The sequence below is a fragment of the Ostrinia furnacalis genome, unplaced genomic scaffold (assembly GCF_004193835.3).
Source record: "Ostrinia furnacalis isolate ACB-3 unplaced genomic scaffold, ASM419383v2 OfSCF1456, whole genome shotgun sequence".
NCBI classification, from domain to species: Eukaryota; Metazoa; Arthropoda; class Insecta; order Lepidoptera; family Crambidae; genus Ostrinia; species Ostrinia furnacalis.
Window position 1 is genome coordinate 441782 of NW_021131695.1, and position 139582 is coordinate 581363.

Here is a 139582-nt window from a genome sequence, read left to right on the forward strand (position 1 = left end):
CAACATAAATAATCGTACCAGTCCGTCCAATGCGCCCAAACGTGTTGCAGTGTATGTGCGAGTTATTACAATGCCGCGCTTGATCAATAACAAAACGCTGGTGAAATTATGTTTCGGGCACACTAACTGGCCGACGAGAAACATTGACGAGTCGAAAACCTTCATACCTTGCTTGTTTGGAGCCGCGTAGCGCTTCAGGGAGCGCAGCCGTATCCTGACTTGACGAGATCCCGTGCGCTTCGAGGACGAAGTTCTGGATTTCAATTTCAATCACCGGCACAGTGCTGGCGGTACCCAGATGCGAGCGCCGCAGACGGCGGCTTTTGCGTAAAAATACGGAATGCCTTATCAAGGAGTTGTTGCCAGAGGGCCACGCACACACACACACACACACACACACACACACACACACATATATTTCTTGTATTTATTGTAATTCTGATACGAGTAAGTTATATTAAAGTGTAAAATTAAAGCTTATTAGTGACCTGAGATGGTGGGAGCCTGATGACCTGTAATACAGGTATACTAAATACCTAGCATAGGCATCAGACTCACACAAGAATGAACATCAAACGTATCTTATACATTCACTATGTAATTCTGTTGGATTTTTTTGTGTGAGTAAAATAAAGATTTATTTATTTATTTAATTATTTATTATTGACGCCACTCATTCTTAACCACTAATTCGCTATTCATTCATTCACCCCCTTTCACCATTTTCACCACTCTATGCCACTTTCTAGTCTGCTCTAGTCTCTGCTCAATAATTATGGAGGTCGAGTATTCGATAATGGAGAAGCCATAAATACGGATTACGCTTATGGTCAAATGTTAATGGTCAATAATTATTAAATCATGCTTTTGTTAAAGCCTGCTGTTCATAAGTTTTTATTTGATGTTCCTAAAAAATAAGATTTGTCATAAAAATCTTATTAACAAGTCAGTTACAGTAATACCCCGCGTAATAAGTACCGGTAAATTAACTCTCACGTAATGAGGATCATTTCGATTTTTAGCTGTGAATGCAGTTTTATAGGGCTAAGAAATCCTTAATACACAGTGCAAAAATTTTTGTTCTACGACAAAAATTGACGAAGTTATGGCCAAATTACTAAAAAAGTTCACTGACCGCCCGGCGCGGGGACGATGACGTCATTATATCCGATCCGAACGCTGCCGGCGCGTACTGCGTGGATAGAAAATATTTTTTTCTAGCCAAATTATCAGTTTTAGAGAAAAACTTGTAATGACATTTATTCATCAGAATAAAGTAAGCTATCGATAGGTAATTTTTAAAAATGGAAATTGTGAAAAATAACGCAAAAAATCCATACGCTCATACGATTCAATGGCACGCAGAGACGCGATTGGGGTCTCCGCGGTGGTATATTTGGCGATTTATTCAAATAAAGTGTACATAAGTGTTGTTAGAGTCATATCTTCTTCCAAGTAAAATATAAAAATGTATAAGTATTAATTTATTTACTTCTAACAATAAGGTATAACTTCTAACAATAAGACATTGCTATGAAAATCATTTCGATGTACACTTAATAATACCTACCTGTTATTTAGTTTTTCTGAGTTAAACCTACGCACCTACCTATCTATTCGCCGTTCCCATGGGCGGGCCAGCTGCTGCAGGAAAGGACAGCCGCTCCGTGCTGGAAATCTATTTAATCTTAGCCTAGAAGCTGGGTATGACTACCCCGCCCCTCTCCTCTCCCCAGGTCATAAGCTGGGCATGACTTCCCCCTCGGCCAGAAGTTGGGTATGATTTACCCCTTAATATCTTCGTAAGTAATGGTCCGATTTGGATAATTCAAAAAGATATATCTTTCTTATGTCTTAAAGATTAACGTAGATACTAGTTTTATTGAATTTTCTACAACAGTACTGATCCTCATTATATTAATTTAGTTAATTATAATTATAATAATTAAGTAAGGTTACTACCTCTTATTAAAGGTAACGGGAAGGCGCTGGATGCAGGCCGCCACCAACCGGCCATTGTGGAAATCATTGGGGAGGCCTATGTTCATCAGTGAACGTCCTGTGGCTGAAATGATGATGATGATGAAGGTCCTACGTTCTGCAAAAAATCGCGTTATGTGAAATTCGCGTAATACCTATCAGGTTTCACAATAAAAAAAGAATCATTTCGAACACTTTTATTAGTCAGTAGGGTAATTTTTATACGGAAAAATAAGTACATCTATTGAGTTTTGAGTATCATTTCTTTTACGTTTTTGTAAAATACGTTTTTTTTTCATCCCTGATTTTTTCAGTCAGAATGGTAAGAGAAAGCGGGGATTCCCGCGACTAGCTAGGGCGACCATATAAAGCGAGCATCACAGATTAGAGAGCGAGCATGACAAGCAATACGCATCATAATATGTACCTAAAATATTAGGTGCCTACTTATAATAAAATAACAAAATAATAATAAACTTAATTTATTGTAAAATTGATTACGACAAAATAAAAAATTAAAATCTTAGAACCACACATAAATCATTTTTTTAATCACTAGGTACCTACTATGAACGAAGCTACGTAGGTAATAAACTATCTATCTATGGCTACGGTTAGTGATGGGCCAACTCGGAAAAAACAAAACTCGATTTAACCCGAGTTAAAATCCACATAACTCGGGTTGAACTCGAGTTACGTAACTCGAGTTAACTGGATGGACAAGTAATTTTTTATAATAAAATTACTAGTTTATTCCCTCAGCTTCGCATTAATAGTTCAAAAAATTGGATCTGCATTTTCCACTTTCTGAAATGGCTGCAAATCTTTGACTATCAGATTAATTAAAGCGTTATCACCAGAATTTTGCGATATTTTTTTACAAACGACCTTAACCTTTTTTAAGGAGGCTCAACATCCAATGTGGTTGTCGATACCAGTGACTGCGTTGAATGTTTGTTATGAATTATTGAATAAACGAACATAGTCTCACTCAAATGATCGGCAAAATTCGCTCTATGTCGGTTCCATTCGGTTCACGAACTCGACTCGAGTTAGAGAGAATTCAACTCGAGTGGATTCGAGTTACGCCCAACTCGAGTTAACTCGAGTTACTTACTCGAGTTGACCATCACTAGGCCTACGGTGTATGCAACCCTCATTAGATTGTATGATGATAAATTAATTTAATGTATCTAGATTTATGATGAGACTAAACTTAGAGTAGGTAGGTAGGACTAGTTTACATCATGTAAGTAGGTAAAAAGTATGTTAACAAGTTTCAATCCAATTTCATTCAAAAGACTGTTTTTTTTACAACTTTTTAAAAACAATGCATTTTCAATGTAAGACGAATCCTTCTTCCTGAGAAAAGCATTTTAAAATAAAATACTGCTCGTATACTTAACTGTTTGTATCAAAACACCTATTTCATTTCACGTCCTTGCAGGTAGGACGCTCAAATCCAGGGGCCAGACAGTCTATAAATAAACAGAAATCAATAATTTCAAAGAGTGATGGCAGACAGCGATACCGTCCAATCAGAATTAACTATTCGGGAGATAAATGCATCTTGCTATATGCATTTGCACATGCGCCGTTTGTTGGAGGGACCACGCCGCCCGCCGTTATGCAATTGATGTACTTTGTACTTCCTTTGTTCAAATAGTGGCGAGGTGGGTTATTGAAAAATGATGTTTAGTCTTAGTAAAATGTAAGCAAAAATGACTAATAATAATTAATGGCATTGCACAAGAGATGCAATTCCGTTTTTTCCATTATTCTATCAAAATCAAAAAGTCCACTTCATTTTAAAACTAACTAAAACCCATAAAATTCAATATATTTTATTACTTTATTAAGTTTAGAATAATTTCACTTACTACTTATGATCTTATCATAAAATTATAAGATGATGCTATGATTTATTTTGTTAAATCTGTGTGTGCAATTATTTAATAATAATAAAATTAGTATCATCTCATGAGTTAGTGGGGAACATCCTTTCACCAGACCTTTCATAATTCATCATCTTTTCAGCATCTTCTTTTCAAAATAGGCACCGAAGTTGCTCGAAAATAAAGACTAACCAGTGTGTTGCCATCAATGAAAGAACAGAGACATGGTCCTATATTTAATTAGGTCATTGATAAGAAGGCTGGAGGTCTCCCAATGGACGATGGAGCGTTCTATGCTCGGAATTTTCCTTTATATCGAACCAGAAAATAAGAAATCTGTAGGAGAACCAAAGTAATCGACATCTTAGCCCTCAGAATTGCAAAAATGATAAATTGTGTGAGGCACATAGCTGATGGCCGTTGAGGCAGAAAAGTTCGCGAGACCACAGATTGGAAAACGTAGTTATTTAGTGAGAGACAATAAGTTATAATCTAGTGAAGGCTCAGATCATAGAAAGAGAATAGATATGAAGTCGCGCGTAACTACAACGAGAACCAGTGTCCCAGAGTGAAGGTCATGTGAAGTACTTGGATGCGGGCAACACAGGGGTTCTTGTGGAAATCTTTGGGGTACTTAACTTTGCTTTTTTTTCAGCAGTAGACATCATAATTTGTTAAAAACAAATTGAAATACCTACTACCTTCAATTCTTTATTAAAAATAAGTACTTGAAAAAAATGTACCTAACTGCTTAAAGTGAGAATCGAGCCTAAGATACTTACCAAGTAATCTAAAATAGTAATTACCCACTTCCAATAAGTATTACCTTAATACCTTAACCACTAGCTTAATATGTACCTACGTAATAAGTGGCTCCTGGCACCTTATCTATACTTATAATAAACACAGTAGCTCCTACTGTGTAATAAATCTGTAGGGAGGTCAATTCTGTACATGAAATATATTTTCAAAATAACTATCATGGGGTGATTAGTGATCGATACTGATGCCAAAAATGTAATCAGTAAAATTTTTGTCTGTCTGTCTGTATGTTCCTTATAGAAACAAAAACTACTAGACGGATTTTAACGAAACTTGGTACAATCATTCTTCATACTCATGGGCAGGTTATAGGATACTTAGGAATTCCCACGGGAACAGGAATTAGCGGGAAAATCCTTTTGTATGAAAAATCTAAACCGCTTAAGTTAGACGCTTGAAATTTGGCATGCAGGTACCTTAATAAACTTAAAGCTTAGTTACAACAGGATATTTCAAAATTCCCACGGGAACGGGAGTTAGCGGGAAAAAACATTTGTATGAAAAATCTAAACCGCTTAAGTAAGACGCTTGAAATTTGGCATGCAGGTACCTTAGTAAACTTACAGCTTAGTTACAACAGGATATTGCAAAATTCCCACGGGAACGGGAGTTAGCGGGAAAAAACATTTGTATGAAAAAATCTAAACCACTTAAGATAGACGCTTGAAATTTGGCATGCAGGTACCTTAGTAAACTTAAAGCTTAGTCACAACAGGATATTGCAAAATTCCCACGGGAACGGGAGTTAGCGGGAAAAAACATTTGTATGAAAAAATCTTAACCGCGTAAGACAGATGAAGGGGGGGTAAAACGAGATCCACGCGTACGAAGTCGCGGGCGGCCGCTAGTTCACCATAAATCTCTTATGATTGCTACATAAAAAGAAAAATCACCAGAAAATTAAATAGCAATTTAGTTAAAGTAACGTAATAAATTTAAATTAACACTATCCGGTGCCGACCGGCAGCCAAAATCGCTCTAAACATGTGCAATATAGCTATTTAGTATCATCCATCCCACTCATTCGTATAAAATCTGATAGCAGACTATGAGTGAAGCCTTGATAGCTCTATTGATTTTCCAGGTTCCAGGGCTTGTAATAAAGCCCCCTTCCACAGAAATGTTACCTGTTTGTATGTAGCTGGGTCTATGTTGTAGTAGCCTGCGCACTACTGCATGACAACAATTTGTCTCTCAAGGGTTGACCGATCCGTGATTTGTCGATATTTCATCGATGATTTATTACCATGTAGGCATTATAATTGTATTGTACACCTAGTTGTAATGTTTAGATGGTACCTACTGAATAATTATTATAAATTAGTTATGCCCGTTTTCACCATCAGTCCCTAATTTTTAAGTGACCCCTTTGAAAACAAAATTTCTGATAAGTGTTACCACGTGCTGGGTAATTAGATTTCACTCAAGCCAAAAATATTTTTGTGTCAGTCAGTTCCCTAAATCATTTATAAAAATTCAATGTCGATAAAAACTCATCGATGTTTACCGTTTTCAATAACATCAAACATTATTCATTGCTTGTGTTTGTTCACAGAGCACAGTCGCAGGGGAAGTACCGTGTGGAGCAGTCGTGCTCCGCGGTTTTTTTTTAGTTGCAAAAAAATATGTGGAACAATGGACTGCGATCATTACCATCATTACTGAACGAAAGTTAACCTGTCAAAGTCAAGTAATCATTTTTGAGTGATGTTTCGTAACAAACGTGTTTATATTTTTTTCTGAGTACGAAAATAAGTTAAATGGAGCCTAAATTCAGTGACAATAATATTGTTTTTATGTTTCTGTTTTGTATTGTTTAAATAATTTTGTATTACTTCTCGTTTGAGTTGGTTAAATAATACATAATGGCGTCTGAAGAACAGCAAGAGGATATCTCCGCTGTTATCGAGTCTCTAAAGAGTATCTTCAAAGATGTGATGAACGAAGATGCTATTATAGCTGTCGTGGAAAGTTGTGGTGGAGATCGTAAGTATTGATTTTATTTTTATATCGTTTGTTGTTTTAAATTTAAAGTAAAGTTTTGGCGGCAACACGCAGTACATGTAGGGTTTTGCTATTCTTCTTTACTTAGTGCGACGACAGATCTAATACAATTAAACACCTGTGTTTATTAATTTAAGTCGTAATAGTTAAGCATCCTACCAAATAGATATGAACGAAATTGTGTCACTTCCAAGGAGAATACAACATTAATGTATTTAGGATTAAAATTTAAAAAAATCTTATCATTAACTTGCGTTATAAAGTAATATTACTTTTATATCTCATCCAAGACAAGTTTGAGCGATTGTATGGATATGCTTAAGTGATTGTGCTGGGGCAAAGCGCTTTGCGAAGTAACTGCATTATTTTAAATAAATAGAATTGAGATTAGTTTTTGAGCATTCATAGTATTTACAAGAAATATTTTTCTAAAAATAAATATTGCAATTAGTAGGTAACTAATTTAAACTAAAGTACTATAGTACAGTAGAATCTCGATTATCCGGACTTCGATTATCTGGATATCCGATTATCCGGATTAATTCTTCACGGTTTCTAATTACTGATTTAGGGTCTGGACTCATAAAAACGGAAGGCACCGCCACCGTAACACGGTACGGACGTCGTCTTAGTTCATTGTTAAAAGAAATGGATTCATCCAATGGTCTAAAATGTAGATTTTTAGACTCTATATGATGTATTGAAAACATTAATTTTTGTTTGATTTTACTTTGAAATCGATTATCCGGATTTTCGATTATCCGGAACACCCCTGGTTTTAATTGATCCGGATAATCGGGATTCTACTGTACATGCGATTTGGCCCTGCAAACGCTACTCATATGATCTGTCTCATTATATTTTAAAGTTCCAACAAAATAACTTAAACAAATATCTTGTAACACATTTGGTTTTACACAAAAATTGTTCCGTAATTCCATTGTTTATTCACCTGTTGAATTTCTTACACTAATGAGTATCAATGCCCTTACTATGCAAACAGATTCTTAACAAAAGCTAAAATTACAAAACTGGAAGATAGCACTTAAAAGATCAATAAGTGCCTTTTTCTTGTGATGCTGATTTTGAAATGTGTGCAGATCAGGTCTCTCTAATCTCTATGATGTGGTTATACAGGGTGGAATTTTGTGATGCCACCTGGGAAAGTACTTTTAATACTGTAGATAGAAAATTTTACTAAAAGAAAACGTTCCTTTATTTTTGAAATTAAAGAGAACTGCATTCAAAGATTTTCAATTTTTTTTCGAAAATTCACCACAACACCATCCAATTTTCCGTAAATAATTAAAATAATTTAAGATTTCATAGATTTCCTTTCATTTGATTTATAAAGTTTGTTAGAGAGATTTCATCCTTAAACTACCCATACGATCAATGCAATAATAATACAGGGTGTAATTTCTAACAGATTTTAGTTGGTTCAATTCCCGAGAGTGGTAAGCAAATTTTGGGAAATCTTTGAATGCAGTTCTACTTCTTTTCAAAAATAAAGGAATGTTTTCTTTGAGTAAAATTTTCTATCTACAGTATTAAGAGTAGTTTCCCTCCAGGTGTCATAACAAAATTACACCCTGTATAATCAAGCCGCTGCTATGAAATAATGAAATGCAGGCAGCCCGCATGCGGAAATCTGCAACACAGGAAAAAGGCACTTATGACTAAAAAAAGGCTAGATTATTTTATGTGCACACACACACACACACACCTTGTTTTGACCACTGTATTTGTTGTTTTGTTCTGTTCTCAGAGCATAAGTTTTAAAAAAATTTTAAGAATTAGAATATTTTTGTATGTATTATATTTAATATTTTTATGTACTTAGTTGGTTAGTGGTTCTAGTTTCTGGGTTAAATTTCTCGCAGGATACACACACATTGTACATTTGCTACCAGTTTGGTTAGGACATTGCAGGCTTGAATGAACTTGATTTTAACGATGAACAGAAAAAATATAGGTGTACTATTAAAAATTGTGTTTTAATTTCTAGACATAACATTTGACAGCATGGTGGTGGTTTATTCTTAATGGATTATAATACCAGTTATATTTTATATTCATTATGTTATGTATGTTTGTTTATTTATTATTTATGTATCAAGTTTAATTTCATATTAATAAAATTGCATATTGTCTATGAAGTATCAATAGTTAGTTAATTCAGTCACTGTAAAACTTAACTTTATTAAAATTAATTTTTAAAATAAAAATATTTGCATAAAATATTTGTTAATATAGGAGATATTCTTACTTCAACAATATGCTGACTGATGATAATGATGTTGTTTCTTTTTTATTGTAATGTTCCCTTAAACAATACCCAGTTAAGCTACATTGATAAATACTCATTGTTTCAGTTAATCAGTCCATGGACGCTATAATGGACATTACCAATGATGGCAACATAATTCAAGTAGGTATTGAAAATGAAAACAATACTACTGAATCTAATGAAGCCCAATCAAACTTGGAAAAAAACAAACCAATTAATGTAGCTCCAACATACTCAATGGCTTTAAACAATCCTAATTTAAGTAACATCAATCAACCAAAATCTTCAGTTTCAATTCAAAATGTTACACAACAACAGTCTGCTTCAAACGCGCTCTCGTCACAAAGACATGGAGCATTGCCCAAAGTGAAGACCAAATTAAGTCCTTTAAAAACTGATTGGACTGACCAACTACGAAGAATTATAGAAAATCATACTAAAGGTAGTAGAATACTTATTTTGATGAGGGGTGCCCCAGGGTCAGGGAAGACGTATTTGGCAAAAACAATTGTAGAAATGTTGATTGGTGTCACTTATGAAGATTTATGCAGACACATCTTTAGTACAGATGATTTTTTCATGATTCGAGGAAAGTATGTTTTTAACAAAAATCTATTGACTGATGCTCACGCTTGGAACCAAGGCCGAGCTGAGGCAGCTATGACCCAAGGTTTGAGTCCGATTATTATTGATAATACCAATATAGAAATCTGGGAAATGGAGCCCTATGCAAGAAATGCTGTTCTAAACGGGTATATCATAGAAGTGGTAGAGCCCACTACAGACTGGGCTAAAAAACCTAATCGCCTTGTTAAAATGAATACGCATCAAGTGCCATACAACACAATAAAAAGAATGATCGATCATTACGTCAATGATATAACTGGCGAGAGTTTATTAAGCTTCTTCAAATTATCCTATCACCCAGATAAATGTCCACCAGTTTATAGATTAATTCCTCCGTTTGAGCCTTTAGATTCTCCTACATCATCATCATCAAAAGGAACTAACTTCTATTCAGTTCCTGATGTAGTTAAAAATAATATAGAACACACTTATACCCCTAGTTCCAGTTATTCCCCAAATGATCAACAAGATGGTGAATGCACTTCAATAATACCACATAATGCTCCTATTGTTAATAGTGACCCTGTACCTTCATATACGTCGTCGCATGCGCTTAGCGAAATTGAGAAACCTGATGTAGACTTACAGCGTAAATCGCCTATTGAAAATACGTCCGGCAGTCAAGAAAAATTACTGTCAGAACTTCACTTAAATGAGAAACCTAGTGACGGTACACCTAAAAAATCTTCAAATGCTTGTGCTGTTGATAATCCAACTGAAGCTTCAGAAATATTTTCGCTGAACCAAGATGAGAAAGCTGAAGACGAATTAGAATCATCCTCAATCATAGTTAATGAGAACCAGGATATAAATGTAATTTCAGATGTACACAATGAATATTTGCAAATGCAAGAGCAATATGAACAGTTTTCTATAGAGTGGGATAATGGAGAAAAATGGGAAGATGAACTTCAAACCAGTGTTGTGAGACCCGATAATGACGACACAAATGATAATACTCCGAAACCTCCAAGATCAGAATCTAATCCTGATAATGATATCGTTAATGCAAGTACAGTAGATGCTTGGCAGCAAGTTTCATTGTTCTTGCCTCCCTGGAATGATGAAACTACACCTGCTGAACCCCCCATTGACATACCAGTTGAAACCGTTACCAGTGGAACATCAATTGAATTTGGAGATATGGATAATCGTCTAAATAATTACAAAGTTCTTGAAACTAATATTCGAGATATTAATTTATTTCATATTCCTACGCATATGAAAATACCTGATACTCGAAATCTTGATAAAAGCACATCTACTACCGAGCCCTTGATAATGGTAACATCAACACGATGCTCAAACGAAGAAAAACATTTTAAAGCCCTCAGAAAAATGTTTAAAAATATAAATAAAACAGCTCTAAGGAATATATTTGATAGATGCAAAGGTGAAGTGAATTGGGCAGTTGAGATTTTGCTGGAGGCATTGGAAACTAACCAAATCAAACCAGAAGAAGAGGAAGAAGATATTTCGGATGATGAAGAAATCAACCAAACTTGTTCATGTATGTCTGTCTATCAGATTATACCTGACACGTCTTCACAGCCACAACCACAAGTTGTTAGTCAACAAGAGGAAAGACCTGTAGAAACTAGGGAAACTACCAACGCCCCACCAAAAAAGTCCAGTAAACGGGAAACTGTCGTTTCCGAAGCTTCGGTAGAATTAAAGCGTCAAATTGAGCAAAATGTGGTCATAGATGCAGCCCATTACTCGGAGCATTGCTTAAAAATAATGAGGCAACGCCGTGGCATTACCGAAAATGTCCCTGACGAGAATAGACCTTCAACATCACAAAATTCTCAATCAGATGGTCAAGATGCCGAGACAGCCCTTAGTTCTGATTATGAAGAAGAGTCGAATGCTAGCATATATGGAGAACAGGAGACAGTAAACGTTACTTTAGGCAAAGAGTTTGTAACAGAACTAGACAATTTATTTGGCAGGACTGATATGACATACCCTGATAGTGTTGTGCCTAGGATAAACATTCCTGTATCGTTACTAAATGAGCTCAATGCCTTATGGATTGAATCCTTAACGTATCAGTTAGATCAGCTTGAAAGACATAGGGAGAAGATTATTAAGGAAGACGAGGACTTCGCTCGGTAAGCGTTTGCTCTTGCTGCAATTTTATGATATATTTTCATTCAAATTCTTAGAAAGTTAAGTGTAATATTAGATTTAATTTTCAGTAATTTAGCTATGAAAGAAGCCGAGTTGGCTTCAGGCGGGAAACAACCCGAAGTTTTGAATTTTAAGGAAATTATGGACATGGAGCTAGCTCTTTCGTTGTATCAAAAAGACGTTGCGCTGTGGCGTCACAAGGAACCTATGGATATGGCAGCAAAACTTTCAAGGGAGAAACTGTATAATTTGTTCCCAGATGTTGATAATGATACATTAGCAGAATTGCTAATGGCACATGACAATAATTTCCATTCTACAGTCGAGGTAATTAAAATGTTTCATATTTTGGAAATACTGACGAAACCCGATTGAAACTGGATGAAAGCCGTACAAAACCGGCCAATCTGGAAATCATGGGAGAGGCCTATTTTAGCATTGTCGGCTGACATGATAACGATATATTTCATTGAATTGTTTTGCACAGGTGCTGCTGATTTCCACGGGACAAGGAAGTGTCTTGGAGGAAGAACATGGCGTGGATAAATTCATTTCGCAGAATGAGGTGCAGATGAAGCAGAAAATATTAGAAGAAGAGCGTAAAGTATGTAATAATTAAAAAATGGCACCAAAAATTATTAACCATTCACCTCATCACATCCATCAGGTGAGATGGCCAAGCGCTTCCTTTTTGGATTGTGGAAAAAATACATTTATTAAATCACAAAAAACAAAAAATCTAATTTTTGATGAAAACAAAACTAATTGAATAAAATATTAGAGCTTTTTGTAAATTCGTAAAAATGAATGAAATATGATTTACTTAAGTTTTCATTAGTGTTTTGCGCGTATTATTTTCTGTATGTGATGATCCTAAATCCACACAGTGAAGCTGCAGTCAGAACAAGCGATAATTCCGATACAGTTATCTGTTCTGAATGCATAGTTGAAGTTTTTGCCAAGTACTTCTTAGCGATAAGGCACGTAAACAGAGAGGTTCGAAAACGAGGGAATAACCGTCCATAAACATTTTAAGCAGCGGAGTGTTTTCTTTAATATTCTGCTTTTGTGTTATTTTGAATTCGTAAAAGATAAGGTACGTAAAAGTTTGTACGTAAACTGGGTAATTGGTGGTGGAATTTATTTTTGCTTATACAATCATATTGGCTCAAGCCTGTAACATAGAAACTTACTAACCAAACTAGGACCTTTACTGTTATAAATGTTACGGTAAATGTGATAAATTGTAAATTATTAATAGTCGCCGGTTATTGTGAATAATTACCATCAGTCGAGGTGAAAGTAATAAATGAATTACATTTATCAGTGATTATTTAATACTAACAAATATCATAAATAAAAGAGAACAACGGCTCGTGTATAGTGCTTGTCTACAGCCACACATTTTGAACTAAGGCGCCTATTTAGTTTTATACATACATAAATGATTTCATATTAATCACATTTACCAAATCATGAGGTAATTATTCATAATAACCGGTAATTATTCATGATTTTCACATTTACCGTAACATATACATACATAAATATTTTTGAAGTTTTCTTTACTTTTCTGAAGTTCTTTTTACTTACATAAAATTACTTACCTAAATAAATACATTACTAACGCTTCAGGGCGTGATAATTTTAACATTGTTTTAAAATACTACTAACAGCACTGGTAGAAAGACATGATCATTGGGCTACATTATATTCAGTCGAATTTAAATTATTTCAAAGTAATTAGGCTCGGTTTCCACCAAGGCAGAGCGGAACGGAGAAATGATTTGAATAACAAATCTGATTTTAATTATTTTCACAACTCCGCCCCGCGCTGTCAAATTCTACAGGGTGTTAGATAAATGGGTATATGAGCCGACACTAGCCCATGTTAACATAATATGCATATAAATGGTATGGTGAAGTCAGAAATTAATTTTTAATTTTTTAAATGTTCATACAAAATAAAATTTATAAAATCAGATTTGTATGAAAATTAAAATAATTAAAATGATGATATCAATTTTCTGACTTCACCATACCATTTATATGACCATGTTAACATGGGCTAGTGTCGGCTCATATACCCATTTACCTAACACCCTGTATAAAAAAATTCATTCGCCCAACACATCTCTCTTCTCCGCTCCGCTTTGGTGGAAATCGGGTCTTAGCCTTAATTTGAGATGGGTTAAAGTGATGTTTACTGGATGACTCTTTCATCAGGCCTTGGCTGAAGTGGAGTGGCCTCTGCTACCGAAAACAGAGACGCCTGACATGAGCGCAGTGGAAACCTACAGAGACCAGGCCGACCGCCACTTGCAGTTACGTAACAAGTAAGTTCTATAAAATCTTAAACGTTCGCGTTCCATTTAGGCCATCAATACACGGACAGCTCGAGCAGTTAGTCAGTGATCAACATACACGGACCGCTCTTGCAGTCAAGAGTCAACAGCTTGAAGCTGCCAGCGATAACTGCTCGAGCAGTTGGTATTAACTGCTCAACAAAACCGCCCGAATCAGTTGCAACTGCTTGAGCGGTTCGTGTATGTGCGTCCATAGAATTATGCATTTCACTGTGCAGTCGCAGCTTGAAGCTGTCGACCCTGACTGCCAGCAGACCGTGTATTGCCGGCCTTAAACTAAAATAGAAAGACACCAAAAATACAAAGAGCCGCCACTCTGCTTGTGACCACGGCTGCAGCATAGCAGCCGAATCGTCAAGCCGTGAGTAAGTACATAATATAACTCAGTCATAAATGTCGCGTACATAGGACCAGTACGTAAACGTACGTAAGACCAGTGTCTTTCTATTTAACAAGTAAGTTTTGTCAACTGTCCAGTTTGTCTTCTCTAGATCAGGGTCCCGATTGCGCTAAAAATTTTCGAATGCAACACGACTGGAACACGAACGAAATTCAGCTGTTTGCACTAATCCGTATCGCGGTGTCGTCGTTTCAACACCTAGTGCAAACGAAGTTGTAACGTAAACGGAGTGCAACTGCACCTTTGCGTAAAGGCTGACAGAAAGAAACTTGTTCTCAAACGCAATTCAAATGCATCACAAACATTTGCTGTGTTTTAGTAATTTTAGTTTAAAAAATAATGTGTTCGGACGTTTAATGGAAAGTGCATAAATTCGTTGTTTCGTCTTTGTTTACGCGTGAACTTTACCGTGATTACCGAATTACACATCGGCTGGAATGAAGTTGGAGTGTGACTGGAGATGAAACACGAATGAATTAAAGACATTATAAGTCAGTGTAATCGGGCCCAGTTGTCTTCTAGATCAGTTCTCTAGTCAAACTGCAGTCAACAGCACATCAGATTATACATTTTTGTTTCGCTATCACGCCTGTTAGGTACAACTGTATAAGATGCGTTAACTTTAACGTGATGTCGTGTGTACATCTGGGAGTTCGAGTTATTTTGAAGCCAATTGTTTACAGCTGCTGCAAAATTCCTTACCCCCTTACTAATAAAACTTACACGCTCGTTGATCAGTGTTTTAAAGTGACGTTTAGTATGGAAATGTCATTTTAAAACAGTGATCAACAACTGTGTAACTTTTTATTAGTAAGGGGGTTAGAATCTATTATTGTGATCTACTGTGACTTATTTAGCAGCAAAAGGGCTGCAGCATTCGCCAGTTAACCCATTATTTGAAACTTTTTTTTAACCAAAAACAATGAAAATTTTGGAACTTGCTTGTCTGAAAATAAAATAACATTGGTGTAGTAGACAAATTGTAATATGTATTTCCTATAAAATAAGCCAAAATTTTAAGTAATATTAATTATTTTCACAAAGTTTAAAAATAATAGCACAATTATTTGCCAATGACCTCACAGTTTTTGTGCATCTTCACCAATTCTTGACAATGTTTGTGGCCGATTTAACAAAGACTACAAATGGAAACTTATGCATTTCCAGGAATCACCAGAAAGCAAATCAGTATCTATCCCGTGGTATGCTTGACGTCGCAGGCTACTACAGATCCTTAGCCGAATTTCACAAGGAGAAGTTTGAGTACAATAACAGTCTAGCAGCGTGTTCGCTTATGCAGGTAAGCATGTAATGTATACTCAATAGTTGCATATTTCTAAACCATAGAACAGACGATGAAAATCAAAAAATCAAAATCAAAAATATTTTATTCAATTTAAACCATTAGTGGCACTTATGATTGGTTGGATGGATGGTTTGTTAACTACCCGAACTTGGCCAGCTTTTTATTCAACGCACGTCACTGCTAATATCAAAATTCAACGCACGTCACCGCTAATATCCACGCTAAATTTTGTCAGTGCATGCGTGCGCGCCGCATACGTTTTGGCGCGCTCACATACAAACCGCGCTCGGGCGTTTCTATGAAGATGACCTACTCATTTGTATTTACTCTGATATGACCCAATCTTAAATGAATTACATTTTGGCTGCTAGTGGGATTCAATTAGAGCCGGTTTTGTAGTCCAGGGTATAGATAGATTAGAGAATTCATTCTGGATTTTTGTTTCATACCCGAAAAAAAATACACATAAAAGTAAAGTAAAAGTTACAAAACTATAAGTAAGGCTGTTGGAGAAAAACTCAGGAGACGTTGTTGATAAGTATTGTATTTACACGTAGTAGTTTACAGTAATGGCCGTGCGACCGATCGATGAAAGCAGCACAACGACATTTGGAGCGCCATCTATGGTTCTTTTTAGGAATTAGCTTACTGGATTGGAATCCCATAGATGGCGCTTTACAAAGTTGCTTATAGATGGCGCTAAATGTAGGTTTAGAACAAAGGTATATGCTGAGTGGGCGGGGTTCCATTGCGATGGGCATCATGGGTGGCACTGCTCAGTGCCTCAGTTCACTTTTTATTTCTTTGTAATATTTATGTGCCATTTGTCTTTTTTTCCGTATACCTTCTTTGTCCTTAACTTAGTGATGTTCATCGTTATAAATGTTTTTTTTTCTTTCTTTCAAAAGCGTCACATGAACTGAATCGTCATCAAACTTAGTACCATAAAAATGGCTATTCTATTTCTATACTTTGAAAGGAAACTGAAACATCTCCATGATCCAAGCCTTTCAAATCCTGTCCACAGATACACGCTGCCAATTGCCCCAGCACAGCCACAATCGATCTCCACTACTTCCGAGTGGGTGAGGCCAAGGAATCCCTGGATCTGTTCATAGACACGCACATCCAGACTTTGAGAGCTCAGCCCGAGGGTTCCCACAGGATGCGGTACCACACTCTGTACTGCGTGACGGGACGGGGCGCTCATAGCCCGGGTGGACCGCGGATCAAGCCTGCGATCAAGCGGCGGCTCTCTGAACGGGGACTCAGGTAAGATAACTATTGATCTGAACGGGGACTTAGGTAGGATAACTATAGAAATCTGAACGGGGACTTAGGTAAGAATAACTGTAGAAACCTGAACGTTGAGAGCTCAGCCCGAAGAGTCCAGCAGAATGCGGTATCATACCATGTACTGCGTGAATGAACGGGGCACTCATAGCCCGGGCGAACCGAGGATCAAGCGGTGGCTCTCTGAACGGGGACTCAGGTAAGAAAACTATAGAAATCTGAACGAGTACCTAGGTTAGATAACTACAGGAAAATAAACGTTGAAAGCATAGTCCGAGGGGTCAAGCAGAATGCGGTACCATACTCTGTCTGTACTGCGTGACGGGACGGGGTGCTCATAGCCCGGGTGGACCGCGGATCAAGCCTGCGATCAAGCGGCGGCTCTCTGAACGGGGACTTAGGTAAGATAACTATTGAAATCTGAACGGGGACTTAGGTAAGATAACTATAGAAATTTGAACTTAGAAAGCTCAGCCCGAAGGGTCCAGCAGAATGCGGTATCATACCATGTACTGCGTGAATGGACGGGGCTCTCATAGCCCGGGCGAACCGAGGATCAAGCGGCGGCTTTCTGAACGGGTACTTAGGTAAGATAACTAGAAATCTGAACGACTACCTAGGTTAAATAACTACAGGAACATAAACGTTGAAAGCTCAGTCCGAGTGGTCCAGCAGGATGCGGTACCATACTCTGTACTGCGTGACGGGGCGGGGCGCTCATAGCCCGGGTGGACCGCGGATCAAGCCTGCGATCAAGCGCCGGCTCTCTGAACGGGGACTCAGGTAAGATGACTATTGAAATCTGAACGGGGACTTAGGTAAGATAACTATAGAAATCTGAATGGAGACTGGTAAGATAACTATAGAAATTTGAACGTTGAGAGCTCAGCCCGAGGGGTCCAGCAGGATGCGGTATCATTCCCTGTACAATCAAGCGGCGGCTCTCTGTACGGGGACTTATGTAAGATAACTTTAGAAACTTGAACGAAATCTGTAACATATTTTTTATTTGGCTAACTATTATGTGCGTATTATGTTAATACAATTTCATAAGTTTACATGAAAAATTTTGGATACAGAAAAAAAGAAGATTTTTGAAAACTAACGCCCGTATTCACAAACGATGCTTGCTTATGTGAAGCAGCAAATCGAACGCACAGCGTTGAATAGAGCTCTGTGATTGGTTCGTGCTTCGCCCTGTGCGTCCACGCGCACTGTGAGACCTCATAGTAATGTTTGTGCATACGGGAGTTAGTGTGCAAAGGTCAACCAAGGTCCCACCTCAGTATTTAGTAGGTAAATGGTGCGTCACAAGTCCACAACGCTGGTTTAAATCAGGACTTTATTTAAACGTGTAGGTTATAATAATAAATAACAGGAGAAATCGATATTAATACAAGGTCCAAAACTTGATTCAATTTCAAATATAGGTAAGTTTTTGATTGGTGAAGCACAGGACGTACTAATGACTGAGATTGGATCTAGTTATGTCGTTATTTTGTATCGGATCTTAGTAGAATGTGAATAGTTTTACTCAAACAACCTATTTTGTCTTTCAGTTTCAACGAGGTCAACCCCGGACTTCTATCAACCCGAGTCCGTTCCGATTCCTTGCTGACGCACCAGCTTCCTTCTTAGTATTCGGTTCTACAACTGTGGTGCGTCTACGTAATAATATGTGACAATTGCCAACAACCCAGGCTGTGCTTCGTATTCTACCCTCCGTTTCTAACACCAGTTGCAATACTTGCAACACAAGCACCACGGGCGAGAGCAGAACCGCAAGTACCCCTTTTCACTGAACCTCAACAAGAACAAAATGTAATAGACGTATCACAAGGATCACGTGAATTAGAATCACGACAAACACCACAAACATCTGCATGTTATGAACTAACAACACAGGCTGCGGAAATTCCTCAATCTCCGCGATGGCCATTGATGCAAATGCCACGACGTCAGCTGGCGTTTAGAATAACGTCTCTTTCAAGAGTAAAATCTATAGTATTAATAGAGTTTGAGTACGTACCGCTATCAAGGCAGTCGCTGCAGTTTCAGCCGTTGCATATACAGCAGCCGCTGAAAATACTGTTAAAGCTGGAAATTTACCAACAGCTGCAAATTCTGCAGCTGCTGCAAGCTCCACAAAGTGAGAATAAGTCTGAATTTCAACAGCCACTGCAGACACAGACGCAGCTGCAAAATTGGCAGCTGGTGCAAGCCCCGCAATATAACCAAACCCTGATTGAGGATTCCTCGCAAAGTGAGAATCAGTCTTCTGAATTTCAACAGCCGCTGCAGACACAGCAGCAGCTGCAGAATTTGCAGCTGGTGCAAGCCCCGCAATACAACCAAACCCTGATTGAGAATTCCTCGCAAAGTGAGAATGAGTCTCCTGAATTTCAGCAGCCACTGCAGACACAGACGCAGCTGCAAAATTTGCAGCTGGTGCAAGCCCCGCTATGTGAAAGATTGCCCATAATTCAGGATTCCACGCAAAATGAGAATGATTCTCCTGAATTTCAGCAGCCGCTGCAGACACAGCAGCAGCTGCAGAATTTGCAGCTGCCGCAAGTCCCGCAGTGTACATTGCCCCTAAAAAGCGAGAATGAGTGTCCTTTATTTGTTAATTCAAAACATTTTGAACAATATCCGGATTGTCAGGAATGTTTGCAATGTCAGCAATCCCCAGAATATCAACAAAATCCGACATTTGACGAACCTCCGCCATTTCATCAAGCACCATTTCCAGAGCCTCCGCCACAATTTCCACAGCATATACCTTTCCCTCCTCCTTTGGAATTTCAGCCACCTCTACCGTTCCTTTCCCCACCGCAATTTAACCAACCTCGTCGATATCAGCCCGTTTCCTTTCCGCCACCTTCGCCATATAAAAATTTTCCGTTTTCTCCACCACCTCCACAGTTTGCACAGCCCTTGTCATACCAAGAAAATTTGCCGTCAAGAAAATCTCCACCACAATATACTGATATTGAGGTGAAAAGGGCTGCCCTTTCACATCAATACCAGCCCGTTCCTCAGATTCGTCAACCCTTACCATATCCGCACTCTTTGCCATATTCTCTTCCACTCACACCTCCACGTGAGCCCCTTTCACCCCAAAATAAGCGTTTTTCACCGCAATACCAGCTCCTTCCTCAGGTTCGTCAACCTTTACCATATCCGCACCCTTTGCCATACTCTCGGCCAAATACACCTCCTTATGAGCCCCTTTCACCTCAAAATAAGCGTTTTTCACCGCAATATCAGCCCCTTCCTCAGGTTCGTCAACCCTTACCATATCCGCACCCTTTGCCATACTCTCGGCCAGTTACACCTCCACGTGAGCCCCTTTCACCTCAAAATAAGCGCTTTTCACCGCAGTACCAGCCCCTTCCTCAGGTTCGTCAACCCTTACCATATCCGCACCCTCTGCCATATTCTCTTCCACTCACACCTCCACGTGAGCCCCTTTCACCCCAAAATAAGCGTTTTTCACCGCAATACCAGCTCCTTCCTCAGGTTCGTCAACCTTTACCGTATCCGCACCCTTTGCCATACTCTCGGCCAAATACACCTCCTTATGAGCCCCTTTCACCTCAAAATAAGCGTTTTTCACCGCAATATCAGCCCCTTCCTCAGGTTCGTCAACCCTTACCATATCCGCACCCTTTGCCATATTCTCTTCCACTCACACCTCCACGTGAGCCCCTTTCACCCCAAAATAAGCGTTTTTCACCGCAATACCAGCTCCTTCCTCAGGTTCGTCAACCTTTACCATATCCGCACCCTTTGCCATACTCCCGTCCACTCACACCTCCATGTGAGCCCCATTCACCCCAAAATAAGCGTTTTTCACCGCAACCCCAGACCCTATCTCAGATTCGTCAACCCTTACCATATCCGCACTCTTTGCTATACTCTCGGCCACGTACACCTCCTTATGAGCCCCTTTCACCTCAAAATAAGCGTTTTCCACCGTCACACCAGGTCCTTCCTCAGGTACGTCAACCCTTACCATATCCGCACCCTTTGCCATACTCTCAGCCAATTACACCTCCACGTGAGCCCCATTCACCTCAAAATAAGCGTTTTCCACCGCCATACCAGCCTCTTTCTCAGATTCGTCAACCCTTATCATATCCGCACGTTTTCCCGTACCCTCCCTCTCAATTTATTCCACAATATCCACAGCCTGTTCAGAATCCTACACCGTTCTCTCCACCAATTCTGTCCCTTCCTATACCCTCGCCAAATCCTCAACCTTTACCGTTCCTATCCCCTCCACAGATTCAGACATTGCCTTGGCAGCCAGGGCAGGAAGACCCACAGGCCACACAGTCCTGGCCATACAATGATATACAATGTTGTGATAATATGCAGTGTTGTGAATGTTGGGAGTGTACGTCTCGAAAGTGTAGCCTATGTTATCAGCCAGAGTAAATAAATAGTTATGTAAAAAAGACAAATATCCATCAGAAAGGGAGTTTCCTTTCATATAATGATGCAATTCAATACATAATAATAACTGAGCGGTATTAAAGATGTTGTGGTTTGCATTTTTGTGATTCGAAAATTGGATCGTCAGACTAATTCTGACAATTATGTGTCAGATTTTGATTCCCTTCCCTCTTGATACGCTCAATGTTCTTGTGGACTTGGTATGCATCTGATAAATTGACTCTTATGTGTTAGTAGTATTATATCTTATATCAAATAATTTTAAGTGTATAGCATAGGTTTAACTAATAAGTATGCATTGATTCATATCGACTAAATTAGTTGAAAGTTGCATTCTTCTGCTAGATTCCTTTCAATTTTAATTCAGTGATTGCTATGAATCATTCCTCAGATTCGTCAACCCTTACCATATCCGCACCCTTTGCCATACTCTCGGCCAAATACACCTCCTTATGAGCCCCTTTCACCTCAAAATAAGCGTTTTTCACCGCAATATCAGCCCCTTCCTCAGGTTCGTCAACCCTTACCATATCCGCACTCTTTGCCATATTCTCTTCCACTCACACCTCCACGTGAGCCCCTTTCACCCCAAAATAAGCGTTTTTCACCGCAATACCAGCTCCTTCCTCAGGTTCGTCAACCTTTACCATATCCGCACCCTTTGCCATACTCTCGGCCAAATACACCTCCATATGAGTCGCTTTCACCTCAAAATAAGCGTTTTTCACCGCAACACCACCCCCTACCTCAGATTCGTCAACCCTTACCATATCCGCACTCTTTGCTATACTCTCGGCCAAGTACACCTCCTTATGAGCCCCTTTCACCTCAAAATAAGCGTTTTCCACCGTCACACCAGGTCCTTCCTCAGGTACGTCAACCCTTACCATATCCGCACCCTTTGCCATACTCTCGGCCAATTACACCTCCACGTGAGCCCCATTCACCTCAAAATAAGCGTTTTTCACCGCCATACCAGCCTCTTCCTCAGATTCGTCAACCCTTATCATATCCGCTCGTTTTCCCGTACCCTCCCTCTCAATTTATTCCACAATATCCACAGCCTGTTCAGAATCCTACACCGTTCTCTCCACCAATTCTGCCCCTTCCTATACCCTCGCCAAATCCCCAACCTTTACCGTTCCTATCCCCTCCACAGATTCAGACATTGCCTTGGCAGCCAGGGCAGGAAGACCCACAGGCCACACAGTCCTGGCCATACAATGATATACAATGTTGTGATAATATGCAGTGTTGTGAATGTTGGGAGTGTACGTCTCGAAAGTGTAGCCTATGTTATCAGCCAGAGTAAATAAATAGTTATATAAAAAAGACAAATATACATCAGAAAGGGAGTTTCCTTTCGTATAATGATACAATTCAATACATAATAATAACTGAGCAGTATTAAAAATGTTGTGGTTTGCATTTTTGGTGATTCGAAAATCGGATCTAATTCTGACAATTATGTGTCAGATTTTGATTCCCTTCCCTCTTGATACGCTCAATGTTCTTGTGGACTTGGTATGCATCTGATAAATTGACTCTTATGTGTTAGTAGTATTATATCTTATATCAATTAATTTTAAGTGTATAGCATAGGTTTAACTAATAAGTATGCATTGATTCATATCGACTAAATTAGTTGAAAGTTGCATTCTTCTGCTAGATTCCTTTCAATTTTAATTCAGTGATTGCTATGAATCAACGCATATATCATTTAATATTAGTTTAAGACGGTCGTAAAAGACATTAATTTTTAAGAGATAATGCGATATTTGTAGTATTTATTTTAAAAGTATAATTATGATAAAATGACACTAGTATTGTATACTTATAACCACAGTATAAGTTAAACTTGTAGTACGAACAGCTTCTAACATTCTATCAAGTATGCGCTTGAAATTATTGAAGATTTCAAGTTTTGAGTGTGAACTAGTATACGTAAAATGGACTTCAGAGTGAAATACTTCGACTAAGATGTAATACAATGAAGCGTTAAGACGCATTTTCGGCCTACTGCCGATTTACATTATATTATGGCAAATTTTGTCTTAATTTTGATATTTCTAGTACATAAGACATTATGACATTATAGATCAAAAAATTGGAAATTATAGCAGCTAGCTTTAATTCTCATCTTCGGCCTTTGTGAAGAGCGAGACAGTTGTTGCAATTTCCAATTGTTTGTGAGTTTAAGCTAAGTCCAGATATATTCTAAAAATAGTATTAATATTTTACTGTATTATTGTAGAGATATCTGCTGTAAATAATCGCTTTAATGAGGGTAACCCACGTAGCCAAAACTTAACATGTGATTAGACATTACTTGTCATAAATAATTTTGTTTATAGGGACTTTTTCGGAAAAATAGTTACTCTAAAACGTATTTACAATAATTTTGTTATATTTTGGTTGTAACGTCCAAAACCTTATGGTTTTAAATTCTATCCGATTACTGGTAAGTCGGAATCAGTGCATTTATACGTAATAATTAGTTTGTTATTAAGTTCGTTAGTATAAATAACAAAAAAATTGTGAATCACAAACCAAATAGAGCCTCAGCGCAATGAAATTGTGTTTTGGTAGTTTTGTTGTTAAATATTTATTGTAATATAAACCCGGTTCAAAAGTATTGCTCAAAAAAGCTTTACATTGGTACATATTCTACCTACTACCCTTTTGTCCTGTAAGTACATTACACTTCGCGAGCAATATTTCTATAGTTATTCAGAAATAAGACTTAGTTTTGTATGGATGAATTCTTTATTTGGTGTTAAAATACAAAAGAAATATCGGCCGTCCCCATTTATACAAATCAATCTCCTACCATTTAATTCGTCTAATTTAATACGTGATATTTCAAAATTAATACAAACCTATATCGGAAAAAATATTTTTCTAAAAGTGCGATACAACCTTTTAACTCGTTGAGTCAAATTTTTCACTTTTGTAATTAAAACGTAAAAAGCAATTAAATTAAAAAGACAATAAAATGTTTAAGTGTTATTTAATCTGTTTTAACAGATTTTTAAGCGTTTTTGCCATTGTTCATATCTTATTCGAAAATAATCGTCATACCTAAGTTGTAAATAAGGTTTTAATGCCTAACATTTTTATTTATTTTGTAGTAAATTGAATGGCCAAAAACATACTCAGTAAGATAGCAAATAAGGTCAAATATCAGACAAATTAAAACAAATAATTAACCTCACTTTGAGTTAAGTACAATTACGTTCCGCCTTACTTTTTCAGACATTTTTATTCGTAATAGACATCTTTCAAACTAACATTGTATCTACTCTCTACTCTATAGCTCTATACAACATCATTTTCTCTCTCTACTCCACCATATTTTTTAACTACTATATTTTTTTACTACCATTATTTTTTATTTGTTTTAACAAACAAATATTCACCAAAGACAAAGGACAATCGTAAAAAGAATTAGGTATTTTCTACCACTTCCCAATAATAATTCTAAAGCACAACTATTTTAATTAATAAGGCGCATTCTGGTATTAAAAAAATTATTAACTTTAAATTACCTGTAAATTAAAATTTTTGGTTGCATTGTAATTGAAAAAAGTAGTATAATAGGCTAGTTGCCTAAAAAATTTTTTTTAGTCCGTAATGTTTAATATCAAAAAATATTGGACACATATATTTTTATTTGTCAATCTAACAAATAATTACATAGTTATGGTGCGTTGAAGTTGCGCACGACGTCACAACGTGCGGCATTTTTAAGCAAGCGTTGACGTCACGGGCCTCTTCTTATGAACTTTGGGGCGCTTTATCTCTTTAAATTTTCATTAGTTTGAAAAAGTGAAAAATACGTGTAGAGTATTTTTTGATAAGTTAACTGACGGACTAATTAAAACTCTTGCTTTTTGACCCAGGCAACATCCCCATTGAGTTGACAAAATAGTGACGTCACTGGCTTGCCATACAAAATCTATGGGAGAGTCTCGTTTTGACAGTTTTAAAAAGAACGTCAATTGATTGGTGATGGCTAATACCCTATTGCCTTCTCATACATAGTAAGTTGACAGTTGACTATCGAAGTTTGTATGGGAGGGTAATCATATTTTGGAGATTGGCTTTTTGTTTTTGGTGAATGAATGTTTTTTTTATGAAACCATTAAATTTTTGTAAAAAATAGTGTTGTATAATGTGACTGACTAAAAAAAACGGAAATCCATTTGTTCATTTTACTAAGTTACATGTGAAGCGTATCACAATCGTTTGTGATGTTTGTATGAGATACAAATACGTACGTTCGGAAAACCCGTTACGTTTCTTGCGTTACAATGCGAGTGTACCTGAACAAGTAAAAAAAACTATCCTCTTAATATTTTTAGAGATAATACATTTTTTTATAATACTAAACTTTAACGGTGGTAACAACAAGGCAAATTATTAACTTATTCTTAAATACAACAAAACAAAAGATTGGAGAATTCCCTCATTTGGAAAACTTCTAGCATTTTTAAACCTTTCCTTCATTCGACGGCAACGTGTTTATTACGTGTCAATTAAACCATAATTTACTATAAGGTATTTAAATCAATCATTCGGATTATTTACAGGGTACATTATGGCCATTTAATCCTGATTTCTAATCAAAATTAATCTAGTCTTTTATGTTACTATATCACAGAAGATCTTACTGTGGGACTTTCGTAATGATAACAATCCTTTTTATTGAATTTTACCTTTATTACTACCTACCAAATGTATGTAACAAAAATATTAGTTTATCATCACTTAAAAAAAATAGTACTGCCATCACACACCCTGTGTTTTATCTGTGTAAATATTAATTATTATTAATATACTCTCGCAATAATAACATGGCTGTGTCCGCTTGTCCGCTTTATTATGTACAGTCAGCCTCAAATACTTCGTGACACCCAAGTAGCTAACAAGTTCGTAACATGTCTTTGTTACAATTGGAATAAGGTTGTGCTATCAACTTTTTGGTAACTTTGACTGTCACGAACTATTTGGCGCACTGTACACATGAAATTAACGAAACATTTATCTACCTTGGTTAAAAGTACAAAATTATAATGTGTAAATGTTTTACAGGGACTTGTGATGTAAATAATACACCATTTTGTTTTAGAATGTTTTCTGAAATTACTATTTTTTATAAGCAATGGACCGAAACTATTCCGAATTTTTTAACTAATTNACTAATTCTAAAACTAAAATTCATTGTAATTTTTTCTTTTCTTGTCAGTAAATGAAAAAAGATGAAGTATCACTTATTGAAAGCAGTAGCTTTCAAACGAAGGTGTCTTGAGTATACACATACCTACATAAATTACCTATTTGAGATCAAATAAATTTACCCACAGCAAATTATGACTTCTAAAGATCATGAAACGATACTGCTTTCAAACTTGAGAAAAGATACAAGCCTGTAATAGGTTCTATTTAAATTCAACCAATAACGGGTTAGAAATCTATGCTCAAGTTAAGAGGCACTCGACCTTCTTCCTCTCTATGCATGTAATGAGATACTTATTTAAAATCTTGTCTCGTATCATTTCATGAGAAAAGAAAGATATATTTACTGTTTTTTAGTTAAGGACATCATGTAAAATATGCCTTTCGAAATGTAACTACCGGGGTAATTTTATATTTTTCTAGTATGGATGAATTTTATTTTTTAATTCATGCAATAATTGTTATAGAGTTTTTGAAATGCTAATAGTTTTTTTATTGTGTTCTTTTGACTATGATTTGGGTATTTGATAAATTCACTTTTGTCCCTGATTGTACAGCAGCGTCAAATAGTTCGCAACACGTCTTTGTTACAATTAGTAGTGTAGTATTTTTAACTTTTTGGCTACTTTGGGTGTCACGAATTGACATGATGATGAATGTCACTAAGTATTTGACGCTGACTGTACATACGAATTAATTGGTGTCTTAAGTGGTTAGTGTGTTCCTCAAAAAACGCGCTTTGTCGAATAGACTCATGCCCGTATTGCCCGTATTCACAATCGATGCTTGCTTAAGTGAAGCAGCAAATCGAACGCACAGCGTTGAATAGAGCTATGTGATTGGTTCGTGCGTCACCCTGCGTGTCCACGTGCACCGTGAGACCTCATAGTAATGTTTGTGAATACGGGCGTCATATTATTTTGAGTCAGTAATAACTTTACTCAGCTGTTCTTAGTCTATGGTTGAGTGACACATTTCAAACTCGAGGGTTTATTCCGTTACCTATTTCCACTATCGCCTGCTATAAAGTAGCAAATTGATCTTTTTATAAATGTTTTATAATTAAGTACACTAGTTAATACTGGAAAAAGACCATTTAAAGTAGACATGTGATTGTAAGGAAATTCAATGGTTAACGGACCATATATTTCGTACAGTTTAATCTTTAACGTTAATCTATTCTAAGAACAAACTATTTTGTAATTTTAAGCCATTCGTTCATTGGAGCTTTAAAAATTAGACATAACATGTTGTTATGTTTCGCATATCCTATTGGGTCCAATGTGCGATTAGCTTTAATCCTAGGTATTAAATAATGTAACCACTATCTGTATAATTTAGCTTTCAGCAAGCTAATATTACCGGAATGTAACAGGTTTTTGAAACCGAATTTTTCGAGTGTAATGACGTGCAGGGTATGGCTAGCTAGCGTCAACTGTAGATGACAAACAATCATCATAATCACGGAATTAGAATACATTGCATTCCATAAGTCGTGTCTCCGTCTTGCAAGTAGGGTTGAGTACTTCTGCGACTAAAAAAGGGACTTGTGTCACGGAGAGTTCGTCTTTTATGCAGAATTTGCGTGCACGTTTCTACGTTTGCTATCGCAATAAGCGCCATCCTAAGCCCGTTTTTACCACCGATTCTTAATTTTTAATTGATCCCTATTAAAACAAAATTCCTGTTGTGTGTTACCGTAAGGGTCACTTAAAAATTAGGAATTTATGGTGAAAACGGGCATTAAGCTTCCATGCTTGATGGGAACGCGACACACGACGGATCAGTCCTAAGTGAGAGCCCATAAAATTTTCAATGTTCGCTTATTGAAACTTTTCTCTTTGTATCCATGTTACCTTTCGCGGAATTTTATGAGACGTCACTTAGCGTTGTTTCGGCGAATGACAAGAATGCGTTTTGCAGACTCTCATAGACTAACTTGATAGATTCGAGTGATCATAGTGATATTGCTCTATGATTTTGAGACAGTTGTTGGCACATAAGATCATGTTGGACTAGTTCTAAAATGATGTAAGTGCCACTAGTTCTTGGGTCGTAAATACCAGATACTGAAGGTCTGCCAAGCGCATTAATGTCAACAAACTTTTAGCGATTAATTACGTGTCATAAGTGTCAGTAGCAGTAATCTATGTTTGTCAGTAGATGAAGCTTTTAGTCAGCCATGTAGTAGTTGCTCAATTCGCAAGGCTATTTGCACAGTGCGATTTTTTTAATCAAGTAATGAGATTCATATAACAACGAAATTAACCCCTTGAAGTATATCACACTCAATCAGCACATCAGGTGAAATGGTTGCACTGAAAATTCGACATTATTTCAAGTGGCATAAGACTGGTCTCAAAGTCGACATTACACCAGTCTGATGTGCTGTTCTCAAGTAGATATCCACTAGCCATTGCAGCAATCTTTGTTTGCAAGAAAGAAAGTTTAACATATAACCTATAGTGCTATAAAAACGCATGGTGCCCTTAGCTTTGCCTATAAATTAAGTATTATGTATGCGTCAATGTATGTTAAATGCCGCCTACCTCACATTGCATACAGCACAAAAATTTGGCCAGCAAAATATGCCTACTATTATTGATTTGCACTAAAGTTTGGGCAGCAAATATCGGCCAAGCAATTAAAAAAAAGTACAAAATCATCATGTACCTCCCTCAAACCAGTAATATAAAAAAGTCCTAGGCAGTTTTACCATCTACATTTTATACGTGTTTTTCTAATCTATATGTTAGGATTAAGGCTCTGTGATTTCATTTACCTACGTAGTTTTTGGGATGTAATCCACAGAGAATAACTACTTGTCGAAGAGTACTGTATATTCTCAAATTCGACAAATACTTGCCGTTATTTTATTTACAATTTAAAAAGTTTCAAAGTAAACGATTAATTGTAATCGTTGAAAACAAAAATAACGTAATTAAATATTAGAACTTATTAACGAAAGACTTTGGTATATGTTGTTTCGTTAAAATCGAGAAAAAATATCAAAATTGTACATATGAAATTAACTTGTGAAATGATACGAAATCTGAGATAGCGTGAAGGTGCTTGCTTTTCGACTTCTTAGTAACGTAACGTGTAAAGTATTGTAAATTGGTAAAACACTTTAATAAAATTTGAAAAGAAAAGACTGAGCATTCAGCTCAAATGCCTTGTGCGCTTTAATCTTAAAAAGATTGCAATTCTAAAAATGTTATTCGTTTTTACAAACGTAACATTCGGCAATTTGAATATTGCTTCCGTGATAATAATATTCATTCTGTGATGATACTTAAAACCTAATTGGCAAAATTTCTCGATTGAAGCGATACCATGAAAAGGAACGGTAGGTATTGAACTTAGGATTGGCATCGAATTATAACATATAAATTTCACGAAGTCGAACAACTGAATAATTTTTAATTTTACATCAAATTACAAAATTACCAGTAATTAAAAATGAATTTTAAACTCTACGACTCTTTCCAACGAAAGAAGTTAAGATGGCAACTTGCCATTAGTTTTGGTCAGCTAGTTAGATCACAGGTTTCGATCTGTGTAAGATTGTCTATGAATATCCGATGATAAGGTAATCACAAGAACAACAAGAAATTTAATAGAAATATTTGACCATCTCATGCTATAAAGGGTGTTAGGTAAATGGGTATATGAGCCGGCACTAGCCCATGTTAATGCGTACATGGTATAGGGGCATATAAATGGTATAGTGAAGTCAGGAATTTGATATCATCATTTTAATTTTTTAAAATTTCATACAAAATAAATTTTATAAAATCCGATTTGTATGAAAATTAAAATTATAATTAAAATGATATACCCATTTACCTAACACCCTGTATAGTAGATTGGTAAACCTGTGGTCTATGGTTGCAACAAAACAAAAGTAGAGGAGTTCTTTTCTAAATTGACTCGTCTATAAAGTGCTAAAACTATTTTTAAGTGGTTTCATTTAACAAGGAAAATTTCCTTAGAAACTACAATCGGTTTCTAGGTGCATTTTATACGCTTTTGATGTTGTTGTAGAACTTAAATGTTATAACTTAAATTTTATATTTTTTTTGGAAAAATATTTATTTATGTTTCTATTACTTGATACCTCAGTACCTCGATATTACCTAGGATATATTTTAAGTAATAGCTTTTTTAATTCTTTAGTTTTTCCCTGTTTCTTTCGTTTACTTCTTCTATCTATCCTTCAAATACGATCGTTATTTCTATACTTTTGCATTTCGTAGAATAAGATTTGAAACCATTATATTGGTGTTAGATTTAAGTATTTCGACAATTCTTGATGTGTAGAGATTATTGATGTTAACGTTTACGGCCTGATTATTGTATTTATTTTGCAAGTTACATTGTGATGAGTTTTTAATTTGCGACATGACATATTCACATACAATGACATAGAGAAACTTAAACGCACATCAAATTATTAAGGGAAAAACTGCACCAGTGCTATAAAATATGATAACTAATAAGTCGTCGAAAATGTGAATGCACTTTTTATGAGTTGCGATGTAAAAATTGTTTTTGTTTAGATAAGTTAAACTGGTGCTTGACTAAATTAAGAATATAGGATTGTTTTGAATCTATTACTAAGATTGTTATTTTTGGCTCTGTTATATATTTTCACAGCATTAAATATTAAGATTATGTAGAAGTTCCTTTATTGTAACCGCTTCTATGTCAATTAAAAGACAAATAAATGTAAGCGTGTGTTTTTTTTACCCATTTTATGGTAGCTATTATTTTTAAAGGTTTTCGGATCAATAATACTTTCGGCATTATAAAAAAGAAAAATCATAGTTAGACAGATAATTATAAAAATGTTTTTTCTGCATACGCGAATTATGATGCATAAACTTAGGTAATTAAATTAAATCTACAGTCATCTTCTCCGTAATGTAATAAAAATATCGGTTAGAAAATTCTTAGTCCATGTAGTAAGTAGGTATTGAACTATAAATCTTATTATTATAAAGTATATTGTGCTGTACCTATTTCAATCTAAAGGCGACATCAGAAATCAGAATATAATTACAATAATAAAACAAGCGAGACCGGTACCTTACTATCTTTTTTATTCTTATTTAATTCGTACGTGGCCTTCCTTCGCTCTTATTGTATTGTCTTTAAGGAGAAGTTTATTAATAACATAAAAGCACTTGGACCCACAGTTGATCTATATTTAACGGAAATGGAATACTTAGGCGAGGTCGCTTTATTAAGTGCAAGTCACTAAAAAATGGTCTGTAATAAAATCATCGACTCGAATTAGCTGACCTTGCGATGAATTAGGTAGATAGGTACATTTCGCAAGTTTAATTTGTCATCGCAATGCAATAATACACACGATTAATAAATAGCACAAGATGATAATATTATGTAGGTTAATGCTATTTGATAAAATCATTTGGCGATCTTCTCAGGGGATTCTGGATGATTACCTTAGAGGTGGATGAAGAAAAAATAGTCAAAAGAAAAAATATTTGCATAAATAAACAAATAAAATACTAAGGCCAACACTGACTGAATTCAATGTTATAAAATTAAGACCAAGCATTTTCACACACAAGGAAGGTCGCGGGAAGAGCCTGGATGCGGGCAGCGCCGGACCGTTCATTGTGGAAAACCTTGGAGGAGGCCTTTGTCCAGCAGTGGACGTCATTTGGCTGAAACGAACGAACGATTGTCGTAGATTTCCTTAGATTAATAAAGCTAGATTTCACTAATTTCTCCTCTCCTCGTTTGATTGTGTTTAATGGCGGTTAAGTTACCTATAGACTATAGTTAGTAGTAGATCATGGCTATACGAAATTTGCAGCAGTGGGAACGATAGGTGGGAATAAATTATTGTTAGTCCCATTACAGAAAACATAAAATTAAAATGATTTGGAATGCTTAAGCCTTCTGTTGCAGCAACAACGTAAGAAATTGAAACGGTAGCTCTACCCATAATAGCAAAAGATTGAGAACCTAACCTAACCTAACCTAACTAAGGCAAGGCATAGAAAAGAAGATTACAAAAATAAAGCACGTATCTAGGATTATGTCTTTTGACTATCACTAGACACATGCGCTTTAAACAGGCAGGCTGAGAATTAATACAGGATTTTTACTGGCACTTACATGGCTGATGTGCTGAAGCGTCGCCAACAACAACATACTTGGTGACCACAATAAGTTAGCTGGCATTGTTTTTTTTCTGCCAATGTATTTGTATATTGAGTTAATAAGAGCTACACCGAGACATAAATATTAAGGCATGTAGCCCTACTGTTATTGACTCAAGTTGTGCAGTAGGCTGTTAAAAGGCCTTCAGAATTAATGCCACTTGTATGAACCTATCACTTGTGATTCAATCCGGTTTATTGTATATCATCGACAATTATTTACGGTGATTTTGTTCCGCAAAAACATTGTTAAATGTAAGAAGGTATACGGCTAAGTATAGATTTAAGCGAACAAATGGACTGGAATGTATTTTGAGGGACCTAATATTAGGTTATGTTGTAAACAATAATTATGACAGTCTCAACAAAAGCATCTTTTTGACGTTTATTAATGTGTACCAATAACATTGAACACAGATATTTCATCATCATCATTTCATACATAGGACGTCCACTGTTGAACATAGGCCTCCCTCAATGATTTCCATGTTGATCCATTGGTAGCCATCTGCGTCCAGCGCCCTCCTGCTACCTTTATGATGTCGTCGGTCCACCTTGTAGATAGACGTTCCACGCTGCGTTTTCCGGTACGCAGCCTCTACTCCAGAACCTTGATGCCCGACGGGGCAGCGGCCGTCTGGTCGCCGCCGTTGATCAAGTGGGAGATCCATCGTCAGTTCTGCGTAAGTAGGTAGGTACTATGTGCCCTGACTATTGCCACTACAGCTTGCTAATCCGTTTGGCTATGTCAGCGACTTTACTTAGTTCGTTTACGTCTACAACCATGTGTGCTCAGATTATAGAAATCTATGATCTGAGAATGTGTGTTACCAGTGATGACTTATGGTTCGGAAATGTGGCCTCTCACTATAAACCTTATACAGATGCTCGAAGCTCAAAGTTGCATAGCGTGTTACGAGTATGCTCGGTTTTTCTTTACGAGAACGAACCAGAAATGAGGAACACAAATATTTAATTTCATAAAATAGGTAGAGGAAACGGGTATTTTTTAGTTAGGGTATACCTAGAAGTCTAGTAGTGCTAGGTGGTGCGCTGGTGTAACCACTGTCATAGTGCGTAGGTAATTGACAGATTCCTGCTGTTCACTTTGCCTAAATGAGTAGATAAGGAAGGAAGATTGGTAAAGTAAAAAGTAAAGCTTGTGGGTATAAGCTTTTTTCTCTGCTTGACTTGTTAACTGGTAGAGAATGCTACCTGCCATTAAGTCCACCAATAAATAAATAATGTGGTAAAACTTCTTATTTCCAGTTTTACAATTGAATGCCATTATCCTATTTTGCATACCTTAGTGTGAAAAAAATTACGAGTAGGTATGAAGTGAATTGTACTTACCTACTTAGTAAAATTTTGGGGAGGTGACTGACGACTGACGTGTGAAGCTTTTATATTACTTTGTGAAATCTTTTAACTTCAATGATACTAATAGTAATGTGGACAGTCATTATCAAAGCGTAAGTAGCTAACATTTAATAAACCTATACCTACTTACCTTCTTATACCGACATAAGCCAATGCTAACAGCAAAATGCAAATATTAAATTAATCACACAAGCAATCGGAGATAAAGTCAATGAAATCTTTGATGTTATTGATGGGCAACCAGTACGGCGACCGGTCCCAGTTAGTTGATAATTATTCTCAAGGCTCGCTTGCCCTATTAGTACCTACGTAAGCAAACGGAACAAACGAAATCGAAAGGCTATCTCTGAGTCACGGGCGTAGGCTAAGCTCCGCAGGCTGCTCGCCTTGGCAATGAAAGTGAACACTGAACGCACCTATGCAATATAAAAACGGAGCAGTACTTGCCGAAATTATTCAGTTGCCAACTTTAGCACCATCAACATGTACGCCAAGGTGTGTGAGATAACTATAAGTTAGGGATATTCAAGCTTTTCTATTTGGAGCTACATTTTATAAAATATGAAATAATTAAGTGTCCTGCAAATCTGGACCTCCAGCGCAATTTACTAATAATTTACACTTATTTCAGCTGATCGTTGCTCTGTGCGCCGTGGGCCTCGCCCGTGCTGGTGGTCTGTACGAAGCCGCTCCCCTGGCCTACAGCAGCCACGCCATCGCCGCCCCCGCCGTAGTGACCAAGACCATCTCCCCCGCCGTGTCATCCTACTCTTCCTACTCCACCCACACCGCCCATGGATCCCCCGTCGCCACCTACGCCGCTGCCCCCGTAGCCGCGTACGCCGCTGCCCCCGTTGTGGCTAAGACCTACGCCGCCCCCGCTGTGGCCACTTACGCCGCTGCCCCCGCTGTGGTGACCAAGACCATCTCTCCCGCCGTGTCTTCCTACTCTTCCTACTCCACCCACACCGCTCACGGCTCTCCCGTCGCGACCTACGCCGCTGCTCCCGTAGCCGCCTACGCCGCTGCCCCCGTTGTGGCTAAGGCCTACGCCGCTCCCGCTGTGGCCACCTACGCCGCCGCCCCCGCCGTCGTGACCAAGACCATCTCTCCCGCTGTGTCTTCCGTGTCCTCTTACTCTTCCACCACCTCCCACGGCTCTCCCGTCGCCACCTACGCCGCTGCCCCCGTCGTGGCTAAGGCCTACGCCGCTCCTGCGTACGCCGCGTACTCCGCCCCCGCTGTGGCTTCGTACTCCGCCCCCGCTGTGGCCGCGTACTCCGCCCCTGTCTACGCCAAGACCATCGCCGCCCCCGTCGCCGCCTACGCCGCTGCCCCCGTGGCCACCTACGCCGCTGCTGCCCCCGTCCTGAAATCAGCTGTCGCGTACTCCGCTGCCCCCGCTGTCTCTCACATCTCCTACAGCGGACACGGTGCCAACTACGGTTGGTAAACTGAATCAAAACCACTAGGTACCTGTAAATAGATAATTAAACGACTTGCCATACCCTATCTATTTTTTTCATTGAATATTCTACCTACCCAATTATAAGGCATAGGTTATGCCTTTTACGCTATTCTAAAATTAGGCTACAGTCTTAACAACAAGAAATACAAAACAATTTAATAAGCCGTACTTAATGTATAAAATCTAATCGCTAAACAAATTTATTTTAATAAAAAATAGTCACGAATGAATGGCTCAGAATACGTGGCTTCAGCCCCTTATTTTGAAATTGACATGTATACGAGTATTACGTAGGGTAGTTACACTAATAGACTATAATTAAACTTTTCAATAAACTAAGCTACCTATAAAATTTATAGATACCTATAATAGAGCACTAACTGTAGAACACAAGTAGTGACATAGATTTTGATGTCTATTGTTATATTTGTTTCAAGATTGATATAGTAAGCATTGAAGAAAACAAAAGAGAGCTTGTTTTCTATCAATATGTTAAAAAACAAGCTCTCTTTATTTGAATTAATTTGAAATATTTATTTATGTAGCATCAGTAGACCGCCATTTTCAGAAGCTCCCTAAAGTGCAGGGGGACTCTACACGCATTTCGTACCTGAATGGTAATGGTACCTGAAGTCTATCTTTGTATTTATTTGGTTCACCAATAAACTAATTTTCACCAGAACTTTTCAGTTTAGACAGTCGGTTTTCGCAGCTGATATACAGTCTTTTGCTTCACGCATGTATTCCACGGTCTTGCTCATCGTCACACAGAGGAAATGATAAGGTCCTTCGCGGAACCTAATTGTTCTAAGGTCCCTTAGCCTTCACAGTATAAAAAACACTCCAGAAAAAGGGTGTAGTAGGATAGATAAAAAAGTAGGTAAATAAATGTAGGTAGGTACCTTACTCTTTATTGCACAATTTCCACATTACACGAAACTGACAAATAAAAGAAATACCAAACGCTTAAAAAGACGAACGCAAATATTTCTGAGTTTTGCTCTTGTGGGGTGATACAATATTATTCTTCTCTTCTGCTAACGTGCCTTGGTTTCAAAATGGAAGCTACTTAATACAATTAAGGATACCTATCAGGGGGTTTAAATGTTACTGTATTGAGGAAATCATAGGTGCTAAGAAATGCTATTGATGCTGTAATTATTTATCTACTTATCTATCGACTAAGGTTTGGGTTCGATTTCCATTTAGGATATTGTATCCGACATAAAACATTATTTGCTTTCGAAGAAATATCCTTGGTCATACAATGAACTTTCTACACGATAGGAAAATAAATAAAATATTAGTAGTTAGGTACATAAATATTTATTAAGGACAAAAATCTGATACCCCTGGGTGATCTTAAAGAGTTAGTTCTCTGATTGTATCAAAACATTGCCCAATTATTTTGCAGTAGCGTCGTAATTATTGATTTCCCATACGGACATCCGCCACACCGGTTTGATTACTTGTCGTGACAGATGTGATGAAGCTACGAAGGCCACAGACGACTGTCCTTTCGAAAAATGGTATCAAGTTTTATTGCGAGAAGCAATTCGTTTGTAAAATGCAATAATTAATTATTTTTAACCACTTAGGCTGAGTTGCACTACCTATCTTTAACAGTAACTTTAACGATAGCCGGTGATTTTTGTATGGAGTTTGACAGATTTTTGACGTTTGTTAAAGTTAAAGTAAGATAGTGCAACCCAGCCTTAATTGTCTTAATTTATTGTGAGTTAGTATTGAAGTTTTCGACTGAATTTTACAGTCACGTAGGTTGGTGGTTAGCATGCAGAACCAGAACGTCTGCGAGGTTGCAGATTCAAATCCCACTACGATGAAATGTTTCTGTGGTAATATGAGCATTGGAACTAGAAACATCAATTAACTTTAAGTTTATATTACGAATATATGATTTACGTAGGTTTATGTACGTTTAACTAACTCAAGAGCCCTTCGCGGCAGTAGCGGCGTAAGGGGGGGGCGGTGGGGGCGGTCCGCCCCGGGTGCCAAGCATCAGGGGGTGACACAAGTCGCGCAGATTAGTACCGATTAGCGCATCTGCATGACAAGTCTGCGGTCTATGTCATGATACAGGGGGGGGAGGGGGGTGCGATTGTGTTTCAATCTTCGAATCGGTAGGTAATCCCAAAAATCCTGGGGGTACCAGGGGGTGCCTTAGGAGTTATGACGGGGGGGCGGAGGGGTGATCGCCCCGGGTGCCAACCAATGCTACGCCGCCACTGCTTCGCGGGATTTTTAGTTTACGATCTGTTAAATCATTATTTAATCTTTAGTTTCATATTAGGTAATTACTTACTCGTACATCCTACTAATATTATAAATGCGAAAGTCTGGATGTCTGGATGGATGTTTGTTACTCTTTCACGCAAAAACTACTAAACGGATTTTGAAGAAACTTTACGGTATTATTCTTTATAACCCAGAATAACATATAGGCTAATTTATGACGATCTGTGACAAACTAAATTTCACGCGGGTGAAGCCGCGGGCAAAAGCTAGTAATGCTATAAAGCGATAAGTGATAGTTTCAATCATTATAAAGTTAAAAGTAATTTTTTAAATAGCCTACAGAAAGATTTTGCAAAAAATTTTTGATAAATTAGTAAAGGAACCCGAACCCGAAAGTAGGTTACGCAGGGAAATCTTTTCCAATCAACTGATATCTCTTATTCATAGAATTGGGTCCAATCGAGGGATACCCTGACTTCTCATGATGGCATTTATAAATCGAAATCGAAAATATCCCACATTTCAGTTACAAATTAATATCGTTCGTTAAAAAGGTACCTGAATTTGTCAAGATGAAGATATATTATTTTAAAAACGAATACCTAAATCCTAAGAGTAAGTCTACAAATACCTCATAGACGTTAATTTAACAGTAATTAATCTTTCTGAAACTCTTTCTGCAGTTGAGTAACAATCGGAGGCGTGGATAAGCCAAAAATACATACGAGTATATCATTATAACTATTACAGTTAGGTACCTACATTAAGTTGATCTTGAAAAGTAGTCAATGAAAGTGAATTGGACAGTCCGTGCGGCATCTATACAATATAAATACGCGCCGGTACTTGCAGAAATTATTCAGTTGCCAACCTTAGCAGCCTCAACATGTACGCCAAGGTGCGTTTGGATTTGCTTACTGAAAGCTTCAATTGGATTGACTTTGATGAGTGAAGACAAATACGTGGTTCAGTGAACAGTGACGAGCGCACTAAGTTATCTTTTAAACCCTTCAATATCTTGTTTAAGGGCTGTGTAGTGAAAAAAATTGTTTAATTTGTGTCGTAACTGAAGAAATGTTCATTTTCAGCTGATCGTTGCTCTGTGCGCCGTGGGCCTCGCCCGTGCCGGTGGCCTCTACGAGGCTCCCCTGGCCTACAGCAGCCACGCCATCGCCGCGCCCGCCGTGGTGACCAAGACCATCTCCCCCGCCGTGTCCTCCTACTCCTCCTACTCCACCCACACCGCGCATGGCTCCCCCGTGGCTGCCTACGCCGCCGCCCCCGTGGCTGCCTACGCCGCTGCTCCCGTGGCCGCTTACGCCGCCGCTCCCGTGGTCGCCAAGACCTACGCCGCTGCTCCCGTAGCCACCTACGCCGCTGCCCCCATCGTGGCTAAGACCTACGCCGCCCCCGCCGTGGCCAGCTACGCCGCTGCCCCCGCCGTCGTGACCAAGACCATCTCCCCCGCTGTGTCCTCCGTCTCCTCCTACTCCTCCACCACCTCCCACGGCTCCCCCGTGGCCTACGCCGCTGCCCCCGTCGTAGCTAAGGCCTACGCCGCGCCCGCGTACGCTGCTTACTCCGCGCCCGCGTACTCCGCGTACTCCGCCCCCGCTGTGGCTGCGTACTCTGCCCCCGTCACCACCTACGCCGCGGCCGCCCCCGTCCTGAAATCAGCTGTCGCGTACTCCGCTGCCCCCGCTGTCTCCCACATCTCCTACAGCGGACACGGTGCCAACTATGGTTGGTAAACTGAATCTAGTCTACCTGTTTCTTTGGTATAAACCAAAAAAATTGGTGTAGCCAAAACCTGTACATACATTTTTTACAAAAGTGAAAAAAATCGAATAAAAATATTTATCAAATACATGTTGACTCTTATTTACTCTCAATAGGTAATTAAGTTCCCTATTTCATTTACGTATCCACAGCATTATCTTATCTACCCATGTCGATATATTTTAAGGACAAGAAACGCAGAAAGATTTAGGCGATAGTACCTACATAATATTGTGTGAGCCTTACTTGGAAATTAGTCCAAGACTTCGGGGTCGAGAGAACGCTTTAATCACTAATAGTTAGATAACCGGATATGCACAGGTATGAACGTAACTGAAACTGAAATTATTTTAATATAATAATAAGTTACGATAATTTTACTGAAAAAAACCGGTAATAAGTATGAGTTACTACTTATCTTACCAATACTAAGTAGTGGTTGTTAGTTAGTTAAGGGCTTATCGAACAATAAAAAAGTAGAAGGGTAGTAGATAATCACCTTCTGCCTACCTCAAAACTTTATTAAATCTTTGAAATTCCCAAAAAAATATCCAACAGGCTTTCAAAAGGAATGAATAATGGAAGACGAAGTTGAAGACGGCTCCAAACTGTTTGTCCGCTAAAACTGGAGCGAACTCGCATCCTGGCGATCCATCCAATAGATAGCATCAAGTAACTATACCAAGTTTAAGACCTGAACAATGTGACGTAAAGAACCTCCTGACTGCAAAAAGGATTAATGTATCTGAATAAATTTTTAAAATGCTAATCGTAAAATATTATAAACAAAAAATCGGCCAAGACATTTCCGTTTATAGCGGCAACAAATACATCGTCAGTGAAAAGTGACTGTCTAGGCATCACGGCTCAAGATACAGCCTGAAAGTCGAGAGGTAGACAAGCAGTCAAAGGACAGTGGAGTTTTAGTAATAGGGTCCCATTTTTACCCTCTGGGGTGGTATGGAGCCCCAAATAGGTTTGAACTGTGATGTCTGATCTGTTATCCATCGCAAAAGTCGTGCGGTCGACGGGGATCGAATTAGCGTGCTCGAATCTTGAAAGTTAGCGTCTCGAGGATAGACAACTAATTGAAAGCTAGGATACTGAACGATCCATATTCTTCGAGTTCATCGCAGGTTTGCCACTGGCAGATTTTCTATAAAAATGGTATCTAGAGTCATCGAGCATGTTTGGCGGTCGTTCAACAATAAAACTAAAGAAAAATAAAGAAAATGCTAAAAGATGGTTAAGAAAAGTTCAGAAATCGGTAAGTGTTTGTTTATCTTTCATTTCATCGATGCCATGTTATTCTCTTGCGAAATGTAAGTCAATTGTATGGTCTTTCACCTTTCTTCAAATTCCATGCAGTTCGAAAAATGGAAAAAACCAACTTTTTTTTACAGTTACAGACATTTATTTCTCAAAACTGAAAATACATTTCACTTACATTGAGAACACTGCTGGTTAGTAAATTTATTCATCAGCGGATATTATGTTGCTTTTAGATTTATTAAAAAATAAATTATGCTTAGAGAAAAAGCTATCTTGTTTCTGTTTTTTTTGTGTAACTAATAACATACACCATCTATTTGTAACGGGAGAGTAAATCATAGTCAACATTTTGTATTTGAAAAATATTTTATTACAAATATTTATCTTTTCATTTTTTTAAAGAAGTAAGTATGTACAGGTTTTGGCTACACCAATTTTTTTGGTTTATACCAAAGGAACAGGTAGACTAGATTCAGTTCACCAACCATAGTTGGCACCGTGTCCGCTGTAGGAGATGTGGGAGACAGCGGGGGCAGCGGAGTACGCGACAGCTGATTTCAGGACGGGGGCGGCCGCGGCGTAGGTGGTGACGGGGGCAGAGTACGCAGCCACAGCGGGAGCGGAGTACGCAGAGTACGCGGGCGCGGAGTAAGCAGCGTACGCGGGGGCGGCGTAGGCCTTAGCGACGACGGGGGCAGCGGCGTAGGCNGCGCGAGCCCGACTCGCACTTGGCCGGTTTTTTAAGATTCTAATCGGAAAACATTATGAACAAAAAATCGGCCAAGACATTTCTGTATTAGTACAGGGTGGCCCAGAAGAAAATTCTCTTTTGAAAATTCAAGGAAACGAAAAGTGTTCATTTTTGTAGAACTCTATTGCAATTTAAAGGAATTTTTTATAAAGGACATTGTCAGAAACCGCCTAANTACATTTTTTACAAAAGTGAAAAAAATCGAATAAAAATATTTATCAAATACATGTTGACTATAATTTACTCTGAATAATTAAGTACCTACCCTATTTCATTTACGTATCCACCCACAGAATTATCTTATCTACACGTGTCGATATATTTAAGAACAAGAAACGCAGAAAGATTTAGGTACATAATATTGTGTGAGCCTTACTTGGAAATTAGTCCAAGACTTCGGGGTCGAGAGAACGCTTTAATCACTAATAGTTAGATAACCGAATATGCATAGGTATGAACGTAACTGAAACTGAAATTTTTTTTATATAATAATGTTCCGATAATTTTACTGAAAAAACCGGTAATAAGTATGAGTTACTTCTTATCTTACCAGTACTAAGTAGTGGTTGTCAGTTAGTTAAGGGCTTATCGAACAATAAAAAAGTAGAAGGGTAGTAGATAATCACCTTATGCCTACCTCAAAACTTTATTAAATCTTTGAAATTCCCAAAAAAATATCCAACAGGCTTTCAAAAGGAATGAATAAGGGAAGACGAAGTTGAAGACGGCTCCAAACTGTTTGTCCGCTAAAACTGGAGCGATTTCTCATCCCGGCGATCCATCCCATAGATAGCATCAAGTAACTATAATATAAATAATAATATAATATATACATATCCTTGGACATTTAACACTGCGCTTCTAGTCCCAAACTAAGCGAAGCTTGTACTATGGGTACTAGACAACGGATATAAACATACTTAAATACTTTTTTTTTTGTAAATACATACTTATTATACATAGAAAACACCCAGTCCAATACAAACAAATATGTTCATGAACTCAAATGTTTGTACTGTGCGGGAATCGAACCCGCTACCTCCGGAATAGTAGTCCGTTTCGAACCACTACACCAAACGGCCGACGCTATTATGCACTGCTTACTCCGCGCCGGCCGGTTTTTAGGGTTCCGTAGCCAAAATGGCAAAAACGGAACCCTTATAGTTTCGTCATGTCCGTCTGTCCGTCTGTCCGTCTGTCCGTCTGTCCGTCTGTCCGTCTGTCCGTCTGTCCGTCTGTCACAGCCGATTTACTCGGAAACTATAAGTACTACAGTGATGAAATTTGATGGGAATATGTGTTGTATGAACCGCTACAAAATTATGACACTAAATAGTAAAAAAAAGAATTGGGGGNAACATACATCAACATTTTGGAAAACTTACGTTAGAGTTACCTAGAAATGGATTCAGGATGGATGAATGCTGTAGTTTTTGGATTGTTAGAGTACACTCTGCTCATAACGTAACCCCACAAAAAGAAGTCTGCTGGAAAGAGATTAACGCTTCTTAGACGCAGTGAGATTTCACCCCTGCTTAATTGGTTTGTTGCATTGAAAGGATGATTAATTTTTGAGAGCGCTATACTGGTAGGCTGAAAAGCTTTTTGATTTCAAAGCTGCAAGATTCGCAAGGGTATGAATTAGTATTGTAATAGTTGTTTCATCTTTCAGTATTGAAATAGTTGTTTCATCTTTCATTTTTTTATCAATGCTATTCTCCATGTTATTCTCTTGCGAAATGTAGGTAAGCTAATTGTATGGTCTTTCACCTTTCTTCAAATTCCATGCAGTTCGAAAAATGGAAAAAACCAGCTTTATTTTACAGTTACACATTTAATTTTTATTTCTCAAAACTGAAAACACATTTCACTTACACTGAGAACACCACTGGTTAGTAAATTATACATCATGCTTTTAGATTTATTAAAAAACTAGCGGCCGTCCGCGATTTCGTACGCGTGGATCCAGTTTTACCCCCTTCATCCATCTTTCGCGGTTTAGATTTTTTCATACATTTTTTTTCCCGCTAACTTCCATTCCCGTGGGAATTTTCCAATATCCTGTTGTAACTAAGCTTTAAGTTAACTAAGATACCTGCATGCCAAATTTCAAGCGTCTAACTTAAGCGGTTTAGATTTTTCATACAAAAGGATTTTCCCGATTATTCCCGTTCCCGTGGGAATTCCTAAGTATCCTATAACCTGCCCAGGAGTACGAAGAATAATTGTACCAAATTTCGTTAAAATCCGTCGAGTATTTTTTGTTTCTATAAGGAACATACAGACGGACAGACAGACAGACAGACAGACAAAAAATTTACTGATTGCATTTTTGGCATCAGTATCGATCACTAATCACCCCCTGATAGTTATTTTGAAAATATATTTCATGTACAGAATTGACCTCTCTACAGATTTATTATACCTAAGTATACGTATAGAAGATAAATTATGCTTAGAGAAAAAGCTATCTTGTATCTTGTTTTTTTTGTTGTGTAACTATTAACCTACACCATCTATTTGTAATGGGAGAGTAAATCATAGTCAACATTTCAAGCGTCTAACTTAATCCTACACCATCTATTTGTAATGGGAGAGTAAATCATAGTCAACATTTTGTATTTGAAAAATATTTTATTACAAATATTTATCTTTTCATTTTTCTAAAGAAGTATGTACAGGTTTTGGCTACACCAATTTTTTTGGTTTATACCAAAGGAACAAGTAGACTAGATTCAGTTTACCAACCATAGTTGGCACCGTGTCCGCTGTAGGAGATGTGGGAGACAGCGGGGGCAGCGGAGTACGCGACAGCTGATTTCAGGACGGGGGCGGCCGCGGCGTATGTGGTGACGGGGGCAGAGTACGCAGCCACAGCGGGGGCGGAGTACGCGGAGTACGCGGGCGCGGAGTAAGCAGCGTACGCGGGCGCGGCGTAGGCCTTAGCTACGACGGGGGCAGCGGCGTAGGCCACGGGGGAGCCGTGGGAGGTGGTGGAGGAGTAGGAGGAGACGGAGGACACAGCGGGGGAGATGGTCTTGGTCACGACGGCGGGGGCAGCGGCGTAGGTGGCCACGGCGGGGGCGGCGTAGGTCTTAGCCACGATGGGGGCAGCGGCGTAGGTGGTTACGGGAGCAGCGGCGTAGGTGGCTACGGGAGCAGCGGCGTAGGTCTTGGCGACCACGGGAGCGGCGGCGTACGCGGCCACGGGAGCAGCGGCGTAGGCAGCCACGGGGGCGGCGGCGTAGGCAGCCACAGGGGAGCCATGCGCGGTGTGGGTGGAGTAGGAGGAGTAGGAGGACACGGCGGGGGAGATGGTCTTGGTCACCACGGCGGGCGCGGCGATGGCGTGGCTGCTGTAGGCCAGGGGAGCCTCGTAGAGGCCACCGGCACGGGCGAGGCCCACGGCGCACAGAGCAACGATCAGCTGAAAATAAACATTTCTTCAGTTATGACACAAATTGACCAATTTTTTCACTACACAGCCCTTAACAAAACATTTTAAGGTTTAGAAGTTCACTGAACCACGTATTTGTCTTCACTCATCAAAGTCAATCCAATTGAAGCTTTCAGTAAGCAAATCCAAAACACACCTTGGCGTACATGTTGAGGCTGCTAAGGTTGGCAACTGAATAATTTCGGCAAGTACCGGCGCGTATTTATATTGTGTAGATGGCCGCACGGGTTGTCCGCATTTCACTTTCATTAACTACTTTTAAAGATCATGTCATTGTACTGTGATATTAGTTGTAATGTATGTTGTAGCATTTATTATCCTTGCCTCTAATTTAGACGTAGCTGCAAAAAAGAGAAATAGGGATTATGTATTTTAAATAAGGCTATTTTATTTACCTAACAGCTTATAGGATTTTCATGAATAGCTTAATATACGAGTATAATATAGTTAAACTAATAAAAACGAAACTACTAAGTAGGTTTTCGGAATCCAGGACAATAAGGCCTAATTACTGGACACGGGACTAGACGCAAAATTCCGGGACAATCCTGGATTTCCCCGCTGGCAACCTATTTTAAGTAAAGCCACAGAATATAAAATAGAAAATACTGATAGCCTATAACTATCTGTGTATACCTAACACATATCCGACATAACATATTATTACCTATACATAAGTACAGGGTGGAAACTATAAGTTGATAAAGTGAAGATGGAAACATTGAACTTTCGGATAGATCCAGATTATTCGGTTTTATTATTGATATCGTTTGATAGAGCTTATGAAGCACTTTCAGGATCAGTAACTAGTTTTTTGGTATCTTGTATGTTTAGAAAAAATCGTGTGAGAGCACTTATCGTTTCTACCCTGTATCAGGCTAGTCAGTGCTACCAGGAATTGAACCAGTAACTTCTGGGGTAATAGCGGAGTTTTCAACTAATGTTTAACAATTAAATCGGCAATTTTCTTTAAATGGGTTTTCGTTCTGATTTCCACAATAATATAACCAGAATTTAGTGGGCAGGCCTCCTACTAGGTGGACCGACGATCTGGTAAAGGTCGCGGGAAGAGCCTGGATGCGGGCAGCGCAGGACCGTTCATTGTGGAAAACCTTGGGGGAGGCCTTTGTCCAGCAGTGGACGTCATGTGGCTGAAACGAACGAACGATTACCAGAATTAAGTGTTTACAAAAAAAAATATCCTTCAATGAGGGTTTTCGCGTATGAAAGATCCGCTAGATGGCGAGACGTTAATGTGGGGTCTGACTGCTGCGTGATTGGTGGATTTTGACATGTCTGTCAATGTCAAAATAACCAATCATGCAGCATTTGGACCTCGCGTCTACGTATTGCCATCTGGCGGATTTTCATACGCGAAAACCCTCATTAAATGCCTACCTATAAGTATTCGTCAGGACGAAAGTTAGGTCAGGCTAGATATGCCGGAAAATTTTATAAGTGAGTCCTTGAGATTCTTATAAATTATACCTTGGCACTTCGCAGGCTGGCACACGGGTGGGACCGCGGGCAAAAGCTAAAAGTAAAGTAATAATATGTTTTGCATTTTATATAGCATAGTATACATATTTATAATTCTTGAACAGTTAGCCAGCCTTCAGTTTTTTCAGTTTCTCTCAGGGTTCTGTAAGAGGGACGATGAGGGATCAGTGCTCGCATACATCTTCATTCATTCTTACGATACATGATATTGAATAACTTAGTTTTGCGGATGTCCTGGGATTATCAGGCATTCTGGGAGCTTTCTGCGGATACTATAATAGAAACAATCGTCTTGTAGGTACGAGTATTTCTTAATCCGTGTCTTGACTCTTATTAGGTAATTATTTATTAATACTTCAAATTGATTAAGGGTAAAGTTCCGTACTGCTGATGTCTTCTGAAAAGATATGTGTATGTGGTAATGATAATACTTTTAGTTCTAAGTACCTAATTGAAAAAATTAAACACTCCTGTGACTAATAACTTGTAATTATTTTTAATCGAATTTATATTTAGGTGTGTATATTTAAATTAGGTGAATATGATGTTGATATTATATCAACGACTACCATGATGATTTGTATAGTAGGTCTTTAGATTCAAACGTGAAGATTTAGAGACGGTGGTTACTTAAAAAATCATTCAACGATTACGTCTAGTTACTTAATAACGCTTTTGTAATTTAAGTCCTCCTAAATTCTTAATTCGGGAGTCTTGCCGATAGCCTTTTTAGTCAATAAGTTTGTGTATGTAGTCTATTAGGTTTGATATTAAGAAAGAATAAAACATATTTTGTATTTTTCGTGAGGTTTATTTATTTATTTTTTAAATAAATATAATTGGAAGACTAGAGATTCAGTTTACCAGCCATAGTTGGCACCGTGTCCGCTGTATGCGATATGCGAGTTGTAGGCGGGGGCGGCCGCGGCGTAAGTGGCCACAGGAGCGGCGATGGTCTTAGCATAGACAGGGGCGGAGTACGCGGCCACAGCGGGAGCGGAATACGCAGAGTACGCGGGAGCGGAGTATGCAGCGTACGCGGGAGCGGCGTAGGACTTAGCTACGATGGGGGCAGTGGCGTAGGTAGCCACGGGAGCGGCTGCGTATGTGGCCACGGGAGCGGCAGCGTAAGATACCGGGGAGCCGTGAGAGGTGTGGGTAGAGTAGGAAGACACGGACGACACAGCAGGAGCGATGGTCTTGGTCACGACGGCGGGAGCGGCAGCATAGGTGGCCACGGGAGCGGCGGCGTAAGTGGACACAGGGGCAGCAGCGTAAGTGGCTACTGGAGCGGCGGCGTAGGTGGCCACGGGAGCTGCGTATGAGTGGCTGCTGTATGCTACGGGAGCGGCTTGATGGATCAAACCAGCACGGGCCAGGCCCAAGGCGCACAGAGCAATGATCAACTGTAAACAAAACAACATTTTAATGCTACACTTAACCGCATTTATGAGGAATTGATAGCAACAATAATTAAGACATTAAGATGAGAAGAAGCTCTCATTAAGACACTTTTAACTTGAAATGTAATCTCCGATTGTGATATAAGTTACACGATGACTAATAGGTTGTTAATGGATTTAATTATCAGTTACACACCTTGGCGTACATGTTTGTTCTTCAAATGCTGGCAACTGAATAATTTCAGCGGTCTTGTATTGGTTTTTATATGCAATTCCATTGCACTGTGCTCGGCCGTAGAAATGATTGCAATAGGAGGTGGACCGGATCAATGAGTGGCTCGACAGTGGATTGGGAAGGGGCGCTCCAGTGCACTCTTATCGTGGCAACGAGTAGTAGGTAATCTAGTTCGGCCCTCTTTCTGTATTATTAAAAACAAGTTTACCTACGATATATTTGAGTGAAAAATGCGGGAGATTGTGATTCCAGTGTAATCAAATTATTTGTGACAAATGTAGAATACGATCTCGATTTTACCCAATAATACGAGTGGCTCAAGTGTATACTCGTAAAATTATATGACTAAGCTCGTGATTGTTTAGATCCTACATTTAAATTAAAAAATAAAACTTATTATATTTTAAAAGTTGCTGTGCCCTAACTAGGTCCACATTGAATTAAACCTAATGCGCTAATGTGGTAAAGCAATAAATTATTGAGTATTGAGTTATTAATACTTATGTGCGTACCTACTCGCAGTATAAGCTGTGTCATTGTAAACTATCATGAAATTCAGAAGCTGATAGTTCATGCGTTAAAATTTTACAACTGAGATCCATTCATTGCATCCTCAAAACTACATAGTCATAGCCATTACATTTTGTGAATGCTTTACTAGGATCAATAAAAATTATGTCGCACGTTTTTTTTTCATTTCTGTTGTAATTATTTTAATTCAACAAATGAAGAAAATAATTAAAAAAAACGAATATTTTCAACTTCAGAAAAAATGTGGATTGTGTGCTTGTCCTTTTTCGAAGACGGTTTAAAAACGTATTTTGCTCATACAACTATTGAGTTTGATATGATGAAAACTGGCTTCCTACATACTTATTAAGTTATAATTTGTTGCTAATATTACGTTTTATTCTTTCTTCGAATAAATAACTAAAGATATTGTTTACTTACTTCTTGATATCGTTATTGATTGACTATAGGTAGGTAGAGAAGGTCTCAGCATGGTTTTATTTAGTACTTACGTTTAAATACATGAATTTCTCAAAAGAATTAGATATTTGTGTTTTTTAATCCCCAGCATCTCACCTGAATGAATGGAAAGTGATCTGATGGTCAGGACGAATTTCATAATAGCATTACTATTCCCTTAAAGTCGTACAATATTTCTGATAGGTATTTCACACAGAAATTATAACTATATTCCATAATAACTAAAAATAACTCCATAATAATCACCAACCGCGTAATCATCATCATCATCACCATTTCAGTCACAGGACGTCCACTGCTGAACATAGGCCTCCCCCAATGACTTCCACATCGCACGGTTGGTAGCAGTCTGCATCCAGCGCCTTCCTGCTACCTTTATCAGGTCGTCGGTCTCACGCTGCGTTTTCCGATACGTGGCGTCCACTCCAGAACCTTGCTTCCCCATCGCGTAAAGTAAAGGTTTAAATCCAAACTGTCTCCTTTACTAACTTCATTAAAATAACTTTATAAAAATACATGAATTTATTATTGTATGAAAATAGTAAAATTACAATGATTTTAAAGAGTTTAGTTCTTTTTGTTAGCAAATATACGAGTACAACCATCAAGATAATTTTGGTATATAAGGCACCTTTTTTCCAACCTAAGCAGCAAAAAGTAAAAAGTATGTAGCAAAATCTAACTACACAATGCATTTTATTGCTAAAAGCTCATAATCATCATCATCATTCCAGCCATAGGACGCCCACTGCTGAACATAGGCCTCCCCCAATGCTTTCCATGTTGATCGATTGGTAGCGGCCTGCGTCCAGCGCTTCCCCGCTACCTTTACGATGTCGTCGGTAAAAGCTCATAAGTATCCCAATCTGGAAAATACCACTGTAGCCTGTACAATAGATTGGGATACCAAAGAGAGAATTTCGTTTTCGATTGGCGAAACACCTTCGCTGGCACTTGTGTCCAAAATAATAGATAGGTAATGGGTACTTCTCATTTACACTCAAATTTGATGGTCACACAGTAATAGTTCATAAACGGTATATGTTAAAACAATAACTTTGAAATCAGATGATAAAATATCTATTTAGCTACATACACAATAAATTTTATCGTAATAGAAGCAAAAATAATACGAAAAAATCACATGAAACGATAAAAAACGGGGTCATTTTTCGCGTTCTCATCGTGTCACACCTTCGGTTGCAATGAAACATTTAGTTACTGCATTCACAATTTTCATTCAATTTGTGTGTAGCATATACTAAAATCATCGTAATTAAATATACTTTCCACACAATAGTAAAAAAAATATGTTCTTATAATTATTTTGAATTGAGAAAGCGAAATACGTTGGTCACACGATTTTAGGTACCTAAAATTTTGAGTAATAATACAAGATTGCCGTTAAACCGAACACCAGCAACCAATCGCAGCGTTCTATTCGGTTAACGTCAGTCACGCTTTGACCATTGGGGAGGTGAGGTAGGTCGATCTTCGTTCCGCGAAAAAAATACGTAACTTTTTGTGATTATCCATAGACATACCACAGTAGATNAAGCAGAAGATGGAAGGAATGGGTAACGTAGGATAGGAATCGCACTTCCCTCGGAATAGTTGCTGCAGCTGGATACTGGCGGTTTCCTGAAGGATGAGCTGGATTTTTCCAATGTTCAACGGTTTGACTTGTTGAATTGGTTTCGTTGACTTTCTCGTTGCAATCACGTCGGGGTCACCATTTGTTTGTGTAATATGTAGTATTGAAACTAACTTTCTTGATTTTCATCCATTTAATTGGATTTATAAAAATTTGTACAGAAGAACGTTGGGTTTCGTAAATTGAAGTCGTTTCATAGACAATAATAGAGTAGTGAATAGACAATAGTGATGTTCCTTTTTCTGCGCGAAGTTTCGGCACTGAGACTTTAGTGATTGGCCTCAACACCTTTAAAAAGCCCGGATTATAGTGTTCAGGAAATACAGCAGCAGACAGCGAATTCCAGAAAATTAAATCTCCAGAGATCTTAGTAAACTTTGCTAACTACAAGATCGTCTTATTAATACCGCCCGTGGACTTGTAGCTGTATTTATGACCGCTGTAGAGCTGCGCGATGCTGAGTGAGATGTTTTCTGTGATGACTGTACTTGCTTCATTTTTGGCCGTAACTTACTGTACGCCATTTCTATAATGGCCGGATATTTTAGTTGTTAGTGCGGTTTTATAAAGCTTTATAGTCTTGCTTGCAACAATGTGTGGTATCTTTAGTGTTTTATTTTGTTTGTGTCTCTATAACTTATGAAATGTTATTCTATGTTGGATTGTTGATGACAAAATGTGACATTCAGTTACTATTCAAGAAGGAATAGTCCACTTAGAGCACCCGGCAAAATAGCACCCGCACTAATAGCACCTGGCCTATAGAGCACCTATCGATTTTTTGTTGTCTCTCTCTCGTGGACAAAGGATCTAATAGGTACTTCTTATCTTTTTTAAAAATCCTTTGCAACTCTAAGCAGGGTGAAATAATAATATTTCTTCCGCGGCTCTTCCGACTTAGTTAGACTTATCTCAAGGTTGGCTAGGTCACCCGTTCTGATTTAAGACGGTTTTAACACTTCCCTGACCTCAGATTAATCTTCTTGATTTTCAGATGTTTCTATAACAACGGTTGGTCAAAGAAATTAAATAATCTACAGCGTAGGACTCGTGGAAATTCTTGAGGAAGGCCTGCAGCCAGCAGCGGACGTTGTTTGGTTGAAACGAACGAATAAACAGTTTGCTATTACTTGCACTACCTATATTCGTTCGTTTCAGCTAAATGACGTCCACTGGTGGATAATGGCCTTCCCCCAAGGATTTCCACAAAGACCGGTCCTGCGCCGCCTGCTTCCACGCACCTCCCGCGACCTTCACCAGATCGTCGGTCCACCTAGTGGGAGGCCTGCGTCTTTCGACTCGTGGTCGCCACTCGAGAACTTTTCTGCCCCAGCGGCCATCAGCTCTGCGAGCTATGTGCCCCGCCTACTGCCACTTGATTTTACATACCTATGTACACTCTACTAAAGTGAACCATCTAAATCGAATCAAATCTGAAATCCATCGGCGCGCGAACCTTACAATTCGATTTCAAACACCAACCCTCCAATTTCATAGAACTTATAAAGGCTTATAACACGCCGTCCCAAATCCTAGTCCACAATGGAGCCACTCTAAACACCAATACAATTATTCCTCTTTAAGTCAACCCTCCCACATTAAGCCGGGGACCGGAACGGACTAGTTCGAAGCGGAACGAACCAGATCGAACCGGCCCGATCCGGATTTAATCATTATAATCGGCTGCGGTGGACCGCAATCGGTGAGTGGAATCGATTGTATAAGTTCCGTGACCCGCGCGGTGAGGGATGAGGGTGTTACAAGAATCGACGTGTCGGAAACGCGGCTTATTCTTGTTTTGTTGAAGGTACAAAGTTAGGAAGTTCGCGAACAGGGGTATGTCTTGAATTTTATGTTAGTTCCGAAGGTCTTGCGAAAATGTTTGACGGTTTCTTTTTACGGAAGGTAGGGGACAGGTTGAAAAGTTATTCAGAAAAACCCAGTTTATTTTCCTTCCCTAAAAGTCAGGAATATTCGCCTGTTACTTGACGATTTGTTTGTGTAATATCATAATAATAATGCAAATGTTATTGCAATGCCTGCACTAACAGTGACTATTCGCTTGTGACTTGAAGTATCAGTGGTTTTGATTTGTTTCGTTAGTAAACTCATACGATATTAATCAAATTATAGGTACCTACTACCTCCACTACCAAATCAAGTAAGTAAACTGACACGAAAATATTGTGCGGCGCGCAGAGCGTACGCACATTAGGCCGTATCAAAAGGTTGAGAGCTAATGGTCGCCGTTCGCGTTCTATTGAATCTTCGGCTCGCGCCTAGACATGGCCGCCCGGCGCTCGCGCTTGGACCGGTTACCCGCGCGCAGAAAATATTAATCACTACATAGAAACCGAACTGCGTTGTCAGTTTGTTTATTTAGTTAGTGTTAAGTTTTTATTCATTTTTATTTATATTTATAGTTTTAAGTTTTTATTTATAAAGCATTTGTATTTAATAATAGTAGGTTAAAGTGATCCATAATAATATGTGTAAGAGGGCCATACAATGAGTCTCTTGCACTGATGGAATGCTATACAGGCCATTTTTATTTTGTTCTCGACATGACTCGCCCAGTTCAATTTGTTGTCAAAGGTGATGAGTTTTGTTTATAAAGATTTCTGGTAGTTGGAGCTCTTGTAAATTCGATAATGCACTTATTAAGTACTTTTATTGACAACGTTAGGCACTATGAATTCAATTATATGTTTTACTAGTAGATTTATTAAAACTATTAACTAAAGTTCTTTGATTTATAAACTACGACATTATTTTTTCCTTTAATCTGACGTTTGGGCTAAGTTGTATCATTTTACACCAAATAATTAACCAAATTATTAGTTGCGATTTTCAAATGTTTTTGATCTAAGTAACTTACAACATTTTACACGTCATCTTATATTGTTAATCACAAATTCAATCTGCACAACTTCAATCGTGTAAAAAGTAGTAACACGAGTCATACCTCTTGACACAACAAAAAAGTGAAAGAAGCCTCCGGTACACTTTGTTAAAAGTAGACATGTATCAATATACACGAAAGAAAAGTTCACAAAGCCTTACTTGTATCATTTGGCACAAAATTATTTTCTTTTCTATACGTCGTAGAAACATACCGATTAGATACAAAAATAGCTAATTTTTCAGAGATTCACATTATGTTATAAAGTCGATTTTGATCTAAGTCGAGTTAGATCCCTTTTCACTGGGGGTACAGAATTAATTATGTTACCAGAATTGTGTGTTAACAAAAAAAATATCCTGCAATTAAATGCCTTCCTATAAGTATTCGTCAGGACGAAAGTTAGGTCAGGCTAGATATGCCGGAAAAAATTATACGTGAGTCCTTGAAATTTTTATACCTTGGCATCTCGCAGGCTGGCACACGAGTGGGACCGCGGACAAAAGTATGAAGTAAAGTGAATCCGTAAACGAACTAAACATAGCCCGACGGATTAGCAAGCTGAAGTGGCAATGGGCAGGGCACATAGTAGGTACGCAGAACTGAAAGCCGATGGGGCAGCAAGGTTTTGGAATGGAGATCGCGTACCGGAAAACGCAGCGTGGGACGTCCACCTACAAGGTGGACCGACGACATCGTAAAGGTAGCAGGGAAGCGCTGGACGCAGGCCGCTACCAATCGATCAACGTGGAAAGCATTGGGGGAGGCCTATGTTCAGCAGTGGACTTCCTATGGCTGAAATGATGATGATTATGATGATGAAAGTAAATTATGTTTTACATTTTATATGTATAGTATAGCATAGTACCTATATGATATTATTCCATGAACGGCTCGAAGCTTTCAGTTTTTTCAGTTTATCTCTCAGGGTTCTGTAAGAGGGACGATGAGGGATCAGTGCTAGCATACATCTTCATTCATTATTACGGTACATAATATTGAATAACTTAGTTTTGCGGATACTATAATAGAAACAATCGTCTTGTACGAGTATTTCTTAGTCAGGGTCTTGACTCTTATTAGGTACTTATTTATTAATACTTCAAATTGATTAAGGATAAAGTTCCGTACTGCTGATGTCTTTTGAAAAGACATGTGTAATAACAATACTTTTGGTTCTAAGTAATTGAAAAAATTAATCACTTCAGTGACTAATAACTTGTAATTATTTTTAATCGAATTTATATTCAGGGGTGTATATTTAAATTAGGTGAATATGATGTTGATATTATATCAACGACTACCATGATAATTTGTATAGTAAGTCTTTAGATTCAAACGTGAAGATTTAGAGACGGTGGTTACTTAAAAAATCATTCAACGATTACGTCTTAGGGCTAATTTTTCAATCGTCGGACAACTTTTAACTGAAGAATAAGTTTGGCACATTGACAGTTTTAGTATGGGAAATATGTCAAAATGACAAGACTATTCGTCAGTTAAAAGATATCTGACGATTGAAAAGTCAGCTCTTAGTCACTTAATAACGCTCATGTAATTTAAGTCCTCCTAAATTCTTAATTCGGGAGTCTTGCCGATAGCCTTTTTAGTCAATAAGTTTGTGTATGTATTCTATTAGGTTTGATATTGAGAAGGAATAAAACATATTTTGTATTTTTCGTGAGGTTTATTTATTTATTTTTTAAATAAATATAATTGGAAGACTAGAGATTCAGTTTACCAGCCATAGTTGGCACCGTGTCCGCTGTATGCGATATGCGAGTTGTAGGCGGGGGCGGCCTCGGCGTAAGTGGCCACAGGAGCGGTGATGGTCTTAGCATAGACAGGGGCGGAGTACGCGGCCACAGCGGGAGCGGAATACGCAGAGTACGCGGGAGCGGAGTATGCAGCGTACGCGGGAGCGGCGTAGGACTTAGCTACGACGGGGGCAGTGGCGTAGGTTGCCACGGGAGCGGCTGCGTATGTGGCCACGGGAGCGGCAGCGTAAGATACCGGGGAGCCGTGAGAGGTGTGGGTAGAGTAGGAAGACACGGAAGACACAGCTGGAGCGATGGTCTTGGTCACGACGGCGGGAGCAGCAGCATAGGTGGCCACGGGAGCGGCGGCGTAAGTGGACACAGGGGCAGCAGCGTAAGTGGCTACTGGGGCGGCGGCGTAGGTGGCCACGGGAGCTGCGTATGAGTGGCTACTGTATGCTACAGGGGCGGCTTGATGGATCAAACCAGCGCGGGCCAGGCCTACGGCACACAGAGCGATGATCACCTGTAAATAATACAACATTTTGATGCTATACTTAACCGTATTTATGAGGAATTGAGAGCAACAATTAAGACATTAAGATTTCAGAGCTCTCATTAAGACACTTTTAACTTGAAATGTAATCTCCGACTGTGATGTAAGTTGCACGATGACTAAGGTTGTTAATGGATTTAATTATCAGTTACACACCTTGGCGTACATGTTTGTTCTTCAAATGCTGGCAACTGAATAATTTCAGCGGTTTCACATTGGTTTTTATATGCAAATCCATTGCACTGTGCTCGGCCGTAGAAATGATTGCAATAGGAGGTGGACCGGATCAATGAGTGGCTCGATAGTGGATTGAGAAGGGGCGCACCAGTGCACTCTTATCGTGGCAACGAGTAGTAATCTAGTTCGGCCCTCTTTTTGTGTTAAAAATAAGTTTACCTACGATCCATTTGAGTGAAAAATTGAGAGGGAGATTGTGATACCAGTGTAATCAATTATATTTGTGACAAATGTAGAATAAGGACCTACTTACGATCTCGATTTTACCCAATAATACGAATGGCTCAAGTGAAGAGTGTACTCGTAAAATTAAATGACTAAGCTCGTGTTTGTTTACATCCTACATTTAAATTAAAAAATAAAACTTATTATATTTTAAAAGTTGCTGTGCTCTAACTGGGGCTAATGTGGCAAAGCAATAAAATATTGAGTATTGAGTTATTAATACTTATGTGCGTACTCGTAGTATAAGCTGTGTCATTGTAAACTATCATGAAATCTGTACAGAAGCTGGTAGTTCATGCGTGAAAGTTTACAACTGAGATCCACTCATTGCATCCTCATAACTATAGTCATAGCCATAACATTTTGTGAATGCCTTAACTAGGGTTAATAAAAATTATGTCGCACAATGTTTTTTTTCTATTATATTATTTTTATTCAACAAATGAAGAAAATAATTAAACACAACGAATATTTTCAACTAACTTCAGAAAAATTGTGATTGTGTGCTTGTCCTTTTTTGAAGTCGGTTTAAAAACGTATTTTGACTCATACAACTATTGAGTTTGGTAAAACTCAATAGTTGTAGTTGGCGTAAAGGTTTAAATCTAAACTGTCACCTTTACTAACTTCATTAAAGTACTAACTTTATAAAAATACATTTACTAACTTTATAAAAATACATGAATTTATTATTGTATGAAAATAGTAAAATTATAATGATTTTAAAGAGTATAGTTCTTTATTGTTAGCAAATATGATGCATATACCTACATGAGTATAAGGCACCTTTTTGCCAACCTAAGCAGCAAAAAGTAAAAAGTATGTAGCATAATCTAACTACACAATGCATTTTGTTGCTAAAAGCTCATAATCATCATCATCATTTCAGCCATAGGACGCCCACTGCTGAGCATAGGCCTCCCCCAATGCTTTCCATGTTGATTGATTGGTAGCGGCCTGCATCCAGCGCTTCCCCGCTACCTTTACGATGTCGTCGGTAAAATCCCATATCCCAATCTGGAAAATACCACTGTAGTCTGTACAATAGATTGGGATACCTAAGAGAGAATTTCGTTTTCGATTGGCGAAACACCTTCGGTGGCACTCGTGTCCAAAATAATAGATAGGTAATACGAGTATGACTAGTACGGCGGTACAAAGAAAGCTTTTTAATTTCAGGAATATTTTATTTTTCATTATTATGTAGCTTGTTACACTAAGTTCCTTGGAACTATTTCTTGTTTTAAAAAAAGTAGATTCCCTATAAACTAAAATTCTTGTCCAAAGACGTCTTGTGTAATAAAATAGGTCTTCTTTTTGTGTAATAAATATTAACTTTGTTTCATNGTTAGTTTTATTGGCAACTTCTTAGCATTGGATCCGGTATCGATTTGCATTCTGCTCTAATTTAGCAACATTATTACCTACTGCCTTGCATTTTTTATTGAATTCTTCATTTGCATAAATATTTTTTTACATAATTATTATTTTATCACAGCATAATCATAGAGGACCAAACCATTATGAAAACACGTTATGTTGCTAAGGAGTAATCCAGAATTTTATATATTTTTCTTTACAAGTTAGCAACTGGTGACAAAAATATCACCGATGCTATGGAGATGAGTGTTATTTCTGTATTTTATCTAGTCTAATTTATTTAGTAACCTTTCTGCAATATATCTCTACATAATTATAGTGGGATACAAAACAATAAAAGATTGAGCATTTCTTTGTAAGAAATAATTTATTTGTTCATTTTAAATAAATCAGATTCAGTTTACCAGCCATAGTTGGCACCGTGTCCGCTGTATGCTGAGCCAGCAGAGTACGAAACGGAGTTGTAGGCGGGGGCGGCCGCGGCGTAAGTGGCCACGGGAGCGGCGATGGTCTTAGCGTAGACAGGGGCGGAGTACGCGGCCACAGCGGGGGCGGAGTACGCGGCCACGGCGGGAGCGGAGTACGCAGCGTACGCGGGAGCGGCGTAAGACTTAGCTACGACGGGGGCAGCGGCGTAAGATGCCACGGGAGCGGCAGCGTAAGATACGGGAGAGCCGTGAGAGGTGTGGGTAGAGTAGGAAGATACGGACGACACAGCAGGAGCGATGGTCTTGGTCACGACGGCGGGAGCGGCAGCATAGGTGGCCACGGGAGCAGCGGCGTAAGTGGCCACGGGGGCGGCGTACGAGTGGCCGCTGTAGGCTACAGGGGCGGCTTCATGGATGAAACCAGCACGGGCCAGGCCCACGGCGCACAGAGCGATGACTAACTGTAAATAAGCAACACTTAAGTATTATGTATAAAGTTTAACTTACTCATTAGGAAATACAGCGTTAATAAGGTAAAGTACGTCTGAAAGATTACGAATTTCAGATCATAAACTGCTTTCTGCGTTGACTCATTAACCACTTAATTATCAACAGTTGCAAAATTATTTTTTTAATTGATAACACACCTTGGCGTACATGTTGTAGTTTATTCTGCAGTTAGCAACTTAATAATTTCAGCAGGCTCGCTTCGGTTTTTATATCAAATTAACTTTCCATTCTATTGCACTGTCTTAGTGAATGATTGAAGTAGAGGTGGACCGGATGAGATTGCCGCGGAAGCCTTGAGAAGGGGAGTAAGTTTCAGTGTGTCTCTATCATGTTTCAAAGCAAAAGTTTGCTAGGTGTCGTGTATTTGTATCGTAATAAATTAAAAGCTTAGTGTTTGTGTGTTAAAGTGTTATGTAAACTATTATCATGTCCTATTTAATACGTTCCTGAGTCCTATTGTGTAATAATACTGCGTGGGAGTGTTATGAGTAAATCTATACAATATTGGTTTTAAATAATACCTACTCGTAGTATGACTACTTCGAAAAAAAATTTATGAGGTCGAAAATAACTGTTAAAAGTTTACTGTGTTTTGTTTTTGATTTAATTAGGTATAAACTCTATAATGTTAGTTAACAAATAAACGTGATCAATTTTCAACAAAATCATTTTCCTACCTAATATAAGCTTGAGATCACTTCATATTTTCTTAAAACGTGTATACTTAAGGGAGATTGTGTCATACTCTATCTATGTACTCGTAAGTGTTGTTTTTTTGAATTGGTGTTTTCAGTCCTACTGTGTTGCCTTCGTTAGTTCACTGCTGGACATGTACACAGAACTTGACAAACTTTCCATACTTTTTCGAACTATACAAGTTTTCATTCAATGTATTGTTTTATTAAAAACTCAATCCCTGCCTCAAATATACAATGAATAATATTTTTAATGTTTCTTCGAACTTTTGCCTTTTCTTTAATTAATAGTTTTTAAGTACATAATTTGATATTCAACCAAATTATTATTGTGCTTATTACTTATTATATCTTATAGTAAATTGTGCTGTTCTTAATTCATTAAAAATATACAATATTCTTCATGTAAATCCTAGTATCCCATAATGTTGTCTGCTTATCACCTAATGGAAAGTGATGATAAGGCCGAAAGTAGAAGCGGGCTTTTTCCAGAGTCCTCAAACACGGACGAAGCCGAACTTATCTTAAATATTTTGTTTTGGTCACAATACGGACTCATTTTATTAGGCAAATCATCAAAATCAAGGCCTTAGGATTGCCATACTTTTATAAAAAAGTAGATAAATTACAATCAAATAGATCTAAACTACTTGTTATGAGTAAGCAGAAACTTGAATAATTAGGCAATAAATAAAGTAGGCAGTCTTTTATTGTCAAAATAGCATTGGATGCGGAATCGATTTGCATTCTGCTCCAATTTTAATGGTCATATTATTTAATAATGACGTGACTGCGATTTGACCTTGCAAGCTACTTTAGTTACATAACTTAGCATCTCATCATTTTGGCAAAACTTTTAGTGCAAATCTCATCGTGTGGTTCGAACCATAAAACACCAAGTTTAGTGTTTGATTCTGTGTAGGTGTTTATACAGGCTCAAATAAAAACATCTAGTCTAATGTGCTTTTTAAAGTTAGCCTAATTTAAAGAAAGAGAAATAATGTAATAGGAGGACATGATATTTAATTATAAAATCAGATTTGTATGAAAATTAAAATAATTAAAATGATGGTATCAATTTTCTGACTTCACCATACCATTTATATGGCTATGTTAACATGGCTTAGTGTCGGCTCATAAACCCATTTACCTAACACCCTATACAGCACATTCCCTAAATATGAGACAAATCCAATGAGTTAAAATTTCAATATTTACAATCTTGTACAGACGACAGCAAATCAAGCTTAATACCGTGGCATCTTATTTCGATGTATTTTTAGGCGAATGTGCTGTTGACTGTACAATAGTTTGGATAAACTCTTTATAAGAGCACACTTATACAAATACGTGCATACTAAAAATAATGACAAAAATATCATTGGATTTGTCTCATATTTAGGGAATGCACTATGTATCATGAGTAGAGTCTTATATTAAAAGGATGCCTACGATTTCAAAGTCACCCTGTAGATGTACTCATTTCTAAGTGTGTAAATAATATGTTTTATTTATTACCTTAGTGTGTTTAATTTTTTGTCTTTAAAATGAATATTTTAGGGGAAATAAAAAATATGAAATACGTTCAGCAGTTTTATTTATTGATTTTTAAATAAATAAATGGGAGACTAGATTCAGTTTACCAACCATAGTTGGCACCGTGTCCGCTGTATGCGATGTGCGAGACAGCGGGGGCAGCGGAGTACGCCACAGAGTTGTAGGCGGGGGCGGCCGCGGCGTAAGTGGCCACGGGAGCGGCGATGGTCTTAGCGTAGACAGGGGCGGAGTACGCTGCCACTGCGGGAGCGGAGTACGCGGCCACGGCGGGAGCGGAGTACGCGGCCACGGCGGGAGCGGAGTACGCAGAGTACGCGGGAGCGGAGTACGCAGCGTATGCGGGAGCGGCGTAGGTCTTAGCTACGATGGGGGCAGCGGCGTAGGCGGCGACTGGGGAGCCGTGAGAGGTGTGGGTAGAGTAAGAAGACACGGAAGATACAGCAGGAGCGATGGTCTTGGTCACGACGGCGGGGGCAGCGGCGTAGGTGGCCACGGCGGGAGCGGCGTAGCTCTTGGCGACAATGGGGGCAGCGGCGTATGTGGCCACGGGAGCGGCAGCGTAAGTGGCCACAGGAGCGGCGGCGTAGGTGGACACGGGGGCGGCGTACGAGTGGCTGCTGTATGCCACCGGGTCAGTTTCATGGACAATACCCGCACGGGCCAGGCCCACGGCGCACAGAGCGATGATAACCTGTTGAAATAAAATGTTTTTTTAATGTTACATCAAAACGTGTTCATTAAACTAATCCATCAGAAAATTAATCATTTAGATGCATTCAAATTTGCTAATAGAAAGTATAAATACATTTTTATTTATTGCATAAACTAGTGGCCACGTAAATGGACATTATAAGTTTATCACACACCTTGGCGTACATGTTTATTCTGCGAAAGTTGGCAACTGAATAATTTCAGCAGGGCCGCTCTGGTTTTTATATCATTAGGCATCCATTTCACTGGCTTAGCCGCGAAATTTATTGCAGTAGAGGTGGACTTGATCCACGTATGACGGCCAAGGTTAAGTATAAGTACCCAAGTCTATTTGAAATGTCCTAGATAGGATACCTAGTATTCTAATTGACTTAGTAAATAATCATACATTGTATGTTATGATTGCGGTTACACAAATGTCATCAAGTTTATTTTAAATTCGAAGCTTTTACTAATTACACACTTCACCCATATTTAGGTACCCACTTTGATTTTATTTTATCACTACCTGCCGAGTGTTTTATGTTTTATGAAGTTATTATGACCTAATAAGTAGTTCCTTATACTTGAACGAAATTTATTAGTAATAAACTCACTGATTCTACTAAAAATAATTAAGATCGCTTAGCTTTATCTGGACTATGTAATGGAAAACTTAGGCTGGGTTGCACCATCTTACTTTAACTTTAACAAACATCAAAAGTCTGTCATACTCCATAAAAAAGCACTGGTTATCGTCATAGTTACGGTTAAAGTTAGGTGGTGCAACTCAACCTCAGACATTTTGCTTGTGGTACTGAAAAGCTCCAAATTTGTAGCAACTAGTGTAAGTTTAACTTATTTTATACTTGGTAGTCCAAACTAACCCCCAAAGCATTAATAGAAATGTAAAAAATTTCACACAAATTAAAAACATAGCACTGTTTTGTCTCTTTTAAATTTTATTGAAATTTACGCCCGTATTCACAAACATTACTATGAGGTCTCACAGTGCGCATGGACGCATAGCGTCACACACGAACCAATCACAGAGCTCTATTCATCGCTGTGCGTTCAATTTGCTGCTTCACTTAAGCAAGCATCGTTTATCGTTTGTGAATACGTTTGTAAGATTCGATAGACAGTGATCTTGTTTTTTTAGCTAAAACAGTAAGAGGGTTAATGAATACCGCAAGTATTTTGCATCTTAATTGACTTTGACCACCATTTAGATAAAATCGAAGGCTGCGGAAAATTTATGCAGAAAAACTAGTATGATTTAGCTATTTTTTTTCCTAAAGTTTAGGTCGTTCTGATCGCATCATATGTCACCTCGTTAACAAATTAGCTTTGACCGAGCAAATAATATCCGAGGTAATGCATTTAAATATAACACAATTTGCATAATAAAGTGAGATTGCACAATGTTATGTTTAAAACAGACTTATTTTATATATTTTACTTACTAAAGTTTATGGAACAAGTAACAAATAATGAAAGCTGGCACGTAAGGAGCTTTTGGTGAAAATAGATTTTTGTAAAAATACTTAGTTGATTTATTTCCAAGAATCATACAATGATCAAACCAGGTATTAACACACTTTATATTAGTGGTCTACCTACAATAAGTACAAAATCTTGGAAAGTAATGAAATAAAAAATATCTACTTGTCTGTTAGATATTACGTAATTCAAACGCGTTTCTGTAACGTAGGTGTACATGTAACATTTCCAAAAAATTTTTTACATAATTTGGTAAATAATCATTAGGTATTCAACTAGGATAACACAATTATTTTCCATGAAGTAATAAAATAGAGAAAACAAACAAGTCCTAAATTAGGATCTATTTCTATGATCAATTTCTCTATCACTTATTTAAATTAGCTAGAAATTACAATGATTTCCGCGTAGCTTTGCTTAGTTATCAAAATCTTTTGATAAAGGCTAAAATAATTAAAAAGAACCAAATAATATTATAACCTACCTGAATGTCCCATATCTCCAGTTCGCGGAACTATCGTCCGTCCACGCGGCTGGTCACTTTGACATTGTTACAGTTTTGGAGATGAGTCGACTAGTCCGAACTGCTATAATATTAGTCAATGTACGTTAAAAGGTCAATTTTGGGGTTCCGCAGTGATATGTCAACTTGACCACACAATTTAAATGTTCGAGAATGAACTCATGGTTGGGTTTTCTTATTTTCCACAGTTTTACAGGATAAGTGTGTCAACGATAGTTACATGATGAAATATCTATTTTAATAGTTACGTAGACATTTAAAGTAAGTAAAGTACGTAGATATTAAAAGCAAATTCATGTTAAAATCATATTTCACATTTCTGAAATGATTTCTGAAAAAATAATGATTTTACGTCTACTACTATTCAGAGGCCATCTCCATAAATTCCCTTTGTGTAGGTTCTTATAGAGTTAAATATTTTGTGATAAAAAATTATATTCGTAGTTATACCTTGTAGTCGCAACGTTAAATTGTGTATTTCACAGCGACTACGGAATCGATGATTGGCAAATTTTCTCGAACTTGATAAACTGTTAAAATATTCTTCAGCTATGCATATGCAACGCATAAGATCATCCTGATGATTCGATACCAGTTTGGGTGGATGGTATAAAAGTGGATCATTGTGCTATTAACAATATTCACTCACCAAAATTCACCGGTCCAACATGTTCGGAAAGGTAAGGATCTCAATTTTGTGTATTAGAAATAGTCAAAGTCAAAAGCAAAAACATCTTTTTTTGTATTAGACTATTAATAGAACTTTTGAATAACTAATTTTTAAAGAACTCTTGAATAAAATAAAAAAGACTAAAAATAAAAAATATAGACAAAAAAATTAACAATATTCTTCTCTTGTTACAGTTGATGGTATTCTTGTGTGCCGCCGGCATTGCTGCGGCTAGCGAAGGCTACTTCTACCAAGCGCCCGCGGGCCACGGCGCAGCTGTGGTGTCGACCACAGCCGCCCCGGTGTACCAATCCCACGTCGTGGCCACCACGGCTGCCCCTGTCTACGCTTCCGCCGGCGCCCCAACCATCACTACCTACTCCGAACCCCAAGTCTTCCACAAGTCTGTCTCATACCAAGCGGCCCCGGCTGTTTCCTACGCCGCCCAAGTAGTCAAGCAAGCCCCAGCGGTGTCCTACCAGACCTTCTCGACCCCGGCTACGTACACCGCTTCCCCGGTCGTATTCAAGTCTTACGCCGCCCCTGTGTCATACGCCAAATCTTACGCTGCTCCCGTTGTTAAGTCTTACGCCGCCGCACCAGCGGTGTCCTACGCTGCCGCCCCCGTCGTTAAGGCTTACGCCACCGCCGCTCCTGCTGTATCTTACACNATCCTATTGTAGTACCTACTCGTATTATGACTACTTCGAATAAAATTTTTTGAGGTCGAAAATAACTGTTAAAAGTTTACTGTGTTTTGTTTTTGATTTAATTTTAACTCAATGTTAGTATCGTGATCAATTTTTAAGTAAATCATTTTCCTACCTAATATTAAAAGCTTGAGATTACTTCATATTTTCTTAAAACGTGCATACTTAAGGGAGATTCTGTCATACTCTATCTATGTAGTCGTAAGTGTTGTTTTTTTGAATTGGTGTTTTCAGTCCTACTGTGTTGCCTTCGTTAGTTCACTGCTGGACATGTACACAGAACTCGATCTAGACAAACTTTCCATACTATTTCGAACTATATAAGTTTTCATTCAATGTACAATTATTGTGTTATTAACTACACTTACACTCAACCCCTGCCTCAAATATATGAATAATTATTTTAATGTTTCTATAAATATTATTATGTAGAGTTGTAATATTTTATTTTATTAAAAATGTTTCTTTGAACTTTTGCCTTTTCTTTAATTAATAGTTTTTATACATAATTTGACATTCAACCAAATTATTATTGTGTTTGATAATTATTATTTCTATAGTAAATTAGTAAATTGTGCTGTTCTTAAAATATAGAATGGGTTTATTCTTCATGTAAATCCTAGTATCCCATAATGTTGTTTGTATATCACCTAATGGAAAGTGATGATAAGGATGAAAGTAGAAGTGGGCTCTTTTTCCAGAGACCTCAAACACCATCTTGATCTATCCTTCAATTAACGAAACTTATCTTAAATATTTTGTTTTAGTCACAATATGGACTCATTTTATTAGGCAAATCATCAAAATCAAGGCCTTAGGCAATCCATACTTTTATAAAAAAAGTAGATAAATTACAATCAAACAAAATAGATCTAAACTACTTGTTATGAGTAAGCAGAAACTTGAATAATTAGGCAATAAATAAAGTAGGCAGTCTTTTATTGTCAAAATAGCATTGGATTCGAAATCGATTTGCATTCTGCTCCAATTTTAATGGTTATATTATTCAATAATGACGTGACTGCGATTTGACCTTGCAAGCTACTTTAGTTACATAACTTAGCATCTCATCATTTTGGCAAAACTTATAGTGCAAATCTCATCGTGTGGTTCGAACCACAAAACACCAAGTGTTTGATTCTGTGTAGGTGTTTATACAGACTCAAATAAATATGTCTAGTCTTATGTGCTTTTTAAAGTCGACCTAATTTAAAGTAAGATAAATAATGTAAAACGAGTAATAAAATATTATGTCAAAAATACTAGATGATTTCGAAAAAAGCTTTCCAATGAAAGACACACTTATGATTTTTCATTGAGTAACTTCTAATGAATTACTGAAAAACTCACTTACATTACTATGTTATTTTACTAATTTATGTAGTTAATGTCTAATATTGACAAGTAGTGCCCTTGAGGGAAATGTACATTTCCGAGAATTAATTGATTAGGTACTTAACCTATATGAATGTGCCTAGTCTGTGAAAATAAGAACCTATTAAAATAATATTTGACATTTTGAAATGGAAAAGAAAAACATAACAAAAATTTGGCTATGCAGGGTGACTTTGAAAATCGTTAGCATCATTTTAAAATAAGAGTCTAGTCATGATATTATTAAATGCACATTCCCCAAATATGAGAAAAATCCAATGAGATAAAATTTCAATATTTACGATCTTGTACAGACGACAGCACATCAAGCTTAATACTGTGGCATCTTATTTCGATGTATTTTTAGGCGAATGTGCTGTTGACTGTACAACAGTTTTAATAAACTCTTTGTAAGAGCACACTTATACAAATAGGTACGTGCATAGTAAAAAATAATGACAAAAAATCTTATTGGATTTGTCTCATATTTAGGGAATGCACTATGTTTCATGAGTAGAGTCTTATATTAAAAGGATGCCTACGATTTCAAAGTCACTCTGTAGATTTACTCATTTCTAAGTGTGTTTTCGTTATTACCTTAGTGTGTTTAATTTTTTGTCTTTAAAATGAATAATTTTAGGGGAAATAAAAAATATGAAATACGTTCAGCAGTTTTATTTGTCGATTTTCAAATAAATAAATGGGAGACTAGATTCAGTTTACCAACCATAGTTGGCACCGTGTCCGCTGTATGCGATGTGCGAGACAGCGGGGGCAGCGGAGTACGCCACGGAGTTGTAGGCGGGGGCGGCCGCGGCGTAAGTGGCCACGGGAGCGGCGATGGTCTTAGCGTAGACAGGGGCGGAGTACGCGGCCACAGCGGGGGCGGAGTACGCGGCCACGGCGGGAGCGGAGTACGCAGAGTAGGCGGGAGCGGAGTACGCAGCGTACGCGGGAGCGGCGTAGGTCTTAGCTACGACGGGGGCAGCGGCGTAGGCGGCGACTGGGGAGCCGTGAGAGGTGTGGGTAGAGTAAGAAGACACGGAAGATACAGCAGGAGCGATGGTCTTGGTCACGACGGCGGGGGCAGCGGCGTAAGTGGCCACTGCGGGAGCGGCGTAGCTCTTGGCGACTATGGGGGCAGCGGCGTAAGAGGCCACGGGAGCGGCAGCGTAAGTGGCCACAGGGGCGGCGGCGTAGGTGGCCACGGGGGCGGCGTACGAGTGGCTGCTGTAGGCCACCGGGGCAGCTTCATGGATATAACCCGCACGGGCCAGGCCCACGGCGCACAGAGCGATGATAACCTGTTGAAATAAAATGTTTTTTTAATGTTACATCAAAACGTGTTCATAAACTAATCCATCAGAAAATTAATCATTTAGATGCATTCAAATTTGCTGATAGAAGTATAAATACATTTTTATTTATTGCATAAACTAGTGGCCACGTAAATGGACATTATAAGTTTATCACACACCTTGGCGTACATGTTTATTCTGCGAAAGTTGGCAACTGAATAATTTCAGCAGGGCCGCTCTGGTTTTTATATCGTTAGGCATCCATTTCACTGGCTTAGCCGCGAAATTTATTGCAATAGAGGTGGACTTGATCCACGTATGACGGCCAAGGTTAAGTACTCGAGTCTATTTGAAATGTCCTAGATAGGATACCTAGTATTCTAATTGACTTAGTAAATAATCATACATTGTATGTTATGATTGCGGTTACACAAATGTCATCAAGTTCATTTTAAATTCGAAGCTTTTACTAATTACTCACTTTACCCACATTTACCCACTTTGATTTTATTTTATCACTACCTGCCGAGTACTTTATGTTTTATGAAGTTATAATATGACCTTATAAGTAGTTCCTTATACTTGAACGAAATTAATTAGTAATAAACTCACTGATTCTATTAAAAATATTTAAGATCGCTTAGCTTTATCTGGACTATAAATCATAGAAAACTTAGGCTGGGTTGCACCATTTTACTTTAGCTTTAACAAACAAATCTGTCAAACTCCATACAAAAAGCACTGGTTATCGTCATAGTTACGGCTAAAGTTAGGTGGTGCAACTCAGCCTCAGACATTTTGCTTGTGGTACTGAAAAGCTCCAAATTGGTAGCAACTAGTGTAAGTTTAACTTATTATAAACTTGGTAGTCCAAACTTACCCCCAAACCATTAATAGAAATGTAAAAAGTTTCACACAAATTAAAAACATAGCACTGTTTTGTCTCTTTTAAATTTTATTGAAATTAACGCCCGTATTCACAAACATTACTATGAGCAACCGAACCCAACATTACTATGAGCACTCGAACTAATCACAGAGCTCTATTCAACGCTGTGCGTTCAATTTGCTGCTTCACTTAAGCAAGCATCGTTTGTGAATACGGGTGTAAGATCTTGTTTTTTTGGTAAAACAGTAAGAGGGTTAATGAATACCGCAAGTAAGTATTTTGCATCTTAATTGACTTTGACCACCACTTAGATGAAATCGAAGGCTGCGAAAAATTTATGCAGAAAAACTAGTATGATTTAGCTATAAATTTTCCTAAAATTTGGGTCGTTCTGATCACATCATATGTCACCTCGTTAACAAATTGGCTTTGACCGAGCAAATAATATCCGAGGTAATACATCTAATTATAACACAATTTGCATGATAAAGTGAGATTGCACAATATTATGTTTAAATGTAGTATGTAACACAGACTTATTTTATGTATTTTTCTTACTAAAGTTTATGGAACAAGTAAAAAATAATGAAAGCTGGCACGTAAGGAGCTTTTGGTGAAAATAGATTTTTGTAACAATACTTAGTTGATTTATTTCCAAGAATCATACAATAATCAAACCAGGTATTAACACTCGTTAATTGTTAATGATTCTTGGAAATACCTAAATCAACTAAGTATTGTTACAAAAATCTATTTTCACCAAAAGCTCCTTAGTATAAAGAGTTTTATACTAGTGGTCTACCTACCATAAGTACAAAATTTTGGGAAGTAATGAAATAAAAAAAAATACTTGTCTGTTAGATAGATAAGTATTACGTAATTCAAACGCGTTTCCGTAACGCAAGTGTAAATGTAACATTTCCAAAAAAAATTGTAAGCCATCATTGTTTGTTCATTTAGGATAACACAATTATTTCTGATTATTAAAATGGAGAAACAAGTCCTAAAATAGGATCTATAAAGAAACTATGATCCCTTTCTCTATCACTTATTTAAATTAGCTAGAAATTTCAATGATTTCCGCGTAGCTACTGTTGCTTAGTTATGAAAATCTTTTGATAAAGGCTAAAATAATTAAAAAAAAAACAAATAATATTATAACCTACCTGAATGTCCCATATCTCCAGTTCGCGGAACTATCGTCCGTCCACGCGGCGGGTCACTTTGACATTGTTACAGTTTTGGAGATGAGTCGACTAGTCCGAACTGCTATAATATTAGTCAATGCACGTTAAAAGGTCAATTTTGGGGTTCCGCAGTGATATGTCAATTTGACCACACAGTTTAAATGTTCGAGAACGAACTCATAGTTGTTCTTTCTTATTTTTCCACAGTTTTACAGGATAAGTGTCTACGTAACTATCCCAATAGTTACGTAGATATTTAAATATAGTAAAGTACGTAGATAGTAAAAGCAAATTCATGTTAAAATCATATTTCACATTTCTGAAATGATTACTGAAAAAAAAAAGATTTTACGTCTACTACTATTCAGAGGTCATCTCCATAAATTCCCTTTATGTAGGTTCATATAGAGTTAAATATTTTGTGATAAAAATTTATGTTCGTAGTTATACCTTGTTGCAACGTTATTGTGTATTTCGCAGCGACTACGGAATCGATGACTGGCAAATTTTCTCGAACTTGATAAACTGTTAAAATATTCTTCAGCTATGCATATGCAACGCATAAGATCATCCTGATGATTCGATACCAGTTTGGGTGGATGGTATAAAAGTGGATCATTGTGCTATAAACAATATTCACTCACCAAAATTCACCGGTCCAACATGTTCGGAAAGGTAAGGATTTCAATTTTGTGTATTAGAAATAGTCAAAGTCAAAAGCAAAAACATCTTTTTTTGTATTAGACTATTAATACAACTTTTGAATAACCTAATTTTTAAAGAACTCTTGAATAAAAAAAAAGGCTTATGCCTTTTTAATTAATAAAAAATATAGACAAAAAATTAACAACATTCTTCTCTTGTTACAGTTGATGGTATTCTTGTGTGCCGCCGGCATTGCTGCGGCTAGCGAAGGCTACTTCTACCAAGCGCCCGCGTCCCACGGCGCAGCTGTGGTGTCGACCACAGCCGCCCCGGTGTACCAATCCCACGTGGTGGCCACCACGGCTGCCCCTGTCTACGCTTCCGCCGGCGCCCCAACCATCACTACCTACTCCGAACCCCAAGTCTTCCACAAGTCTGTCTCATACCAAGCCGCCCCGGCTGTTTCCTACGCCGCCCAAGTAGTCAAGCAAGCCCCAGCGGTGTCCTACCAGACCTTCTCGACCCCGGCTACGTACACCGCTTCCCCGGTCGTATTCAAGTCTTACGCCGCCCCTGTGTCTTACGCCAAGTCTTACGCTGCTCCCGTTGTTAAGTCTTACGCCGCCGCACCAGCGGTGTCCTACGCTGCCGCCCCCGTCGTTAAGGCTTACGCCACCGCCGCTCCTGCTGTGTCTTACACCGCTGCTCCCGTCGTGAAGACCTACGCCACCGCCGCTCCTGCTGTGTCCTACAGCGCCGCCCCCGTCGTCAAGACTTACGCCACCGCTGCCCCTGCCGTTTCCTACTCAGCAGCGCCCGTTGTTAAGACTTACGCCACTGCCGCCCCTGCTGTTTCCTACTCCGTGGCGCCCGCCCCTCTATCATACGTGAAGAGTTACGCCGCGCCTGCCGCTGTATCGTACTCAGCTCCCGCTGTGTCTTACTCAGCCCCCGCCGCTGTGTCTTACTCAGCCCCTGCTGTTTCGTACTCTGCCCCAGCTGTCTCGTACTCCGCCCCAGCTGTGTCGTACTCCGCCCCCGCTGTTTCGTACTCTTCTTACTCCGCCCCCGCTGTGGAGTACGGTGCTCCTGCCTACGCATACGCTGCTGCCCCGGTTCACTCGGTCTCGTACTCCTCCGTCCCAGTGTCATACGTCAGCTACCCAGGTTTCGCCAAGAAGAAGTGAATAATCTTACACCGCTGCTCCCGTCGTGAAGACCTACGCCACAGCCGCCCCTGCTGTGTCCTACAGCGCCGCCCCCGTCGTCAAGACTTACGCCACCGCTGCCCCTGCTGTTTCCTACTCAGCAGCGCCCGTCGTTAAGACTTACGCCACTGCCGCCCCTGCTGTTTCCTACTCCGTGGCGCCCGCCCCTCTATCATACGTGAAGAGTTACGCCGCGCCTGCCGCTGTATCGTACTCAGCTCCCGCTGTGTCTTACTCAGCCCCCGCCGCTGTGTCTTACTCAGCCCCTGCTGTTTCGTACTCTGCCCCAGCTGTCTCGTACTCCGCCCCAGCTGTGTCGTACTCCGCCCCCGCTGTTTCGTACTCTTCTTACTCCGCCCCCGCTGTGGAGTACGGTGCTCCTGCCTACGCATACGCTGCTGCCCCGGTTCACTCGGTCTCGTACTCCTCCGTCCCAGTGTCATACGTCAGCTACCCAGGTTTCGCCAAGAAGAAGTGAATAACTTAATACGAATAACAGATTAATTTAGTTATAAAGACAAAATATGTATTAAAATATGCAAATATAAGTACATTGTTTGAGTAACTAAAATGCTTGCAGTTTTTATTTTGTACCTTCCTATCTANAAGTATACTACTATAATTACTTATTTATATATTACTTACGTCAAATGATACCTTATTACTCGTAGTTTCATTAAAAATATTAATCATGTACCACTAGGACACACGATTGCAAACGCAATATGCCGATAAATAATGTTATCTTTTTCTTGAATGGCTCTATCTATTGATGATAACAGCACAAAACTCCGTAGTATGATCTAAGCACACAAACAGGTGTTACGATATTATTTTTATCTGAAGAATCCTTGACATTCAGACTTTTCCACGAAAAAAAAGCATAAATAAAAATATGGCGTCATTTTGCTAGTGAAGACAAGACGTGAACGAGCTTTCTCATAACAATGAGAATCAGAAAAGGATTGGTTTTCTATTATTGCGGGCACATCACATTCCTGGCAGAGCCTACATAATAGAAAGACAACAATAAGCGATTTCACGCCTCGGTTACACTGGCTTTACGGTGTTGAGTGAACTTGCCAGTTCTAATAGAAAATGGATACACTATGGATGCTATTTTTTTTTATTCCATTGCATTATAAAGATGACAAATAAAATTCACCAGTGTTTTATAGCATTAACAAATAATAATTCATAACTTATTAACATAGAGTGAATTTAATAAATAAAAACACTTAATTAGTTATTTAAAACTTAGTTGCGTTTGATCTCAATCTCACCAAAATGATGATCTACTTACAAATAGGGAGAGGCAAAAATATAGAGTCCACTTAGAAACATTTCTACATATACATATACATATCCGGATAAATATTTTGTTATGCTCTTAATTATGAAACTTAACAGTCTTGTATGGAGAATTTAGCGTAAACTCATTTTTCAAAACAAATATTGTTCTTGTCTGGACTTTAGATTGAGACTTTGCAACATAAAATAAAACGTTTCAAAACTGACATCTGTAAAAGAGATCATATTTACACCTTTATTATTTAAAACAAGCTGTATTTATTGATTTTTAGTACACTATTAAATAATAATCTCATGATGAATATTGAAGAAAATATTGGTAGAGGAAAGGTCCTTTTAAATACTATGCAGATACGTACAATATTACCTGCCTGAACAATTTTACGAAACCCGAGCGCAATACATCATAATATCAGCGCAACACTTCTAAAGATTATATCAAACCTGTCAAGCAATGGACACTAATTCAAGCCAACATGTCACAACGACATCACGACTGATCCGGAGATAACCAACCGGTTTACTAACTTATCCCACGATTTATCATATTTTTCTCATTTGCATTCATATATTCAACGTATTTTAGAATTTACATAAACGCTGCAAGTGTAAACAGCTGCTATTTGAGAGGTTAATTATGTATGTAGGTCGATTAAAATTATTCACTCGATAAAATTAAGTAACATCTCTATGACAGCGGAATGGTCTGCATTATCCTTTTTTGGGCGAAACGAAATCGATTCAAACTCGAGCACCGATTAAAACTGGCTCAATGTCAATAGTTGTCAAAAGTTGTGAATCCTGCCAAATTCAACATCGAAGCTAATCGGAGGGCTGAGTGTGAGTTTTCATCAAAAATGTATGGTTTGAGTTTTTGAATGTATGACGGATTGTACAGCGCCCCTAGCTAGTCATACATTTAATGTCATTTTTTGACAACTCACACTAGGTCCTCCGAGTTTGTTATGCCCTCAGTCGATCACATTAAATGTTAATAATGAATTCTTAAGGAAAGCATAATTAACACCTTTCATTTTTATTTGTTCGTGTTGTGTCCGGTAGAGGTAAGATAGCCACTTCGTCTGTGGTTGAGGATTTCGATGAAACTTGCCTCCACTTTCGGTACGATCATCATTTTCCATCAGGTGAGACTTAGGCCAAGGAGCTTCCTCGTGGATAAAAAAAACTTCATGGCGAGAATCCTACTGTTTGACTGATTAAGGCTAAGTTGCACTAACTGACTTTAACAGTAATTTTAGCATTAATTGGTGTTATTGTATGGAATTTGACAGATTTTTAAATTTGTTAAAATTAAAATACTTATAAGATGGTGCTCAGCATTAATGTAATATAAAATCTCTAATAGAGATAACCTTACCAGCCTACTTACTTTGTATTATCTTATTACTCGTACTCGTACCAAGTAATTTATTCAATTGAATTTGTGTTTGATAGCTAAATCGCTTTGCAAAATAGAATAAAAACTTGGGTATCCGGGCGGGCTGTTTATATCAATAAAGCACAAAAGACCACCGCGTGGAGATCACACGATTATTACATGTGACCACAATAAGAAATCAAATTGCAAAAGGAAATTGCAATTGAGAAGCGCTCAGAGATACTCAATCGGCGATGCATAAATAAAATAATCGTACTATGCATGCAGTCCTACTTATTTGTATTGTGATGCACTGAACAAGTAGTCTATCTTCATGAATGTTTTTGATGTGCATTAAAAGTAAGTTAATCTTTTGTGACTAGGGTCGTCTACGGCTCTTAGGAATTTTCTGGACTTTCAACTTTTACTATGGGGTCAATGGCGACTACGAGAAAAATAACATCTACTCACTCTACAGCTCCACATTGTAGGATGAATATTTAATTTTGTACTTATTTATTTTGATATGTTGAATTTCGATAGGTAAGAACAAGACTACTGAAATAGCTCTCCCATTCTTTTGAATTCCTTCTTTATTGTGTAAAAAAGTTTTTGTACTCGTAGTAAACTGCCATTTAAATCATTGACAGTCAATATTGAGTGAACTTTCTACATGATTTATACGAATACCTTTAAATCTAATTTTTATGTATAATATTTGGACAATAATTAGAAGTATTTTCCCCAACAGCCAGACAGTTTAGACAGTTCCAACTCCTTGCCATACAGTTTTTTTAGGGTAGCTCCCATGGTGGCATGACCCAAACTTCATAATTAACCAACATTATATCCTATATTGGGAGCATACGCTGACAAACTTTCAGCTTTTATAAAATGACGTAGGTCTGGCGTTCACTAGCTCTTAGTCTATAACCATGTGTTGGAATAATTTATTTTCAAATACGGATACCTAGCCATATTTTGATGTGATGACTAATTCCATCGGATTCTGTTACACGTTAAATGTCAAATATAATATTAACGCAGGAATATCATAGGCCTTTACCAAGTTATCGTGTAAATTATCGACTTCGCAAGAACGGAAGTGGTTAGTATAGTATGGCATTACTTAATCTATGATCTGAGGACTGTGGAAACGATTTAAGTATGACATCAAAATTGTTGAGTACACTTTTGTAAAAAATTTATATATTGTTAATTTTTTTGCTTTTTTTCTGAATTTGGATGTACCTACTTTATAAAATTATGTAAGTATTGTTTCTTGGAGGAGGGCGTTGATCCCTGCGACACAGTTTTATACTTCTGCAGGGGTCATCGTTTTTTCATTGTATTATGTACCCTTGTACTACTATACGAAAATAAATAAATTATTATTATTATTATTTATCCTTGGAATTGAGTTATATTAATTACATTTTAGTTATGTTGCAGGAGGTAGGTGTAGCTAAAAGATGGCATTGTAAGTAATTAATGCGAAATGACGGTTACTTGGCCCAGTGGTTCGCAAACCGGACCGCAAAGCAATCTGTGATTGCCGGTTCAAGTACTGTTGAGGACGAATTTTAGTGAGATGTGCACGATCATTTAACTATACCCAGAGTCATGGACGTTTATGCATAGGTCTGTATGAAGAGATTACATACGTCGCCTTAGTTTAGATTTCCCTTCTATGATCTGAGGTTTAGATCTAGCTAGGCAAATGGTTAGTGATAGTTGAAACAGCTGTGTGTGTAGTGTTATTGATTTGAAATAAGTAGGTACTATGTTGTTATTGTAGAATAATAATTTTGTGTAGTAGAAAAGGGTTTCAACTTTTTCTAATTTTTATGCCTATCGTGTTTATGTGACGCGTAGGTAAAAATAATACGAAGAAGTATCAATTATTTACATAATTTATTCATGTTCAATAAATAACGGTTGTTTGAAATAAGATTATTTAACAACAATAACAGTTTACCAGCCGTAAGAAGCTCCCAGGCCGGTGTAGGTGACGTGAGAGACAGCGGGGGCAGCGGAGTATGTCACCGCGGTTTTAACAACGGGGGCGGCGGCGGCGTAGTGGGCCACAGCGGGGGCGGCGGAGTAGTGGGCTACGGCAGGGGCAGCAGAGTAGTGGGCAACAGCTGGGGCGGCAGAGTAGTGAGCAACCGCGGGGGCAGCAGCGGCGTAAGTCTTAACGACGGGGCTGGCGTACGCCACGGGGGCAGCGTGGGACACCGAGCTGTAGGACACAGCGGGGGCCACGGCCTTGGCTACGACGGGGGCGGCGGCGTAAGTGGCGACGGGAGCGGCGTAGGTCTTGGCGACGACGGGAGCGGCGGCGTAGGCGACAGGGGCGGAGTGGGAAGAGTATGAGGAGTAGGACACGGCGGCAGGGGCGGCGTAGGTCTTGGCAACTACGGGAGCGGCAGCGGCGTAGGCCACGGGAGCGGCGTGAGATGAGTAGGACGAGTAGGAGACGGCAGCGGGCGCGGCGTAGGTCTTGGCGACCACGGGAGCGGCAGCGGCGTACGCCACGGGAGCGGCGTGAGAGGTGTAGGAGACAGATGACACCGCGGGGGCGGCGCTGTAGGCCACTGGAGCGGCGGCGTGGAGAAGGTTGCCAGCGGAGGCAAGACCCGCGGCGCAGAGAACGAAGACGACCTGCAAGAAAACCCAATTAATAACACTCAAATTTCACTCTTTCACTTGAAGATTAAAAATCCAACTCAAAAGCTCCTCTGTACCTTGGTGAACATGTTTGTGTTGTTCGTGGTTGTGGTTTGTAATAAGTTTTGGGGGACTTGCTTTCGCTTTTATATGGGCGTCTTAAACTGGTATTGGTACTGAATCTGCTGAGTCTGCCGCGGGCGATCTGTCACAATGTCAAGGTGAGGCGCCACCCAAACAGAGCGATTAAAGTTGTGTAACCGATGTACGCGTACGAGTCGGCCTTACCCTTATACTTATTAATAAACTATAAGGAAATCCGTTTTTCTCAAGTTCACAGTAATTAAGCAAGTCTTCTTTAATGATATTTCACTGTCTGGAATCGCTCGAAAAACCGTTCATTTAGTCAAAATTATAGCCTTTTTGTTCTGGTGTTTAAGATGTATCACTAATACATTACTTACTATGTGGATACTTTATTCTGTTGTAGGTACTACATCACTGATGTAGTGTTAACTTCCTTCTACCAGGTTAAAGTACTGAATAGATTTTGAAGAAGCTCTAAGGCAAATACAAAAAAGTACTTAGTGCAGTTTTTGCCTAGGCGCAGTCCACCAATTTATAGTTGGCCAATTCTAATTTGTATGAAGAATCGGACGATACCAAATCGATGTAATGAGCACACTTTCTTACATCTCCGTACTGATTAACAGCCCGACCCAACTATCGGCCAACAAAAAATCGATGGTCTGCTGCTGCAGTTCTGCACCTAGGCTTAGCGTGAAAGAGTAAAACAACATAAATCCAGGCAATATCATCACATACAACTTTAGCGACTATAAATGTTATATTAGAAGGATAGGAAACGATTTATGCTCGTTCGTAATAAAATTTTCGCAAATTAGAATAAGTAAGGTTAAATTGTGTCTAATTACTTTTGAACCAGGACCGCGGCAGGTTGCGTCACAGACAAACATTTTAATTATATTTTATTATTATTGCGGTAAACGCCGTTTGGCGGTAAGTATAATAATTAAAATGTACTGGATCATTACTGTGGAGGTTGTTCAAATTGCATAGAGATGGCAGTGTTGCAATTGCAACAAATGCCTGGGAAAGAACTTAAGAGTTACGACCGTATTCACAAACATTACTATGAGGTCTCTCAGTGCGCGTGGACACACAGGGTGTCACACGAACCAATCACAAAGCTCTATTAAACGCGTTCGATTTGCTGCTTCACTTAAGCAGACATCGTTTGTGCATACGGGCGTAAGCTACTGGTTAACCCTTTTCTTGGCATCGTAACACGGGTGATACATCATAATTTAAAAAATCCTGAGGGCAGCGAAAGCATTAGAAATAATTTATTTTATATATAACATGTTCCTGATATATCATAGAATGAGATAAAAAAAACTATTCACACAAAAACTATTCACATTTAGCTGTCAGTTATTGCCAAAATTGGTTAACCTAAGCATGTTGGCTTCAAACGCGTGGTAAGTTTATTTGTTTATTGGCGATATCACAAAATATTTGTGTTATTTTCTGTATGTAATTTACAGAAGAAGGATTACTCTGAGTTTTTCGTTTGGTTTGGATGGTGTGTATTGCTACTTGCCGATTTTATAACCGTCCATGTGCCTGTGTATCATATATGTTACATTGCCAAGTGCTTCGTGATATATTTTTAAATCATCATTTAAGAAAAAATGCGTATTTTTAAAAGATATTAGTGTTACATTAGTAGGAAATACAGTAATTAGAGTGGACAAGCTTGTGGAGTGCAATTAGTTTATAAAAATCTATTAAACTCCATCCACGCTACCTTCTGATGCCGTCAAGTATGAAAATATAAAACTAGAAAAATAGGCAGATTAAATATAAAATGCACAAAATATAATCAACTTTTATGTGTGGTAAAAAGTTATTCGATTTTATGACTTTTATCATTATTAGTAGGTATAAAAAGCAAGTCTGAGTAATTATTATTTGCTATAATTGGATTTGGCATATTCTTTTCACTCTGAGTAAGAAGAAAAATAGAAATTTTGATAAGGAAGTTTAAAAAAAAATACCTTTTTAAATTATTTATGTATGTTTTTGTTCATTCAAAATTATTTTTTGAATATTTTAGCTTTTTAATTTTCTATACCCTAATCTTGGCAGTGTATCATATATGATACACCTGGTTTCTGAAAAACTGAAAACAATATATTTTTTAAACATTTTTATTGGCCTATTAGGATCATACTTAACTCATAAATATCAAAAAATTTAAAATCGTAGTGAATTTTTGGTCATGCCAAGATAAGGGTTAAAAATTGCAGACGACAGTCTTCAAGCTAACTGTAGCATCTTAAATACTCGTAGTTGTAATAGATTTTTTGCAACAAAAATGTATACCCTAATGTGCTCTTGACTGTAAAATTTAAAGAGTCTTGTATCTGTGCAAAAAAGCATCGAAGTGTACGCGAATACTTGGCTACACACATCACGATAGCACGAATCTTCGGATTATCACGATGTGTGTAGCCTACGGGTGACTGATGTAGAAGGTAGATAAATGTTAAGGCATCTGTATCTAGCCTTATTTTTTCATATTATTATGTAAAGTACTCGTATAAGTAAAAAACTTTAAGAATTAAATAAGTCCTTATTATTAATTGGTTGCTTTAAAACATTCAAATAATATCAAAACATTCCAGAACAATACTTACAAGTTACTTATGTTAACGAGTTTGTAATTGCAAAAATTTGAATAATGTTATTCATCTGTGCATTGTAATCGCAACCTTCAGGCTGCTTACAAATGACTGCAAGTGAACTTTCATTGATATTATGCAGCCAATATTTTTACGCGTTGATAATCAAGGCCTTTTAAAGAATTAAGTTAAAAAAACATATTTTTTTCAAATACTACACAAATTAATTGGTTAAAAAGCAGAGCTTGTGATGTGGCACTAAGTTAATGAATTTAATTATTAATTACGTACACTTTAAACCAACTTGGACATTCATCCTAATATTTTCACTAACATCCATGACTGACGTTGTAGTCCGGTATTACCAGGTCACATGGGCATCTATTTAAATTGTGGATAGCTAACTCTACATGAAAGAAAACTTCTTAATGTCAATAAAAAACATTTTATTAATTATCACATCTAATATCACAAGCATTTGAGTATCAATCAGGTACCTACAAAAGTTTTAAGTTAAATATTTTCACCACTTGTTCCATCCGGATGAAGCCGCGCCGTATGCACCAGCGGAACCGTGACCTGAGGAGACCGAGTACTGGTTCACGTAGGAGGTAGCGGGCGCCCCTGAGTAGCCGTGGCCATAGCCGGCTCCGTAGCCACTGCCGTAGCCAGCTCCATAGCCACCGCCGTAGCCGGCTGCGCCAGCATAGCCAGAACCGTGAGCTGGAGCTCTGTATTGGGACACGTATGAGGTGGCTGGGGCATCAGAATAGCCGTGACCTGAATAGCCAATGCCAGCGCCAATACCAGCTCCGTATCCTTGACCACCGTGACCGTAACCTGCGTTGTAGGGTACTGAACCGGAGATTTCTTTAACTATAGACACGTGAGACACCGCAGAGCCTAGGTTTCCATGGCCTCCGTATGACGCGCCGCTGTAGCCGTTGTTCCAACCGCTGTTTGCGATTCCGTTACTCCAACCACCAGCGTTTGCGTTGTTCCATCCATTATTGGCGTAACCAGCATTGGCGTTCCATCCGTTATTGGCGTATCCAGCATTGGCGTTCCATCCACTGTTGGCGTATCCTTGGCTCAGCAAGCCTCCGGCCTGGGCCAGACCAACAAGGCAGGCGACTAGAGCGATCTGTGAACAAAAACATTAACAAATAAGTATCACAACAAATAGAACACAATTAAAAATATAATTTTTAAATGGAAGCAATCCAATTTACCTTAGAATACATGTTGTTGATTGTTCTTCGAGGGTAATGAGTGGAATATTGTGGAGTCTATTGTTACAGGCTTTTATACTAAAAACGTCGGAAACAAATACTCTTTTTCAAGGTTCCTAAATTAGATTTTAGGAAAACGGAGCGTAACGTGTCTTAATTATTGTGAGAACACTCAAGAGGTAATTAATTCATTATGTTGAAACGTAAACTATGTTAAGTTAACCATAAGTAATGATGCGTTTCGTTTATTGAGTAAATCATTCATCTATATTACGTAAATAATCCATACTACATTATACATAAATATCAATCGATCCATTTGCTGGACGACAGTTAAGAATTATTTCATCCACAAAATATATTAGAAATTTATAGCTATGAAGATTATTAACAGTTGAACCTATTAAGAGCGTTTACGCCGTTTAGCGCAAAAACAGTACTTTTTCAACTCGTTACAATCATTAACCAGTAATACTACAAATATGTTATAGGCATAAATAGTTAGGCAATTTCGTCGTCTAAATAGTTAATTGAGAAAATATTGCGATTAGTTTAGTATTTAAGAATTCTATCAAGATAAGTCCACACAGGTTTTGTAAATTTCCACTTTAGCGTCAGTTTACAAGCTGAAATTTTTATAAAAATACTGTAAAAACGATTTAACAAACATTTATATCCTATAGCATAGATCCTTGGGCAAATAGTTATCTGAGAAAATTTTTAGATTTAAGCATTTTACAATAAGAAATTACAAATTAAAAGAACGTGAAATACCCAAAAATCAAAGTGATTTTTTCACCAATATTCTTCCTTTATTCAACACAAAAATAGTTTAATATAACAGAAGAATATCTTATCTAAAATATTTACTTTGAAATTTAAAATAATTCATTTTAATTTTTTTTCTATGAGTATTTGAAAAGTACTATAAAACGCCGCGCACGAATCGTTCAAATTCAGTCCGCCTCGAGGCGTTCCAGAGTGAGGTCACGTCGCTCGGTGCTCTGCTGACATGTGTCACGCGTACGTTGATCTTTGACAGGTAGCTGGACTTTTATAGTGTATCCGCAAAATCTTGGTGGTAGATTTTGCGATCACGTGGTAATTAAAATTATCTCAGAAAATAATTATAAGTAAAACGTTCTTACCTTAGCGAACATGGTTGTATTGTTTCTACGATTATGTTAAGTAGAATGATGTCAATATTTAAAATGTGCGTTTATATACAAAAGCGTAACTCGGAAACTTTGCCATTGTCAAGGCTCTACATTACATTTTTTCCAAATTACCTCAAATTATTATAACAAACATTATGCAAAGGCCCTGGGTTTGATATTAAAAATTAATTCTTGTAGCGTGCTAAGAATTCTGAAGGTGAAATAGCCATAAAAACCGTCGTGCATTAAGTACTTTAGGTACTAATTAACTTTATAATGGTGATACGGAAGAAAATCTACACCAAATGGAATGAGTGCTTTGTGGACATTAAGTGAACATTTATAAAAAGCGTGGATATTTTTTTCTCGTACTTAATACGTAAAGAAACTTAGACCATACTCAACCTGTACAAACGTACCTAAGAACAATATAACAAATTTTAATTATTTTATTAATAATTAATTATTTTATTAATAATTAGCGACTGTCTGTCAGTCACTTGATCAATTTCCTTATACCTTCAATTTAGCATCCCTTTGGAATTTAATTTTAAAAGTATCTCATAGTGCATCCCCGAGGTAAAACATTTTTTCTTCATTTCAATAATTTCAGAGCTCATTCATCAGAGCTATCAAAACGCTTGTAAGTTATTAATTGCCATTAAAGTAGCAAGTCTGCGTTGGCCCTTAATAAAANGCATTTTTGAAACTGTAATTTACACATCGCGGTGAGTACATCATAATTTCGCTCGCAAAGTAATTGGTTCGAGATGAGGAAAACGCAATTATCCTGCTTTCGCCTCCGAGATTTATTTTACCATGTAGTACCCCTGTACGACAACCCAATCCGCACACAATATTCAGCGTAGTAGTATTAAAAAACAAAAGAGCGGGCAACCCCACCCCTACCACGCTGTGGGCTCGGTGTCCGAGCGGTCTCATTCCTTTGTGCGCACGCGCAACGACCGCACGCAGTATAAGAAAAATGCTTAAGTGACGTCACCAGGACGTTTTTACCGACAAAAAACGTAATTATTTTAAGTTGTGCAGTGTAGTGNCAGTTAAAACATACCACAGAGTATTTTCAGAACCCGAGTTGTTTATCTTTGGGTCTGGATGAATCTGATCCTATGATCGATTATTTGCGAAATAAACTGGCTTTAATGAGAACAAAAGTCTGGGCAAGTCTTTGGGTTTTGTTATTTCACGCCTATTTAACCATCCTAGTTCGTCATAAAAATAATCACGTAAGTTTTCATCCTTTCAAGAAGCAAGATCCAGCATTTCCTCAACCGTTCATAATTCTTTTAGCTAGGAAAAAATCACTGCCACTCACTCCAGGCATAGATTACCATAAAATCAACAAAGCCTCAATCTATCTTTGGCTAGGTTAACTAACTTTTGCAATGAAAATTGTACTACTAATTTCTCATTCTAATTATTTGCAGAGTTGAATTCAGGGATTACATTATTAAAGCTGTTATTGAAAGAATAATCCCATCAAAAACAATACTTGTCAAAAAAACCAAGTCTCGCAACTCAGTTGTTCTACGGTAAAAAGTTGTGAGATCCATGTAATACCAAGTCCAGGCCAGGAAATCTTTAACGTTTTACATAAATATATTGACTTGGCCATCGCATGAAAACAATGTACGTATGTAGGTAGTACGCATTCATTATGGAAAACCTTGGAAGAGGCCTTTTTCCAGCAGTGGACGTCATTTATTTTGGCTGAAACGAACGAACGCANTTTCAATAATTTCAGAGCTCATTCATCAGAGCTATCAAAACGCTTGTAAGTTATTAATTGCCATTAAAGTAGCAAGTCTGCGTTGGCCCTTAATAAAACGATAATCCCAACTAATATTATAAATGCGAAAATAACTCTGTCTGTCTGTCTGTCTGTCTGTCTGTCTGTCTGTTACGCTTTCCCGCTTAAACCTCGCAACCGATTTTGATGAAATTTGGCATAGAGATAGTTTGAGTCCCGGGAAAGAACATAGGATAGTTTTTATCCCGGTTTTTGAAACAGGGACGCGCGCGATAAAGTTTTTCTGTGACAGACAAAATTCCACGCGGGCGAAGCCGCGGGCGGAAAGCTAGTGGAAAATAATTTGAAAGTTTAAGTAAGTTTCACTAGCCTTTCTATCACTTAGTCGTCGTTTGGAAAAGCTCCTGAACAAGTTAAAGTTTATATAACCATCTAAAAGTCTTAACTCGATCGCCAACCGCAGAGCTTGAGGTCAATCACAACAAGGAAGGTTCATCGACCCGAGCTTATAAGTCCGTTGACAAGTCACGACAAAAATAAAACATATTAGTTACTTTTGCAATGTGCTTAATACTTTATTATAGCCTAAGGCTTTGCTATTTCTAAATAGGCTGCCTAGCTATTGGCATTTTGAGTGGTCAATGTTTTTTTTAATCTTGCGCAAATGTAGAGCAAGAATATTGAAGATTGAACAGGTTTTGCGTTGCGTAACTGTCGATTTGTGAACGTTGTGGTTATCCTTTGAGGCAATTTTGAAAACATTAGCGAGATACTTTGTGATAAGAAATAGCAGATATGGAATTTTTGGATCGCAAAACCTAAACAATTTTTTTTTCATCTTACGACCTTTTTAGGGTTTCGTAGTCTTGACAAGGAATCCTTATAACTAGTTTCGTTATGTCTGTCTGTCTGTCTGAGGTTTTGCTTGGAAACAATTTACTTAATATTTTTGGCATTTGTTCTTAAAAAATTCTCCTCGTAAAATATGATCTCAGTTGCTACTACATGTATTAAGACAGAAGAAGAAGAAAATTAAGGCAAGAAATTGACGTACTGGAAGTCATAAATCATAATTACAGCTTGCCACTGGCTACACTAATGATGTACTAACTTTCTATCGCATAAACCTTGTTATGATTTTGTGCCCCATAGCCCAGTGGTAAGTAGAATGTTTCATGATTTTGATTTTGTGCCCCATAGTTCAGTGGTAAGTACCTAGAATGTTACAACTACAGACCTGAGTTCGAATAATTCTGAGTAAAATTCGCGCCAGTAGTGGATGTTAAGGTAGCCTTTCGAACTAAGCGTCACAGACGCAGCGTTTTTATTTTTTGTCTTAAAGGTAGCCTTTCGAAGCGAGTTAGTGACGCGGCGTTGGTGGCACAAGACCAAAGTTAAAGACGCTGCGTCTGTGACGCTTGGTTCGAAAGGCTACCTTTAGGCCAATTTGAGTCTTTCTTAAGATAGACGACACTAGATCCAATTGACCTATTTATGACGCCACGAGCGCGCAATAAAAGCCTGGGGCTTTTACAGCGTTTTTAAAACCCCAAAAAATATAAAGAAAACAAAAATCTTTTATTTACGATTAGGATCGTCTGAATTAAACTTTTCTCTATAAAACATAGTCCCAGGAAACTAATTCGGTAAAAATAACTTGCTTAGTGTTATTTAATCCGAGGCAGAAACTTTGTTCATTTGGTGTCTGCGGCACACTCGCGGGTCATAAAAACTCGCAACAAGGTCCATAGCGGTGTTTATTATGTCATTACCGAGTTTGGAATGATTCTAATTAGTTATTACCATCAATAATTAGTTATGGTAACACTTGTATCACATTAAGATTAATTGAAAGGTTAGCGGAACGTGTTTAGAGTGATTGAGTTTTGTTAAGATTAATGTTTCTATTTAAAAATGAGAAAACTTAGAATGGGTGGAAGAAATGTTTTTTGTTATTTTAATAACAGTCTATTTAACAGAGACATTGTCCAAAGATTATTTATAAAGTAAACAATTATTTTCATGTAATAGTTCCGTGGTCCGTTGACTCGTCACTTAGAGATTCTGGGTTCGATTTTCAGAAAATAAACAAACAGTTATATTGTTTAGTTCTCTTTGTTAAAGCTATTGTACTCGTAAAGATCTCTAAAGATAATAGTACTCGTATTTGGTGTAAGCTCATAATATTTAATGCATCTAACTTTACCTAGTAAATACGAGTATGCACAAAGCGTCGCAAGCGCAACTTTGTGCGAACGCACACAATGAATGAGTCAAGATCGTGACGTGTTAGGACATATCGAGATCTGTGAATGGACTCGTTTAGGGTTGTCTTTACGTCAATTTTAAAAGATATTTACACATTTTAATTAAAATAGTAAGACACGGGTCTTAACGACCGACGGCCTAAACGACGTTTATTAATGAGTTACATTACTTATGTACTCACGGCTTGACACATTTTATTGGGATTTTTACCTGCAACCCTACTCGTATATCAGATAAACTAAATCTAGGTTATGTACGTATGTATCTAAAGATACTAGAATCAATAGATTAAGCTCACTATTATAGATTTACTTATAATTTAGTAAATAATATTAAGTAGGTTTTCCGGTAAGCAGCGTGTGACGTCCACCCACAAGGTGGACCGACGACATTATAAAAGTAACAGGAAGGCGCTGGACGCAGGCCGCTACCAACCGGGCAACATGGAAAGCATTGGGGGAGGCCTATGTTCAGCAGTGGACGTCCTATGGCTGAGATGATGATTAAGTAGGTAGCTTAGATAAGACTAATATCATTCACGATCTTCGACGATACAATTTACTTGGAAAATTGTAGGATTGAAGATATAACTCTTTATAGCTATTCTCTATCTATTAAAGCTAAGTAATCTTTTCTGTATGGTGCTGATTTTTGAGTGACATTATTTTTAGATGTGGTACGTTACAGGTCATCTACAGTAAAATATTTTTACAGGATTTGCCAACCCTAAACTTGCAGCCAGTTGGACCTGGCCAATTTCGGCAGTTCACACCTTAAGAGTCGAGATTTTCGTAACGTTTCGTCTTAACTACGCGTGCGTGTGACATGCTCTATGGAAAGATTCAAGGACACTTTGTGAAACAACTCTTTTGGGTATTACGCTGTTGTATGTCAAATGATGCTATATTTTCGACATGTTACGCCCCTGGGAAAGCGGCTGTCTATGGGCGACGGTAATCACTTACCATCAGGTGATCCGTCTGCCTATTGTCACATAAAAAAAATATCTATTATCAACGTAAGACAGTAGCCAGGTGAGTACTGCATAATTGAGGCAGCACTTAGGCTTTAGTGCTGTAGTTACCACACCTGTACTAAAGTATGAGATNTTTGAGACCTAGAAATTAGAAATCCCGAAAAAATTTAAAAACTTCTGAAAAATTGTAACTTAATTAAAAAAAAAAGCTTCTAGCTTATTATTATTATGATATTGTTTTTGTTTTCCAAATAGAATGTTAATGCGAATTTGTAAAATCTACATGGAATTAATTACCTAACCGCGCCACTGCTTTTATGAAAATAAACATCTACTCTATAAAATATGTTTATGAAAATTAAATAGAGAAATCCCGGTCTGTAGGGACAGTGCTAATGCTTTGTATTATTGCATTTTGAATAATTTGCATTCAAAGTACCAAAAGCCAAAAAGCTGTAATAAAATTATGAGCCGGGCCGTCTGCGTCCCGCAAAAATTAAAATTTAAACTGCGTCCAGGAGAATTCCACGGGAATTTTGTAAAACAATTAACGTCAGGTTTGCGGAGTAGAAATTCTGATTTTCTAAGCTCATAACAGTAGGTAGGTGTCATTAGTCCATTTGTACCTTAGTGCTCATTGCTCTTTTGAATGCATAGAATAACCTCACAGTCTATGTAAGTAGGAATCGAGCCATATTAGATTGGAGAATCATCATCATTATCATTTCAGCCACAGGACGTCCACTGTAGAACATAGGTCTCCCCCAATGATTTCCACAATCAACCGGTGGGTAGTGGCCTGCATCCACCGTCTTCTTGGCGTAAATATCCGTGTGCTACGATGGTGATATTGCTAGTAAAATATTTTATTGTTTACACCTTAATCCCTCTTTACATGTAGCAGTGCTCATATTATATTGTGTGTTAAATTGACTCAATTCTCGAAACATCAAATTGTATTAACCCTGATTATAACCGCAATCAACAAAAGCCTTGATGGATTCAGATGGTCAAATAGTTGTTTAATGGCAGTCATACAAATTGCAGGTTGACGCGTGGTCAAATAATCCGTTGTCTTGCGTGAGTCAAGGTGGTGGGTTCCGCACTTTCGATTGCATTGTGTTGACCTTGCTCGTGATGTCTAATCATCGTAATAAAATGCGCTGTTTACTTAAAGAAATATGGTTCTGTACAATGATTTAATATACTATTACAGTGTTATAAAGTTTGTCATTAGACAGTCGACACTACCGGTTAAACTTTTGCAAGGACTAACAAATGAGGTACCTATCCTACTAGTAATATTATAAATGCGAAAGTTTGGATGTCTGGATGTCATGAATTCATGATGTCTGGATGTTTGGATGTTTGTTACTCTTTCATGCAAAAACTACTGAACGGATTTTGATGAAACTTTATAGCATTATTATTGTTTATAACCCAGAATAACATATAGGCTTTAATTTATGACGATCTGTGACAAACGAAATTTCACGCGGGTGAAGCCGCGGGCAAAAGCTAGTATTTACCTATTTTTTATTGCAACAACATAAAGTTCTGACAGAAAGTAATAAAATATTAAGTTAGAATAATGGTGGCTATGTTTTTCAAGACCATGAGCAATGCATGCATATAAGCGTCCTTATAGAAAGTTCAATTTTTTCATTGTTTTTGGACGTGAAGAAAATATTATATTCCCAACTTTTTTCATTTTTCAAACATTTTTTTATAACTGTTCAACAATGTTGACCATCTTGGTGTCAGATCTGGATTCAGATCGGCCGTTTTTATGTATCTCCGGGGAACCCTAAAGCTGATGAATATCTTTCGTATTAACGCATAATTGTTGTTATGAGCTGTTGACGCTAATTGTGTTTATAATTATTCGCTAATTATATTGAATGCCTAGTTTTATTGTTTTTTGTGCGTGTTTTTTTGTCTTAATTGATAAGTAACATTTTATTACAGCGAAATTGATGTAAGTAGAGAACTTGTCTTATTTTACAGTAAGTTCACAGTGAACCAACATATTTTTAATTCCCTATTATTGTAACAGTTGTTTGTAACTCGCTTTTATTAGGTCGTCGTGCACGTAACTTGTGACGTAACTAAGTATGTACGAGTAATGGAATCTAACAATCTGAATTTTTTACATGCACTTCTAATTTTTGTATCTTGATAAAACTTGGCAATTTTATGTAGCTGATGTCAATACAATATTATGGTACCATCGAACTGGTCTGCTGATGGGACTGGAAGGTGGCCATAGTAACTCCTAAACAAAACGGCGGATTTGCATCGAGTTTCGGTTTATTGGATTTGTCTTTTAGTGCTAGATGATGTCCAGGGTCCTGATGATGAAGTCAGGAGGAGTCCATAGGAACTCCTTAACGAAACGGCGGAATTTTTGGCTTATTAGTGCAGTAATTAAAGCGTGTTTCTAGTTTTTTAAACTATTAATTTTTACACTTTTTACTTTATTTTCGAATCAAAATTGAACGACGTTTTATATCTAAATGTATGATAGCTGAAGTAATTTCAAATCCCTATTTTAACTACTTGCAATCTTTTCCAGTCTTCTAACACTAATGCATGTAATCCAGTAAAACCTATTTGTACGGTTTCGAGTGCTCGCACGGGCACTACATCCGAGTTGTCAAGAAAAGCGGCGATTGACTGAAATGCGATTTGCCGAGTGACCTGACGAAAACCTTTGTGGGTGCGGAAAAGGGATGTCCATAGGTTATCCAATGCTTGAACATCGATGAATAGATTTTTGATTTGTTTACTTTTGAATCGTGGGAACTGAACGATAAATAGAGTTACTATTATTTTTAAGTTTAATTGGAACTTTTTCAATGCAAAATACTTATAGGTATTTCAGTAGGAATATTTAACCGATAGATGAATATTTTTTATGACTTAAATTTTGATGAATTTCTTGTCGTTATACTCATCAAATGAACTTTCCTTAAAAACATTTAGACAGACAGATAGAATGCACTTTATTGTAATCCACACAAGACAAAAAAAAAGAAATAAATACTTATACAAAAGATACGGCACAATAGGCAGTCATTTTTGAAATAAAGGTAAAAAAAGAAAATTAAGAAAATTTTCTGTGTTAAGATTCACTCGATAGAAGTCTCATCCCTAGCTCGTAGCTTTTTTCCGCTCTCCGCCGTATTGTACCGAAGGATTTAACCTTTCGGTGGTGTCCATTTTCCCTGATTGTAATGTGGTTACTACACGCTATGAAAGTTAGAGCATTATTTTCCACTTGGAAAAATCTACTGCTTTTACTCATAATAATAAAACGATGTAGGATTTTTATAGTAATTTGTTTTAAAGGAAACATACCTACATAGAGTACATGGATGGACTCCAATATTCATGAAATTTTGAAATACACGTAGTTATTTGTGAATTCTTTCGGAGATAACAATTTCTCAGGCTGCTTGTGTTCAAACAGACCAACAATGTTAACAGCATTGTTGTGTTCCGGCAGTTAGAGGTAAGATATCCAGTTCCTCCGTGGTTGAGGATTACGGGTGAAGCTCGCTTCCACCTTCGGCCTGATCATCACTTAGGTACCATCAGGTGAGATACAGGGCAAGAGCTACCTCGTTGCGGATAAAAAAAAATAGACCCTTTGCTAATTCGTAGCATTCGTAGTATTCATTTAACTGAGTAAGATCAATCAATCGTCAGGTTATTGGGCAGGCTGGTGTCATCCACTTCACTTGTCAGTACGTATAGTCTCCGTCCATTGCTGTCGGACGGTCCTAACTGTCCAAAAATATCCTTTGATATTATCATTGGACATCTTAGATATCAAACTACATGTTCAAAGTTTATACAAATATTTTGTTAGGTAAACTATGCCAGTCCCTTGTTTATTTAGGCTAGTGGTTAAACTAAATTTTCGGACGCTCAAAGTTATCGATATTTTGGGTCTTGCATAATTTTTATGTACCTATAACTAGCGGCCGCCCGCGACTTCGTACGCGTGGATCTCGTTTTACCCCCCCTTCATCTATCTTACGCGGTTTAGATTTTTCATACAAAAGGATTTTCCCGCTGATTCCCGTTCCCGTGGGAATTCCTAAGTATCCTATAACCTGCCCAGGAGTATGAAGAATAATTGTACCAAGTTTCGTTAAAATCCGTCGAGTAGTTTTTGTTTCTATAAGGAACATATAGACAGACAGATAGACAGACAGACAGACAGACAGACACAAAAATTTTACTGATTGCATTTTTGGCATCAGTATCGATCACTAATCACCCCCTGATAGTTATTTTGAAAATATATTTCATGTACAGAATTGACCTCTCTACAGATTTATTATAACTGCGATCGCGATCGAACGTCGAGTCTTTCGTCATCGTAGTGCGCACTCGCTAAAATAATATTTTGTATATCTGAAAGTGTTGTGAATGCTTATACTAAAACGTTTGTTTTTATTTGTATAGAGAACAATAGTGTCTAGACAAACCTAAAAAGGATTTAGGTCCTATTTGGATCAAATATGTAATTGCTCAATAATGAATAATAAATAAATAAATAAATAAAATAAATAAAATAAATAAAATAAATAAAATAAATAAAATAAGTATAGATGGTGAACTTGTTGAATAAGTAAAATGTTATTAGTTAAGTATTCAGTAAACAGACGCATTGAAAAGACAGTAAAATTAAAATATAACGGATGCGTTAAGATTCTCACTTACAGTTTCTGAATGAACTTGTTAGCTCTATAAACCAGTTAGTTTTCTTAACATAAATTGAATGAACATTGATTCGGCAAGCTGGCAGAATCACTTTAATCGAATTTATTTAGCGCAAATGAGCCAGGAACAATGTAACCGCGTTTACTTTAGAAACGTATACTTGTTCTTTTATTTGTCTTTCTTTTTAGCAATAACCAGGGAATAGAGAATTTAAATTATAACATTTCAATGGCGACATTGTTTCGTTCTTCTAATTTATTAATTGAGCTCAATTAGTTTATGAAAGCTCTACATTTCATACATTATATTGGTTCATGTTGGTCATCAGATCAACTCTTAGATCATATTGCTATAGATAAACTCGTGACATTATACTAGAATTACAAAACCTTGTTGAATGTCCACACAGCAAAAAGTAGTTTCCTACCTAGCAAGTAATATCGCCAAGATAAGTACCAACTAGCTATCCTAACGATAATGTTATCTGTTTCACACATTTACTTATCAAAACTTGTTTGCCGTCGAGCGAGTAAACGCTAAGTTACTATCAATTAAACAATTATGCAAATTATAAATACACTAAGCAGAGAGAAATAAAAATGTGTATAGGTTTTTAATTTTTCAATTTATTCGCATTGTATAAAAATAAATATACAAGTAAACAACTAGATTTGTACAGTCAGGGATTACCAGCCGTAGTTGGCGAGTCCGCTGTATGAGACGTGGGACACAGCGGGTGCGTGGGAGTAAGCCAGCGCGGACTTGTAGACTGGGGCAGAGTACGCAGCGTAGGGAGCATGAGCGGCGTAGGTGGCCACGGGAGCGGCGTACGATACGGGAGCGTGGGAAGCGTAAGTGGCCACGGGAGCGGCGTAGGAGACGGGGGCGGGGGCCGCGTACGATACGGGAGCGGAGTACGCTACGGGAGCGTGAGCGTAGGCAGCTACGGGAGCTACGGCTTTAGCGTAGATAGGAGCGGCGTGGGAGGTGTGGGTGGAATAGGATGAGACAGAGGACACTGCTGGTGCTACGGCCTTGACTACGGGCGCGGAGTACGCGACGGGAGCGGAGTACGCTGCGTATGATGGAGCAGCGTAGGCTGAGATGGCAGGGGCAGCGTAGCTCTTGATCACGGGAGCGGCGGCCGCGTAGGTGGCCACTGGAGCGGCCGCGTAGCTGGCCACTGGGGCGGCGTATGAGGCGTAGGGGGCTGCGGCGTAGCCACCGACCAAACCACCGGCGCGAACGCTCGCCACCGCGCACAGGAGGACTACGAACTGGAAAGGAAATATTTTATTAAAAACGATCGAATGATCAAATTGAAGATATTTTTCATGGATGAGGTTCTTGTTTATTTGACGCATGCAACCTAAAAGACGTATGTGGACATCAAAAAGTTTAGATTTTTAGTTTTATAAATGAAAACGTGCAAAACAGAAAATAAGTTTTTACAAAAAATCTTGCAAAAGTATTTTTTTACAAAATTCACAGACTTTACAATGCACTGATAGAAATAATTATGGAAGTGAAGATCTGAGTTACGAACCACCAACAGGTAGTTTGAACGACTTTTGTAAGTTCAGTAAAGTAACTTTTTGGTTTACAGGAGTGTTTTACACTATCGTTTCGGAATATACTTTTGTATCTTCTTACAAAAGTATATTCCGAAACGAACTTAAAGTTCAATGAATCAAAAAGAAGCTTTTAAGCTTGCAACTCCGGAAACACTTTATCAAAGCGGTCATTGAACTTTTATCAATACTACGTAACATTGCAACTAAACTGCAATCAATAAAAACATAACTTTCACTTTTCTACATTTCCACTTTATCTAATCTATGTATCACATCACAAGAGCTGTACCTTGGCAGCCATTTTGATATTAGTCCAGTTCACAAGTGATACTGCGTGTGTGATCCTGCGCACATTTATAGTGAGTCGTTACCCCCGGCGCGGGCGCCGCCTTGTGCCACATGAGGGCTGACCTCGGGCGGATACATCTAGGGCTGTCTAGGAATTTTACTATGATTAGAGATCTAGAGATAAAATATCCCACTGCCGCTCGACTATTGTGGGAACCCACTTGTAACACAAGTATTAGCTTACGACGAGGGGCTAACGGGACTCTTTTGTGCTTGTGCAATACAAATTACTAATAAATCTTAAAAAAAATCATAATCATAGCCATTGGTATACTCGTACTGTGGAAAGAAATGAGGATCCTATTTAGAAATTGGAGAGGGAAGTGAAGAACAGACATGATAATATCGCTGTTTTAATCCGTTACATGTAAACCAAATTAGTAAATCTTCTTTTCTATTTCTTCAAAAAACCTAAAAATATCATTGCTGGGAGAATATTTTTGGAGGATGTAGAATATTTTGAGAGGATGTAGAATATTTTGTGATGTTACGAGTATTAAAAACAATTGGCGTTAAGCACTATATTCATCATCATCATCATCATCATTTCAGCCATAGGACGTCCACTGCTGAACATAGGCCCACTGCTCCCCAATAAAGAGCATATTCTGAACTACAACTTAGTATGTCTCTTAAGCATCAGACGTTTGGAAAAGCATAATACAAAGCGCTTAACTCATAATAACACTCACAAATGAACATAAAGAAATGTGGACAAATATGTGCCTGGCATGTTAGAACTCAACTAACTTGCGAAGCTACGTCCAGTTAAGAAATTGAGGCAATCGGCAGCCCTAGACTATGTCGCAGGATCCGGCGAAAATATACGTAAGTACCTACTAGTAACATACGAGACGCGAGTTGAGCTAGATCCTTGTGATTTATGTCTAGATTATCCGCCATGTAACAACTCCTTGACAACACTGAATGTGGACCTAAAAATGTAACAGTCTTTCGACATAGGATTGACATACCTAACCTACAACTCAGTCAGAACTTTTTTCAATAGATTTCGATTTTAAAGAACATTAATAGTGTTATTTTGTTCTAAGATATTTTGCAGTACTTAGTCTATCAATTAAAGCAGCGGTTCCCAAACTTATTTTGTTTACTGCCCACTTTGAGAATAAATTCTTTTTAGCGCCCCCATTTGTAGCCGAGTGTCGAGTGTTCAGTCGGTGTCTAAGAGTCCTCATAGTAAATGACGCCTCCCAAGCCTCTACACAACGTCCAGATTTTTTTTTCTGGGTCTCTTACCGCCCCTCTTTAAGTCTGCAGCGCCCACAAGGGGGCGTTATCGCCCACTTTGGGAAAGACTGAATTAAAGCAAAAATCCGTTTTCTCTGAAGTTTGAATGGCTCACGCACGATAATGGCAGAATAAAATGGCATCCATTTTTATAAAAGAATAGCGGCCATCCGCGACTTCCTACGCGTGGACCCCGTTTTACCCCTTAGGGGTGGAGTTTCGTATAATCCGTTCTTATCGGTGTGTACAAGTGGAACCTACCTGCCAGTAAGTGGTATTTTTTCGCCTTTGAGGTACTAAAGAAGAAGAAGAGTACGAAAACCTCTAAAACTTTGCGATAAGCAAAATATAGAAAGTTCTTTTTTCATTTCATAACTAGACGTCCTTATCAGTTCATACAGGACTAATAAAACTTGTGCTTCACCGTGTAACTAAAATGAATTTGCTCGCATAATTATAGTGTAAAAAACTTTACGTTGATAGGCAATTTAGATAAATATGTATCAATTGGTCCAGTACTGGAACCAGCCAAGCCTTGTAGTTGTGTAAACCGAATGCATGTGGTGCTTTTGTCTAAGGGCAACTTTGCATGTACTTGAGCGTAGTGCACATAGTTCTAAGAAAGGTATTGAACCAAAAAATTGTGTTGGTGTACTGAAGTTTTGTAAGTCTTTACTAGAGAACGTGTACATATTTGGTTAGTTTTCCTCTGCTTATGCTTTAAAAGTCTAGCTTTTTGATTATAGCAAAACGTTGTATTGAGAGGGAAACCGAATAAGTTTCTTATAAGTACAACACATGTATAACTTAGGCTGAGTTGCACCGCTTTATTTTAACCGTGACTGTAAGACTTTCTAAGGAGTTAATAAACAGACAAAGTTAAAGTAAGATGGTGCAACCTTGCCTTACTTTATGCTTGTAGCAACATACCTACATATCTCATCATGAGAGTTTATGTGTTTCACGCAGTGACCAGAATGTTAAACATGCCAAAAATGTTTAATCTTTTGCAACTTCATGCACTAGTCCTTAGAGTGCTTTTGCAACACGTGGACAGGTCAATCGTGCCGCCACCATAGCTCGCCTGTTACCCGACGGGTTGCCCGCTTTGCGATTCGAGACGGTTTGCCAACGCATTGTCAACATTTTGTTAACGTGCCTTAGTAAATACGAAATAAGGGCAGAAAAAAGTAAACCACAATTTTCTACACACTCGTATAAAGGAAAAAAAAGCTATCTATAAAAGTCGATGACCTATGATGCTGAGTGTATACCGTTTCGGTATCACTAGTATATTTGGTTCTGGTTTTGTTTTCTTTTTGATTTTGTTTTTTGTCGCTGAAAAAATAGCTCATTTTCATATTTTCAAACTCGCCTCCAGGTCTAAACAGTAAAACTCCTTTGTACTTAGGAAAAATAGCCGACAGTCTTGTCAACTAGTTTTGTGCCATGGATATAAATTATTTTTTTTTAATTATAAGCAACACTGATTTTATAAATGAGTAGCCTAGTTTTACCATGCAGCTTTTTAGCGATGCCAATTAATTACCTTCCGCAAAATTATGTTACTACCTACTTAAGTTTCATTGTTGTGTGGGAGATGTTGCGAGAGCTTATATTATAAAATGCTATTTTTAGCTTTTTTGTTGGTTTTATTTGCAAGCAGGCAATTCGGCATTCCTTCAACATTCAAATATCTATTTTAATACTAAACACGTTCTTGCTTATTTTTGTCAGGCCATATACGAACTTCCTTTAAGAACAAGTCTGTTTTTTAGTAGGTACTTGTAGGAAGTTATCTACTTAGCGATTAGAATTACGAAACGCGAAATATGGCTTTGGCTTTTTAGGAATGAGCATAGTTGTTTTAATAAACTAACAAGCTGGTAATAAAATTCTTATTACAGTTCTACAGTATAATTCGAAATAAATTAAGTTCTTACTCTAAACACTTATATGGAAGCAAAATGTCGCAATAATTAGGTACATAATTATATTCAAATTAAACTTAATTTACTTGTCAGGCGCGCCTTAAACTAAAATTACCACATGCTGAACCCATCAAAGGACTCCTCAGATTCTTGTGATTCTGAGTCACTATTTTCAATTACATATTCATTATCTTGGTCTTCCTTTGAAGATGCATAAGCAGATAGTCCAGGAGTTATAAGTCTTCCTGGCTGAATAATTGGCATTGTTAACGGAGGTGAAGTATAACCCTTGGTTTGTGCTGGAACAGTTACAGGAGCTGCAGAAGCATTGACTTCAGGAGTTGCTTTCATTACAGCGTCAGAAGCGTTGGTCATTTCTGGGACAACTGACATAGCAGATACATTCTGTGCTACTGACTGACTGACTGGTTTCTTCTCTTCAGTTGCATTTGCAGTTGCAGTATCTTGATTGTTAGAGTTGGATGCGTTGTCTGAATTCACTGGTGTGATCTCACGTGCTCCTTCATCTGGTTTAGGTTTGCTTTCTTCTTGAGTCAATATAGTATAATAAACTGGATTTGATGTATAAACTACTTCAGGAGCTGGTGATATCTTCACATCTTCAGACTTTGACCCTTTTTTTGTGATGGCTGGAGTGTCAAAGGATCTGTATATTGACGAGTACGCGTATTCAGATTCGTCATCACACTCCTTTGAAGTTGATAGTGCGATTGCGCAGAGAAACCAGACTATATCCTGAAATAAGATAAAAAAAGTATATTTTAAGAGATCCACAAAAGTTGTCAAAGAGGCCCATGAGGCATTTAGTGTTAATTTAGTTACATAACTTATTAACATATTTCACAAATTTCGAAGACATAAATTAATTTTATTACCACTCAATTTAGGACACTTACTTTTAAATTCATTTTGGAAAAATTTGGCCGAAACAAGGTGATTGAATGACAATATCATTGTCTCGAGCAAAGTTTATATACCTTTACAATCAAATTAATCCTTCGCCTGAAACTTGTCTTACAAGAAGTGAGACCAATGTCTCGGAAACAAAATTAGTCCTTACTCGTTAAAAATAAACCTCAATGAGACCTTTAACTCTAGTTTACCTTTGACTTGATAGACTTGTTTGGTGTCTTAATTTGAGGGTATTGTTTCAAAGAACAAAATCTTAATGAGCAATACAGTTGACAGAGCTTTGTGTCTTAATTGTACCTAGATTCGTTAAGAGTTGTGGCCTATTCAAATGGTTCGTTAAGACACTACAAAATAATTTACTTCGACAGTCTGTATAGTGATTTAAAATAAGTTTGCCGCTGGGATATTTGGAAGATCACACTAATATTTCAGTTTGGATTAAACGCCAAGTAGTAGTCTATATACCTAACTTTAATTTCAATTAGATGATTGAATTATAATCAATTAAGGAAAGAGCTATGTACATACATACAGTAGGTAGATACGTAAGTTGCTTAGTACTAAAATGTACGACTATTTGTTACATATCAATCAGCTTCTGACGCTACACGTTCCGTCTTCCACATGTGCCCAAACTTATACACTACCAGCAAAAAAAAATAGCGCAGAATCCATTGTACCGATTGTACCTACCGGTTGCGTAACTTGCAAATCGGTAGTTGCTCCAATGCCTGTCAATGAACTGTTTAAGACATTAGCATCAGTTAGCGCCGCATTCGGGCGTGGGCGTGACCCACATTTTGAAAGTTTGTCTGTGATTCACTATCTCATACAGTTCTATTATTAGAGCTGCAGGCTTTAAGTTACGTATCTTTTAGGTATAGATGACATGTCAAGCTAAACACTGGATCTTATGCAGCTGCATTATAGGCGAATGTAGAAGTATTAAAAACTAGCTGTGCCCGCGACTTCGTCCGCGTGTACTAATGACTTTGGGTAGGCACTTTTAATAATTTAGTCTAATTATTTTACAAAGGCCTATGTTCAGCAGTGGACGTCCTATGGCTGAAATAATGATGATGATGATGATGATTTTACAAATAGCTTTTGCCCGCGACTTCGTCCGTGTAGAAGTCGAAAAAGTTCTCATAGGATTTTTAAATGGTTTTTAACGTTATTATCTAAATGTTTGAATACTATTTGATCGTTTAAACACAGTGAATGATTCAATTACATAAAATTTTAATGATACTTTTCACGGCTTCGCTCTCATGAATGTTAACGACCGTCAAAAGCACGTCGATAGATGGCGGTCACTAATTTAGACTTTGATTTGCTCGTTTAAACACAGTGAATTATTCAATTACATAAAATATCTTTATTGACTAAATTTTAAATATTATGAACAGTTCTATAAATGTAATATTTAGTTCCTAATTAGGACTAATGATACGTTTCACGGCTTCGCTCTCATGAATGTTTACGACCGTCAAAAGCACGTCGATAGATGGCGTTTTTAAAGATATTTCTCACCTCTTAACTATTTATTGAAATTTAGTTTGTCACATATCGTCATAAATTGTAGCCTATATGTTAGCCTGGGTTATAAATAATAATACTGTAAAGTTTCAACAAAATCCGTTTATTAGTTTTTGCGTGAAAGAGGAACAAACATCCAGACATCCAGACAAAAAGGGTGCTTAGATAGAAAAAAGTATCTAGACAGTTTTATAATTTAGGTATGCTTGTGGTTTTTTTTGTGTTCTGCAATGGGCTTTTGGTTCTTGCCAACACCAGAGCTTCCTTATGGTGGTTGAGCGTCATGTTCCACAACTCCACCTTTATAATATTAGTATAGAATAGAATATAGATATCGTCTGAACTTGAAGTACTTACTGTTGAATGTACTTGCTATTGAAGTTAATATTGCGAATACTTAATGCAAATTAATGTTGATCTCTCAATTAATTTAAATGTTCGTGCTTAGATAGAAAAAAGTATCTAGACAGTTTTATAATTTAGGTATGCTTGTGGTTTTTTTTGTGTTCTGCAATGGGCTTTTGGTTCTTGCCCTTAACACGTATGTAAGTTAAATCAATTAGCGACATTGTTTATTATTTCAGAATGCAATAATGACCCGTTACCAACATACACTTACAAGAATTCATAAAGTGTCCCATAAAATGTCAAGTTCTCAAGAAACGGTCTCATGTAGCATTTTCCACATAGTCTTTAGTGATCGAACTAAATTAGATTTCATAGCAGTGATATAAATCACCTTTGGTCCGGTCACCGATATCTCACTCGAGTGGATCTAGATGAAGAATGATGAATATTTATTTATCTGTATTTGACTTAGATGGAATCTTTACGTGATTGAAATTCTTTGCTAATATTATTTATTGAGAGATAACATTGTGAATTTATTGTAAGATTTATCTCAGTTATTGGTTTGTTAAAATATGATCTTATTATTTGACATCCTTAATCCTATTACAAGTAGAATAAAATGAAAAAGTAAATACTTATGCAAAATTCCTTGTTTAAAACCTAGTCGATTTATGTTTACCTACTTGAGGATTTTATTTTTGTTTCAAATGTAAATTGCAACATTATTAGTAGTTAATTTAAAATACCTTGCCAATTTTCGGAGGCATGTTCTATTTTTTTAATCGTGTTGTAATGCCCGTTTTCACCATCAATCCTTAATTTTTAAGTGACCTACATGGAAACACATAACAGGAATTTAGTTTTCATAAGGGTCACTTAAAATTAGGGAATGATGGTGAAAACGGGCGTAAGTCAATCATTTATTGAAGTGGCATATTTCCCCGTCTCAAATTCTCTGAATACGTTTCAAAAACGTCATCATGTCCGACATCCACCCTTTCATCTAATAATTGGCCTCATACATAGCGGTTGATAAGCAATGAAAGTTTAATGCACGGCCTTCGGGGCATCAATAAAACATCGGATGGTAAGTGGCGAACTCTGTCGAGCTACTGTGGAGGTGCTGATATTTTTTTAGGGTGGGTAATTTCCCTTGCTAATATTGATTTGGAATATTTTGCGGTTGTGATGTTTCTATTCGATATGTGTGACCTTTGAAGTTTCGTGGTAATAATACATTTTAATTTCTAAAAATGTAAAGGAAAATATTTTTGAAGAGAAAATCTGTTTGTTTTACGATATCAAATTCCAATTAACGCTGAATATGTAAAGCATTTCGTCTTGCATTTTTTAGTTTTGTTTATATTTCAACATTAAATAAAATGTTCTAAGTACTGTAAGGAGTTACTTTAAGTTACTTTTTACGATGAACACTTTAGAAATCTGTACCCCCAGTGAAAAGGGAGTTAAGTCGAAAATGGTGATTTTTGGGAAATCGCATTTGAAGTTAAAAAAAATCCTGCTTCATCGCTATTAGAGATAACTTGGTGAAATATTTTTTAGGTGAAAGGTAATGTTAGATATAATTAGGCAGTGTGCCAGTTTGGAAAATATAGCATGTGGTTTTTTCGTAATTAAATAAAAACACAGTTATATCACCATGCACGACAACTTTACATTCGTGTAAAGTGATGTAATGGGATATAAATCATTTTACACCACACTGAATTGACCACACGCTATCAAGTGTAAAGTGATACGTTTTCCGCCATTTCTGTTGATAATTTTTTGTTTCTTCAATTTTAGAAAAAGTTGTAAAACAAACATAAGTAATTACACTATGAGGAATCATTATTTCAGGTTATTTAGGGTAAATCGTCCAAAAATTGTTACTTATATCAATTTACACCAATTTTTTGGTGAGAAAAAAAAATGTGTAAANAAATTTGGGTACTTATAGGCATTCGTCACTTGCTTTACGGTACGTTTCGAGACCGTATGGACGTATCGTTAAGATAAAATCCATACAAAATAATTGAGAATTGCATTTCAAATAAGTAGGTACCTACCATTAGTTTGTTTGTATTTCCACTTACGAATTTAATACAACGAGGTAATTACAAAAGGACAACCTAATTAGACCGTATTATTTGTGCTTGAGTATAGACGTGCCTCTCCGACTGCCGCCCTTTTAATATGTAAATGTCTCGTTAACTCAAGAAGCTATGTTTGCACGCAGCTCTCTTACGACAAAATTGAGAGCCAAGTAAACAAGTCTAAAGATTTCGGGAAATGGCAGCACCTATCTGAATGATAAAGTGGGCGGCGATTGTAGATACGTTCAAAGTAGGCACATTTAGCTGCTATCTTTCTTTTGTAGCTTCAGTGTGTAAAAAGTTCTAAAGTGACTTTTTATTATATTATTAGTCCTGAAATATTTTACGTATTTGCTCACAATGAATTTTGTATGCCAATGAATTCCTCGTTACGAATATTTACAGTACACTATCAAGTAGTTTCTAAAGGTAAAATTTGTATCAGTTATGCCCGTTTTCACCAACAATCCCTAATTTTAACAAAATTATTGTTATTTGTTACCATAGGGGTCACTTAAAAATTAGGGATTGAGGGTGAAAACGGGCATTAGTCTCAAAGAAGGATTCTATACAATTACGGAATCAAAAAAAGATTAATAGAAAGCTACAATATTCTAGGCTTTACATCGCCGCGGGCAGGGTCACGGGTAAAAGCCAGTATGAAATGAAATAGAATTTACTAAAAAAACTATAATATAACATTTTAAGCGGCAGTCTTTATAACGCCTAGGTATTCAACAACATACCGGATAAAATTAACAAACAATGAAGTTATTTCAATGCAATGTCCCAACCAAACTGGAAACCTAAGACATCATGAATATCTTTTACACGCAAATACTGTTGAAAGCTCTATGCGGCCTTGGTGCCTTTTAATTGTATTTCGATCCTATTTGGCAAGACCATCTGATACGTTAGATGTCTGGGCCGATATGTTTTGCATTGTACAGCAGATCAAGTTTAACATGGCATCTTATGTCGTGGTCTTAGGTGCCATTTTGCAACAGAAATGTATAGGTTAATATGCCGTGGACTGTAACGAATGGTTGCCTATTGTTTGTGAATAGATTATAATTTATAGACTTGATAGCAAAAACAGCAAGGGGCAAGCACTTACTCGGTATTATACAGCTTGAATCTAAGATCAGCTGAGCCAGAGCTGCGAAACATTTTGATAAGTATTAAATTTATAACATGCATTTTCTTCGTTAATTTTCTGCTTTACAAAGAAAACAAAACAAGAGTGATGAACTAAGAAATACCGTGGTGCCTTATATTACAATCACACAACTCATCATAATAGGACCAGTCGTGTTGCTACCCTCAGAAATGTAGGCCATGACACTGGTTTCCATTTAAAAATACATTTATGTATTTATAATATCATTCGTTTAATTCTTAAAGTGTTTCTAAAGTGGTTATTACCTATTGTTTATTTAGATTACGCAATTTGGCGTATCTTCCAAGTAAGTACTTTTGGTGTTAAAAATTATAATATGCCTTTTATTTTCATGACTTAGACTGAGTTGTACTATCTTATTTTAACTGTAACAATGACAATAACCGGTCCTTTTTGTATGGAGTTTGATAGATTTTTGACGTTTGTCAAAGTTAAAGTGCAACCCACCCTCACAAAATCACCATAAGGCTTTTATTGTGAGCCATGTTAAATATTAGCCGGTCGATTTAGTTTACATGTGTATTAATAGTGCTAAATTAAGTGCGGGCTGGTAGCGGCCTTGCAGGATATGCATATTTTACGAGCTTATCACGAGTAGCGATAGCAACAACAACTTTAGTTCTAAATTAAATTAAGCGCTAAACTTCTGTGTACGGTTAGTCACTGAAGTACAAAATAGATTATGTAATCCGTCCATTAATATTAAACGATGGACATTGTGTTTCAATTTTAGGACAAAGGTCCGTCTCCCTTTATTTGATTTTGTGTACACGTCACAATGTGTATTAGGTTCGGATCTAGCCAAATAGAATAGAAATATTTTTTTTAGAACATGGATACGATTTCATGTTTCTTTCGAGATTACAGACTGGTCACAAAAACTTATTCTGTATTTTGGTAGAGATTTTCATTGGCAATTGGTTGATGTAAGATTTTTATCATTAACATTAGTCATAAAATAATATTAACAAATGTTTTTGTTTTTTTGCGGACCGTACACACATGACACGAATGTAAGTTAAGTTCCGTTTCCCCAGCTGTGCAGTTTATTCACTCAGTCTAATGACTTCAAGTGGGTTTGGTCGCAATTTTCTTAACACAACTTAGGTGCTGGGTACTAAATTAATTTCAAAATGATCATTACTTTTTGACATAGCGTGTAGGTATAAATTAGTTTTGATCGACCAGTAAACGTTCTTGAGGGAATTGAATTAAGTATACCATTTATGGAAAATTGTGAGTTTAATTTGATCAATATGACCGACTATTAATTGTAAGGTATATTTGATTAGCAAGAGACCGCGGCGCGGCTTCGCCCGCGTTCCAAAACCGTTATAATCTGGGTTTTAGGCTTTCTCTAAAAAAAAAAAGACATCTACCATCACAAACTTTAACATTTAATAATATTAGGAATTAGTAGGATTAAGTACTTAGTTTCTCACAAATTCAACTGAAAGGCACTTAATTAATACATACCTACCTACTTACATTATTTTCTATAGGCATCTGAAATTAGTCATGTACGATTTTACCAGCGGTAACAGTGCTTGTATCGGATTCGTTATCCGATCAAAGCAAGGTCATATTTCTTATCAGACAATCAGGTTCATTGAAACCTGCAATCTTTTAACTAATTACAAAGATAATCAAAATCCAGAAGAATCTTACCTATTTATTCCTAAAAACTGGAACAGTCTTATTAGTAGTTACTTAGTTTTTATTCTTCTTTATTTCTAGGTTTTCCGAGCTTGCCCAGGAAATTATTGTTCACTCGTACCTTGAAGGCCTTAGGCTGGGTTGCACCATCGTACATTAACTTTAACAAACATCAAAAATCTGTCGAACTCCATACAAAAAACAACAGTTATCGTCAAACGGTCACAGTTAGGTGGTGCAACTCAGCCTTAGGGTAGTAAGAGTTCGAAAATGCAGAGGGTGGGATCCTTGGCAGTACGCATTATAAAAGATGTAGCATAGCGTTCATGACGTCATCATCACCATAATCTCAGTGTTAGTAGGTGGAAGGATTTTGATCGCCCCCAAGGTTTAACATCGTATAAATAAAGTAGTTTATGAGTAATGGTTTTGTTTTAAAGGTCAGATGGAATCGATATCGGTGCGATTCAGGAACAGCCTAAAATTAAATAATAATATTATGTTAATATGCCAATATCCAAATTTGGATTTAATGGTTGACATTTAATTGCTCCAAAAAAAATTAAGATATCCATTTGGTCTGAGATGTAGATCGAAAACGAGATTTATGGCCTTTTAGTCATCATTTGGGTAATATTTAGTTTTTTGGAGGTCTGAGTAGCTCTGATACATAAAAACTCATAAAACTCATAAAACTCATTTATTTCTGTAAATAGGCTTAAAAAAAGCACTTTTACACGTCCCAGTATTAACCCTACCACTGCTTCAGGACAATAAATGGGCCAGTGCTGAGAAGAAGCAGCGCAAGAAACTCAGTCACTATTGTCAGCCTCTTTTTCAAAGGTTNACGTGGATTTTGCTCAGTTACTCTTGAGAATCTTGTTTAAATCTTGTTGGGCTTAAATGGTCTCGGGTTTGATTTCCAGTTGGATCAATATTGTTGGCTGGTTTTGTATTTCTATCATAACCATAATTATAACTATTCAGGGCTGATTTTTCAGATAAAAGTTATCCGACTATTGAAAAATCAGCCCTCAATATGGCAAACAAAGTTAAAATTATGTTCTGCATAACTTTGTAGCTTCGCTTGATTGTGAATTGTGCAGATTTTAAGTAAATAAAGCATGAACAGCAATTAATAATCCTACGGTGCAGTTTTGGTCCATATACTCGTATCTCCGTTTCTCTTAGACATACAGAACTATATTCGTTCCATTGTTTACGGCGCAAACATTTAGTTTGCAACAAGCGATGGAAGTGTGAGCAAGGTACAGACGACGGCACATGAAGTTAAACACTCTAGGACTTTATCTAGTTCTAATAAGTGCTATTTTGCAAGGAAAATGTGTAGTCTGATGTGCACACTGTACACTGGATTCGAGGGATTAAGGCAAGTTTTACATTTACTGCAGCTGTCTCTGGAATCAAAATTGATGTCTTTACGCTAAAATAGAGATATAATATTAAAAAAGGTTCAACGAAATAGTTTGACTTAGTAGTATTAAATTTGTTTAATTCAGGTAAGTACATAGATGGCTTTGTTTGTTGGTACATGGCTGTAAATTTCATTAAATCATAATCATTGGCCTATGGCATTCTACTGCTGGACATAGGTTTGCCCCATTCCCCTTAGTCATTTTACCCTTGTCTTCTGTCATACAGTTCCAACGAATACCTAACTGTACTTTAATATTACATTATACTTTAAGTCCGTATGTGAAAAGTACCAAAAGACGTTACAAGCCTGTGATTAGCTGAAGTTCATTAATTAGACTAACAAGTTCTAATCAGCAGGGCTAATCAGTTTTGAAGTTCGTTTCATAATACCTCATAATATACTATTTCATTCACTGTGAGACTAATATTAATTTAATCAACTTCAAAGAATAATATAGTTTTGTATTCAGACATCAAAAACTAGTCCTATAGAGGCATGTAAGTTGCTCTTATAGAACTGGAGGAAATCTGCAAACTTGGCAACTACCGAGGCAGCTGAAAGACACCGAATGAAACGTCGCAAAGTTTCTTATTGCGCTTCTTTGGCTTATAGGAAATTAAGCCGGTGGATGGACAGAAACTCCCATTTTAAAGGATATAAGTTGTAAGTAGAAAGTACAGGATTGAGACCGATAGACGATAGATTAAAGTCCAGGTAAAATAGGAAGCAGAATGTAGAGTTGATTTTGTGAGAGTTAACGTCATGTTCTTACTAGATCTATTTCATGGTCAAAGGTAAAGTTATGTAAAAATGACAATTGGCAGTTTAACTGGTTTGTGGAATCGACAGCTCAGACTTTGCGGTTATTACTTTTTAAACAGACTTACCTACGACTAATATACTTACTATAATGTTTCGTTGGCCGTCGTCTATCAAAAGAAACAGACTTTATCATAGACCAAGAATTATACTATCATGGGATAGGGATACATACTAATATACCAAATTGCATTTTTACAAGCTTTTGCTTAAATCATAATTTTAATTAGTCTAGAATGATTTATTAATTAGTTTGAGCGCGTTTTATTTCAAGATCCTAGAATAAATCAAGAGCATTATAAGTAGGTATATATTACCGAATTTAGAATATTATTCTTCTTTAAATGCTATAAAGTTATAGATTCTCACGGATACTAATAAGATAATAATTAATTAGATTGTGGCATGAAATGTCACACAAAAAGAAACACTCACGGTGTCTACTAAAACAGGTTTTATCAAAAGGTTTGGTAATTATTTCGAATTTATTTTCTTTACACTTCAATATTTACAGCGAAAACGGTGTAAAGGTATTTTTTGCTAAACACACATTGGGCACAAAATTGTGTACACCTGTTTAGTAGTATGTAATGAACCGAAATGTTGTCATAGGCACCATCTTACTTTGACTGTAACAAACGTCATAAATCTATCAAACTCCATACAAAAATCACCCGTCATCGTTATAGTCACGGTCAAAGTTTAGGAGTGCAACTCAGCCTTTAGTATTTACTAGCTTTTGCCCGCGGCTTCACCCGCATGAAATTTAGTTTGTCACAGATCGTCATAAACTATAGCCTATAATAATATGTTATTCTGGATTATAAACAATAATACTGTAAAGTTTCATCAAAATCCGTTCAGTAGTTTTTGCGTGAAAGAGTAACAAACATCCAGACATCCAGATATCCACACAAACTTTCGCATTTATAATATTAGTAGGATTAGTAGGAAGTATGGTGACTAAGATCTAGTCATTATAAAGTCTTTAGCCTGAACCTATATTTCTGAAATACTGCTCGTTATAACACTTTCAGTCGTAAACAGCGCGAGCATAAGTAATGTGCGCGAAGGTTTGGCGCCTTGCCTGACCTGTGTCGCCTCTTTGCCAACGTTTAGCCGTATAGGAGCAGATTAAGCGTGCTAATAGTGCCCTCCACCTCAAATCACTCTGGACAACCGCCAGCCTGTGGCTGATTACATCTTTTATTGACCACTAAATGATGTTACGTTCTTGTGAGGGAGATGAGAGATAATATAAACAGACAGATAGCTTTCCTACTTAGTGCAGAGACCGCCAGAATAATTTGTACTATGTGACATCTTTTAGTAATAAATATATTTTTTTACTTAGCTGTAGTGGAACGAAGATCAAAAATTCAACGGTCTTGAGTTAGAGTTCCTCAACAGATAGTTAATTAAATAATAAATCGAAGTACTGAAAGACATTAAAATATTTGTATTTCCACCTTTTGCTTTATTTATGTTACTTTAATTTATGTAGTTTGGAATAACATTCTTGAAGCTATTTACTTTAATTAATTTATTATAACTTAAAAGATAACTTTCTTTTGCTTTCTTAGCAAGCATGTCATAAAGAGATAGAAATGCTTTCTAATAAAAAATACGTTAAATACGTACAATATAGTACCTACTACCTTATAACAAAATAGGTTGATTAATTTACCCATAGCCAAACTATAGCGATAATAAGCTAATTTAAAACGATTAGAAGAATCTGTGTCTGCATCGTAAAGTTACTGAATTTATAATTATTATACACCTTGTTAATTAATAATATTGTAGGTACGTATTTTCACCATGTATTTATTAATCAGTGCGAAAACAGTATCGCACGTTCTACTATATTTTACAAAACCTGATCTAGATGACAAATAAACTGGTTGCAATTATGCCAAATGTCAAGGATTAAAACTAGTTTACATTAAGCTTAATCTTTCTGCCAATAATAGCCGGTAATAAAATTAGGAACGATTTTGAAAAATGCAACTTAAAGTTATATCAATTGCCAAACGCGAATTACAAAATTATTGCCCATTTCTCAAGTAAAGTGCACACATTGTAAACTTGAAATTAATTGAGTGTTTGAAAAGTGAAATGATTTTATTTTGGAAGTCATGCTTGGTGTTTGTTATCTAATGACAGATCCCTATAGATACATACTCGTTTTTAATTTTCAGTTACAATAAAATATTTCCAATTTCGATTCAACATAGGTCAAACACTTGTTTTCAGGCCTAGACATATCCTAGCCGTTAGCTGTGAGAAGGTAGGGGAGAATTAGTATCTGACCTTATTATACGTTTACGTTGTAGATTCCCCAAAACTCCATGTGGATAATAGCCTTCTAATTAAATTGAAACTAAGCACTGCAGTAGCTAACATTAATTATGTACATGATACGAAATCGAATTTACATGGTTGTTAATTTTGAGAACAAGAGGTGGCCTCAAACATTGCCACCCGATTTTATCAGCCAATATCAAAATATATCCAAATAAAGTATCTCAAAAAATATTGCAATAGAACAATGCATTTGTTGGCGACAGACCTTTTTTATATGCGTTTTTTGTATTTTTTCTTTTGGAATGTTTTTTATATTTTGACGCTTTGTTTTTTTACTTTTTTACTTCAGTTGTTCATTAAACACCATTAGACAAAGTCGTGTTTCAATATAGTAAAAGTGAATATCTCCAAATCAATTAAATATACAATAGGTATAGTAAAGGGCACACCCGGTGCCCAACAAATGGTCCTTCGCGGTAAGTNTTTTTCACAATAAGGTTGGGTTAAGAAACCGGGTGTTAGTTATCTGATGTACAAAATATAATATCACTGTAAAGTTTAATCAAAGGATGATGAGCACAAATGTATGGAAAGTGGTACCCGCTCCAATAGCCATAACCAATATATATTTTAAAAGGCCTTTAGATGTAGGAAAATGTCTGCTATGGGGCCAGTTCTAATTCACGTTTTGAAAGCAGAAATTCCACTAAGTATTATAATGAAAGTATAACACAATCATCCATGTATACGAGTATGTATTATGACTACAATCTATTAATATAACTAAAAGAAGCATTGAAAAGGATAGGATTATACATACGATGAACTGCCCAAGCTATTAGCCCTTTATTAGCTTTCATCATAATCATCATGATCATTTTAGCCATAGGACGTCCAGTTGAACATAGGCCTCCCCCAATGATTTCCACAATGGCCGGTTGGTGGCGGCCTGCATCCAGCGCCTTCCCGCTACCTTTATGAGGTCGTCGGTCCATCTTGTAGGTGGACTTATTGGGTCTTGTAGGTTTATTCGCTTTAGCAACTCATAATAAAACCCTTAAGTAGTAATAAAACTTTAACCCCTTTATTAATAAAAGTTACACCCTAGTTGAACTCTAGCTTAAATTGTCATTTGGTATGGAAATGTCATTTTAATTCAAGGTTCTCCCTAGGTGTAACTTTTTATTAATAAAGGGGTAGTACTTCTTTAAATAAAAATATTTATTTCACAATTATACCCATCAATAATTATAGAGTTAAGGAAGGATGCTGGAGCAGTAAACCCTTCCTGCCTCGCATAACCTAAGTACCATACGATGGACGGACACGTATGATACTTCTTCTTCTTCTTCTTCGGTCCCTCACTGATGAGGATCGCGACCACAGATAGTGTTCCTCCACAGACTGCGGTCATAAGCTGTGTGGACCGCACGATGCAAACTCCCGCCCACCGTCTTCCTCACCGCGTCCGACCATCTCGTTGGTGCCTTGCCCCGAGCGCGTCTGTCTTCCATACTGTATGATACTTAGGTTACACAAAAAGTATCTTTATCTTCTAACGCAACCAGATCTGAGGCTGGTGGCCATAGTAAATGTTGTTCGTCTTGGTAAGACCTTTCAAATGACACTACAAACATAACTATTGGAGCCGGGTACCATTCTGCAAAAAAGTATGTATATCTTCGTACACAACCAGATCTGAGTCTGGTGGTCGTAGTAAAAGTTGTTCATCTTGGTAAGACCTTTCAAACGATACTAGACACATATCTATTGGAGCCGGGTACCATTTTGCCCATTGTCCTTTAATTGAATGATCAAACGAACTTACCAAGTGAAGTTCGATCTAAATTATCCTGTTTTCGCCGAAGAGATTTAAGGTCCCTCCCAACCCGAAGATTTCTATATCTTCTTCCCTGGAGGTAAACGTCAATGTCATCTCTTCTCTAAATATAATGAGACCGCTCGGACACCGAGCCCACAGCGTGGTAGGGGTGGGGTTGCCCGCTCTTTTGTTTTTTAATACTACTACGCTGAATATTGTGTGCGGATTGGGTTGTCGTACAGGGGTACTACATGGTAACTTAAATCTCTTCGGCGAAAACAGGATAATTTAGATCGAACTTCACTTGGTAAGTTCGTTTGATCATTCAATTATAACGACTATTCGATTCTCGGAATGTAATAACTCGATGAAACAACTCGAATGAGTGTGAAGGTTAGTTAGGTTTACATTTTTAGCTGTGTAACTAGCTAGCTAGTTTACGAGTGTTTCAAGTATATTTCACATTTTGTTTTAATTTAGAATTTAGGAAATGCTCCAGTTACTTTTATTTATTTTAATTTAATAGCCTATTTAATTGTGAAATATTTTATGCAGTGAAACAGAAAATGAAAGTATGTATAAGGAACTATCGTCCATCATTTGCGTACACGGATACGAAACTTTTATTATCAATAAAAAGTTTTAGTAAAAAATAATAATAGGTTTTGATCGCGAAACTGATGAACGTGACAGGCGAAACCGTGGGCTGAAACCCTTTTGTACCCTTTGCACCACCGGCCTGCACCACTGGTGGTGCAAAGGGTATTTTTAAATCCCTTTTACACCACCAATAGTGCCGCGCTACCATATTAACTGTAAAACGATATCTATAATCTATATAATATTAATATTATAAAGAGGAAAGATTTGATTGTTTGTTTGTACTGAATAGGCTCCGAAACTACTGGACAAGCATTCATACCTACATACAACGAATAATTAGTACCAGAAGTACCAGGGCAACATAATCATAAAGGAGCTATATCAAATTCTTCTTGGTTGACCCGAGAAATAAACATGTATCATAAAATAGCTCCTTTATGGTTATGTTGCCCTGGTACTATTATTTATTCGTTGTATGTAGGCCCAGGGTATCGTGGTGGGTCTGAAGTGAAATGTTTATAGGCACGTGTTAAGTTTTTCATATTATTTTATTCTTAAGTCATTCAAGTATTTGTGTCTTGTAGTCATCATCTCATGTGAGGAAGTGATGATATAAGGTAAACAACTCCTAAACGCTGTTCCATGCATACAGCCAAGCCTCACACATCATGTTATTAGGCTACACACAAATATAAAAAAAACAAAACTGCTGAACATGACGCTTCAATTTCCCGCCAAGAATTCCCCTCGAAGTTTCAATGCGTTTATTGCACTGCAATAAATAAATTAAAACTTTTAGGTAGGTTTTGATTTATTTATAACAATTAAATTATTAAGTATTTTACAGTCTACTACTAGTTTTACCGTCGATGGTAGGACAGCACTATTTGTTGGTGGTGCAAGAGGGATTTAAAAATACCCTTTGCACCACCAGTGGTGCAGGACGGTGGTGCAAAGGGTACAAAAGGGCTGAAACTAGTATTTTATAAGAATCACGATTTCCACGAGGCAGCTGATTTATTCTTCCTTTCTGATTCCCGTTTAGGACAAGAAGGAATCCCGAGGATCCCTTCAATACGTGACCAGGACAGGGACCCTACTCTGAATGTATTTGCGTCTATTTCCATCGCACTCACTCGTTGGAGCATCTTATATGTAGCGAGAGAGAAGGATACAGTTTCAAGATTGAATTAAGGGGTTGTTTTGCGAAATAGGGCATCGGTTCCGCCTTTCAGTTTCTTCTACCTTTCCCCTATTATGGCCTAACTTTGGAAGCTATTTCGCGAAGAGTGCAAAGGATTTATATGGCATTAAACTTTCCTGTGGGACACGTCTTGAAAACTTCTAATGACGTTAAAAAGCGATAGAGTTACACCCAATTGTGAGTTAGGGATCGCAAAACTCATAGGTCATTATGTGTCACTTTTGAGTTGAGTTACTGTTCAGTGTGCCTACCACGAGTTTACGTTAGGTGAGCTCGCTAGCGAATACGTCAAAAAATTCTATGAAGATTTTATTTCTTGAAATTAGCCGCTAGGGGCGCTGCACAATATGTCATACATTTAAATGTCATTTTTTTACGCAGTCGCTAGCGAGCACACCAGACGTAAACTCATGGTAGGCACACAGTTCAGTTCACAAATGTATGGGATTATCATCTAAAATTGATTAATGCCTGGTTAAAAATGACACACATCCTAGGCTAAATGCTCTAGTATCATGACGACCGAGTTATGTAAGCTACAAGGATATGACTTAGATCCTGTTAGGTAGTAGGTACTTATGCAAAAGATAGCCATTGATTCTATTATTATAATGTGGTCATTCGGTCATATCCTTTGATAAGTAATTTATGCAAGTAGGCTTTCAAAAAGCACTTTTACACGTCCCAGTATTAACCCTACCTCTGCTTCAGGACAATAAATGGGCCAGTGCCGAGAAGAAGCAGCGCAAGAAACTCAGTCACTATTGTCAGTCTCTTTTTCAAGGGGTTACAGACTTTAATAGAGCCTTATCTTTAACCACATCCCCAATCAATCCGATGGTTATATTGGCAAGGTAAATGCTCTGATATCAATATATCAAAGATGTTATTCAATAATCTAAATATGCATTTGAATTAATGGAAACACCTGTGTCCAGATGCTCTAAGTCTAAAGATATAAGTCTAAAACCCGAAAAACAAGATCGGCGAGATACACACAGACGAAGTTTATCTTTAATTGCTCTAATTTATGCATATTGAGTGAGGATTATGAAAGCGGTAGGTGATAATGTAGTGAAGCTCTTAGCGCAAAACCGTGTATCTTAAAAGTAAAAAATAAAAAAAATGGGCAAAAACCGAAATTAATGCCTTAATTCTAACAATATTATATTGATATGTCAAATTTTTAAGTGTTTTATCTTAATCTTTATAGCATTATTTTCTAGTTTAACTTTGGGTCAAACAAAAATATGACTAACTGCTTTTCAACCAGATTATTTATTTTTGTAGAGTTTAACACTGTACCTACTAAAAATACACAGTAAAATAACGTCAGTATAAAAAAAAAACTTTTTTCACTTACGTTGTTATGTATCTGTCACAGGGTCCGTGGAATCAAGTTTCTTCCGAGTACATACAATGGATGTAGATTCAGAAAGCTTATCTGAGGCCAGCATACAAAATTAATGTGCAGTTTAATAAAGTTTATTTTAATGTGCAGTTGGCAGCATGAAAGACTGTAGAATATTATTGCAGCACAACAGAATGTAACTTGGTGAGCAACATTCGTCTATACATTTAGAGCTTTCTATTTCTTCGGTCATTCGTTTCAGCCAAATGACGTCCACTGCACTGAAAAAAATGTTAGGTTACTGCTTACACAACAAAAGTGACCACTGAACACTTTGGTTATGAGGAACAAAATATTGTCTAAATTAAACAAATAATTCTGTAGTGAGCTAGACTTAGTTTAGTTCGGTCGTCACTTTTGTTGTGTAAGTAGTAACCAAACATTTTTTTCAGTGTGCTGGACACAGGCCTTCCAAAGTATTTCCACAACTACCGGTCCTGAGATGTCCGCATTCAGCTGCTTCCCGCAATGTTCACCAATCGTTGTTCACCTAGGGAGGTCTGCCTACGCTACGTCTGTTTCAAAGATTCAGCTGTCTGCAAAGATTTTTGCTCTACACAGTAAACGTTTTGAGTACCTTATGCCCGTTTTCACCATCAATCCTTAATTTTCAAGTGTCCATATAAATCCTTTGCACTCTTAGCGAAATAGCTTCCAAAGTTTAGGCCATAATAAGGGAAAGGTAGAAGGAACTGAAGGGCGGAACTGTTATGTGTTACCATAGGGGTACTTACAAATCGTCGCTTGCCTCTCTAACTGACGTATCTGACATTTTTTTCGAAACTGAGTTATCTACACCATCTTAATCAATTTCTCAAGACGAATCGATCTGTCTAATCGCCTGAAAATTTTGCAAAATGTCAGTTACGTTAGTTAAAGAGGCAAGCGACGAAATTAGGGATTGATGTGATGGTGAAAACGGGCATAAATGACACAAATTGGATGTGGCCCTGCTGAGTCTACATCTCTTGTATTACATGTCTGGACAGGTGGTCAGATCATCGCAAAGGTTCTGTTAACATTTGCACGGCCTTCGAACATGTGGGTCAGTGTGGCGGTACTTTTGTTTTTAACTCGGCCAAAATACTTCTTGGATGAGGAGCAATTTAACAGGTATCCGGAGAAGTTGTTATTGTTGTTATTTTAATTACAAAAGTGACCATGCGTCCAATAACAACAGGGAGGAACGGTAATTAGTTTCTTCAAGGAGATGTAAGAATATTTTAAAAGCTTATGTAATATGTACCTAATTATGTATTTTAGTGGCCTGCATTATGATGATTTATATCCAGTAAATGTAAAGCTGTATTGAAAAAATACAGAAATCATTAAATACTTACTTTTAGAACGCTGGCATGTAGTTTAAGGCATAAATATCTACCTACTTTGTATGAGATGTTGGATTGAATTCTTTTGAAGATATATCGGACTAATTGATATTTACTATTGCACCTACAGAATATTTGGGTTAATTACCTCCTGATATTTATCGCTTACTCAAATAATCTTCTGATTAATATTTAGAAGTTATCCTTAGTTGGCGATACAACTTTTAATATTGGATTAAAACAGTGTTAGCGTCCGTTTATGGGACCGCTCGAAAAACGATCGTGGTTTATGATTCGTGTTAGATTACGCTTGAATAAAGCGATTTCATACGATACCTATACGGATTTAACTCTATAAGATATATTTTTACCTTAAAATAAATGTTGTTCTGTTTGGCAATAATGACTACATTTTGCTCATTGGTGATCTCTTTTGCTTTAAAATTAAAAAATACTTAATTTTGCGAATCTAGAAAGAAAATTAGTTTTATCTTCTTTTTTAATTAAGGCTCTAACTCTTCTATCCTCTTGCAAAGAAGGTGGTCAAATTACTTTGTACACTGATGATAAGGCTTATTCTTTGAAACTATTTTGTTCTCATTTGCATGGAAAACTTCATCTTAGCACTTTTTACTATCTTGGAGTTAGTTAGATGGGACTTAAGTGGCTTCAAATTACAAGATCCCATTTATTTTAGGATATTCAGGTTATTTTAAGCCTACAATATCCAAACAGAGAACGATGCACAAGGTAATTTTACATTTTGAGTGTCCCATTTGAAAATCGAACCCGGGAACTTGAGAGAGTCAATTTCCCTAACCAATGGACCATGAAGGCAATTCGAAGGTTCCGACAACTTATGATAAGGTGTGGCATATAAAAATAATTAAAACAGTACAATTTGAAGCTCCGTGACCATTGTTTTAACAATGCAAAATTATATCGGTACGTCAAATTATGCTGTCAACATCAATCAACTCGAATAGCCATGAGATCAATGGGCGTATAACTGGCTGTATCGCCGCAGTTAACCATATGTGAACTGGCCTTACATAGTTCAAGTACGCTTCATCTCATTGTTAGTGAGGAGAGCAATTTATCTTGATATACTCAACTGTACGATATGAATCTTCGGGGTATTTAAATGCATTTAAAAAGTTGGTTAAATTTATTCAACCGTCACTTGCTTGAGCTTTGGACAATGTACAGTTGTGAACATAAATTACTACACTACGCTACTATATGAAAGGTTGATCAAGAGTAACTTTTTTATTGTACTTCTTCATGTAGATGTAGATGTTACATAAACTTTTCCAAAAATCGAACCCTCTAAAATAAAAGTGTAAGAAAATGTTTTTTAATTAGCTAAAATATATAATACTAGCTGACCCGGCGAACTTCGTACCGCCTTAGCGTAGAGATTTTCTTAATTTTTTTTTCCGTAAGAACCATCCTTGGACTTCCACAAACATTAAAAAAAAAGAATTATCGAAATCGGTTCAGCCGTTCACACGTGATGCCGTGACAACGCGAAACGGGTTTCATTTTTATATATATAGATTATGTCATCAATTCAAATTTTAATGTCCGAATTAAAATACGTTCATGATCAATCAAATTAAAATTCACATCAATTCAATGTTAATATTAATTCAAATGTTAAAATGGTAATGAAATTACAATTTGTCCAATCAAATTCAATGTCGTAATTAAAATTATAAAAAAATTTAAGAATATTATTCTTGAATTATTTGTTAGGAGATGTTTTGTAGACTAATTAATCATTCTTTAATAGATATTCGACACATAAATAGTTCCCACCGCTGCAACTCCACTATGTGCTATGTTCTACAGCTGGAATGCAACCGGTATGGTGGTATTAGGGCTTGCTCTAAGTCCGCCTTGTTAGCTCCATCTCAAGTCTGTCGTTTTAACAACATTTGTGTTTTTCGGCAATTGGAGGCAAGGTAACCAGTTGCTCACGCTGCCACCTTCAGCCCGATCATCACTTTTCCTCAGGTGACATGCAACGGGACTATTCTCACCTCTCGTTCCCACCACTGCAACTCCTGTGTAGCCAGGATCTACAGCTTGACCGCCACAAAAACCCAACCAATGAAGGTGACATGCAAGCCAATGGTAATAAAAACCAGGGAAGGCCAAAAAAATATAGTAGACCTAAGCGTTTTGTCTGTGACTGTACATCTTGTTGATCGCACTGATGTATGCGCAGTCTCATGATAAGCGACCGAACTTCACACGTTTAACCTTGGACTATATTAGTGAAAAATATACCTTGTCATGGTGGGCGAGTATTAATGGCCTATTCACAGCGATCCTGTATGATGTATGCGTCGCGACGACTCGTATTTTTCACCTAATACTTTTATTAGAGTGATTTATTCCATGTCACTCAAAGGCACGTAGAGCTGTGCTTAGATTTAGGTCGTTAGACAAACTGATCAGTATTTTCCCAAACAAATACTAATCAGTTTAATTAATACGCACCATTTTCTGTATTTATCTACCTGATTTAGTGTAACAGGGGTGTTTGTCGACTACAAATATCTGACAATTCAAGGATTGACTATAATAATTTCATACAATATTACACTGTTTCTTTACGGATAATGTGTTGTGGCAAAAAGCAAAACAATTTGTTATTTTCTTGGATGACCGATTCCATTAATTTTCATGTAGATTTTTATCTGTAGATAACATTTTTATACGAAACTTTAACATGTCCAATCAGTGAAGAAATGTCACTAGGTTATTCCACAAGGGCAGTCGGTAGTGGGGACGGAGCTTATGAATTTAAACAGCTCACAGGATTTTAATACCCGAGTGAATTGGATTCATTCGTAACGCTTGCTTCACCTGAATCTACATTAATTTGCCTATAAAGATACGAATTAATGCTATGTCACACTAGCGATGTAATCATCCATGATATTCAGCAAGTTTTTTTAAGACAGTTAAAAAATCTCATGCCTTTGGAATCAAGGTCGATTATCGCGCCAGTATATTAAAATGGCTTCTCTGTGGGCGTTGTACAGGAATGTCCAAAGGATAATGTCATAAGGTCATGTAATTTAACCTTATTTCACCCCTACTACTTTCATAAAAACAGAAGTAGGTTAGCTAGTTTTTTTTTTACGATTAACCGGGAGCTAGGACTCACTACTTGCCAATATCTCACCTCTAGGCATTTTCTTATAAGCGATTTTATGGCTTTAATCAAACAAAAACAGGCATAAGCAATTTTAAAATTCCATCTTATACCTACTCACTGGTCCCGATGGAAATCAGTCTTTGTATTATAAATGCGTATATTTCAGAAACATAATTGAATTGAAAGGAGCCCCTCGACAATTCCTTTACCTGAAACTTAGGACACCAAAGACCTTAGCTATTAAATTAAACAAGTATCTAATAATTACAATGAATAAATTCCGAAATGGTAAATTAATTAATGACAACGACAAAATAGAGGTCGACTTCGACGACGAGGTAGAAAGTTGGGAAGTTGGGGGGGGCCCTTCGTTATAACTTGGCCAAAAGGGAAAATACGTATTTCAAGTTTTTCCCCAAAATTAATGTTTGGTTAGAGTTCTATCGGGAAATATTTACTTTGATTCCGAATGTTTATAGATTAAACATTTCAAGGAAGTTAAAAGGTTACCTTTGGGTTCAGTGTTGACATAAATAATTTAATCCTTATCATCTTGTCAAAGGAAATTAAAATATGTAGTTGCCTGAGGCGTTTTAACTACTAATACAAGTACAAGTTAAGAAACAAAATGAAAGGCGAATGGAATTGTTCATTANGGTTCATTGTAATCTTCTGATCAGGTAACCTTCCCAAGATTAGCTTCACTTGTGTAAAAACCTTATTTAATAAGTAAACAATCCCTTAAAGTCGCAAAACTATCCCTTAAAGTCGCAAAGCCATTAGCGAGTGCTTTTGAAATTCTGGAATTTCACGGATATATTTATTAAAAGTTGGAACTAATCAAACCCTATGTAATTATAGAACGATTTTATCGACATGACACTAGTTCTAGACGGCCTTATAAAAATATTTATGAACAGCAAAAATATAAGATTTTAAACCTTCGCGTTCCATTCAAACTAAAATAGAGAAACACGTGCTTCATACCAGCCGAAACGTCAAGCCGTGAGTACATAATTATGTACTCGTAACTCATAAAAATTAATGTCGCGTTGAGACCCGCGTTTCTCTATTTTACAGCAGAAATAATAATTAATTGTTTCTCAATGATACCAAGTACCAATCTCGTCTCAATATCAGCAGTCAAAATACTCCTTTATTTGTAACTCCAAATTCTGCAGTAATTAATGAGGAGGCTGTTTAATTACGAATTCTATATTTAAAGCAATTATTTTATTGAGGTCGTCCTTTGTGGAGCTTTTCGCTTCAGTGAATCTTATTGCAAAATCTCTAATTAGAAAGAAAAATTACGGCAATTTTAATACGTCACCCGGCAAGGATCCACTTGTGAAACAGTTGCTCTACTCTGAGTCATAATCTGAAGGTAAAAATATAGCGAAAATGTAGACGGTTCTGTACATACTAAGTATATTCTGACTTTTTTTTATTGCACCTTTGAACAAATCGTTCGTTTTTTTATGTAGCACATAGCAGGTATTTGAAATACTGAAATCACTTCTGGTGTTAAGTGTGATGCAGTCTAAGATGGCATATACCTGCCCTGCAAGTGCCTATTCGCTCTCGCTTTGAATCTCCAAGGCCCGGACACAAAGACAGAATTTTAATCTTAGGTGGGTATTACCATATTGATTTAGCTTAATTTTTTAAAGCCATTATTCATGGCCTTGTTGGTTTAACAGTTCTAAAGACGTCTCTTTTCAATAATCAAGAAGTTTAAAGCCAATAGCTGCACAATATCACCAGACCCTATTATTATACCGCCGAATATAATTTTGATTGCCAATTAAAAGGTATCTGCGGGAATATTTGCTGATTCATTTCATCTCCCGAAAATTAAAGCGCTCCAATCATTCAAGTAATGATGTTGCTAAGTGAAAATTGGTTATTTGTATTGTAACATCCATAGGTCTTAATCAATCTGATGGAGTGGACATAAATCTTTGAAAACAATTCAACCACGTATAAAATGTTTCATGGATTTTCAACGCATGTTGTAAAGTGAGAAGTAGGCAAATTAATGAATCTACAAACACCAGCGCAATTCTGAGCCGCCAAATCATGAAGGACTAATTGTTACAAAAGGCGCGCCCCATTTTTGGCTAAGAAAAGTTGCGCATCTTCTAGTACAAACAAGTTGTGCAAACAGCAATGCTGTTGTATCAGTGTATTGAAAAACACCTGATTTCTATTCCCATTTTTAGATAGAAATGGCTTGTGAAGAGCTCTTCAACCTAACAAAGAGGTTTGGTTTAAATATTTGAAGGGCCTTGCCAAACCCGGACCTTGGAAAGTTAAAAAAGCGGTTAGAAAAACTTGCTTTCAGCGCTGAAAGTTAATCTTTGTAGATTATTTCGTAGTTTTCTGTTTATGGAGTATAGACTATGTAATCTTTATTTAACGAAATCATCATCATCATCTTATCAGGTTTTTTAGACCTGACCTTGTAGTACTTAGTAGGTACCTACCAGTTGTAGTAAGTAGTCCTCTGCAAACATGTCTTTTAAGAATATTTACAGAGGTTATTGCCACTGAAATGTATAAACAGACAAAACGAAAATATGTAGAGACTAGACAGGTCTAAGTAGATTTCTGTGGCGCGGATCACTAAAATGGGTGTATTTTACTCTTGGTGCGATTTCGTAATGATTTAATCAGTCTCATATTTGTCGCATTCTTGCCCTCATGTAGGCGAGGTATTATGAAGTTAAAATGTTTGGGATTTTTTTACATGATCAGGAAGTGTCTAAGCGAATTATGTTACGTTGGAATAAAATTGCGTTAATGTATTTAGGATTATTGTAACATCATAAAATACAGGTTTGCAAAACCACAGTGGACGGTGAAATGGTAAATGAAATATTGTTTTTATTTTAAAAGGAAAATTCAAAAGGCGCGATAAGAGATAGAGACAGATTTGGGTTTAAAAACTTAAATTAAGTTTGGAACTTCGATGTTTCGGATTAGCACTAGAAAGTACTGTGTTATATATAGCTTTATTTACTCTTTGAGGTGACTTGAAAAGTTTACCAGGAAACGGAGCAGTAAAATTATTTGTCATTTTAATATTCTAATACCTAGTGTGAGCTGGTATTCTCTAGTAAAATAGCCCGGTTTCCACCAATACGGAGTGGAGCGAAGTATCATGCCGTCAAAATTTTCTATAGAATTTCACAGAGCGCGGCGCTTCGCGGAGCTGTGCGGAGCGGAGCGGAGAAGAGAAATGTAAATAATGAAATCTGATTCAAAATAAAAAAAATATCAAAAATATTTATTTAATTTAGACCACAAGTGGCACTTATGAACGTCAAAATATAGCAAATAAAAAATAAAAAGGTAGCCCTTATGGGGCACTTTACATGTCTCCTTATCTTTTGGGCCCTACCAGCGCTTCGAGACAAACATATGGCAAGTGCTGAGAAGAAACGCAAATTGGTTAAAACACTTCTCCGCTCTGCTCCGCGTTGATGAAAACCGGGCCTTAATGAGCTTAGGCTGGTTTGACATGGTCTTAATCCTCTAAGACTTAACCTGCCGTCTGAAAATCGGGATCATTATTTAGGTCTTGCTTCGTAGACAATCAAATTGAATTAAGCCTCTTAACTAAACTGGAACCATTACACGTGTACTGCCTAATGCCAAGGATGTCCAATATTGTCCAAGTTCCTATTTATAAAGAAATAAATCCAGTCCCTTTGAAATAACAGTGTTAGGGACAAGAATTTGGCAGAGAGTAGGTACAAGTTTGATTCGGAACTTAAAGGTTCTATTTTATTTATTTTGTTTTACAGTTCGTAACTACTTATTCAAAATATTAGATTAAAGCGCATCTATAGACAATCATCATCATTTCAACATAAATATCATCTGAACATAGGCCTTCCCCAATGATTGTCACATTGCCTGTTTGGTAGCGGCCTGCATCCAGCACCTTGCTGCTACATCCATCAGATACCGACGACCTCAAGTTAGTCAATAAGCTGAATTATTTGAAGTTTCTTACATAAAAATAACTGCCATCAAATATTGAAAAATAACAATTACTTCTAAACTATGAATAAAATAACTATTTTACTGTCTTTAACTCAGCTTACACCCTGTATGTTGGCATTTGTGGCATGATTCACTTGTTTTATGTCTGTCTAATTATAAATTCTCTCTCACGATTAACCAAAACTTATGCCCATTACGTTTATATTACAATTTGTAATNCTAGCTTTCCGCCCGCGGCTTCGCCCGCGTGGAATTTTGTCTGTCACAGAAAAACTTTATCGCGCGCGTCCCTGTTTCAAAAACCGGGATAAAACTATCCTATGTTCTTTCCCGGGACTCAAACTATCTCTATGCCAAATTTCATCAAAATCGGTTGCGAGGTTTAAGCGGGAAAGCGTAACAGACAGACAGACAGACAGACAGACAGAGTTACTTTCGCATTTATAATATTAGTTGGGATTTGTAATTCAAACTCCAACCTTAGCTAGTTGGCAACACCAGTTTCGTTTAAAACTGAATTTTATGGCATTAATTTTAAAGACTCTTTTCAAACAATTAGTGAGAGGTGTAAAACTGTTAACGACAAGCGGTTTCCTCTTCTTGACTTGCGAATTCACATGTGAGTAATATTGCAAATTCCTTCTTAATTTCCTTGTAAAAAGTAGGCTAGGCTCTATTTTTACTTCTGCATTTCATCATTGCTTGTCTTCTGGAACTTACCACTCAGACAGTCGGTTATATTTTAGATAGGAATCTTAATAGCAAGAACCTTGGTCTTATTAAATCAATATTAGGAGTTATTTGATCACTAAGATATGACGTTAATAAGACGCTTCTTTTCTAGACTTTTGGGAGTAAATAAAATAGTTTCATATACCATTTTCACTTAGCAATGAAGCTAGACTAGATTCATATCAATACAATTAAGTACTATATTTTTAACCATTTTTGGCTACACAATTTACATCCATCTAGTTAAGATTTCTAAATCAGCTGAATTAAAAGCGATTACTAGAATGCATTATCTATAGACAACAGCACAGAAGCCGACTCTATAGCACCTTATGTCCTTGCAAATAAAAGCTGTTTTGCAACAAAATTGTACAGTCTAATGTGCTGTCGACTGTACTTACCTATTGACTAACCTAAATCCTTGTAACGTACCTAAAGCGACGATAATGTATGACTTTATGCTTCCTCTGTTAGGAAACATGCTCCAAAGCCTACTTATTTAATTCTAGCTCCGCCCGTGGCTTCGCCCGCGTCGAATTTTGTCTGTCACAGAAAAACTTTATCGCGCGCGCGTCCCTGTTTCAAAAACCGGGATAAAAACTATCCTTTGTCCTTTCCCGGGACTCAAATCTCTATGCCTTTCATCAAAATCGGTTTAGTGGTTTAGGCGTGAAAGCAAGACAGACAGACAGATAGATAGAGTTACTTTCGCATTTATAATATTAGTAATGTCCAGTAACTATCTAATCTATACTATCAATTAGCTATATTATCTATTTCGCTATATCTATGTATGAAATACACAAGGGCTATGCCTCAGTAAGCAGCTATTTCTCGAGGCAACGGTATGAAGGTGCCTTAGGGCCAGTTTTTTGATCCGTAGATAACTAAGGCTGGGTTGCACCATCTTACGTTAACTTTAACAAACGTCAAATTTAAAAGTTTGTCAAACTCCATAAAAAATCACCGGTTATTGTTATAGTCACGGTTAAAATAAAGTGATACAAATCAGCCTAATTCATGACAATAGTGGTTCGATATTGACAAGCTTTAAAGTAATTGTTAAACATTGACAAAAATCAAGCTAGCCATTGTTTAAAGACGCTGAAAAAGGTAAAAAAAAAATCATACTGTTTTTACTTTGGATTTGAATTCTAATAAGTTTCTTATAATTGTCCCAATTCATATTTTGTTTTTAACTCTCATCAATTAATATAATTATTAAGTTTCGAATGTAGGTAGGTACTTACCTACTAGTTAAACATCTACGAAGTGACAAATTCCCTAATCTTGATTATCTCGAACTGCAAATCAGTTGATTGCTTTTGATCCACGTGTTTGTGTAATTGCGATATGTAGGTTAATTAGGCGTTCATTAAGATAATATCATTAGGTTTTGAATTGAATTATTTATGTATGGTAGTGATTAACAGAGTTATGTTATGTATAAGTTTTTGTACAAGCCGACGCCTAACACTGTTTCCAGAATTAGTTACTCATTTGAATATTAAAGTAATTAATTTAATTATAGTTATAATTGTCAGTTGATAATTCATTAAGGAACAGAAATTATTTTATCTATACCTACTAGTGACTAATATTATAAAACTGAATAATGATTATTTAAAAAAAAATTTTTGTGTTAGATAGCCCATTTATCGAGGAAGGCCATAGGTAACATCACCCTACAGCCAATAGGGACAGAGCAGTAAAGAAAAATGTTGCAAAAACGGGAAATATTATTCAAACTATTTTCACGCGTCATAAGTAGCGGGCAGAGCTATTTTTCAAATAAAAAAGCTCGTTGCCCCTGTTATACATTACAAAACAGGGATATAAAAAGTGTAGTAGGTAAGTTTCTACCGTATCCAACCCTAGAACAATTTAGTACATCGATATACTCGTACTATTGGTAAGGAATAAATCCGTAAATTCTTGTATAGATAAGAACATAATAATCTGATAACAGCATCTACGCATAATGTCTCACGCACGATACATATAAGCTTCGGTCCAGATGTATAAATCAAATGTCAGACGCATGTGGAAATTGCAAAATGCCATACTTTGAACTTATAGCTAAAGTCCATACATGCGTTAAGGTGTCATTAACCGTTAAGGAATTTATGAAAATTACCCACCATCCTTCTGGCGCAGTCGGGTAGTAAAATTAAGTAAATTTGATCACGACAAAAAATTTAAGCTTATTTTTGAGAAGACTATAGAAGAAGAAATACAGGCGGGGCGGGCACATAGCTCGTAGAGACGATGACCGTTGGGGCAGAAAAGTGGCGACCACGGGCTGGAAGACGTAGCGTGGGCAGGTCTCTTACTAGGTGGACCGACGATCTGGTAAAGGTCGCGGGAAGAACCGGACCGTTCACTATGGAACCTTGGGGGAGGCTTTCGTCCAGCAGTGGACGTCACATGCCTGAAACGACGACCGTGACGTCAGACGACCTTTATATTCATGAATTCATAACAATAAAAAGGATTATAATGTAAAACAAAAGGATTGGTTAACTACAATTACAAAAACTGAAAAAAGGGCTGAGTATTATCATTATGAGACTTGAGACGGATTTAAAAAGCTCGTTTTAAAACCCTGATTACAAAAAATACTAATTTTATGATTTTTATCTAACTAAAGTTACACATAATTTACAAGAAACAGAATACAGGGAAACCGTGCTGTACCTTTCTAACGTATGGTAATTGGTCCCAATCAACCTAGATACGTCGGTCTAACATGCGTCTTTTGCGATATTTTAGTAAGTATAATAAATTGTCTGTATAGTAAAATCAGGATCAGTAGGACTAAATATTGCTATCTATCTATGAACTGATTAAGTAATCGATATCTGTCTTAAAAATTAATTAAGACTTTTACAAACTTCGGCTGAGTTGCACCACCCAACTTTAATCTATACTTATAATAAATCTGTAGAGAGGTCAATTCTGTACATGAAATATATTTTCAAAATAACTATCAGGGGATGATTAGTGATCGATACTGATGCCAAAAATGCAATGAGTAAAATTTTTGTCTGTCTGTCTGTCTGTCTGTCTGTCTGTCTGTCTGTATGTTCCTTATAGAAACAAAAACTACTAGACGGATTTTAACGAAACTTGGTACAATTATTCTTCATACTCCTGGGCAGGTTATAGGATACTTAGGAATTCCCACGGGAACGGGAATTAGCGGGAAAATCCTTTTGTATGAAAAATCTAAACTGCTTAAGTTAGAGGCTTGAAATTTGGCATGCAGGTACCTTAGTAAACTTAAAGCTTAGTTACAACAGGATATTGCAAAATTCCCACGGGAACGGGAGTAAGTGGGAAAAAACATTTGTATGAAAAAATCTAAACCGCGTAAGATAGACTCTTGAAATTTGGCATGCAGGTACCTTAGTAAACTTAAAGCTTAATTACAACAGGATATTGCAAAATTCCCACGGGAGCGGGAGTTAGCGGGAAAAAACATTTGTATGAAAAAATCTAAACCGCGTAAGATAGACTCTTGAAATTTGGCATGCAAGTACCTTAGTAAACTTAAAGCTTAGTTACAACAGGATATTGCAAAATTCCCATGGGAACGGGAGTTAGCGGGAAAAAACATTTGTATGAAAAAATCTGAACCACGTAAGATAGATGAAGGGGGGGTAAAACGAGATCCACGCGTACGAAGTCGCGGGCGGTCGCTAGTCGTAACTATAACGATAACCGGTGTTTTTTGCATGGAGTTTGTCAAAGTTAAAGTAAGATGGAACCCAGCATTACTAAATATCTGGACACTTAATAAACTTGTTTGTCCCTATTTAAAATTTAATGATTACCACCCATGTAGGTTACGCTATAATTCGTTTAGAACACTACGAGCACAGAATAATAATAAGTACCTACGAGCTAAGCATTGCGTTTTGTTATAGGAGTGACGATAAAAGTATAGTTAGCCAATGTGCCTGCGGTATTACTAGCACAGTATAAAATGTGGTTACCTAATTGATTGATCACATAGTATTTGTATGGCTAATGGCTATGCTTTGTTCTTATCACAATTCTATCGTAAAAAAAAATAGTTTTTATACCATAACTGTGCATAAAATTAGTAACTAAAAATTATCGTTTAGTTACTAATTTTATGTAGGACTGTGGTATGTACATAAACAAATATGCTTGGACATTTTACACTCTCCTCTTGTCCCAAACTAAGCAAAACTTGTCCTATGGGTACTAGACAACAGCATCAGACATCAGATATTTAATTAGAATTTTGATTAAATTTACTTAGTAAACCAGTATTGAATAGCTCCAGTCATACCGGATTGCCCTACTCGCAAGATTGTTGCTAAGGACGGCAGTAGCCATAGCTCATTAGACATCAATGGCCATATTGCAAACGTAGACCTAACGTATACATTATCATTTCAAAATTGCTTCTAAGCTACTGTAAAGGTGCGGTCTCACTTAGCTGATGAAGCCAATTTGATCTTATCTTAGAAAGCTCTTTCATACGCTGAGCGATTCTGAGAACGGATTTGGTTTGAGTTGCTTATTTCTGTTGCTGAGACTTCAAGTTTTGGTAAGGTAAGTAAACGCAAAGTAATAGATAAGGCTGGGTTGCACCATCTTACTTTAACTTTAACAAACTTCACAAATCCGTCAAACTCCAAAACAACAAAAAAACACCGGTTATCATTAAAGTTACCGTTAAAGTTAGGTGGTGAAACTCAGCCTAAGTCACCAAGTGCCTCATGTGAACTCTTAAGGCCTATTCAGACCTAAGCAGTATTCGCTACCGTCTGCAGCAGAGAAAACCCAGTGGGTATGCGGTAATAATACTGTTCAGACCTAAGCGGTATTCGCTACCGTCTGCGGCAGAGAAAACGCTCTAGACGCGGTACTTGATACTAAATACCTGAGCGAAACCCGCGTGGTATGTACCTCTACCCACAGCGGCAGCGAATATCGCTCAGGTTTAGCTCAGGAATAGGCCTTTAATAACTCATCATGAAACACTTAGGTTTAAAGTATAACAATTAAGCAAGTATAATATCATGGCAAAGAAGATTGTCTGGGTGCGACGGTCGCTATGAAAATCCTTGGAGGAGGCCTTTACGTTTTTAGATTCAAAAGATTGTAATCAAGGTCTGCATGGTCAATTTGATTAGGCAATTTCCGTACCAAAATCTGCATAGAGCAAGCAATATTATAGAGCATCATAGTAAATTGACTCTGGAACTATTCAGACAGAGAAAAAGAAAGAAAATGAATCATTTAATTCGTAAGTATTTCAAAGGTCATTGTTGTCTACTTTTTGTTGCATTCGACGAGTATAACGCCCGTATTCACAAACGATGCTTGCTTATGTGAAGCAGCATATCGAACGCACAGCGTTGAATAGAGCTCTGTGATGGGTTCGTGTGTGACCCTGTGCATCCACGAGCACTGTGAGACCTCTTAGTAACGTTTGTGAATACGGGCGTAAAGCTCAATTTTACCTTTAGGACGAAGCCCTTACCAGAGTGGAAATAGAGCCGTAGTAGGTTCAATGATTAAACTGTCAGTCGGCCGTTTGGTGTAGTGGTTCGAAACGGACTACTATTCCGGAGGTAGCGGGCTCGATTCCCACACAGTACAAACATTTGTTTGCATGAACAATTGAACATATTTGTTTGCATTCTATGTATAATAAGTATGTATTTACAAAAAAAAAAGAATTTAAGTATGTTTATATCCGTTTTCTAGTAGGTACCCATAGTACAAGCTTTACTTAGTTTGGGACTAGAAGCGCAGTGTTAAATGTCCAAGGATATTTATTTATCTAGTTTATCCAGGTTGTTATTTGTGTAATATTTATTAATCTCAGATTTTTATCGCAGTAATGCCAGTAGGAACATACCCGTAGTCCGATGTCGCAAGCAGACCGGGCGTGTACATACGTTTTATCTGAGCACGAATCTAGATCTAGAAATTTGTGAAAGGTCAGACGGCCCAGACGGTTGAGAAATTCAATGAAATGTAGGGATTATTACCTTATTATAATTCGATTAGTATAACAGTGTGTGTGTTACGTAACGCGCATGCTTTAGAAGCCGTCACCTTTATTTGAGAAAGCTTTAATATAAAGTGAAACCAAGGAAACAATAAAATTGTACCTATTTTTTTATTTAACATCATCATCTACCTATAGAAAGATATCAAGAATGTTTTTAAACCCGTGTTAAACAGATTGATTAGACACATTTCTAACATGTTCTTGTACTATGGCGACACTTAATTACTCTAATTAGTGGATCTTTATGATTGAATTAAAGTTAAATCTACTTGTAAAATAATAATAATATTTTACAACGTGATTGGCATGGCCTTAACTTTGTCTATTCAAAATTCAAGTGCAATAATATAATAATCTATGACATAATAAAATGCAAGTTCATCCATCAAGATGATTCACTGACCTCTTGCTACGGATGGGCTGGGTCGTTGAACCCGGGTTCAAGGTGTAATCCACTCATCTCTGCATTTCCATTATACGTACGCAATCACAAACATAGAGGTGTGAAGTAAAGGGATGTGGCATTCTCTTTTCATCATCATCATCATCATTTCAGCCATAGGACGTCCACTGCTGAACATAGGCCTCCCCCAATGCTTTCCATGTTGATCGATTGGTAGCGGCCTGCGTCCAGCGCTTCCCTGCTACCTTTACGATGTCGTCGGTCCACCTTGTAGGTGGACGTCCCACGCTGCGTTTTCCGGTACGCGGCCTCCATTCCAAAACCTTTCTGCCCCTCTCCAACCTCTCTTCTGATTCTTTTTTAATTTTGCGGAATGCGGTAAAAACGTAAAATTTTAATTTGTATTTTCCACCAGTTTTTTATTAGGCCTCACAGAAAATTTGAGTAGGTGATGCAAAATTTTAACAGGTTCTCTATAAACTAAATGTCAATTCTGTAGGTTTTTCTTAAGTTTTGCTTAGTCTGAAGTCAGTGAAGATGTGATGAGAAGCTGATTATTGTTGCTGTGGTTTATGATACGACGCAGAAAACATAGTCCAGTGTACTCAATTANTCACTTAATTAGGATTGATCAATCAGGAAGGAGAGAAATGTTACAATAATAAGTTAATATCAAACAGATCAGCTGCAAGATAATTAATGAATATGAAATTTAGATGGCAAATAAGTAGCTTGCAGTTTTCCTGTTGCTTGCATTGTATAACAACTGAAATTATAATTTGATCAATATTAGAATTACCTAAGAATCCTAAACTTTACTGCATAAAAGACGGTGAAGGTCGCTGAAAGAACCTGGATGCAGGCAGCACAGGACCGGTCGTTATGAAAGTTCTTGGGGGAGGCCTCTGTTCAGCAGTGGACGTCATTTGGCTGAAACGACAAACTGCATACAAGATGCCGCATCCATTTTGACTTTCTTGTTTCCATGACTAAAGCAGACGAGTCTAGCGATCGTTTGTTATTATCTATGTGAAGTAGGCAATTCGTGTCAGAAGCTACTAGTTCAAGGTAATTCTTACTCATCTTCATTGTCATGAATGAATCTTGCATAAGTTTTGAGGTTGTTGAACTTTATGATTTATCTGTTCGAATTTTATGAACTCTTTGACTACTTTGTGTTTATAATTTAAGTCCGGCAACATATTTTTAGAGATTCATGCAGGAATTACTAAGAAAAAAAAATCAGGAAATTGATCACAATATGTTTGGAAATATATTATAACTAATTACAGAATTATATTTATTTTATCAAAAAACAATCAATGTTTCGTGAAGACATTCCACACGAACAGTTTAAGTTTTGTAATGATTTTGGTTTTTACCTAAAACAAAAGAGATGTTTTCAAAAAGGTTATTCGGATGTAGTTAAATTGTATCGGATAAAACCCATTTGCATGCTAACACACAAGATTACCAACAATGTTCTGTGATCTCATTAATTAACCATTGTAAAAATTCCATGCCAAGGCGACGCCGCCCTCAGTTTCGTAACTTGAACTTTAATATTTTTTAATTTAATATTGTAACCTTTGGAACAAAGATCGGTCCGAATTAACTCAAGAGCATCGATGGCTTTCAAGATCTTTTTTATTGGTTGAATTGGAAGATTACGGACCGATGAAATTTTTTTCCTAAACGATTTTGAAGGTTTTCGGAACGATGCAGCTTTAAAAACATTTTATCAACTTGATTGAAAACAAATGAACTTCGAAATGGAACACTGAAATTGCGTAATTGGATAATGAAATAACTGAAACGTTCAAAAAGAGATTAAAATTAGCGTGCACTTTAAATGTTAACATGTGGTATTAACATTATTGCTGGTGCAAACAACAGCATATCAACTTAAACACTATGGCATCTTAAGTAGTTGAAAATAGGGGCTATTTTGCAACAAAATTGTATACTCTGATGTGCTAGCTTACCAGTTAAAGCTTGTAATGTGATTATGTAGAGTAGTGAGAACTAGAGTCAGCTTAATAGCATTAGCATTTTAAAATATTCATTGCTTTCGCAACTTGAGGGACTACAATGAGTAGCACAGGTAGGCGTAACATTTGATTTTTATCTGTTTAAGGACAGCATGTAGAGTTTAACATTGAGGCGTCTTATGTGGTCGGAACAGAGGCGAATTTGAAACAAAAATTTACAGTCTGTTTGATGCATGACATGCCATTGACTCTACAAACGAACTATGCCTACATTGTCAAAGTTTAGAAGTAGCGTACATCTTATTCACGATAATTTATCCTCGTAAAAAAAACATTCACTGTTAAGCTTACAATATTTTTCCATTCTGTTCCACTTTGATCACCTGGCTTTGATCACCCAGGTGATCAAATTCAGGGTAACATTTTCATATTTTCTGAAAATCGTAACAAACAAATTGGACATATGTGACTATTCAGAGGTGTGATTTATTTATAGGTGAACATAGGAAACTAAAATATTAATTAAACTGGAGTCCACTTTGATCACCCAGGTCATCTTATCCATGGGTGATCAAAAGACACCAAATTGTCGCTTGGAGACTAATTTGATCACCTGGGTGATCAAAGCCAGATGATCAAAGTGAAATAGACCATTAAATTACTAAAGGACAATGTTCGTTCTCCATACATTGTTCGCCGTTAGATCAACAGNCTCAATTAGGATTGATCAATCAGGAAGGAGAGAAATGTTACAATAATACTTACGTTAATAGCAAACAGATCAGCTGCAAGATAAGTTAATGAATATCAAATTTAGATGGCAAATAGCTTGCAGTTTTCCTTTCGCTTGCATTGTTTAACATCTGAAATTATAATTTGATCTATATTACAATTACCTAAGAATCATAAACTTTACTGCATACAAGACGGTGAAGGGCGCTGGAAGAACCTGGATGCGGGCAGCGCGGGATCGATCGTTATGGAAATCTTTGGGGGAGGCCTTTGTCCAGCAGTGGACGTCATTTGGTTGAAACGAACAAACTGCATAGAAGATGCCGCATCCATTTTGACTTTCTTGTCTCCATGACTAAAGCAGACGAGTCTAGCGATCGTTTGTTATTATCTATGTGAAGTAGGCAATTCGTGTCAGAAGCTACTAGTTCAAGGTAGGTGTTACTCATCTTCATTGTCATGAATGAAACTTGTATAAGTTTTGAAGTTGTTGAACTTTATGATTTATCTGTTCGAATTTTATTAACTTTTTGACTACTTCGAGTTCAAAATTTAACACTGCAGTACACGCGCCCCTTTTTTTACACGAATACACGCGCGGCCTACTCTGGTAAGCCAATTTAAAATCAATGTAAATCAGTTTGCAAGCAATTTATGAATAGAATAATTATGTAAATGATAAAAGTGTTTATTATACTTATTTTATTATCAAAGTTTCTTTATATAACTATTTGGGATCAAACATTATAAAGAGATTTAAAAGTTGTAAATTTTTTGGACCAAAATTGCACTCTGAGACCAATGTTAACAAAAAAAAATTTACTGAAAAAATATGATTAGTTTTTTATCTGTCATAGTATACACGGTGTAAATCCACTTGTTGCAAGTCTTTCATAATTTTTTTGTCGAGTGATTTCGGGCTTTTGAGTAGACCCGCAGTTTTGACGGCCAATTTTAGAAAAGTGCGCAGACTCTAGCGACCCAAGCTTTACTGGCTTACTGACAAATTTAGTAAACGAGGCTTTCCTGGAATGCCAGCTCTCTGGCGCAAGTTTTCAAAAAGTTATAGCGTAAAATGTTACCCTGGTCTACTATAGTAGTCCGCGCGTGTACTCTAGTGTTAAGACCAGCAACATATTTTTAGAGATTCATGCAGGAATTACTTAGAAAAAATCAGGAAATTGATCTAATTTTTTTAATATATTGTAACTTAGAATTATATTATTTTATCAAAATTTTAACATTCTTAACAATCAGTGTTTCGTGAAAGTTATGTTTTATGATGATTTTGGTTTGTTACCTAAAAACAAAAAGAGGCTGTTTTCAAAAGGGTTATTCGTATGTATTTAAATTGTATCGTATAAAACCCATTTGCATACTAACACACAAGATCACCAACAATGTTCTGTGATCTCATTAATTAACCATTGTAAAAATTCCATGCCAAGGCGACGCCGCCCTCAGTTTCGTAACTTGAACTTTAATATTTTTTAATTTAATATTGTAACCTTTGGAACAAAGATCGGTCCGAATTAACTTAAGAGCATCGACGGCTTTCAAGATCTTTTTTATTGGTTGAATTGGAAGATTACGGACCGATGTTTTTTCCTAAACGATTTTGAAGGTTTTCGGAACGATGCAGCTTTAAAAACATCTTTATCAACTTGATTGAAAACAAATGAACTTCGAAATGGATCACTTTGAAATTGCGTAATTAAATAATGAAATAATTGAAACGTTCAAAAAGAGATTAAAATTAGCGTGCACTTTAAATGTTAACATGTGGTATTAACATTATTGCTGGTGCAAACAACAGCATATCAACTTAAACACTATGGCATCTTAAGTAGTTGAAAATAGGGGTTATTTTGCAAGAAAAATGTATAGTCTGATGTGCTAGCTTACCAGTTAAAGCTTGTAATGTGATTATGTAGAGTAGTGAGAACTAGAGTCAGCTTAGTAGCATTAGCATTTTAAAATATTCATTGCTTTCGCAACTTGAGTAGCACAGACTACAATGAGTAGCACAGGTAGGCGTAACATTTGATTTTTATCTTTGCAAAGCATGTAGAGTTTAACATTGAGACGACTTATGTCGTCGGAACAGAGGCGAATTTGAAACAAAAATTTACAGTCTGTTTGATCCATGATGTGCTGTTGACTCTACAAACGAACTCTATGCCTACATTGTCAATGTACTGTTAGAAGTAGCGTACATCTTATTCACGATAATTTATCCTCGTAAAAAGAACATTCACTGTTAAGCTTACACTATTTTTCCGTTTTGTTCCACTTTGATCACCTGGCTTTGTCCACCCAGGTGATCAAAGGACAATGGGCAAAATGGTACCCGGCTCCAATAGATATGCTTCTAGTGTCATTTGAAAGGTCTTACCAAGACTAACAACTTTTACTATGGCCACTAGCCTCAGATCTGGTTGTGTTCGAAGATAAACATACTTTTTTGCAAAATGGTACCCGGCTCCAATGGTTATGTTTGTAGTGTCATTTGAAAGGTCTTATCAAGACGAACAACATTTACTATGGCCACCAGCCTCAGATCTCGTTGCGTTCGAAGATAAACATACTTTTTGTGTAACCGAAGTATCATACGTGTCCATCGTATGGTACTTAGGTTATGCGAGGCATGAAGGATTTACTGCTCCAGCATCCTTCCTTAACTCTATAATTATTGATAGGGATAATTGTGAAATAAATGTTTTTATTTGAAGAACTACTACCCCCTTATTAATAAAAAGTTATACCTAGGATGAACCTTGGATTAAAATGACATTTCCATACCAAATGACAATTTAAGCCAGAGTTCAACTAGGGTGTAACTTTTATTAATAAAGGGGTTGGAGTTTTATTATTTCTTAAGGGTTTTATTATAGGTTGCTAAAGCTAATAAACCCACAAGACCCAATAAGTCCACCCACAAGATGGACCGACGACCTCATAAAGGTAGCGGGAAGGCGCTGGATGCAGGCCGCCACCAACCGGCCATTGTGGAAATCATTGGGGGAAGCCTATGTTCAACTAGACGTCCTATGGCTAAAATGATCATGATGATGATGATGAAAGCGAATAAAGGGCTAATGGCTTGGGTAGTTCATCGTAGGTGTAATCCTTTCCTTTTCAATGTATATTTTAGTTATATTAATAGATTCTAGTCATAGTACATACTCGTATACATGGATGATTGTGTTATACTTTCATATAATACTTAGTGGAATTACTGCTTTCAAAACGTGAATTAGAACTGGCCCCATAGCAGACATTTTTCTACATCTAAAGGCCTTTTGAAATATATATTGGTTATGGCTATTGGAGCGGGTACCACTTTCCATACATTTGTGCCCATCATCCTTTGTAACATTTTTTATATTTTCTAAAAACCACAACAAACAAATTGGACACACATGCATGATATGTGGCTATTCAGAGGTGTGATTTATTTATAGGCGATCAGAGGAAACTAAATTATTGATTAAACTGGAGTCCATTTTGATCACCCAGGTCATCTTATCCATGGGTGATCAAAAGACACCAAATTGTCGCTTGAAGTTCAATTTGATCACCTGGGTGATCAAAGCCAGATGATCAAAGTGAAATAGACCATTTTACTTTTATGATTTAATTATGGTTTGCTTGGGGTTTGTCTATAAATTAACAACGTACGTTCAGTAATCATTTAGGTGTTTTATGTACTGACAGCTGACTTTTATGTCGTTGCATGCATAAACTAACCTATAGCAAAAGTCCCTGCGCCTATAATTATCTTCCTGACCTTTGTGATCTCTTTGTGACTAAGGACACGCCAGCTTCGCTTAAATGAATTGGTTGTGACGTGTGACAAGGACATCCCTACAAGTCGGTTAAGAAGATTAAAGTGTAAGTTGTGACAATACTGGCTCACTGAAACTTCAGCCATTTGAGATATTTTATTATTAAATTATGATGATGAATGGTACAAATTTGACTTGCCACAAATTGCTACTTCTTCTCAAAACCAGCCGAGATGTTGTCCCGAAGTTTTGGTAGGGCAAGCTATATTGAGACGTGTCCTGAATAGGGCGATGTACTTACTAATAAAGAATTAGAATTTGACGAATTTTCCGTTTTCCGACGAAATATTTTTCTATTAGGTATTCATCATTCATAAAAAAAAAAAATAACACTGTCACGGCGTTTCAGGGTTGTCAGTCACTAACATGTCTTACATGTTTTTATTTACAAAACACATTAATCACACATACAGCTTAATTCGCTAGTGACGTAACTAACAATGCATGTCTATTCCAACGTGTCGCAAGCTGTGTAAGGCCGCCACAAATGTTAACCGGTCAGCGGTGACTCCGATGGATCATTACTGCGCTTGCGTAACAGGTGATTGTGGCCAGTTAGCTTACTAGGGCTGGCAGCTTATAAAATTCTGAATTAAAAAAAAAAAAAACAAAAACAAAAGAGAAGCAACTTTTTCTAGAAAAATAAATCATTTGGTTGCTTATAATGAAATATCTTGTCCCTTCTTGCCTCGTCTTCTTAGCCATTTTGAGAAACGGTTCCAAGTCAATTTCTTTGAAACCTTGGCAGTTCGTCGCTCCGCTCTCAGCTGTGTGCTGGAATAGTCAGTGAAACATAACACTGCTTGTTAGTCCGTAATTAGTAACTCGAATCGTATCTAAATAAATATTAATAAATAATTACTAATTAGTGGATATTATCTGGAAAACATTCACATAGGTTTATTTACACAAACAGCAATCAACTTAATTAACTAATTAATTAGCTGACTGAGATGTTGTAAAATCCTTACTACTTACGTTTTTGGCAAGTAAACAAGGACGATGCTTCAATAACATCAGAATTAAAATGTTTTAATTATTGTTCGACAAGTAGTAATAATTATTATGCGTTCTAAAACCGAAAGTTTGTGATGGTGGGTGAATAATTACATGTTTGTTACTCCTTTATAAATACAAAAAGAACTGAACAGGTTTTCATGAAAGTTTACAGTATTAAAGCATATTATAGTCAATACATGGACATCAATGTCATCAATTTATAGAAATCAGCACAACCCAAGTCGTGGGCAAAAAGCTGGTAAATCTTAACAATAGACATGTTGACACCACCAATCAATGAGGGCTATCGTTTTAGCGCTCACCAGTTAGCGCCACTGTAGAGTAAGGTCCTGTCACTTGCTAGTAGCGAAGACAGTGGCACCAACTGGTGAGCGCTAAAGTGGTAGGAGGACTATCGCAATTGCACTCATCAAGATTACTCATAAGACCTTACTCTTAAGGTCCTGTCAATCGCCAGGGGTGTCAACTGTTAAGTAAAAAAACGATAGCCCTCATTGACGTACCTTTTAAAACTGTCAAAACGAAACTCTCCCATAGATTTTGTATGGCACTACAAGCAAGTGACGTCACTATTTTGTCAGCTCAAATAAACTACTTTTTTCAATTATAATGCGACCAAAAATCGTTATTTACAGGTAATTTAAAATTAATTAATTTTTTTAAACCCAGAATGAAGTCTTTTTAGAAAAGTTGTGATTTCGAATTATTGGAGAATGGTGTCAAATTGTCCATTCATTATTTTTTGCCAGCCCTATTAGCATACCCCAATGTTTATGTTACGAGTTTTGTTGATAGGACAGGGTGTGTGAAACTGGAGCATTGCCGATTCGCGAACTATGTTTTATAAAACATAATTGCTCTATCAAGCATTTACGATCCCAAATTGCAATGCCAAAACCTTTCTAATGGACGCGTGCTGCTGCCAATGTTTTGTAGAAATTAATTATCCAGTCTATTACGCTTATGTTACTTACATTAATAGTTTCAGTAGGTAGTTTTACCCTGACTAGTGTTATTTTGTTACGCAAATTATAATTTTCCTTACCCTGAAAAAAGAAGGTAAAGAGGAAAGGAAAAGGAAACCCCTACCACAGTACCTATATTATAATAGGTACTATGCCACTACCAACCGGCCGGCCAATCTAAAATTCATTGGGGGAGGCCCATGTTCAGCTGTGGACGTCCCGTGGCTGAAATTATGATGATGATGATCTTACAACAACCACAAAAAATTTGACAGTAGGTACTATTTCTTACCGACAAAGATAATTTAAATTTTTATTTGTAAGTTTTGATGTAAGTTCAAAAGGTTTAGGTATAATAGGTTTAGGTGTTAAAATCTAAGCATAGATGTTTAGGTATGGGCAAGAAGAAGTTACATATAATAATCGACAGCACATGATAATTATACATTTTTTATACAAAATCACTTATAACTACATACAATTCCGCTTGTCCTGTTCAATTGTCTCTACATTATCTCAGACTTTATTATCGATACCAATATAAAAACGAGGCAGC

General features: G+C 37.2%; 12 protein-coding genes and 1 long non-coding RNA gene across 16 annotated transcripts; 5 read left to right on the top strand and 8 right to left on the bottom strand.

The window, feature by feature from the left end:
* Positions 1-6276: 6276 nt before the first annotated feature.
* LOC114352815 (uncharacterized) lies at positions 6277-18773 on the top strand. Its single transcript, XM_028304557.1, has 8 exons — positions 6277-6683; positions 9077-11732; positions 11820-12078; positions 12239-12355; positions 13978-14087; positions 15685-15817; positions 16851-17095; positions 18676-18773. Exons 1-8 carry the CDS (start codon positions 6563-6565, stop codon positions 18752-18754), a joined length of 3720 nt encoding a protein of 1239 aa, XP_028160358.1. The 5' UTR covers positions 6277-6562; the 3' UTR covers positions 18755-18773.
* A 264-nt stretch (positions 18774-19037) lies between these two features.
* Positions 19038-24094, top strand: LOC114352816 (proline-rich extensin-like protein EPR1). 3 transcript variants are annotated; one of them, XR_003655888.1, is made up of 2 exons: positions 19038-21934; positions 23259-24094. XR_003655888.1 is itself a non-coding variant. In XM_028304558.1 (2 exons), the coding sequence occupies exons 1-2, from the start codon at positions 19058-19060 to the stop codon at positions 22887-22889; spliced, it is 2862 nt and encodes a 953-aa protein (XP_028160359.1). In that variant the 5' UTR covers positions 19038-19057; the 3' UTR covers positions 22890-24094. The 3 variants fall into 3 exon arrangements, 2 of the variants coding, with proteins under 2 accessions (XP_028160359.1, XP_028160360.1); XM_028304558.1 differs by having other exon boundaries at positions 19038-20998; positions 21969-24094; XM_028304559.1 differs by having other exon boundaries at positions 19038-20398; positions 21969-24094.
* Positions 24095-34781: 10687 nt separating this feature from the next.
* LOC114352836 (cuticle protein 16.5-like) lies at positions 34782-35904 on the top strand. Its single transcript, XM_028304577.1, has 2 exons — positions 34782-34887; positions 35024-35904. Exons 1-2 carry the CDS (start codon positions 34876-34878, stop codon positions 35843-35845), a joined length of 834 nt encoding a protein of 277 aa, XP_028160378.1. The 5' UTR covers positions 34782-34875; the 3' UTR covers positions 35846-35904.
* Positions 35905-38932: 3028 nt separating this feature from the next.
* On the top strand, positions 38933-39889 carry LOC114352802 (pupal cuticle protein C1B-like). Its single transcript, XM_028304540.1, has 2 exons — positions 38933-39014; positions 39205-39889. The coding sequence occupies exons 1-2, from the start codon at positions 39003-39005 to the stop codon at positions 39865-39867; spliced, it is 675 nt and encodes a 224-aa protein (XP_028160341.1). The 5' UTR covers positions 38933-39002; the 3' UTR covers positions 39868-39889.
* A 1522-nt stretch (positions 39890-41411) lies between these two features.
* Positions 41412-43289, bottom strand: LOC114352845 (pupal cuticle protein C1B-like). The gene is made up of 2 exons (XM_028304585.1): positions 43282-43289; positions 41412-41894 (listed from the first exon to the last, which is right to left on the bottom strand). Exons 1-2 carry the CDS (start codon positions 43287-43289, stop codon positions 41645-41647), a joined length of 258 nt encoding a protein of 85 aa, XP_028160386.1. The 3' UTR covers positions 41412-41644.
* A 1270-nt stretch (positions 43290-44559) lies between these two features.
* LOC114352846 (calphotin-like) lies at positions 44560-59338 on the bottom strand. Its single transcript, XM_028304586.1, has 10 exons — positions 59290-59338; positions 58619-59103; positions 56539-56563; positions 55801-56342; positions 55448-55456; positions 48475-48493; positions 47740-48281; positions 46864-46909; positions 45512-45577; positions 44560-45345 (listed from the first exon to the last, which is right to left on the bottom strand). Exons 1-10 carry the CDS (start codon positions 59299-59301, stop codon positions 44659-44661), a joined length of 2433 nt encoding a protein of 810 aa, XP_028160387.1. The 5' UTR covers positions 59302-59338; the 3' UTR covers positions 44560-44658.
* A 2098-nt stretch (positions 59339-61436) lies between these two features.
* On the bottom strand, positions 61437-62341 carry LOC114352805 (cuticle protein 16.5-like). Its single transcript, XM_028304544.1, has 2 exons — positions 62271-62341; positions 61437-62095 (listed from the first exon to the last, which is right to left on the bottom strand). Exons 1-2 carry the CDS (start codon positions 62280-62282, stop codon positions 61487-61489), a joined length of 621 nt encoding a protein of 206 aa, XP_028160345.1. The 5' UTR covers positions 62283-62341; the 3' UTR covers positions 61437-61486.
* Positions 62342-67534: 5193 nt separating this feature from the next.
* On the bottom strand, positions 67535-77717 carry LOC114352808 (pupal cuticle protein G1A-like). Its single transcript, XM_028304547.1, has 3 exons — positions 77538-77717; positions 76881-77454; positions 67535-68060 (listed from the first exon to the last, which is right to left on the bottom strand). Exons 1-3 carry the CDS (start codon positions 77547-77549, stop codon positions 67594-67596), a joined length of 1053 nt encoding a protein of 350 aa, XP_028160348.1. The 5' UTR covers positions 77550-77717; the 3' UTR covers positions 67535-67593.
* Positions 70852-72672, top strand: LOC114352801 (cuticle protein-like). Of its 2 annotated transcripts, none has more exons than XM_028304539.1 (3): positions 70852-70923; positions 71118-71648; positions 72124-72672. In XM_028304539.1, the coding sequence occupies exons 1-3, from the start codon at positions 70912-70914 to the stop codon at positions 72577-72579; spliced, it is 999 nt and encodes a 332-aa protein (XP_028160340.1). In that variant the 5' UTR covers positions 70852-70911; the 3' UTR covers positions 72580-72672. The 2 variants fall into 2 exon arrangements, with proteins under 2 accessions (XP_028160340.1, XP_028160339.1); XM_028304538.1 differs by having other exon boundaries at positions 71118-71641; positions 72087-72672.
* LOC114352809 (uncharacterized) lies at positions 71813-72648 on the bottom strand. The gene is made up of 2 exons (XR_003655887.1): positions 72585-72648; positions 71813-72085 (listed from the first exon to the last, which is right to left on the bottom strand). It is a non-coding gene; the product is annotated as an uncharacterized LOC114352809 (long non-coding RNA).
* Positions 77718-80630: 2913 nt separating the features above from the next.
* On the bottom strand, positions 80631-81465 carry CPG23 (cuticular protein glycine-rich 23). Its single transcript, XM_028304543.1, has 2 exons — positions 81401-81465; positions 80631-81312 (listed from the first exon to the last, which is right to left on the bottom strand). The coding sequence occupies exons 1-2, from the start codon at positions 81410-81412 to the stop codon at positions 80692-80694; spliced, it is 633 nt and encodes a 210-aa protein (XP_028160344.1). The 5' UTR covers positions 81413-81465; the 3' UTR covers positions 80631-80691.
* Positions 81466-92941: 11476 nt separating this feature from the next.
* Positions 92942-94224, bottom strand: LOC114352806 (pupal cuticle protein C1B). The gene is made up of 2 exons (XM_028304545.1): positions 94170-94224; positions 92942-93583 (listed from the first exon to the last, which is right to left on the bottom strand). Exons 1-2 carry the CDS (start codon positions 94179-94181, stop codon positions 92993-92995), a joined length of 603 nt encoding a protein of 200 aa, XP_028160346.1. The 5' UTR covers positions 94182-94224; the 3' UTR covers positions 92942-92992.
* Positions 94225-97453: 3229 nt separating this feature from the next.
* Positions 97454-98368, bottom strand: LOC114352803 (uncharacterized). The gene is made up of 2 exons (XM_028304541.1): positions 98325-98368; positions 97454-98163 (listed from the first exon to the last, which is right to left on the bottom strand). The coding sequence occupies exons 1-2, from the start codon at positions 98334-98336 to the stop codon at positions 97519-97521; spliced, it is 657 nt and encodes a 218-aa protein (XP_028160342.1). The 5' UTR covers positions 98337-98368; the 3' UTR covers positions 97454-97518.
* Between the last annotated feature and the right edge of the window lie 41214 nt (positions 98369-139582).

Excerpts from the sequence above, each read along its gene's own strand:
- LOC114352815 (XM_028304557.1), top strand. The coding sequence starts at position 6,563 with ATGGCGTCTGAAGAACAGCAAGAGGATATCTCCGCTGTTATCGAGTCT. Across the intron at positions 12,356-13,977 it reads TATTAGAAGAAGAGCGTAAA|GCCTTGGCTGAAGTGGAGTG; the intron begins GTATGTAATAAT and ends CTCTTTCATCAG. Across the intron at positions 15,818-16,850 it reads CAGCGTGTTCGCTTATGCAG|ATACACGCTGCCAATTGCCC; the intron begins GTAAGCATGTAA and ends TCCTGTCCACAG.
- LOC114352816 (XM_028304558.1), top strand. The coding sequence starts at position 19,058 with ATGCAAATGCCACGACGTCAGCTGGCGTTTAGAATAACGTCTCTTTCA. Across the intron at positions 20,999-21,968 it reads AACCCCAGACCCTATCTCAG|ATTCGTCAACCCTTACCATA; the intron begins ATTCGTCAACCC and ends ATCATTCCTCAG.
- LOC114352846 (XM_028304586.1), bottom strand. Across the intron at positions 56,343-56,538 it reads AGCATTTGAAGAACAAACAT|GTGATCATCGCTCTGTGTGC; the intron begins GTACGCCAAGGT and ends TATTATTTACAG. Across the intron at positions 45,578-46,863 it reads CCAGCCTGCGAAGTGCCAAG|ATACGCGCCGGTACTTGCCG; the intron begins GTATAATTTATA and ends TACACAATATAA.
- LOC114352801 (XM_028304538.1), top strand. Across the intron at positions 71,642-72,086 it reads ACCGCCGCTCCTGCTGTGTC|TTACACCGCTGCTCCCGTCG; the intron begins CTACAGCGCCGC and ends AAGTGAATAATC.
- LOC114352808 (XM_028304547.1), bottom strand. Across the intron at positions 68,061-76,880 it reads CCACTACTCCGCCGCCCCCG|CTGTGGCCACTTACGCTGCC; the intron begins CTGTGGCCCACT and ends ACGCCGCCGCCC.